General features: G+C 49.0%; 1 protein-coding gene across 1 annotated transcript; it reads left to right on the top strand.

Moving 5' to 3' along the window:
* The first annotated feature begins 26,125 nt into the window (after nt 1-26,125).
* CFDP1 (craniofacial development protein 1) lies at nt 26,126-99,999 on the top strand. Its single transcript, XM_034788215.1, has 3 exons — nt 26,126-26,277; nt 89,476-89,634; nt 99,148-99,999. Exons 1-3 carry the CDS (start codon nt 26,141-26,143, stop codon nt 99,236-99,238), a joined length of 387 nt encoding a protein of 128 aa, XP_034644106.1. The 5' UTR covers nt 26,126-26,140; the 3' UTR covers nt 99,239-99,999.
* Nucleotides 100,000-133,686: the final 33,687 nt, after the last annotated feature.

Below are 133,686 nucleotides of genomic sequence, written 5' to 3'. Positions count from 1 at the left end.
CAAATCAAATATACTGATCCACTGTAACGTGCTGTAGAAAAAGTAGGATAAAATTGAGCAAGAAATGCTTCCCAGTGATTTTTTAGGACTGGAATTGCTATTTTCAGCAGCCATTGCTTTTTAGTTTTATTTGTTTAAAAGGAAGACAGTGATATGGCATTGGCAAATTCCCTATAGAAACAAAGAGTGGAACAAAAAAATAATAAAGGCACCTCAACTTTTCCTCATTTATGGAGGACAGTCTTATAATATGCATCCAGATAGCCTCCAATCACACAAGCTGAAAATTGTTCCACTTTACTGCAGTTCTGTAACCATATGGGAACCAATCCTGTCTGTGTTCTGTGCACATCCAAAATTCCTGCTGAATGACCCACCCTGGGAGCGAGTTACCAGTGACCCACGGCTGGGACTGCAGGAGGGTGCAGGTTGGGGCGGAGAGCCTAGGGGTGGGGCAGCAAGGAGTGGGGGAGGGGGAGGGAGCCCAGGGCTGGGGTGTGGGGCAGCCAAAATGTTTTTTGCTTGGGGCAGCAAAAAACCTAGAGCCGGCCCAGATCCTAGCCTTAATTTTTCTCTTGTCCCTCAGGAAAGAGCCTCTTGCTGAACCGCAAGACAGCACTGTGAGGGAGACATGGGTGTTGTGAGCTTCTCCAGGCCTGAGATCTGTCTCTAAATCTGTCTTGGGCATATGGAGGGGGCCCATTACCACAATAGCTAGGTCTTGCAAAATGGATGTAAGAATTCTCACTTCCCTCGCCCACCATGGTGATGATAATTTTGGGGAGGAGGGATTGGGGAGGAATTATTTTATTCCTGCCTGTCAAAAGGAGTGACATGCCCTGGGGGAATAAAATTTAGCAAGGGGCTCAAATATTGAGCTCAGGGCTTTAAACATCAATATCCACTCATTCCAGCTACAGCATTTTAATATTACATCCTGAATACCGTACATTAAGGTAAGGCATCTTTTTCCTGCAGGTGCTGCTTTTCTGGCAGCCTCCCATTTTTCAGCAGTGGGCTCATCTCTAAGGGGTCTGTTGGAGAAATGAGTTCAGTTACTAGTTAAACTGTGACTTCTTTCTAGAATAAATCAAATCTGGGGATTTGGTGTAACCCTGCAAACCACCAAGGTTAACTTGCTTTATATTGGTTAAAGCAAGCCCTGTATCAACAAGTCCCCAAAGCTCGGAGTGGCTCGAGATAGACCAGCAGGACAATGCCATCCATAGCTTGTGGCGACGTTCCAGTGGGATGCAGCTGATTCTTAGCTCCTTGGAACGTCTTTCTAGTCTCCTTTCCCTGTTTTTATGAATAACCATGCCTGAAGCTCCAGTCATTCTGACATCAGAGTAATTGACACCCCAAACCCCAAGCTACTTGCATCTCAAAATATCCCATACTGCAGGCAGCCAGTAAAGATTCCATGGATCATGACTTGAGAATCACCCCGATGAACACCCATCTGAACAGTGCTAGGTTGGGGAAGTGGGGGCGTTCTTTTCTTTAAAGGAACATGATGCTGTTTGTGCACAATGGTAGCTTATAGAAAGGGCCTGAGAACCAATTGCTGAATTTTTCTCCTGGGGAGATAATTGGCAAGTGTCTGTTATGCTGCTTTCTAAGTGGGCTGAGGCTGCATTTCGGGAATGGTTCCTTTTTTGAAAACTATAGAATTTAGATCAAGATTTAAGCCTGGATAGCTTTGAGGTACAGATCTCAATGCTCTTTTCTTGAAACTCTTACTGCCTAGGAAACCATTTATTTTTATTCTTATACAGATACAGAGAAAACACATCTAATGTGCAACACAAGGTGTTTAATACATAACCACCCCAAGCTTCCTAGGGGATGGGGTGGGGAAGGCACCTCTATGTCCAGCCCATTGTGTCATGTAGGATTTTCCATGATTCCAGGCCCAGGAGAAACTACCCTTTCCTATATTAGATTAATTAATCTAATTAGACTAAGTCTGCTGTTGGATCACACTTGCTAGTTTAGAGAAGCTTCTTAGTAGGTTCAGAATATTAAAAATGCCAAATAAAGGACCAAGTTTATGGCCTACTCTGTTTTCTAAATTAATAGTTTACCTATTACTATTCAGAGCTGACGCATCTCAGTCTTGGAATTATTCATGATCGTTCTTCAATGGCTGATTTCCATTTCTCCTTGGCACCTATTCCCCTGTTCTGACACTGTCTCTGCTGTTCATTGTCAGCTTTTCATGTCCCTTTTGTGTGCAATAGGCATGGAGCAGCGGGCGATTGTCATCCAGAGAGCTGTAAATCGTGGACAGTGGGAGCAATTTGCAAAGCCTGTTTACTTCTCAATGAAAGTTTAGCGTTGTCTTGCAGCGCCCGGGTGGAGAGAAGCCCTTTTGAAGCACTCTGCTTTATGAACTTGCCTCATGATGCAAGGCGTGCAGCTGCATTAATAAGCAGCAGTTCTCTGTTGCCATTCTAATTACAGATAAAAGCCCCTATCAGGAGGCTTGTGTTCTGTTTGGCTGCCGCAACTTCTGCGGCTCTTGGCCTTTCTGTCAATTACTGCTGGGCACTGGGTACAGAAACCAATCTCCAGCTGGAAGGGAGCTGGTGCTCATCCAGAATCGCAGTAAAACTCACCTAGTTTGAATGGAGCTGGCCATGAATCCACGCTATCACTGCAATGTGTCACAGGCCAGGTTAGAATCCAGGCGGCTGGGAGGAGACCAGAGAGAAGCCAGTTCTGATGACGATCAGAAACGGAGCTAATCTGAGAGCTCATTTCAGAGGACATTAATTACAGAGAGGAAGCATTGTCCAGTGGGCAGGGCACTTCCCTACCTTACAAGGACGGGAGGGTAACTGTATTGAGAGACTGTGAGGTGCTCACAGACTATGGTGATAGGCGCCGTATAAGTACCATCAGTAGAGGTGATATCCATGCAACTAGAGACGCGATCTGGATTGACTGGCCTGGGCTTTGGAAACCAGCTCTCTAGACCCTTGGCTCTATCCCTTTGAGTTTCAGCCACCCAGCCTCCTTAACTTCTCCAGGCTCCCCACCACTGCCACCACTCCTCGTCCTGTCCGCAGTCACGCATTTGCTTTAAATAGTGCTTGTGTGTGGGCTATTGAAACAACTGGCCCCCTTAGCTCCCCCATGGACAACCACATCCAGCTGCCCATGAACGCGCACCCACACCAGACAAGCCACATCGAAAAAACAAATGAGTATCCTGCAGGTCCCCAGGCATTGCAGTGGGCAGCTACCACACTTCATTCTGTGCACCAGGTGGCTCCATGCAAGGTTATAAACAGCAGCATTCATTGTACCCTCAGCAAGGAGTGGTGCCTGCTGGATCCAGAGGAATCCCAAAACAGGTGGGACAAAGTGAAGAATGTCCGGGTCTCTTGTTTGAAACACAAGGGCTAGATGTAAGCAATGTACTCCCTGCAGTTGGTTCCTCTTCTTAACTTCGCGGAGGGACTTGCTGTTGTCTTTGTGGAAGCGTTTCTAATGCAATTAGAATCCATTTGTATTGCCCCTTGAGTAGTTCTCTTCCCACCCTTACCCTGAGGGACTCTCATCCTCCCTGGCAGATGGCTCCATCAGAGAAGCTCTTTGGAAAAATTTCCCTAAGACTGACTTTGTCCCAAGTCTTCTCCCAAGTTTGGAATTAAAGCCACTTTCATCTGGACACACAGTGAGGAGGTGCATTTATTTTTTTCCCAAAGTTCAGATCTAATCCACTCCTGGCAGGGATGCCTGTGTAGGGAGCTTGCCCAACGTGTGCCTTTACTTTCTGACTGCTCAGCTGCAGCCGCAGGGATGCTGGAAGCTTCTCTGGCACTGCTGTTCCAGGAATGCAAGACCATAGAGCCCTGGACATGAGGCCCATTGCAGCTGGAGTTTTACCGCAGCCCTTGGCTGGGTGGAAATGGGGATAGTGGTTTCTTATCTGAGAAAATATTTGAAGAATCACTTAGTTGACAACAGAAGATGGCTCAGAGTGTAGCAGAACTGATTCAAGATCATCAGTTGAGGGGGGGCTCTACAACCTTCCTTAAATGTTCCTGAGCTGCACATTTGCTGATTAATTCAGGATGTTTCTGAAAGTGCTTTGCTCTGGCTACTGGGCTGCTCATTAAAGCTTACCACTGTTTTTAAGCCCTCTGCTAGAATGTCCACTGTACTGTCTAGGGCAGGGTTTCTCAGCCTGTGGGTTGGGACCCAAAATTGGGTCTCTGGAATGTTTCAAAGGGTTGTGTGCAGTTCCCACAGGGCTGGTTGGGCTCGCCTCCCTGCTCCAGGCACTGCAACCTCTGGGTTCCCAGCGCCACTCAGGTTTGGCCCAGCTGTCATGATGATGGCAGTCCAGGTAGGCCAAAGTTGAGTGAGTAGCCCTGCAACTCCATGAGCCAGGTCACAACTCCATTCACACAAATTTGGTTCAGTCAGGGGGGTGGGGACAAACATTAGCGCTGCAACCCCTGAGGTTGCAACGCCCAGAGTGGAGAGCCAAGTCCACAGCATAGGAGCTGCCACCGTGGGGTGAGTGCCGGGCAGGATCCAGTCCCCCTGGGAGGCAGGATCTGACCAAAACCACTCCAAGGCCTCCACCCCCAGACTATTTACTAGGTTGGGCCAGTACATAAACATTTACAACTGGGTCCTGAGCCCACAAAGGTTGAGAACCAATGGTCTAGGGCAGTGGACAAGCTGACCCTACTGGCTCTTTCACCAAAAGAGCTGTCCTGTTAATTAAATAGCTGCGAAAAACACCTGCTGGTGCAGATTCTTTGCCTCCAGTGTCAGGAAAACCAGTCATATGGAGTCTGCTTTTTTACACTGTCCCTTTAAGTTGGGTTTATTAAAATATCACATTTGGATGTATAGTAGAAGCACGGGTAACAGAAGGCTCCCTGGTGTGTTTAAAGCCCTTTAGGACAGGAGGTTTTGCAAATGCAAAAGGAAAAAAATGCTTAGTTTCTACAGAACTTTCCATCTAACTATGTCTAAGCACTTTCTAAAGGAGCGTAATTCCTGTTTTTATAGATGTGGAAACTGAGGCAGTGAGCGGTTAAGTGACATGGTTCAAGGTTACCCAGCAAGCCAGGATCAGCACCAAGACCTCACTGTCCCCCGGACCATATGTAACATGGCTTGATGCAGTCAGTTCTTTGCATCAAGGAGGAGTGCTGACTCTCTGTGCAGAGCTGGGGTTGCACCTCTCAGTGGGGCCAGTGGTATGTTTATTGAAGGTAGGAATTCAGGGATGAAGAAGGGTCAGATGGAGGCATTTATCTCTTAAAGGTGAAATACAAAGCTTTTTAAAAACTGCCTAGGAGTTCTGATCAGTGACCAAATAGATCTGTGAATTTAACTTTAAAATAATTGCTGAGTTTGGGATTGTCACCTGTGGCAGGTGAAATATCAAACCCTGAACTTAGGACTTGGTAAGTAAAAGAGGCTGATTTCCAATCAGTACTGTTTATAAATGTCTTTGTAACTTTCAGTTGTACACATGAATTTAGTCACTGATTGGGTAGCTCATGGCTTAACAGCTTTTCAGTCCACCTTAAGGAAATAGAGCAGGGATCATTCTGGGGCAGTTACTCTTGGATTGGGGTCCTGGAGATGGGCGAGGGTTCTTTTGGAGGGTGAAGGAGGTCAGGTTTGGCCATGACTTGTGGTAGGGAAAGCAAAGCCTGGGGAATAGTGGGGCTGAGGATCTGAACCGTTAAGGGTTTGCCTGATCTGATAAAACCACACATCGAGCCTGATGCTGCAGACCCCTTATGTGCAGGCTTGAGATTGAGGCTGGGAATTGTGTCTGCAGAACTGCAGCATTAAGCCCAATGTATTTGACCCTTACCGAGATGGGGAACTGCAGAACAGTGGATCTGGCCTGTGAGAGCTCTTAGCATGCTGCCAGGAGCTGCCCCCTAGAAAGTACCTTCCCTGCTCCCTGGGGGGTTCTTTAGTTACCACCATGCAGTATTTCACATCCCTGCTCAGCTCTGCCTTCCCTCCCGGTAACTGCAGTTTCACTCCTGCTCTTTCCACAGCAGCCAGGGCCCCCGGCGTAGGGTGATATCCCTTCTGCCTCCCAGGCTAGGTGGCTGAGTGAAGGATGAGCCCAAGGGTGTGTCTGCTCCCTCTGCCACAGTCCATAGGATGGAATTCTGCCCCTCGGTTCCGTTGGGCTATCCCTACACTTACGGCAGCATGTAGAGTACAGAACTGTATGTGTAGCTACACGCTGTGTCTGGTAGCGGGGAAAGGCTCCAGAAGCTACCTGCTGCTAGAGCCTTTCACTGTGGCTAGGAAAGGCACTGGCAGCGTGGAATCTTCCCTCCTGGCTGCTGGACCCTTTCTCACCGCCTTCCCCCGCCAGAGCCTTTCCTTGCTGCAGTGAAAGGTTCTGGTAGTGGGGAGCTACACTGCTAAAGATAGCTGTGTAGGCATGAGAGGTGCTGCTTGGCCTGCAGAGAGTGCTGCAAGGTATATAGCTGGGTGTGTGGAGCACTTGACTCGCCTAAGTCATGTCTCATCATCTACACTTCTGTTTATACCCAATCTAGCTGGCCCTCTAAGCACCGCCTCAAGTGTAGACGTAGCCTTAGTCTGTCAGTTCAGCATGCTGAGCCCCTATCTCCTACCAGCAAGTATAGGGAAGAGTTGGGAAATGCCAAGCATGAGCAATAAAATAAAACTTCTTTTTTTTAAAGCAGGGATTTACTGCAGTGACTTTCAGGATTTAGAGTGTTTTCCCCATCCCGTGTTTAAACCACTTGTAATTGTCCAGCCACCCTCCTGTCCTCTGACTCTATGGTCACTCAGTATAGCTCAGCCAGATGCCCTCCAACTCTATGGTCACTCACAGTGTAGCTCGGCCGGATGCATCACCTAAACCTGTCAGGATAGGCTTAGGATAGAGCAGATGATTAACCCTCTTCTTGCATTACCAGTCAGGCTTCTGACGCTCCTCTGGATATCCAGGCCGTTAGTAGCGAGAAGTTGAGAGAGCCTTCAAAATTCTTGCTGGAGATGTTGGTGAGAATCTTGGATTCAGTTTGTCATTCCCAAGGTATTGTGCAGGGATGAATAGAAGAGGACAGTGTCCTTTGGTGCCATTCAGAAGTGGGGATCAGTCTTTGATGTCTTTCATAGACTCTAAGGTCAGAAGGGACCATTATGATCCAGTTGCTGATGCTATAGATGAGGCGCACAAGGCTGATGTGTATTGCTGATCTTCATGCAGATTGTTTTTTTTTCTGAAAAGCTTTTGCAGCATATGATAGAGGATATGATAGCGGTATATAAAATCATGAGTGATGTGGAGAAAGTAGATGAGGAAAAGTTATTTACTTATTCCCATAATACAAGAACTAGGGGCCACCAAATGAAATTAATGGGCAGCAGGTTTAAAACAAATAAAAGGAAGTTCTTCACACAGCGCACAGTCAACTTGTGGAACTCCTTGCCTGAGGAGGTTGTGAACGCTAGGACTATAACAGTGTTTAAAAGAGAACTGGATAAATTCATGGAGGTTAAGTCCGTTAATGGCTATTAGCCAGGATGGGTAAGGAATGGTGTCCCTAGCCTCTGTTTGTCAGAGGGTGGAGATGGATGGCAGGAGAGAGATCACTTGATCATTACCTGTTAAGTTCACTCTCTCTGGGGCACCTGGCATTGGCCACTGTCGGCAGACAGGATACTGGGCTAGATGGACCTCTGTTCTGACCCAGTACAGCCGGTCTTATGTTATCAGTGAATGATGGGGCAAGTAAGTGCTAGCAGAATTGTTCTTTGTGTCCAAAAGTCTCCGATTCCTGTCGCTTTATACAGAAAGGGTTGTAGGACCCGGGGCTTTACAAGGGCTTCCTGCAAAAGTGGACTGTTTAATTATTAAACCTACTTCATGGGACTGATCTGAGCAATTTAGTAGCAGCCCAGTGCATAGCCAGGCAAGGGATCACCCTCTGAAAACCAAACCCCATGGCTTCCTTCTGGACTGGCAGGAGTTTGGAATGCCCTGCATTGTCCTCTAGTTATTCCCTCAAAGTGGATGGCAAGAGATGTATGGAGACAGCTACATCCAGCTCTGATATATGGAGGTCTGCTGTTTACTGGAAATAAGGGTAATTAACCATTGAAACAATTGGAACAATTTACCAAGGGCCATGGTGGATTCTCCATCATTGACCATTTTTCAGTCAGGACTGGATGTTTTGCTAAAAGATCTGCTCTAGGAATTATTGTGGAGGAAGTTCTATGGCCTGTGCTATACTGGAGGTCAGACTAGATGATTACAATGATCCATGTGAAAACCTTGAAATAAGGCTGTGGGGGGGCAGTGGGAAGTAGGGGAGGGAGACACCCATCTAGATATCTGGATGGGAGAAGATTGGTCTGTCTTGTGTCCGTTTTAATTCCAGATCCCCTAACCTGGTGAAGGGGATCAGGAAGAGCCTATTCTAGTTGCTTCCTTGTTATTTGTGTTTCCTGGGGTTTGCCTCTACATTCCTCACAGCGCCTTAAGGATCTCCCCACTTGGAACACCCTGATCCTCAGTCTTTTTGGGATCCTCAGCTCCCATCCTTCCTGCAGAGTGAAGCTAGATAGAGCAGGCTCCAAAGGAAATACTATCAGAGCTGTTCAATGACTGTCACCTATCCCCATTGCTCCCCATAGCATCCCCAAAGCTGGGAGCGCTTTTTCTATAGCACTTCTAGACATTTGGCCTAGATACTAAGAGACCAGAAGTCTTTTTGGACCCACGATTTCTGAAAGAGAATAAAGCCATCCTGGGAATGAAGCCAACCCCAAGTAGGTTCCAGGGATGATTGCCTTCGGTATTGGTTTTGCTCTTTAAAATGAAAAAATGACTAGCAGCTTTGCTGCAGCTGATGCCTAACCCGCTGATCTTGGCATTATGACGTGTCAGCAGCACAGTTCTGTGCTGTGTCCGTCCTTGCAATGTTATTGCTCTTAGAGGTCAGAGGATACCTCAGACTTGTGCAGTTTATATTGTTTTTCTCCCATTTCAAAAGCAGCTATTGATTTTGGAACCCAGTAAGTAAAAGTATGATACCTCTGAGGAGATGCATAAAGCTTCTGAAAGGGTCTCCTGGCAAGTTTCAATAACCTTTCTGAAACTTCAGAGAATATAGACAAATGAGATTTTAGCTAATAGTGATTGATAACTATTGACCAAAGCTGAAGTCATTAAATGCAGGCATCAGTTATGCTCTTATACATTATGCATGGGGTTCACTGGCACTTCTCCGAGTAGATGCAGCCGTATATTCCACTTAGGTGTTTGTGCACTGGAGCTAGAGAATTTTGCCTAGCAATACCCATAGGAGGCAGCGTTCACACCTAGCGACCATAACCCTTCACCTGGCTATATGAGGTGGTGCCGCCTTGACTCCCCTCAATTCTTTCTTACTTTTCCTAGTAACCCTTCATAATATCACCCAGAATTCATACATTTGTGCAAACAGTTTGCCAGATCACCAAAGCCAATAACTAACCAGTGTAAGGAAAATGAAAGATCTCATCTGTGTGTGTGACCCTCAAGGAAGGAATCTCAAAGCATCTTCAGAATTGTCAGCTGGATCTTTCCAATCTGTGTTGGCTATTTTGAGGACTTCCATCACCATGACCATGCACAGTGAATTTGATGATGGACTCTACTCCTCATCTCTCCCCTCTCAGTTGCTTTCTGGTGGGGTATTTTTATTTGCTGCTGGTGCCTTGTCTTCAGTTGGCACTGGAATATTATGGGGGGAAAGTTTTTGAAAAGCATCTTCAATGTAGTAGAGAAGGAAACTCCTCCTATGGCTACGGAGGTATTTATACCAAATTTAGGACCACAGTAACACACCAGCTAAAGCACAAGATGAATAGTCAGGAAATCTGAGTTATTTTCCCTGTCTGCTGCGGATTTTTTGTGTCACTTGGCTAAGTCTGATCCAGACTGAATCAGATCAGGGTCCATCTGGCCAAGGATCTTATCCCTACAACAGTGGCCAGTACCACATGTTTGAGAGGAAAGTGTAAGAACCTTGCAGCAAGCAGTGATGGCATAACTTCAGCTCTTCTGTGCGTCTGTTTCCCCATCTGGAAAAGGAAGACAACACTACTTGCCTCCTGGGGGGGTTGAACAGCATAATGCTGGCAAAGTGCATGCAAAATACTCTTCTTGTGCATTAGATCTTAGAAGAGGACAGTAGTTTCCAAGATTTAGTTGATCTGTTGTGGTTTGTGCCTCAAACTCAGAAAAGGGAAGGGTTGGACAACATAGTTGGGCTGCAGGTGGAAGAAGGGTTTTGTTTTTTTAATAGGTGTTTTCCTTGGTAGTATCAGTTGATAGTGTGACCACTTGGACTCAGCTTGGCTGTAAAGAAACATGCCTAGTGTCGACGGATCTCAAAGCCTAAGGAATTGAGTGAGCTGTCCATGTTTCAAAGCTGCTCTTTTGCTATCAGGTTATACACAGGGACCAAGAGCCTCTTTTATGGTTTTATTCCAAAGGCCTCCGAGCCAAACTTGCTGTAACTTTTTTGCTGTGTTCCTCTTGTCTCCAAACCACCTCCTTGTTCCTGACAGCTATGGCCTTAGACAAGTACTTTTGATGCTGACAGAGACAGCTTTGCAGCCCGCGGATTTGGGTTTCCACCCAGGACAAAGAATAGCTTATGACATTTTAGTAACTGCCAGACTTTGAACCCCGGAGGACCTTTGTGTTTCCCACAAGAGACTGGGGGAAGGGAAGCTGGACTTGTCACTCTGTTATGTCGTTAACAACTTACAAACAAATCCAGGCCTAGTCTGTTCTCCTTTGGGTGATATTTTTCTCTCTGGTTATAGTATGTAGCATCTGTTACCATAGCATTCACCATCTTTGTCCAGATATTGGTAGTTTTAAGGTGCGGATTTAGCATGTGGTCTTTTGGACCCAGGAGACCCTTTCCTCAGGTGAGGGACGTTTCCCATAATGAAAGTAAATCTGCTGTACAAGAAGAATCAGAGAGACTAGCAGAATATTGATCAATCTGTGACTTTGATTGTACCTCCTTGCAAATCCAGGTAACAAGATGAGAGCACCATATTGCATTGACTTACAAAGAAAATCTACAAGAGCTAACTGCAACCATCCCCCTAGCTTGGCTAAGGAACCAACTAACAGGAGTGGCGAGTTGTATGGGCCCATGGTGCCCAGGCTCCATGAATATTCAGGGCCCAGGGGCCCAGCTCTACCAATGTTCGGGGCTGTCTCTCTCCCCCGGCCCCTCCTGCCACTCCCACATGCCTCCCAGCCCCTCCTGCTGCCGCCGGGTGATTTAAAAGGGCCTGGAGGCCCCTGCCACTGCCGCGCCACTGGCAGCACAGCAGGATTGCCCACACTAGAGCGTGTCCGCAGCAATGCTGTGATGTGGCCAGTGTAGCCAGGAGAGAGCGATACCCCGAATGAGGGGTGGTAGCTTTTTTTGCACACCCCTGAACAACTAAAGTTTTAGCGCTGAAAATGGCAGTGTAGACACAGCCTAAGGCGGTTTCCCGCCTGCCCGCTGTGCACCGTTCCAGGAAGCGGATGGCACATCCCTATGGCCCGGGGGGAGAGGGAGGTCGGCGGAGTCTGGCATGTCTCCATGCCCTGCCCTCGAGCCACTGCCAGAGGGGTGTGCAGGTTGCTTTTGGAGGTAAGTGCCAACTCCCGACCCCCTCCTGCACCCCAACCCCCTGCCCCATCCCAGAGCCCGCACCCCACACCCAAACTCCCTTCCAGAGCCTGCACCCCCTCCTGCATCCCAACCCTCTGCTCCAGCCCAGAGCCTGCACCCAGCACCCAAATTCCCTTCCAGAGCCTGAACCCCTTCCCACGCCCAAACTCTCCCTCCCAGAGCCTTAGGCAGGGAGTCGGGGGCGGGACTTGGACCCGTTCTGGGCACCACCAAAAATTATCCAAACCTGCCGCCTCTGGCTGGGGCATTTGTCAAGGCTGAATCCCCACTCTGGCACTTTGAGTGGAGAAGGTGGGGGCCCGCAAGGATTAAAAAAAATAATACTGGCCACTCCAGGCTTGTATTAAACTCCCAAGGTTACAGCTTTTCTCTGACCTTGGCTTGGTAAACGCTGCCACCACCCAAATGCAAAAAAACTCCTTAAATCCAGGAAGGAGCACTTGCGAATTTCTCCCTGTGGGGTACCCTCAAGCCCTTTCACCCCCCTCTGGGGAAGAGCTGAGAACGAAAACAAAGGAAATTAGCTGTTGCCACCAGCTAATTAAGTAACCTATGCACAAACCTCTTAGGGACACAAAAATCCAATCCTGTTCTTAAAAAAGGTACAATTTATTAAAAACAAAAAGAAAGGAAATACATTTGGACCTTAGGCTTTTTGCTAGATCTTAAAAGAAACAATTACAAAAATTAAACATCAAGATAGCTCTCTTGAGGTTCAGCTTGAAGGTTACAAGCAAATCAAAAGCATCTGGGGTTAGCACAGAGGAATCCATTAGCCATAGGAAATAAACAGAGATAACCCTAATCGCATCTTTCTAAACATTTCTGATCTACTTACGTATTTGGGTTTTCAGATAAGTAGGGTTGAGGTATGATTTGATGTTTTTTTATACCTGGTTTTAAAGCTGCTTACAGCATTGCTGCTCTGTGTCTCCGCTCTTTCCCTGAGAATGACAACACACAGACAAAGAGAAGTTTTTTTCCCATTTTAAAAAGTTCTAGTGCTCATAAACCTTTGAGAAAACAGTCACCTCGAGGTCTGCTTTTCAGAATTGTGTTAACTACTTTATGCTAAACAATCTGTTCCATCTTGTATTTGGCTGTGATCATGAGTATGTTTCCCAAACATGGAGAAGAGCTCTGTGTAAGCTCGAAAGCTTCTCTCTCATTTTCAGAAGTTGATTTAATAAAAGATTGTACCTCATCCACCTGATCTCTTGACCTTGTTAAGTGTCTTCCATCTCTAATCCTGTGGATAATTCAATAATAGGAACTCTGCTTTTCATGGGAGTCAGACCTCTCCTAAGGAAGAGGCACATTCAGGCAAAATTAGGTTTATGTTGAACATTAGGAAAAACTTCCTAACTGTCAGGGTGGTTAAGCACTGGAATAAATTGTCTGGGGAGGTTGTTGAATCTCCATCATTGGAGATTTTCAAGAGCAGGGTAGACAAACACCTGTCAGGGATGGTCTAGATTGGGGGTAGTCAATTATTTTTTGTCACGGTTTACATTTCTTGGTCAAGATATAGTCAAGATCCAGACGCCAGAGAAAATAATGAGGAAAAAAAAATAATAACAAAAAGTACATAAAAAGATTTTGCATTCCGTTCAAATGCATCTGGTGGTCTGGATTTGGCCTGCAGTCCGCCTATTGACTATCCCTGGTCTAGATAATACTTAGTCTGCCATGAATGCAAGGGAGTGGATTAGATCTCTCGTGGTTCCTTCCAGTCCTACGATTCTGTGAAAATAATGTAGTCCTTAAATTTCATCTGCCTCAACAGCTAGATCTTGTCTGTTTAGAAGAAAATGGGATTCTGAAAAGCAGCCCTCAAGGTGACAGTTGTCCTAAAGGTTTAGGAGTTAGAATTTGGTTTGGGAATTATTTACTCCTAAGCAAATCAGTGCCACTTGTTTTCCTATAGAGTGGTTGGTACAAAAGACCGACAGGCTGGATCGCTGCAGACTAATCTCTGCACGTAAGCACAAGGCTGCTCTGTGTCAGACAGGTAGGGGAGCAGTGCCGACTTACATGGAGACTGAGAACGCAGGCCAGATTTTCTAAAAAGCACCCAGCTGCCCCCAGTCTGACACAGACCAGATTTTCCAAACAGTGGTGCTGAACTCTTTTGAAAATCTGCCCCCTAGTGGCCCAGTAGTGTATGATTGTTTTGTTTGCGAGGTGCCTTGGCCGGTGGGCCAGAGGGAGAAGCTCTGGGATTTGAAGAGTCAGGGAGTCTGGTGGGTGCTAGGGAGGTGTCCTGGGGGCCTGGTCCTTTAAGGGGAGTTGGGGCCCAGCCTCACCTGTGACTTGTTAGCTGATCAGTCTCAGCTGGGAGGTAGCTAGGGATCAGGTGATTATAAAAGCTGCATGTAGCCCAGTTGGGGGCAGAGGAGCAGGAAGGCTTCTGCAGGCGGTAGAGCTATAGGGAGTGGGTTGGCTCCTGTGGCAGGCCATGGAGCATGGGGACTCCCTATAGGGGGACTAATACAGAACAGCTGGGAGCAGGGTGGCTCTGGTTTGAAGCTCCGGCTGAGGAGGACAGAGCCCAGTTTGTGGATGACTCTCAGGCAAGTGGCCTGTAGAGTGGAAATCTGTAGGGAATAGAGCGGCCCCCGCAAGGAGGCCCTGGCTTCGGAGGCCAGGTTACTTGATGTGCTGCACTAGGTTTATGTGGAAGCAATAAGGCTGAGCTCTGAGACGAGGGCCTGAAGCAGACTCTGGCCAGGGGCTCAGGCCTTCCTGGGCTGAGGGGATAGGCCAGCTGCCTACGTGAGGCTGTTGCTGTCAGTGGGACAGAAGCAGACTCCCATTGCAGTACTACCTCAGGTGGGAAGGGAAGGAAACGCCTGGTGTTTGAGGAACACAGGGAGTGAGAAATCGTGAAGGAGAAAGGGACTGTTCTCAGCCATATAAACAAGGGGGGTGGGAGTTGCCTGGAGTCTCCAGAAATGTAAGGTTGATGATTCAGGGGTCACCTGCCACCTTCTGTCCAGCTGTGATCTTGGCCAAGTTTTGTGGGCTAAGGAGATGTTCAGCCCCTTTCCCATTCAGCTCTCCAGGGCATGGCCTCTCCTGACTGGCTGGAGCAGCTGGGTTTGATGGGTGCTCTTTTTTTTTTTTTGAGGGCCAAGGAGTAACATCTAACTCCGAGCAGCATTGGGTGTCGCGTGGAAGAGACAAAGGGGCCAGTTCATCCCTGCACTGAGCTTGGCCCAGGGACCGAGGGGGAGGTAAAGGTGGCTTTGTGCCATGGCCAGACAGCCAGGGATAGCCTGGGCATAGACCTAGCCCAGCTGTGCACTCTCTCCTCAAGTACGATGGCGTGTGGCTGTTCCTGCCAGGGGGAATTCCTGGGCCTCTTCACATTAGTAGAGCCAGCATACAGGCCCAACACACCCATTACTTTGACGCTGAGAGTCTAATCTTGTGAGGGGCTGAGCACCCACAACTCCCATGGCTTCACCACCTTGCAGGATGGAATCCCTTAATTCTCAAAGTGCAGCTAGCTCTGGGGAGAGCACCCAAGCAATTAGGTTCGGGCATGTGAGATCCAGAAGGGGAAACATTTCCTCTCTGTATAGTCCAAAGGAGAGGTGGAAAGTGATTTATAAAAACCTGCAACAAATGAGCGTCTGCTGTGCAGTGCTTACAGAAAGCTGGTGGCCTGTAAAATAGGCCAAACCCAGCTGGTACTATTGAAAACGGGATAACTAGCCAAATTTTCCCCTTCCGCAATTCCCTAGCACAAATGGTGAGAAGTATTAGGATTGCCCAGCACGTCTAGGCTGGAGCAGGATCCCTGAGCAGGGCTGGCTGTTGTGAGATGTGACAGGCAAAAGAGCTGGGATTTTCCAGCTGAGCCACTCTGAGCACAGAAAGGCGGAGGGAGGGTTAGCGCTGCAGTTAGGGTCTGGCTGGACTGTAGGAGTTCCTTTCTTCCCCAGTGTTGGCACACACCTTCTTAGCCTACGCATCTTTGTTCACCCATCACTTTAGTTGTTTTGAAGAAAGCTGCATTGGCCAGTGTCGCCAGCGTTGTTGTGCTGAGCTCTGTCGGGAAAGGCTTGTGTGCAAATTTGGAGCCCAGTAGCATAAGGGGTGGGTTGGTCATAACCCAGGCGTAGTGCAGAGATGCTCTGCATGCTCTCTTCATAGAGCTTTGCACATGGGCTTCTCTCCTGGCCTGATGTTATCCTCCCTTTCTAGTGCTGGACACCCGTTCTGTGCCTTTCTTCCTCTCACATACACAGCTCTGCTCAATAAGGACCCCCTTGCTGTTCCAGGCCTGAGCTTCATACGACTGCCAAAGCCCCTGAGTCCTGACTGCAGCATTCTGCATTTCCAGCCCTCTGCCTCCCAGGGGCAGAAGGTCAGACTGTGTAACAGGGTGTGGAATATGGTCCAGTATCAATCCAGGACCAGGCGGAGAGCACAAAACTTGTTTCACTTGTGCCTGAAGCCAGAAATTGGACCAGAGAAGAGCTAGTATGTTATAGCCCCGCTCTTCCATTGAATTCAAGTACAAGTGAGGGTTTAATAGATTAAGTTCAATGTTTTATCCAAATTGACTCAACATTATAAAAGCAATATTGAAACTAGGCTGTATTGGCTTAGTTGCTGCTGTTGCTAAGAGGGTCGTTGTCATGAGTGGATAGCTCTGAAACCCTGATTTATATTTGAAAATCTTATTCTCCTGTTTCCCAGTTTATTTGCAGAGGCAAGGGCTCCTTGGTATGGGAAATGGCCGGGGGTGGGAGGGGTGTCTGTTTTTCTTTTTTTGACAGCTGCCCAATGACTAGGGGTAACTATGGGCATGTCTTCACTGCAGTTAACCTAGCTGTGATCCAGGTATTAGCCCAACCCCCCCTTGTGTCCACACATACCAACCTTTACCTGGTGTCACGGGCTGGCTGACCCTCTGTGATTGAAATAACTCCAGCGCCCCTGTACCAGAGCAGATGCTCCCAGAGGAGCCAGTTAATGAGGAAGGGCTGCACCAGGCTGTAAAGTAGGGTGACCAGATGTCCCGATTTTATAGGGACAGTCCCAATATTTGGGGCTTTTTAAAATATGGGCTCCTATTACCCCCCACCCCCGTCCTGATTTTTCACACTTGCTATATGGTCACAGTAGTAAAGCATCAGGGAGTTCAGTGAGATGAGAGCTAAAGGGGAGCTGCGGGGAGAGAGGGTTGTCCTGCGGTTGTCACTGAAGAAGGGAGTTGGTGCTGGGGAAGAACACCCAGGTGAACATTTTGTTTTCCTTTGGGAGAAGAAAAGGAAGGCAAGCCAGGCCTTGCATCTTCCCAGCTGCTCAGACCTTGTGGCGGAGGGGCAGCACCCAGCTTAAGGCTGGGTGGAAGATTTGGTTTTGTGTTTGCTTTTTGGGAACTTTGTTAACTTGATGGAGAAACCAGACCCCAAGAAGGGCTGCGATTAGCAGAGAGACAGTGTGGAGTTGGTTTAAGGAGCCCTGAAGAAAGGGAAACAGGAGGCAGGACACTGCAGAGGCACCCCTGGCCACAAAGGGGTGCTTGGGTGGCAGCCTCCTTGTTACACCAGGGTTTAGAGGTGCTTTAACACCAGGTTAATTGACCTTGCCGGGAGTATCGGTTAGAACCCAGGTTATGCTTTAACTTGGGCTGGGACCCACCCACTTTGCAGCGAGGACTCAGCTAAACCACTTGAGTGCTGATAGTCATAGAATCATAGAATATCAGGGTTGGAAGGGACCGCAGGAGGTCATCTAGTCCAGCCCCCTGCTCAAAGCAGAACCAATCCCCAACTAAATCATCCCAGCCCCGGCTTTGTCAAGCCTGACCTGAAAAACCTCTCAGGAAGGGGATTCTACCACCTGCCTAGGTAACTCATTCCAGTGCTTCACCACCCTCCTAGTGAAAAAAGTTTTTCCTAATATCCAACCTAAACATCCCCCACTGCAACTTGAGACCATTACTCCTTGTTCTGTCATCTGGTATCACTGAGAACAGTCTAGATCCATCCTCTTTGGAACCCCCTTTCAGACAGTTGAAAGCAGCTATCAAATCCCCCCACATTCGTCTCTTCTGGAGACTAAACAATCCCAGTTCCCTCAGTCCCTTCTCATAAGTCATGCTCCAGCCCCCTAATCATTTTTGTTGCCATTGGCTGGACTCTTTCCAATTTTTCCACATCCTTCTTGTAGTGTGGGGCCCAAAACTGGACACAGTACTCCAGATGAGGCCTCACCAATGTCGAATAGAGGGGAATGATCATGTCCCTCGATCTGCTGGCAGTGCCCCTACTTATACAGCCCAAAATGCCGTTAGCCTTCTTGGCAACAAGGGCACACTGTTGACTCATATCTAGCTTCTCATCCACTGTAACCCTTTTCCTTTTCTGCAGAACTGCTGCCTAGCCATTCGGTCCCTAGTCTGTAGCAGTGTATGGGATTCTTCCGTCCTAAGTGCAGGACTCTGCACTTGTCCTTGTTGAACCTCATCAGGTTTCTTTTGGCCCAATCCTCTAATTTGTCTAGGTCCCTCTGTATCCTATTCCTACCTCCAGCGTATCTATTACTCCTCCCAGTTTTGTGTCATCTGCAAACTTGCTGAGGGTGCAGTCCACGCCATCCTCCAGATCATTAATGAAGATATTGAACAAAACCGACCCTTGGGGCACTCCGCTTGATACCAGCTGCCAACTAGCCATTGATTACTACCCGTTGAGTCTGACTATCTAGCCAGCTTTCTATCCACCTTATAGTCCATTCATCCAGCCCATACTTCTTTAACTTGCTGGCAAGAATACTGTGGGAGACCGTTATCAAAAGTTTTGCTAAAGTCAAGGAATAACATGTCCACTGCTTTCCCCTCATCCACAGAGCCAATTATCTCATCATAGAAGGCAATTAGGTTAGTATGGCATGACGTGCCCTTGGTGAATCCATGCTGACTGTTCCTGATCACCTTCCTCTCCTCTAAGTGCTTCAGAATTGATTCCTTGAGGACCTGCTCCATGATTTTTCCAGGGACTGAGATGAGGCTGACTGGCCTGTAGTTTCCCAGATCCTCCTCCTTCCCTTTTTTAAAGATGGGCACTTTTTTAAAGATGGGCACTTTTTCCAGTCAGCCAGGACCTCCCCCGATCGCCATGAGTTTTCAAAGATAACCATGAGTTTTCAGAGATAGCTTTCCCACAATCCAAAGATAGCTTTCCCACAATTCCCCCTGAAGGACAGACGGGGGGAGGGATAGCTCAGTGGTTTGAGCATTGGCCTACTAAACCCTGGGTTGTGAGTTCAATCCTTGAGGCAGCCACTTAGGGATCTGAGGCAAAATCAGTACTTGGTCCTGCTAGTGAAGGCAGAGAGCTGGACTTGATGACCTTTCAAGGTCCCTTCCAGTTCTATGAGATAGGTATAGATAGTTTCTCCCACAATTGACACAGTTGACTGGGAAAGAATTATAGAGCATCTCAACACAAAGAACCCTGGGATACACCCTCAGTACACATGGGTGAGTGCAGCATCAGTGAGGTTCTGGAGTGTGGCTGCTCACACCCGGGCTAGGCCAACCTGGGTGCTAATCCACCTGGGTTAACTGTGCAGTGAAGACATACTGTACAGTAACTCTAAGGCCTTGTCTACACACACAGGATGTACTACTTTAACTGTAGCCCTACAGTTAGAGCGATAAAATTGCCCTAATGTGGGTGCAGTAGAATAAGCACATTTATACCAGTATAACTGCATCCATGTTAGAAGATGTATTAGTATGGTGGTACAAAATCTCTGTGTAGACCAGACCAGATCTGTGGAAAGCATTAAGAAATTGTTGTTAGAATACTGGTTTTAGGTTTTGAGTTTGGGGACGCAGCGTAGGGTGGAAGGGTTGCTTGTCCGTCTGCATGAGGCTCCTGGTAAAAACAGGAGGTGCTGCATTACGGGAAATTGTATTTATATTCTCTGTCCATGGTGAAGTTGTGTGAGGCAATGTGGTCTAGTGCAGTGGTTCTCAAAGCCGGTCCGCCGCTTGTTCAGGGAAAGCTCCTGGCGGACCTGGCCAGTTTGTTTACCTGCCGTGTCCGCAGGTTCGGCTGATTGCAGCTCCCACTGGCCGCGGTTCACCGCTCCAGGTCAATGGGGGCTGCGGGAAGGTGTGGCCAGCACATCCCTCGGCCCATGCTGCTTTCCGTAGTCCTGAGCTCTATTCCAAGCTCTGCACCTCACCTATCTAATGACTATAGGCAAGTTGCTTTCCTTTTCTTTGCCTTAATTTTCCCCATATATAATATGGCCTCCTTGTGAAGTGCTTTGAGATCTATGAATGAAATATTATTTATAAAGCTGGATCAAAAGAACTACTAGCCAGATAGGAGGAGGGTGTCCTTAAACTTTTTCAGGCCCTGTAGTCAGACCCTCACTAATGACTGGAAGACTTGTGAAGTGCTGGGTTTCACAATTTAATATCTCAAAAGCAAGGTCACTGCACTGCAAAATGTGCTTTATGCGTTTGTTTGACAAAGGTGGCTTAGGTTAGTTTTCAAGTATTCACTCAATCTCATATGTAGCTTGTAAATGTGATATCGTTAGTACTGTACTTAGAATGTAAGGTCTTTGGGGAAGGTGCTGTCTTGTGCCCTGTGTCAGAGGTTCCCAGGCACTAATAATACCTAGCTCTTATTTAGCACCTTTCATCAGTAGATCTTATACTGCTTAACAAAGGAGGTCAGTAGTATCGTCTCCAATTTAAAGATGGGGAAACTGAGGCACTGAGTGGGGAAGTGACTGGCATAAGGTCCTCATCAGGTCAGAGGCAGTCAGGAATAGAAGCCAGGTCTCCTGAGTGCAGTCCATTGCTATATCCCCGAGGCAACACTGCCTTTCCTTATGCTAGTGCCATACAAATAGCAATAATGTTCATATTATTATATTTTGTACAAGTCTGAGGAGATTCATTTTAACACTCAGCTACTGTATTAAATCTCTATGGAGAAATGAGGAGAGTCAGCAGATTTGTGTGTGCAAATTACAGGGTACGTGAGTGGGCGAGACACGTCTGTACTTATTTTAATGCTGACAATATATTTATTTTCATATTTATTCCTGGGTAAGAAAGTGTGAATACGATCCTGGTAAACAGCCAGGCAAATAGTTACTTACCAAGTATTTAGTAGCAAAAGGTCTTGTAATTTTCTTTAGTAATCACTGTTATTTCTTCCAGATGGATTAGCAGCTCCCAGTTCTGTCAGTGCAGAGCAGGGAGTGCCTAGGTTAGTGCATGGTGAGCTATTCTCTCTTGAGAACCTGGCCTCCATTATTACTTTCGCTTGGCCAGGGATCTGAGGAAGGAAGAAATGTATGTGCTCTGAGCAGCTGCTCATCAGAGCCTTTTAATATTCTTTCATTTGTCACTTACATTGGAATGATGCAAAGTCACTGCCGGCTTTGGCCCAGCCGTACCTTGCTGCTGAATTGCTTTTGTGTCATTTTATGGGGCAGTATAGATCTCTTGTGATGGAATGATCTTCAAAGATAATTATCTCCATTTTAATTCGTTTCCTGATGCTTGTCTCCATCCCCAGCTGTGTGGCGCTGGCGAAACAGGCTGCGCACTGCATCTGTATCTTGGTGCTGTGATGGCTAATGATTTTTTAAAAACAAATTCAGAGCAGCTGTTGACAGCCCAGAGGGAGTGGTAAATAATTGCGGACAAAGTGCTTTGTTGTACATCCAGCCACCACTGCTGTTGCTCTAAGCCAAGGTGTGAAGCAAGCCTGTCTCCTCCCACTGAAGCGCAGAGGGCCTCCTTGGTACTGATCCTGCTTTCTCGTTGAGGGACCTAGCCGTAGTCTTGCTGGGTTTAGCACTAGGTGGAGTGAACTGTGGAAGCTCAGCTAATGTGACTGTGCTCACTGGGCATCCCTGCTATATGCTTTTTGTCACATTGTACATGAGCAAATCTAGTCAGGTATTTTCTTGGGAATCTTAAACTTCATAGTGTTCTTTGGCCAGTTTCTTTCCTAATAATTTGGGCCGATGGTGTCTTATGGTGAGATCAGAGCAGAGGGTGCCAGGACTCCTGGGTGCTGTTCCTGGCTCTGTGACCTTGGGCATGTACTGTGGCTTATCCTGTGCACTGCAGTTCGCTCAGCATTACCGAGTGCTCACTGGGGTTGTGAGGTTAAATGCTGGCGCACTGCCTGAGAAAAAGAGCTCCAGATGTGCAGAATATTATGAGCTGTTTCCCAATTGTGTGTCGTTGAAGGCAGCACCAGCAGGAGAGGATCTACTCAAAGCAACCATACGCTCCCATGCAATCACTGCTATTATTAGGTACGCTAACCTAGGACTTGGCAGACCTGGGTTCACTTCCCTCCTCTGTTGCTGACTGCCTGGGTGACCTTGGGCAAGTCACTTAGTCTCTGTGTGCCTCCATTCCTCATCTGTATAATGGGGTAATAGGGTTGCCCTGCTTCATGGGTGCAAATGAGGATAAATCCAGTAAAGATTGTGAGTGATGGGGGTCAATCAGGATCAGTGTCTCATTATACTAGATGCTGTACAAACGTATTGTAGGGATGCTGTCCCTGCTCCAAAGAGCTTATGGGCCATTATTCTTGATGGGAGCATACAGAGTTAATAGTGGCATGCTCCAGTTCCAATTTTCCTCCTGTAACCCTTGCTTTATTCCCAGACTGCTGCTCTCTGTTTGCCGTCTTCCCCAGGCCAAGGCTATCAAGTTCCAGAAAGGAGTTGAACAGCTAGTTTGGCTCCCCAGTGGAAAGTTCCCCTGGCAGATTGGAGAACAGGGGGCCTAGAGCCGCAGAGTTCCGTAGAGTTCCGTTCCATGTCTCTTGAACTCCTGTATCCCTTGGGTTGCTTTGATGTTTCTCATGGCTGTTTGTCACTGTCTTTATGCCTTGGAGGCATGCTTCAGGACTTGGTGAAAGCATGTGTGGGGCTGATAACAGCCAGGAGAGTGTCTACATGAGCTGTCATCTTTGTGCAAAATGCACAAGAGCCTATTTTGCTGCACAGCAGTGAGAGGAATTGAGCCACTTCCCCAAGCTGGTGCATTTAAAAATAGACCCTGTGATGGTTTTAATCTGAGGCCGGCATCCACCGCTGATAGGCCTCCTTGGGGAGTTCCAGCTAATTGCCACATAAAGGCGATGAGTTTATTCTGTCTAATGAAATTAATGAAAAGTACAATAAGCGTTGGTATATAAATACAGCACGACATGAACATTATCTCTGAGGGCTGTGCATGAGCAGCGTGTTCTGGATGTTCTAAATTGTAACGCTGCTGTAACAAGGATTTTGCTTCTTCCTGAATTAATTTTTCCCCTTTCAATCTGATCTGCAAACACTTCTAAATGTTCCTTGCTTTGAAACGGACTTCAGTCCACATGACTGCTGCCCATTGGAAATGCAGGTGGCAAAGCTAAAATGAAGCTAATCTCTTCTTTCTGCACTGAATGAACAAGGCTGGGGCAAGAATCAATTAGCACAGATGTTAATTTACTTTTCAACATTCCTTTCTCTCAATATTTGGGCTTCAGGGAAGAAGATGAAGGTCTTTTTCCTTCATCCCCTCACCTTATCACTTCCTGCTGGCCTTGAAGTGCTGTTGTCGCTGAATGTTGACTGTATAAACAGCACTGTGGGAATTCATCATCTGTTCCCCTGTCAATGTCTCTAAGTCAACAAGTCGAAAACATTTTTCTCACTGCCAGTCTTGGAAACTTATCCAAGGATCTGAGAGTTAGGCTGGGTTTTCCTCTCGCACATCAACTGTAATAAATGGTTACAGATTCTGACCTCAGTGACCCCTGTGTAACCTCATTGCATTCCTTTGATGTGCTCTGGTGTAACGGATTGGAACATAGGTTAAAGGAGAGACTACAACAGGTCATACTGAAAGGGAAACTGTTGGGCTGGAGGCAGCTTATTAGTGAAGTTTTTCAGGGATCAGTCTTATTTAACATTTTCATTAATGACCTTCCCATGAAAAGTGGGACTGTGCTAATAAAATTTGGGGATTATGCAAAGTTGGAGGTATTGCCAATATGGAGGAGGATCGGAATGTCATCCGAGAAGATCTGGAGGATCTTGAAAACTGGAATAATAGATATGGGATGAAATTTAATAGTTGAAGGGCATGCACTTAGGGACTAAGAACAAGAATTTTTGCTATAAGCTGGGAACATATCAGTTGGAAGTGACAGAGAGGGAGAAAGACCTCGGTGTATGGGTTGATCACAGGATGACTATTAGATGTCAATGTGATGCGCAGTCATAGAATGTATCAGGTGAGGTATTTCCCGTAGAGACAGGGAAATGTTGGTACCATTATACAAGGCACTGGTGAGACCTCACTTGGAATACTGTGTGCAGTTCTGGGCTCCCAGGTTTAAGAAAGGTGAACTCAAACTGGAATAGGTGCAAAGAAGGGCTGCTAGGATGATCCGAGGAAAAGAAAGCCTACCTTACTAGAGAAGACTCAAAGAGCTTGGCTGGTTTAGCCTAACCAAACGATGGCTATGGGGAGATATGATGGCTCTCTATAAATACATCAGAGGCATAAACACCAGAGAGGGAGAGAAGTTATTTAAGTTAAGGGCGAATATGGGCACAAGAACAAATAGAGAGAATGTGGAAATGGCCATTAACAATTTTAGGCTTGAAATTAGATGAAAGTGTCTAACCATCATAGGAGTGAGGTTCTGGAACAGCCTCCCCAGGGGAGCAGTGGGGACAAAAAACCTAGCTTGTTTTAAGACTGATAAGTTTATGAAGGGGATGGCATGATGAGATGGGATGCATGCCATTTTAGGCAGTCTGCAACTGCTAGTAACAAATATCCCCAACCGCCAGAGATGGGACATTAGATGTGGAGGGCTCTAAGTTACTACAGAAAATTCTTTCACAGGTGTCTAGATGGTGGGCCTTGTTGAAGTGCTCAGGATCTAACTGATCGCCATATTTGGGGTTGCGAAGGAATTTCCCCCCAGGTCAGATTGGCAGGGACCCTGGGGGGTTTTCACCTTCCTCTGCAGCGTGGGGCAGGGTCACTCGCTGGTTTGAACTAGAGTGTATTCTCTGTAACTTGCAGTTTTTAAATCAAGATTTGAGGATGTCAGTAACTCAGCCAGAAGTTATGGATCAATTACAGTAGTGCGTGGGTGAGGTTCTGTGCCTGCGATGCTCAGGTCAGGCTAGATGATCACAATAATCTTCAGGTCTGAGTCTATAGTCAGCAATTGTTTCATGTCCCATGTAGGGACCGAATAGGCTCCAGCTTGCTCTTCGTAGCTGCATTGGCTCAGCAGGGTTATGAGGAATAAAAAGTTAGCAGCGGTGGATCTGGATTTTGCCAGGGAGCAGGTCTTAGAAATCAGAGGAAGAGATTTTTACACAGTCACTTTCTGAGAGATCCAGCCTTTGTGTTGACCTGAAAATGAGATTGCTCAGCCTGCAGATCCAGCAAATGGAATGAATGGAGGTGAGGTCTGGCGGTGGGTGGGGCTGAGGCTGTCCAAAGGGAGCAGTGATTGGCGGCATGGGGGCACACCGCTTTCTTTAGGGTGTTTTCAGGCTGTGGATGCTGAACTGCAAGGGGGTTGTGAGAGGCTTTAGCTTTTGTATAAGGGAGTGAGGCTTTTAGTTTGAAAAAACAGGACAAGCTCATTAGGAGCAGCTGAGTGCCTGAAACACACATTGCTAGGGGCAGGCAGCCAAACTGAGGAGGCTAAAGTAGCTGGATATTTTGAATGATTCATTCTAGAGTAGTTTTCTGGATATTTTCTTTCTAATATTTGTATTCATCCATAGCAGATGCAATGCTGACTTTTTTTTTAATAAGTTCAATATTTTGTATCCTCTAGGCCTGAAACAAAAATAGCAGCTAGAAAATTGTAGCAAATTTCTGCTTTCAGCATTAAGTCGGAGTGTGGTCGCTATAGACATGTTCTCTGCTCCAGCATCAGTTACGGGTAGTCGCCAGCCCAGTCCATTGTTGGTTGGGAAGTGTGGGTGGGAGAGATGCTATCACAGAAGACCAGCAAATGAGGAAATCAAGCACCCAATTAAAGAACAGATTTGCCTCCAGTGACCCATTTGGGGTATTCAGTAGCTTCTGGCGAGATGGGCCTATTTGAATGAACAAAAACATTTCTGTTCATTTTTAAAGCCCCGTTAGCTCTAATTTGCTATCATTTCATTATGACATGAATACAGACAGTTTGAAACTGGAATGGGATCTCAACAAGACATGCTGATTCCGCCTGCAGTGGTTAATAGAAGGGGAATTAACACAATCCATGTGGCCCAGTGTCACCTTTGATACAGATATTTTCTGTGCTCCCTTGCTGGATCTCTGATTCACATTCTGTGTGAGTCTCTGCTTTGACTTTGACATGGCTTTGTCTCTCCCATGCCACAGGGTGACTAAAGAAGTGGATGCTGCCTCAAAAGAAGCCAAATCCTTTCTGAAGCAGCAAGAGAAGGAGAAACCGCAGCTAGTGGCTCCTACTTCCCTTCCGACAGTCTCTGGGTGAGTGCATGTGTTTTACATCCAGAGGGTGCCTGAGTTTGTGGGGAGGAGGGAGCCCCACTTGGTGAGTAAGGCCCAACCCTGTGCTGTTAAAGCCAAAGGAAGCTTTGCATCGACTTCAGTGGGCAGGACTGAGTGCTGGAGACCTGAGTCTGTGAGGCGCTGAGCATGCACAACTCCCAGGACTCAGTAGGACCTGAGTAGTTTCTCAGGATCAGGCTCTAATTCTGTTCTTGCATCATCTCGACCCAACAGGTGATGTTAAAGGTCTGAAGGGACTGTCAGATCCACTCCATGGATCGGTGACACTCGTCCTTATGAACGACTTGAAAAACTCAGGGCAGCCTAGCTAGGGCACAAAAGAGATGCTTCCACGTTCTATTGGTGGTTTTTTTTCTAGGCCTAAGCCATCTCTTTGTGTTTGAAGAGACCTATAATGAGTTTGATCGGAATGTGGGTAGAATGAAAACCACTACATTGTTATTTCATCAGCCTAAAGCGGATTTGAAAGGACAGTTTCTTGCTGTGAGTTAATTCTGATATTAACTGGTAGAGCTTGAGTTCTTCAGTATCTGCAGCTGGATCGTCACTCTGAAATTCTCTGTCTGAATATTGTCTTGCCCGTTAGCTAAATTGGGGAATGTAAACATAGACCATTATGAGGACTAATGCTCCTTGGATGAGTCTGGTCCTTAGAGGAATGAATATAATGAATATAAGCTTAGTCTTGTCACTTGTGACAGAATCCTGGAGTAGTGTGCTTGTCATGTAGGGCAGTCTTCACAACAAAGTTAACTCTAACTTGAATCCTGTCCGCACACATGCACCCTTCACTGGAATGTGGGTGCTTTGAACTCGAGTTGGCTGCCTGTCAGGACATACAGGGCTCAAGTGAGCACAACTTGTCAGCTGTTAACATAAGAAGTGTGCAGGGTGGGCACAGATTAGCAACTCCTGCACTGCCTCCCCACAATTCCCCCTGAGTGCCAAGAAAGGACAGACAAGTTCTCTCACAATACACTTTGCAATAATGTGTAATGTGACTCAGTTTACTGTAGCGCAAAGGATCATGCCCCCAGAAGTCTTAGCACCCCACACAAATATATTGAGTGAGTAATGAGTGCACTCCTTTAAAACATTCTGCTTCTGGAGTGAATGAAGTAGGGCCAGTTGCCTATCACTAGACCCCTGCCCAGTTGAGTGAAGAGACCAGGAACAGCTTGCTGAAAACATGAACTGAGGTTGTCGAGTTGGGTGGCAGCGTGCCAGGGAGGGGAGGCATGTCATGCATGGTCTGGTGTTGTAGAGTAACATTTAGCTGCTGACCAGCAGTTTGTGGCACAGCCTAATGACTTGACACAGACAAAAGCACTTCTGACATCCCCTTCGCTGGTGTGTATGCCCCAAAACACTTTAAGCCCTACGGCATACTGTCATGATGTCAAATGCATAATATTGTGGGGCTTTGTTTAGTTCAGTGTTTGGAATGAGCTCAAGTAGAAACAAATCAAAGGGCGCTAGACTGTTGCAAAGGCAGTCTATGCAAGTCTGTTACAGGCCCAGTGGGCACCGCTATGATATCCTAATATCATGCTGCTCTAAGCAGGCTTCCCAGTAGACTTTTACTGTACGTGAATTTCGTTGTACATGTCACTGGGGATAATCCATCCTGGTGCATTTGCTCTGACCATCCATTGGGACTCTTTCCTTTAAGCACAAAGGTAAACGTGCTTCAGAGAATTCTGCTCCCAGTTTGGAAACGAGCCAATGTACTTTCAGGTAAGAAAATTACTAACAGGCCCGATTTGTGTCTTTAATCCGGAATAAGGCACCTATACGTTAAAAAATGCGCTCAGTTTCCAGACACTGAGCTCAGCTAGTGTCTGGGCACTGACTCTGTGTTTCTGGAGTGAGGATCTCCAGACCGCTCTGACATGAAAGCTCTGTGTGCGAGGAAAGGAGCAGTCTGGTTGAAGATGATAACATGGCCCTTTGTCTGGTCTGTTTAGCACACTGTGAGCTCTTTGGGGCAGGGACTGTCTGCCCCTTGTGTATTACATCACCTAGCACAGTGGGGCCCTGATATTGACTAATGTCTCTAGAAGCTACTGATATACAAATCCTCAGTAATTAAAGTTGTGCTGTTGTTGGAGCCTTCAGAGATCCAGTAACTGATCAATGATCCCAAAGAGGAGTATGTGTCGGTTGTGAAATGACCTGCTCTTTGACTGGATTGTACTTTTAGACCCCTGAAGTGTAAGATAGTTATAATAACGAAGAGTGGATTCTCTGGAGGCTTTTCCTCCCTCATCCTGCAAGCAGTTTGTTTTGATTCTGCATGCAGCCAGCCTGCCCCATATTTATTTATTTTCCTTTATCTAAACAGCTTGAAGTAATCCAGGAAAGCAATGGTAGCAAAATCAAACATCCTGTTCTCATCTCCACCTTAGCAAGCCCTGGTAACTAACTGGTCCTGGGGAAGGGACACTTGGAGCTGAAAATGCATTTCTGTCACGCTTGACATCCACACCAGACGTGCTATAAAAAGCAATGGTTTGGGAGGGGGGCGGAGGAAGGGAGCAGTTCTGGAGAGGAGCAAACTAAACACTGGGCTTTAATTAAAGCCAGGAATAAAAGGCAACCAACCCTGTTCCCTCAGCAGAGTTTGTTCACAAGGTCAGTCCCCGGGAGCCCTTCTCTTTGGTTCCCATAGATCCGATGCTTCCCAGCCTCTTCCTTATTGCAGTCCCGATGCATTAGAGTTGTCCCACAATGACCCCCTGGCTTCTAAACTACGATTACAGACGATTGCATGGATGCCCCCAGTGATATTCATTAGTGATTTGCTGGCAAATCAGACTACCACTTTACACCACTTACCTGGTTGCATTACCATTGCGGTGCTAGTTTGTTAAAATTTACGGTCACCGCCACAAGCGTCAGCTAGCATTAAGAAGACCTCCCAGCTGTCAGCATTTATTTGCCATCACTAAAATTGGGCAAGGGCTCTCAGCCATAAAATGCCATGCCAAAAAGCCGCATTGTTTTTCCTGCAGTATTTCTTACTGCTGTGCATCTGAGCTCGCACTGGGGAAGCCATTACAGTCTGTCTAGTCAATAACATGCACGCTTAGCTAGTCCCTAGTAGTCCTTGGTGACACAGTAGAGCCTTTGTGGTCTATAACATGAGTACTCTACTCTCTTAAAAAAGCCCTTCAGTATGCAAGGTAATGAGGACGCAAAATGAAGCTGGAGGAACCTCCACACAGGCTGCTGGAATCACATAGCATGTGAATAACATTGACTTCAAACCAAGGGAGTTCAGCGAAAGACTGAGAAAGATCATTCCCTAATATGTGTGCCCCGATGCTTTCTTGTATCTTCCTTCACCCCTCCATATAGGCAGCCATCCATGCTGCTTGATCTGCGCCCCTTGGTTAAGGAGCAAAGTTGCTTCCACTCTGAATTTCCTCACTCTAGTAAGTTTGATTTTAATCAGTGTATTTGATTTGAAAAGGGGCTGGGGGGAGATGTTTGTACTTGGGCTGAACATAAGCCAGGAAGGGGCAAGGGATTTTCCACCAGCTTTGTTCTCATGTTTGTTTATTACCAAAGCTGTTTGTCATTAAAGAAGGGCTTGTTCTCTCAACCCAGCTGTGCCCTCCCTGTTTAATTACAGTGCTGGGTTTGTGACCTCCCAGGCCTTTTTGCTTTACGGGCTGACAGGAACACAGGGTAAAATCCACCTTTGAAGCAGGCTGGTGCCACTCCCATTGACTTCAATGGGAGGGATGCACGTTAGCATCAAGAGCTGGATTTGGCTCGTGGGGTTGTGACCTCGTTGCAGGATCAGGCTGAAAGAGATGCTGAAACTATGTGACTCCTAGCCAACCACGAGGATCTTCAATAAGAGCAAAGGCCAGAGAAATACCTGCCCAGTAAGTTCTTTTCTGGTCAAACGCTTTTCTCCCACAACCTTTGATCTCCCTGTTTGCTTCAGCCAGTTCTTCATTGGCCTGAGGAGAGTCTGCCCTTTGCTTTTAGAAACATGGAGGGGGAAAACCACTGCACAGGTGATTGCCATCCGAGCAGTACTGCGATGGGCAATGCTGACTCCCCTGCCTGCCACTGGGCCATGTGGCCGCATCCCAGCAGAAGTGCTGCCAGGCCTTGTTTCCTCACCAGCCTTAAAGGTAGTGGGAGGAGCAGCTGTGGGACTCTTTCTGGGAGGATGTGAGTGGGCTGCATCCCAACCCCCATAAACCTCAGCTAAACTTGCTCCCCAAGCGGGGCTGTTCCTAGGGTTTCTTTCCAGGGCTCCTCTGCCTAGAGATACGCATCAGCCTCCTTTAGATCCTGGTTGGAGTTAATTGGACCCAATCCTCCTCATAAGCTCAGAAGTAATTCCTCTGGGTCTTAATGGAGCATTTTAGCACCTGAGCCTGCAGTTCCTCAACAAAAGAGTCCTGTGTTCCCAGGATCTTGGTCTCTGCCAGTCTGCTACGGAGGATGTGCAGCAGTTTGAGCGCATCCATTTTCAGAGTGGATGTTGGTTAAGGAGGCCAGTGCTACTACACTATTAAAACTGGAGCAGCAAAAGAATGCTGTGCCTCATGGCTACCACATGCTATGGTTTGCCTGGAACACTTTGCTGATTTCACAGCAGCTTGATTTGCCTCCTTTCTTCTGAACACCTGATTCCTGTGTGCTTGGGGTTGATGCTGAGCTGTCAGTCATTTAGGGGTGACAGAGCTCGCCAGTGAGGAGTGAAAAAGGTCTGCCTGTAACCATCACAGTAGCACAGAGGACGAAGAGCTCGGCTTGCTTGGACTTGATTTTCTTTTTAATAGTGCACTATGTAATTGCACAGCTGAGTCCTCACTAACGATTTCAAGAACCTTGCCTGTGCTTCTCCCCGGTGCCCTGGCTGTGCTCTAGGGGGCAGTATACTCCCGGCTAGGATGAGAAATCCTGGCTCCTTGCACTGGTGCCAACTGTCTGGAGGCGAATAGTACATGACATATATATTTTTCTTCTCATAATGAGGTGAGGCTGCCAGGGTGTGACTTGTGCCCCACAGCTAGTTTTACATATTTCTTATTAATTCCACTTGGGTCTGGAAGATTAACTATTTTCAATGTGGTATTGGCTTTTCCAATGGAGCGAGCTCTATACAGGTCTCTGGTCTGTTTTTATTATTGTCATTGTTATTTCTTTGCATCTCCCTGGGCACTTTCTAATTATTCCTTGTTAGCTTCTGCTGACTATTGATTTCTTGACTGACTCCTCTTTGATCCACCAGGGCTATTGTTTTTTAATGTTACACTTTTGTTTATTACATTGAGATTAATTGCCATGGAAGGAACAGCATTTAAAGGCTGGGAAAGAATGGGTGTCATCAGCTTGACTAAACAAGGGTGCAGCTGCCTTATTATCTTGTTTAGGGCATTCCAAGCAGCATGACCCCTTGAGCATCCCCCGTTGAAGTCACCAGGAGCTGAGTCTGCTAGCACTGCACAAGACTTGCCCTAGCTGAGACTACTAACTAGGCCAGGTTATTGTTCAGGATCTCCTCCCCCCCCACCTCCCAGTTCCCACTGCGGGGTTGCCATTAAGCATTTTCTCAGGACTGCGGGAAAACTGGGGGAGGGGAGCCACTGAGTTTGGAGAGCTCTCTTGTTTTCCCCTCCTTTGTGTTTGGTACATTGGGCTCAAAGCAAAGAATGCAGCCAACATCTTCCTCCAAGAGGGAGATCACGGATCCTCAGTCTCCTCTCTCTTGCCCATGTGCGGAATGGGTAAAACTCCACCCGCTTGGATGGAGTGATGCCTGAGTCACGGCAGGGTGAGATGAGAATATGGCCCCCTGGCGCCCTGCCCCACTGCCACTTTCGCAAGTGTGTAGTGGGGGTTAACTTTGGCTTAGCAGAGCCCAGGCTGCTCCATGCCTCATTGTATTTCTTTGCCTTGATCGGCCTGAGGAGGTTCCCCAGACCAGGCTAACTGGGATCAGCTGTTTCTTTTCCTACTCTTGTCTGAGCTCAGCAGAATGGAATCTCAGCTATTTGAGGACTTAAACTCTCTAAAGCATCTGTCTTATAAAATACAAACAACCCCCTCCAAACTGGGTCCTTTGATAGTTCTCTGATGAAAGTTGGGGGGCAGTTTTCCCTCCAGGCAGCAGGGGTTCCGAGAAGCCTGCTCTCCTCTACTTCCATCTCCTGTGTCACATGCATTTCTCTCTCTCTCTGAGAACTGTGGTGGAAACCAGCTGCTAATGGAGCTGGCTGTATTTTTATTCTGGACCATTTGCAAACATGCAGAGAGAGCCCCCTGTATCTTCTCATGCTGGGCATTGCCATATTGGAATGGGAAGTGAGGGAAAGCATTGCCTAATGGTTAAAGCATGGCACTGGCAGTTGGGTGCTAATAGTGTCTTTGTTTCAAATTGACATGGCTTAGGGTGTCTCCACCAAGGTGGTGATGCAGTCTGTTCTGCTTTTGTAGTGCCTCTTTCCTTATGGACATGGTGCATATTTCCTTCACAGGAAGATAATGTTATACATTCTGCTTTCCTCCAATTAATGTCTGGGAGCCTTTTGGATAACAGGAAGCCACATCAATCCTGTCCTCCCTCTTGGAATATAAACTGGGTTAAGAGAGGGAGAAGCTGCGCCGTAGTGTGATAAAGGGACATCTTTGACTGCAGCATATCTAGCACTCCACCAAATGTTCTTTGCCTTGAATTCCTTCTCTTCCCTGTTGGAATGTAGATAGCCTGGCATAGAGAGCCAGGGTAGGTGACATTGTCAAGTCTGCTTGTTCTCTGCACGTTTGATTTGCATCCAGGGTTTTACTCTCTCCTGCTGGCTACAGGTTTAGAAAATGGAACTGATCAAGTTGGCTCGGGTGGCATTTTGAATGAAGTTGTCTTCTTGGGTTGAGTTGTGAAACTTGTTGGCTACAAGTGCTGGCTTCTCCCTTCCCATCTGAGTGAGCACTTTCAAACCCTTCCTAACACTTTGGGGTCTCAGCCCATCAGGTCTGTTGCCGACGCTCTGCTCGTTAAAGCAGATTGACTGCTGGGGATAGTTGCCATGTTAACAGCCCCTCTGTTGAGCTAGGTAACAAGTACAGCTTGGGCGCAAGCTTCCCTCTGCCAGCATGCCTCAGTCCTGATCTGGAGGGGCCTGCTGCTAGAACTCAGCGGGGAATTAATTTCCTGGAGCACCTGCTGAAGAGCCTGTTCGGTTCGTGATGTGCACAGCATGGACCCCAAGACTGAGACTCCCCAGCAAGCTTCACATAAGCGTCCAAGCAGCTGTTTGATGCTACCAACCGTTATTAACTGCTGGCCTGCGGTCGATTGAAATATATGAAATGGCCAAGGGGACTTGGCCCTGGTTCAGTTTAATAATGTGAATGGTTTCCCTTTTCCCAAAAGCTACAGGAAGGCTGACGGGAGATCCCAGACCTGCAGTGAGTGTAAAAAGGCAAAGTAAATGTGTCCCTCTGTTCCTATAGCCAAGGGGGCTCCCAAATGGGAAGCTCTCTCTGATTGGAGGGGAGCTTTTCCACCAGGCCATGCTGCTGGGGGTGTGGTGTGCAGCATGCCATGATGCTTGTGTTCCGATGGGTGATCAGCTGTAATACTTTGGAAGCTATTTGGAGTACGTTTGGCAGCGATGTAGGGGTTAAAAATGAAAAAGAAAAGGATGCTGTAGATTTCATCTCATGGCTTTCCTAATGCAAAGCCAGTGGGAATTCTGCCAACAGCCTTAATTTCCCCCCTCCTGGCTAGAGGCAGGCTGACCTTTCCGGCACTTAAGGAACTCTGTCCCTGCCTCTGCTGCTAACTTGGAGAAGCTTTGCAAGGGAGTGGAGGTGTGAGCTCATGAAAGAGGAGGATATTAAACTGGCTTGGGAGAGGGGCGAAAGGGATGCTTTCTAAACCGATCCTACTGTTTGATTGCATGATGGCTGGCACACAGCATGACCATCTTTACACCATGCAACCGTCTCGGTGCAGCGGGTGGAACAACTGTTCAAGACGATCTGATAGAGCAACTGGTGCACGGGGAGCTCTGTATGGATCGTGTGGTTTGGGGACTGGATTGGGCCTTGGGAGATCTGTGTCAGTTCTCAGCTCTGCCACAGAGTGCCGTGGACAGGACACTTAATCCCTATGTCTCAGTTCCCCATCTGTACAATGCTATACGCCTGCCTGACTACAGTAGGTTCTGCTTAATAGTAGCCCGGATATTAATAGCGTTTTGCCGGGCACCAATCCCGGCCCATTGACTTTAATGTTAATGGGATTCGGATATTGGCACTTGCATGTTGCTCATTAGCAACATTTTTTGGAAGAAAGGCCTCACCTGCAGGCAGGTTTGCAGGGCTGCAGCCAGGGCAAATGGGCTGGCATGTGCCTTCCCTTGCTGCAGCCATGCAAACCTGGCTGCAGCCAGTGCTCAGCCCCTGCCAATGCTGCCATCTGGGGCTGCAGCCCCAGAAACCTGCCTGCACACAGGCTCCATACAGGAGGTAAGGGCAGGGAAGGCTATGGGCAGGGCAGTAGTGGTGAGAGGGGCTGCACCTGGGGAAGGCATGTCATCGTGCTTCATTCCTGGCTGCTGCTGCCTTACAAGCCTGACTTCCACTTAATAGCAACTTTCTGCTGGCAACCGAGAGGTTGCTTATAGGCAGAACCTACAGTATATACCATCTTGCCATCCTCTGACTGCCCTGTTTATTTGAAGTGCAAGCCTTTCAGGGCAGTGACTGCTTTTCAGTATGTACCGCACCTAGCAGTCTGGGGGCCTGCTCTCTGTTAGGGCCTCTAGTTGCTGCTGTAATACAAATCATGGTGTCTCGGTTTCCATCTCTGCTTGATGCACTAGACTGGGCTTCAGATTCCCCCACTGCCTCTTGTCAATGGATCATACAATCTAGGCCCTTTTGCTTTTTTGAGTTGCAGTTACTTTAAGACAGCACCATGATGGTATTTTTCCCTTCTCCCTCCCCACTGTTTGGACTAACCCTATGGAAAGCTGGAACAGATCCCTGTTCCTTTCTCTCCCTGAAACGTGCATGGTGCTTTATTGGAAGGCCTGGCCATGAGTGCCTGGCCATTGCATTGTGGGAAATTTTCCACACACACACGGTCGCGCTCTCTCTCTCTCACTTTCCCCAGTCGAAAGAGTGCTGGAGCCTTTGTGTTGGAAACCAAGCCACTTCTAGAGAATTACATGGACTCTGCAAATAGATTTGTAAAAAATACGTCAGGCATTTTGGGCCTTCTCTAAAGACCAAGCCAAGTCACCCAGCGCTGCTTTCTGTTTCCTCTCTTTCGTGTTACATGGCTGTTGCATTTGAGGAGTCTGGAGAATTCTTTAAAGGGGAAGTTACACATGGCCAGCACTGTGCGATCAGGATGTGAGGTGGTTCTCTATAGGTCCAGACTGGATTGTAGGGCAGGGAATAGGATCTCTTTCTGCTCCTGGAGGAATGAGTAGTTTATCTGCCTGGCTCTCTTCCTAAACCTCCAGTGGGGTAGCAGAATATTAGCATGAGCTTCTTGGTCTTAGGCAGCAAATGATGCTGTGGGGCGATCTGTCCTCATCCTTCTTTTTCAATGCAAACAAATCTCTTTATAGCCGCTCCTGTAAAAAGTGTCCGCTCCCCGAGCACTGGGCAAGCTCTGGGTTGGGACAGCGCTGCTGTTTTAAGGAGTGTTCTGCCGCCTTAATGGAACGGCATGATTGTTTTCAAACGTAGGCTTGTATCCCAGGTTAACTGGGAGTTCCTGAAATCACCTGTGATATCTTGCTGCTCTGTACGCTTTATTGATTGCGTCTGCATCGCATGGGTATCCACACAGCACTGACTTAGCTCCCTTGAAATCTCATCCTAACAGATATGAGGTTCAGTGTAAAGCTTGGGATGGATTCTCTTCTTTGATTGTTCCAAAACACTGAGGAAGTTTGGGGGGAAGGGACCCAGGATGTTGCACAAAGATGCTATTGCTCCTCTTGGCCCAGATGGTTACCCAGCATTTGGGGCCACTTGGGTGCTCCACTAGGAGGAGAAATTGACTGTTGTCTCTGATGCAGTCCTGTTTATTTACAAAGAATGTACACAAAGTCCTAATTCTCTGAACGCAGTAGGATCAAGCAACAGGAAACAGTTTCCTTGTTCACAACTCCAAGCCTGCCTTTCCAGCTCTGCCCCAAAAACTTTCTTTCAGCTTTCTCTCTGGGTCTCAGTACCAGAGCTTTGCTTGCTCTCTCCTGTTTTCAGGCTGCTTTCTCTTGGCTTTCTGTTGCTCTCTCCATCTGCTCTTGGTTTCTTTTTCATCCACACAGACAGCTGCAACAAAATCAGACCCTGTGTTTTCATTCAGTCTAGTCTTTGTGCAGTGGCTTCCATTGTTTTAGCTCTCGTTAAACAAAGGGACATTTAATTGTTCCCACATTTAAGGTGAGTGGAAACCAGATAACATAGCCATCAGTTTCAGTGACCTTTGTGACTGCCTGCAGATGAGACATGCTTGCCAGGAGCCACCCAACCTCCAGCATAACAATCCTAAGTTATTTGGCTAGATCCCAGACTCTTCTTCCACCCACTTCTGTTCACAGACTACTCCTGCCTGGGATGGGAATGTGCACAGTTTCCAATATCCTAGTACCGTAGTGACCTGTGGGTTATTCTAGGCCACTGCATGTTTCCGCAAGCAATGCTATGGTGGAGAGCACCATCCAAATGCCTATAAACAAACTGAATGTCCTGCTTGGGCATGAGATTCTATCTGAATTGTTCCATAGGGAGCCAACAAGATGATGCTGACTGGATTGTGAACCTAAATCCAAATTGAGCTCTGGCCCTTGGTTAGGGGGTGGCATAAAGTGAGGGGCCTTGGGTTTAAAAACTCAAGCAGAAATGTGTTTATTTCTTGTGCATGTGCCACTCTTGTTCTAGGGGTTTCACTCACTTAGATTTTAACAGCCAGGAGAGTGGGATGGTGAGAGATCAGCCACTGCAAATATTCAGTCTCCTGATTTTCTGTCTCAAGAGTCGGCTAATGGAAAGAGCCTGAGACGAGACCACAGCTGCCCCAGAAACTCTGAAGCGACTCTCAGTAGGATTCAGTGCTTGTAAAAACCGTTTGCTGTATGATTTTCCCCCCATGCAACAGCCACAGGCTGTCGTTGCAGGGCAGCAACGATTGCCAGCTAAGGTCTCTGCTTGTTTTATGTGGCCTGTGTTGTGTGTAATTTTACTACAGGGGAGAGCCATTAACTATAGCCCTGGCAATGTAAGCCAGATTGATGGCTTTACAGTGAATGTTTCTCAGGCCAGTGTGGAAAGCTGATTCTTTTAGGGTGCCCGTATATTTAGAGTTTATGGGGTCGCATCATATTTCACAGCCAAGTACCATGTAGGAAAAAACATCTCAGTGCGCTGTTCTGTAGTCAAAGTAGGACCGGATGGTGGGCAGCTGGGCAGAGTGCTAAGCAGAGCCTGGCCTCGAGTGTCCTCTGGATCCCTGGGAGCTCTGCAGCCCTGCTGGCCAGAGGTTACCAGCAAGCTCAGGCTTAGGCCTTATCTGTGCTTGGAAGGGGACCTGAAGCAGCTCGGACGCTCTCTAGCCAGCTGGTCTGAATGGTCCCAAGCCACGTTAAAGGTGTTTGAAGTGAGGTCACTGCCTGAGTGACTTGACTGTAGTTTTGGCATGTCCCCTCTGGTTAGCTATACTGGGTTTTAAACGTCTCAGTCTGAAGTCGTTTTAAATGTTCAGTAATGCTGCCTCGGGACATGCAGGCCCTTCCCATACACACACATGGCCTCGGAGCTGCCATTCGATTTCTGGAGAAGCGGCCAAAAAATTATCTTTTTAAATGGGGAGCTGTGCCTGCCATCCCCGCCAGGAGCAGAGTCTTGTGAGGAAAAGCTCTAAGCACCAGCCCATGGCTTTATCTTGGGGGTAGAGCCGGGGATGCCTGCACAGACTTGTGATATCTGCAGCGATACGATGTTTGACTTGCTGGTTCAGAGAACCCACCACTGGTTCTTGTTATGTCTTTTGTCAAAAACTGGATCTATTTATATCTAAGAGAAAGAAATGGAGGAGGGGATACTTGAGCTTTGTTATGGTGAGTTTTATTCACATGTCACACATTTGTATTTATACCAGTGTCGTCATAATGGCCTGTTGCTTTGTTTCTCCCTGTTTAACTTTCTCTCCAAATCACTATCTCTGTGTTTGAGGATGAACCGTGGCTGATCTTCTGTGACACTTCTCGTCTTGAGCATGGAGGGGTGAACTCTGGAGTGATTCATCTAGTCCCCCCTCCTACATGAAGGGCAGTGTCATAGCAAGCTGTCATGCTGTTGTGCGAGTAGATCTTTCATACGCACCTTAAGTGCAGATCTGTCGCTCACACGCACATACAGTGTTATGTGACAAGTCTAGAAACACAGAGTGTGCAGGAATAAAGGGTTCTGAACATGAAGTGCTGGTAAAACACAAAGCGGGGGAGAGGGATGCAATCAGTCCAGAGTAGCATAATGCTTCATGAGCATTGGGGCATCAGACTGATGGTTGTGCTGTGCACCCAAGATCCATGGGAGATCTGGTGTTCCACAATAGGTAACCAACCATTTAAAAAAGTAATAAGTTCATAGATTCGAAAGCCAGAAGGACCATTGTGATCATCTAGTCTGACCTCCTGTATAACAAAAGCCAGAGAACTGCCCCAAAATAATGCTTAAAGGAGATCTTTTTAAAGAACATCCTATCTTGATTTAAAAATTGCCAGTGATGGAAAATTCACCACAACCTTTGGTACCTTGTTCCAATGGTTAATATCTCTCTCTCTCTCAAAAATTTATCCTCTATTTCCCAGTCTGAATTTGTCTAGCTTCAACCTCTAGCCATTGGATCATGTTATATCTTTCCCTGCTAGACTGAAGAGCCCATTGTTAAATAGTTGTTCCCCATGTAGGTATTTATAGACTGTAATCAAGTTACCCCTTAATCTATTTTAACAAAGAGAAGGGTAAGTTCCTTGATTCTACCACTATAGGGCCGATTTTCTAATCCTTTGATCATTCTCATGGCTCTTCTCTGATCCCTCTCCAATTTTTCAACACCCTTCTTGAATTTTGGACACCAGAACTGGACACGGAATTCCAACGACTGTCACACCAGTGCCAAATACAGAGGTAAACTAACTTCTCTACTCCTACTTGAGGTTCCTCTGTTTATGCATGCCAGGATTGCATTAGCCCTTTGGCCACATTGTTGCATGATTATCTACCACAATTCCCATATCTTTTTCAGAATCACTGTTTCCCATGATAGAGTCCCCCATCCTGTAAGTATGGCCTACCATCTTTGTTCCTAGATGTACACATTTACATTTACCCCATTAAAACACACATTGGCTTCTGCCAGTTTGCTGGGCAGTCCAGATCGCTCTCAATCAGTGACCTGGCCTCTTCGTTATTTACCACTCCCCCAATTTTTGTGTCCTCTGCAAACTTTACCAGTGATAATTTTGTTTTCTTCCAGGTCTTGATAAAAATATTAAATAGTGTAGGGCCAAGAACAGATCCCCGTTGGACCCCACTGTAAACATACCTGTGTGATAATGATTTCCCATTTACAATAACATTTTGAGGCCTATCAGTTAGCCAGTTTTTAATCCAATTAATGTGCCATGTTAATATAATCTAGTTTTTTTTAATCAAAACCTTTTGTGGTACCAAGTTAAATGCCTTACAGACATCTAAGTAGATATCCACACTATTACCTTCATCAACCAAACTTGAATCTTATCAACAAAGAAAGATATCAAGTTAGTGTGATAGGATCTATTTTTCATAAACCCATGTTGAATTGCATTAATTATATTATCCTCCTTTAATTTCCATATCAGCCACACCATTATCTGGCCTGGGATCGATGTCAAACTGACAGACCTATAATTACCTGGGTCATTCTATTTACCCTTTTTAAATATTGGTACAACATTAGTTTCTTCCAGTCTTCTGGGATTTCCCCATTGTTCCAAGACTTATTGAAAATCAACATTAACAATCCTGTGATTTCCTCAGCCAATTATTTTAAAACTCTTGGATGCAAGTTCTCTGAACCTGCTGATTTTAAAATGTCTAACTTTAGCAGCAGCTGTTTAATATCCTCCAGAGATAATAGTGGAATGGAAAGAGGGTTTTCATAACCTTATGATGAGAATATACATCATCTGTTTTTTCCCCAAATATAGAACAGAAATATTTATTGAACACTTCTTCCTTTTCTACATTTTTATGGGTAATTTTACCATTTCCATCTAGTAATGGTCCAATACCTTTATCAAGATTATTTTTATTCCTAATATGCTTAAAAAACTCTCCTATTTCTTTCAACCGTGCTAGCCATAGGTCCCTTTGTGTCCCTTTGCTTCCTTTATCAGTTTCCTACAGTTCCTGGATTTTGATTTATATTCATTACTATCAACTTCCCCTTTCTTCCATTTGTTTTATAAATATATATATATTTTTTTTACAGTTTCCTTCATTTCCTCTCTAAACCTGGTCAGACAATTTCCTGGTGCAAGTGCTGGAGGAACCAACTAGGGGCAAAGCTTTTCTTGACCTGCTGCTCACAAACAGGGAAGAATTAGTAGGGGAAGCAAAAGTGGATGGGAACCTGGGAGGCAGTGACTGTGAGATGGTCGAGTTCAGGATCCTGACACAAGGAAGAAAGGAGAGCAGCAGAATACGGACCCTGGACTTCAGAAAAGCAGACTTTGACTCTCAGGGAACTAATGGGCAGGATCCTCTGGGAGAATAACATGAGGGGGAAAGGAGTCCAGGAGAGCTGGCTGTATTTTAAAGAATCCTTATTGAGGTTGCAGGAACAAACCATCCCGATGCGTAGAAAGAATAGTAAATATGGGAGGCAACCAGCTTGGCTTAACAGTGAAATCCTTGCTGATCTTAAACGCAAAAAAGAAGCTTACAAGAAGTGGAAGATTGGACAAATGACCAGGGAGGAGTATAAAAATATTGCTCAGGCATGCAGGAGTGAAATCAGGAAGGCCAAATCACACTTGGAGTTGCAGCTAGCAAGAGATGTTAAGAGTAACAAGAAGGGTTTCTTCAGGTATGTTGACAACAAGTAAAAAGTCAAAGAAAGTGTGGGCCTCTTACTGAATGAGGGGGGCAACCTAGTGACAGAGGATGTGGAAAAAGCTAATGTAATCAATGCTTTTTTTCCCTCTGTCTTCACGAACAAGGTCAGCTCCCAGACTACTGCACTGAGCAGCACAGCATGGGGAGGAGGTGACCAGCCCTGTGTGGAGAAAGAAGTGGTACAGGACTGTTTAGTAAAGCTGGATGAACATAGGTCCATGGGGCCAGATGCACTGCATCCAGGGATGCTAAAGGAGTTAGTGGATGTGATTGAAGAGCCATTGGCCATTATCTTTGAAAACTCATGGCAATTGGGGGAGGTCCTGAATGACTGGAAAAAGGCTAGTGTAGTGCCCTTCTTTTAAAAAAGGGAAGGAGGAGGATCCGGGGAACTACAGGCCAGTCAGCCTCACCTCAGTCCCTGGAAAAATCATGGAGAAGGTCCTCAAGGAATCAATTCTGAAGCACTTGGAAGAGAGGAAATTGATCAGGAACAGTCAGCATGGATTCACCAAAGGGAAGTCATGCCTGACTAACCTAATTGCCTTCTATGATGAGATAACTGGCTCTGTGGATGAGGGGAAAGCAATGGACATGTTATTCCTTGACTTTAGCAAAGCGTTTGATAACGGTCTCCCACAGTATTCTTGCCGGCAAGTTAAAGAAGTATGGGCTGGATGAATGGACTATAAGTTGGATAGAAAGCTGGCTAGATAGTCGGGCTCAACGGGTAGTGATCAATGGCCCCATGTCTCGTTGACAGCCAGTATCAAGCGGAGTGCCCCAAGGGTTGGTTCTGGGGCCGGTTTTGTTCAATATCTTCATAAATGAATCATAGAATCATAGAATATCAGAGTTGGAAGGGACCTCAAGAGGTCATCTAGTCCAACCCCCTGCTCAAAGCAGGACCAATTCCCAGCTAAATCATCCCAGCCAGGGCTTTGTCAAGCCGGGCCTTAAAAACCTCCAAGGAAGGAGACTCCACCACCTCCCTAGGTAACGCATTCCAGTGTTTCACCACCCTCCTAGTGAAATAGTTTTTCCTGATATCCAACCTGGACCTCCCCCACTGCAACTTGAGACCATTGCTCCTTGTTCTGTCATCTGCCACCACTGAGAACAGCCGAGCTCCATCCTCTTTGGAACCCCCCTTCAGGTAGTTGAAGGCTGCTATCAAATCCCCCCTCATTCTTCTCTTCTGGAGACTAAACAATCCCAGTTCCCTCAGCCTCTCCTCATAAGTCATGTGCTCCAGACCCCTAATCATTTTTGTTGCCCTCCGCTGGACTCTTTCCAATTTTTCCACATCCTTCTTGTAGTGTGGGGCCCAAAACTGGACACAGTATTCCAGATGAGGCCTCACCAATGTCGAATAAAGGGGAACGATCACGTTCCTCGATCTGCTGGCAATGCCCTTACTTATACAGCCCAAAATGCCGTTAGCCTTCTTGGCAACAAGAGCACACTGTTGACTCATATCCAGCTTCTCGTCCACTGTGACCCCTAGGTCCTTTTCTGCAGAACTGCTACCTAGCCATTCGGTCCCTAGTCTGTAGCAGTGCATGGGATTCTTCCGTCCTAAGTGCAGGACTCTGCACTTGTCCTTGTTGAACCTCATCAGGTTTTTTTTGGCCCAATCCTCAAATTTGTCTAGGTCCCTCTGTATCCGATCCCTATCCTCTAGTGTATCTACCACGCCTCCTAGTTTAGTGTCATTTGCAAACTTGCTGAGAGTGCAGTCCACACCATCCTCCAGATCATTAATAAAGATATTAAACAAAACCGGCCCCAGGACCGACCCATGGGACACTCCGCTTGAAACCGGCTGCCAACTAGACATGGAGCCATTGATCACTACCATTGATTTCAATTCCTGTGCAGGATAATTACAATTAGAGCTCGTGGAAAAACATTTTGGTGAAATTTTTTTTTCTTGGAAAATGCTTTTTTGGTTGAAAATCAAAAAGTTTTGAAAAATACTGATTTGGACACAAATTTGGACCCTCCGCCCCCCGAAACAAAACATTTCAGTAATGTCAAATCATCCAATTTCACCATTTTCGGAATGGCACATTTTGATTCTTCGTTTTGGAACAAAATTCTTTTTACATGAAAAAAGGTTTCCAACAGTCAAGATCGGGACAAAAAGTTTCAATCGACACAAACCAAAAATGTTTTTGGAATTTGTTTTTCAGGAAATTTCAAAGTCAGATGAAAAAAACTCAAAATTACAGAATTTCCTGCAAAAGAGCAAATGCATTCCCTCCCATCCCCCCCACCAGGCTTATTCACAATGGCTTAGCCCACAGTTTCTGTGTTTAGGGCTACTGTCCCAGCGTACCAGCCAATGGCTACCCTCTCTTGATTCACTTATTGTTCTCTATCCTCCACTGTTCATGGCTACAGGACTGAGGCAGCCATGTTCCATTTTGCCTAGTATTTGCATGAATGAATGGGAAGGAGGTGATGGCAGCTAGGCCTAGCGCAGCTCAACATTTAACATAGATTGCAAGCTCTTTGGGGAAGGGTCTGCCTGTGTTTGTAAACCCTGGTACAGTGATCCATGGCTAGAGCTATGATGATGGTAATGACAGAGAGAGAGGAGAGCCTAGAGTACCAGTACTGGTATGGGGATCTATGATTAGGATCTGTTGGCCTTAGTAGCTCACCTCTTAACTTAGCGGGAGAAGTCCTGCTGCTCTTCCTCCTGCAGCATCTGCTTTCATCCTTCCTGCCATCTTCAGTCCCATCTACATTTTCAAATAATCTTTTACGACATCTCACCTTTTTCTTGGTCACCATGCAGAGTCAAGAAGCCAGCAGCACCCAGGCAAGGAAACACTCGGCCTCAATCATTTTGCAGAGGGCAGAGCTGATAAGAAATAGTAGGAGTATTTGTGTTTTTGGTTTTTTTTTACCTAACTGGTTACTGACAATGAAATTGACACAGCCTGCCTTTCTCCTTTGCTGCGTTTCTCAGAGGAATTCAGTACAGCAGTGTCTGCCAACTTGAAGCAAGGACCACCCAGGAAACTGTCTTCCTTCTGAGAGGAAAGAAAACGGAAGTCTTGTTTTCTGCCCATAATGCAAGGATCTTTCCAAGCTGTGCCTTGGGGCGAATATTTGGGTAGAAGAGACTGTCGGTTTTACTCCTGTCAAACCTGTTCATTAAAAGCTGGTTCACCTCTGAAAGGCGACTCTAATGGCACAATCTTACTCTGCAGCTCTGTTCTCTTTGGTGTGTCGAGTCAGATCTGTGCAGGTTTTTTACTGCTTTGATTTGTTTGTGTTATTTTTGTCAGGCCTGTAAAGCCAACGCAGCTATGGGACAGAGAGTTCCATTTTTACTCACCCATCCGCAGATTTACCAAGTTCTGATTTACTCTTGAACAGCCCTGTTGAGACAGTTGAGTCACATGGGTACTGCTGAGGACAGTATCTGGCCTGCATACTCTTTATCTGAGGTGATGATGCACAACCCAGAAAGAGCCAGATTGACTGTCATATCCCATAGTCACACACCCTAGTGGTGACTGGCTGCCCAATTTTCTCCTTTTCTTGTGCCTGCTGCTACCCAGTTTTCATACCACGCCTTTGGTACTGATCAAAAGTGCCAGTGTAACATCCCTTCTGTTTAACCACACTTCCTCTGCACACCACCTCCTCCTCCTCCTCCAGTGTGCCACAATCCTGACTTGGAACATCCACTTCTCAAGACAAAAGGGTAATTCAGACTCCGTGGTCTGTATAACCCTTGGCCTCTCTGCTAGGGCTGCCAGAAAGGTGCCAGTTATGACTGTGTGTTTCATGGCCAAACTTTTCCATGTAGGTGACCAAACAGCTGCCCTGAGGTAATAGCTGGTCTGGATTCTAACCAACGAGCTTGAGTTAATAACTTCTGTACCTCATTACAGATCCCTGGAGCCATAATATAATATAATAAAATAAAATATGGAGATATACCTATCTCATAGAACTGGAAGGGACCCTGAAAGGTCACCAAGTCCAGTTCCCTGCCTTCACTAGCAGGGTCCTCCAAGTACTGATTTTGCCCCAGATCCCTAAGTGGCCCCCTCAAGGATTGAACTCACAACCCTGGGTTTAGGAGGCCAATGCTCAAACCACTGAGCTATCCCTCCCACCCAGTGCCCTATTGAATTTCAAGAGAGGAATGATACAAAATCTAACAGGAGCAATGTTACGAAGTCTCAAAATGGGTAATTTTTTTTTTCCTTAAAGCCCCAGCTCTGAGAGGCAAACAAGAATCCCAGCTTTCATTAAAAAACAAAAAGCAGATTTCTGGCTCTCATGGTTGCAGAGAAAAGCTGGGAAATGTGACCCAAGTGCATCCTAAAGGCACAGAAATCAGAAGGCAAATAAAAAGAATCCAAATGTATTATTTTTTAAGCCAAACTCATGACTTTCTGGGAGCCTGACTCACGATTTTTGAACACTTGGGGTTGGCAATACTGGAGGAGAATGCCCATGTGCTTTTGGTTACACTAGCATTCTGTGCTTGTAAAACTTGGGGGTATGCTCCGTCTTGTATTGCTCATTAATAGCATGGGGCTGCATAGGTAGCCTGCCCCTCCCCTGGCCTGTAATTTGGCTGAGGGGCTAATGAATGAGCACTGTGCTAATCTGCCATGAGTTACTTGTTTCCTTGTCACAGAGACTGCATATAGGTTTCAGGTAGTAGAATCCTCATGGGGGTTGCTGTTGGGAAGATTTTAATTGGCCCAATATTAATTTAATGTCTTGGACTCTTAAAGAGTCAAGAGTGCTTTATATTTAATAAATTGATTTGTCTTTTGGCTCCATAATTTATCTAGTTCCTTTCTATTGTCAGCAGAATTATGTATTATCAGGAAGATTATTGTGCTGATTTTTATACTGTGGATTGGAATAAAACTGCTGGCACGCTCTCTGACTCTCTCTCACACACATGCTCTCCTCCCTCCCCCTATCTCTCCAATTAGTGCTGAGCTAGACTAGGATCAGCTGTCTTGATTTAATAGCCAAAGCGGGGGAAATCCGATGCCTTTGCATTTTTTTCTTCAGTGAACTTTAGCTCTGAGGGGCACGTCTCCGCTAATTGACTATTAAATGAGATTGCTTGCTGAGGTGCGCTGTCTTGCAATTTGAATCCTTTATGGAACAGCTCTCTGTGCTCAGCTGTACACATGGCTCTTAAATATAATCTGCCTAATGACTGGAAGGCTTTCACTGGCTGCTCTGCTGGTATTAAGCAGCCCACAGTTTGGGTTACAAAACAAAACAAAACCTTTGTGCTTTTATTTCTAAAACAGTAACATTCCAGACAAAGGGCCACTCTTTAATCATGAAGTGGGTCCTAAAAGCAGGGTAATTTCAGGCTGGAATTTGGGGTAAATAATGCAGAGAGGTCTAGATTTTCAGAATTGTCCACACTCAGTTGCACATTCAAGTGACCAATTAGATGCCCAACTGTCCATTTTGATGTGCAGCTGCAATGACTGCATGAAATAATCCTGTGTAGCAGTGGTTATACCAGGGATGGGCCAGATCTGGCCCACTAGCCATTTTAAGCAGGCCCGCAAGCCGCACCATGTGACTCGGCCCTGCTCCAGCCGAGGCGCTGGGTTGGGGCCGCACCACGCCGCTCCTGGAAGTCGTGGCATGGCCCCGCTCCAACTCCTACGCCTCCAATGGCTCCCTCCGGCACTCTAATGGGAGCTGCAGGGGCAGTACCTGTGGATGGGGCAGCGTGCAGAGCTGCCTGGCCGTGCCGCCGTGTAGGAGCCAGAGAAGGGACATCCCACTGCTTCCAGGAGCCGCTTGAGGTAAGTGCCACTCAGGGCCTGCACCCCCAAGCCTCTCCCCATGCCCCAACCCCCTGCCCCAGCCCTGATCCCCCTTCTCTCCAAAGCTCTCGATCCCAGCCTGGAGCACCCTCCTGCACCCCAAACCGTTCATCCTCATCCCCACCCCAGAGCCTGCACTTCCAGCCAGAACCTGCACCCCTTCCCGCATCCCTGCTCCAGGCCTAATCCCTGCCCTCCGAACCCCTCGGTCCCAGTCCAGAGCACTCTCCTACACCCCAAACTCCTCATTCCCAGCCGCACCTCAGAGCCCGCACCTCCTCCTATACCCCAACCCCAATGTTGTGAGCATTCATGGCCCGTCATACAATTTCTGTTCCCCGATGTGGCCCTCAGGCCAGAAAGTTTGCCCACCCCTGGGTTGCACAGTTCTGAAATCTGAGCCCTAAGGCACCCTGGTTTCATTTGTGTTCTAAAACAGACTGTGTACCAAGCTAGCCCAGTGAGCACTGTGCAGAAGCAGCTTCCAGCCTCCTGCAGCTGGCAGGGCTTTGGAGGTGGCATGCTCAACTCTTGAGAGGACTCACATTATTGAACAAGGATCCCTTCTGCCCATTTGAAGGGCAAGCACTGACTGACTCCAAAGGGAATGCTGTCCACACTTACTCAGACACCAGCATGGTAGCTGCAGCGCAAGCCCATGGGTGACTGGACAAAATTTGGGATTGATTGAGAAAACGAGTCATATTTAATCCTTCCCCACCCTGATCACATGGTAAGAAATAACCAGATCCATTCCCTTCAGTACGGCTGCCTTCTGCGCATCATTGTCAGCTGGGAGTGCCCATGTGAGGAATGCCATGTGAGCCTATGCCCCTTATCATGGGAGGCTGGGTGAATCCTTGGCAGGGTGTGTGGGGAAGGGATAGATTGCTCAGATTCCTTCCGGCTTTCTACTGTTGTCTGATACACATCGTGCTAGAAACCAGTGTCATAATGATTGAAGCAGCAGGATGGAATTGGTAAAAGAGGCAAACACCATGCTTGTTTTGTTGCTCTAGGGTAGGTAGTGCAGGAGCAGGTGGCTTTTTATCACTAATATTACTGCTGGACAAGGGAGGAGAGAATCTGTTGCTAACACAGAGCAGCTCGCTTTGACAAATGCCCAACCCAATAATAATTCTGTAAATCACAAACAGGTTTCCCCATGATCTCTGCTCCTTTCAAATATTAGTCATTGATTTATAGCAGTGGTCCCCAAACATTTTTGGAGAGGCGCGCCCCACAGTTTGGGGACCACTGATTTGCAGTGAATTGTGTCAAGTGGCTTAAATTCTGGGTACAGTAGTTTTAATAAATAAATTAAAATGGTAGCAGCTTTAGAATAGTGGTTGGAGGAGAAATATATATAGCACATAAAATATCTAGTTTAATACTAACTGCGCACGCTTGTCAGGTTATTCTGCCTTGAAGAATAGCACAGCCAGTTCTTTGTGTTGTACCTAAATATGCTGGAGTCTAACTGTTTAACTGAGGCTTCATGAAATGAGATCTGTATCTCCACAGGGCTTTCTGAAGCAACACAATTTTAAATAAAAACAAACAGCAGGGTAAGGATGTGAGTAATGAATGATCTACAGCTTGTGCTTGGTTTCTGTCCCAAACCTCAAAATCCAACCCAACCCTTCTCTTCTTCCTGTTAGATTCCTCCTTCCTGCTCCAGCTTATTTGATCCCTGTGTTCTAGGTAGCCTGAAGGCCCCCCTCCTCTTCAGAGGTGAAAGGCCAAAAAAAGAACATAGGGATCAACTGAGTTTGTGGGACAACAAATGAGAAAACTGGAAGGGAGTGTGGGTCAAAATCCAGGTTCTGGAAGGGGACACTGAGCAGAGAACCCAGGAACAGAACCTACTACTCCAAACAATTATGACCAGGGGCATAGGAAGTGCTGTATCTATTTAAGCTCCACCCATAAACCCAAGATCTAGCCACGAGTCCACAGTAGCAGCATATTTGTGATAAAAGGAAGCGGTTAACACTGAAACCCAATGACAATATAAATATCAACATCCTGAGATGAATAAAGTAAGATCCACCTGTGGCATGCTGCAGTAGGGCCACATTTGGAAGGCTCTTTGCACCAGCAAAGACTAGAAGCACAATTTTAAAAAGCTTAGATTCTGCCAACAGGGAAGTAGCAGAACAGCATCTTACCAAATACTGGCTCAACCCAACTCTTGTTTTGGACCATGGCGGTGTCAGCAGGTGAAGGACTATTTAGAAAAGCTGGACGTGCACAAGTCCATGGGTCCAGATCTAATGCATCCAAGGGTGCTGAGGGAGTTGGCTGATGTGATTGCAGAGCCATTGGCCATTATCTTTGAAAACTTGTGGCGATCGGGGGGAGATCCCGGACAATTGGAAAAAGGCAAATATAGTGCCCATATTTTAAAAAGGGAAGAAAGAGAACCCGGAGAACTACAGCCTCACCTGCTCCCTGGCAAAATCATGGAGCAGGTCCTCAAGGAATCCATTTTGAAGCACTTGGAGGAGAGGAAGGTGATCAGGAACACCAAGGGCAAGTCATGCCTGACCAACCTGATTGCCTTTTATGATGAGATAACTGGCTCTGTAGGTAAGTGGCTCTGAAGATGGTGGATGTGATATATCTTGACTTTAGCAAAGCTTTTGATAGGGTCTCCCACAGTATTCTTGCCAGCAAGTTAAAAAAGTATGGATTGGATGAATGAACTATAAGGTGGATAGAAAGCTGGCTAGATTGTCGAGCTCAACGGGTAGTGATCAACGGCTCAATGTCTAGTTGGCAGCCGGTATCAAGTGGAGTACCCCAGGGTCGGTCCTGGGGCCGGTTTTGTTCATCATCTTTATTAATGATCTGGATGATGGGATGAATTGCACCCTCAGCAAGTTTGCAGATGACACTAAGCTGGGTGGAGAGGTAGATATGCTGGAAGGTAGGGATAGGGTCCAGAGTGACCTAGACAAATTGGAGGATTGGGCCAAAAGAAATCTGATGAGATTCAACAAGGACAAATGCAGAGTCCTACACTTAGGAAGGAAGAATCCCATGCACCACTACAGGCTGGGGACCAACTGGCTAAGCAGCAGTTCTGCAGAAAAGGACCTGGGGATTACAGTGGACGAGAAGCTGGATATGAGTCTGCAGTGTACCCTCGTTGCCAAGAAGGCCAACAGCATATTGGGCTGTATTAGTAGGAGCATTGCCAGCAGATTGAGGGAGGTGATTATTCCCTTCTATTCGACACTGGTAAGGCCACACCTGGAGTATTGGGTCCAGTTTTGGGCCCCCCACTACAGAAAGGATGTGGACAAATTGGAGAGAGTCCAGCGCAGGGCAACGAAAATGATTAGGGGGCTGGGTCACATGACTTATGAGGAGAGGCTGAGGGAACTGGGGTTATTTATTCTGCAGAAGAGAAGAGTGAGGGGGGATTTGATAGCAGTCTTCAATTACCTGAAGGGGGGGTTCCAAAGAGGATGGAGCTTGGCTGTTCTCAATGATGGCAGATGACAGAACAAGAAGCAATGGTTTCAAGTTGCAGTGGGGAAGGTCTAGTTTGGATATTAGGAAACACTATTTCACTAGGAGGGTGGTGAAGCACTCGAATGGGCTATCTAGGGAGGTGGTGGAATCTCCTTCCTTAGAGGATTTTAAGGCCCGGCTTGACAAAGCCTTGGCTGGGATGATTTAGTTGGTGTTGGTCCTTCTTTGAGCAGGGGATTGGGCTAGATGACCACCTGAGGTCTCTTCCAACCCTAATCTTCTATGATTCTATGAGTTTGGGCCTTTTACCATTGTGCCAGTTCCTCATCTGTTGACAGTGACACATGTCTTCGCTTTGCAAGGCCCTACAGCTGTTGTGAGTAGGGCTTTTTCCTATGTGATGTTTGGGTTGAGAGTGGAAGGAAAACTATAGTAGAGTCTCCTGTAGAGGTAGGAGTTTTACACCAAGCACAAAATGGTTGGTGGCTGGTTTTCTGCCCACTAACCAAGCAAATATTGCCAGAGCCCTGAATTTAGCTCCTAAAGGGAATTAGAGGAGACTGATGGAATTAGAAGGCCAGCAGCAGTTCAGGTACGGAAGAGATAACTAGTGTCCTACCATCTAATATGATATTGAGTGCATCCATCAAGGTGCAGGTGAGATCCAGATGCAGTCAGCTGGAGACTCTAGGAGCAGAGCATCTCCAGGCCAAGACAGGTGAAGTGAAGCCATCTGTCCTTCTCTCCCCACTTTTAAAAGGCGCTAAAGGAATCTTTAGCAAGGTGTTTGTTTTAGAATGAGCAAGGTTAGCTTCATAGCTGTCCTTTCCCCCTCCCCGTCCTTTGCTTTTATCAGCCCTGTGGAATAAGTTTGAAGTGTTAATTGGCAGGAGAGTGGCTTTTCCAGGTATGCTGTGGTGTGTTTTTAAAAATCATTGTCTGTTGTTCAGCATCCCAAGCTCTTGGCTGGAGGGGGAGAGGATGCTTTTGTAAATACACATATAACGCAAGGCCTTCAGGAAACTCTATGATGAGCAGCTTTCAGGATATCAGAAGGCAGCTCATCAGGAGAGCAAGGTGGCCTCACCCTTCGATGCAGTCATCACCAACAAAGCCCGGAAGGAGAGGAGAAGCTCAGCTGCTTTGTGGATAGGACTCCCATTCATTGCTGACATGCCAGGGAATACTCTCCAGGAATGAAGAGAGGTCGGGTGTGGTGACGGAGAATTCAGTCAGTAGGAGCCTGGACAGCTGGATCTGGGTGTGCTGTGAGAGCCAGTCAGTGACTTACCATCCAGTCGTAAGGGGACTGTGCTGAAGTGAAGCTGATGTTGGGGCACCAGAGGACCTGTGCTGAGGAGAGATGCTCCACTTTAACGAGAGGGGACTACGTAGCATGGAGTGAAAATAGGGAGACTTAAGGGGAATGGGGTTTTGTCAAATCAGGGGAAGACCAGCCCAGTATGCAAGGCTTGGGTCAGATCATAGAAACTGCAGGGAGCTGAGGCTGTTATGGGAATCAAAAGGGAGGAAGCTTTGAATTTACACTGGCGAGGTTTCTGAGGTACAAGTTCTGTTAAAAGCAAGAATAGAGATGCAGTTCTATTGGGGATAAAAATGTCTTCATGCTGGGATGTTTGGCCTAGCAAGATGAAATTGGTGTCACTAATTATCAGATCTCATATTTCAGAGCACCCATCTGATCACCTGTAAAGTTCAGAGGGAACATTACTTCCCTGTGCAGCATTCCACAGCTGATTAGGTGTCGTCTGGGCTGATTTCTCCCTACCTCATCCCCCTCTGAAGCAGTGAATTTGCTGCTTCTAAAGCCCAGAGGCTGTCCTAGATGGAGCATTGGTGTGAGCTTGTGTGGCAAATCCTGCACTCCCATCTAGTCAGTTATTGAGACAAGTTATGCTCAGACGAGGTACCTCGAGTGACATGTTGGCTTGCCCTAGCCTCGTGTTACTTACCCTTCGTCTTAAAACCACTAGAGCCATGTACACACCAGTTGCAGACACTTATCTGCAGTGCCCAAACCTTTCGAATCCCAGCATCTAACTTGGTCTTCCCCTATTTATGTAACAATAGCAGAGCTCATTCCATCCAATGGCAGAGCCTGGCTCCCAACTGCTCTGTGATTTCTCCTGTGGGAACTGTTCACTGTTTTGTTGGGAGGAGTGCTGTGAGCCATACGCGCTGCTTTGCTGTCATCCACTCCTACCTCCCTTTCTGCATAGTCAGGCTCCGACCCAGGGAGGACAAAATGGCCCACTGAAAAGTCAAGCTCCTGGGGAGTTTCAAACCCATGCCCGATCCCGCTGGCTGTCAAATCCCAGGTGCTGTCCCACTGTTTTTTCTCTCCCCCTTCCATTTGAAGGGATCCTCTATTTTTAAGTGACCCTTAAAGAATGGAGCAGGATTGACAGCCCTAAACTCTAAACTTTTCTGTCTCTCGACAGAGCAGGCACAGCGCAAGCAGGAGCAGTGTGTCTCAATCTCAGAAGTCACCTTCAGAGGATAAGAGGAGTTCAGGCTCTATTGCCCACTTCGTCATGGTGTACACTCTGCTGAGCCTACCGCTCAGGGGGCGGGTCAGAGATGTGAAAGCTGTAAGGGGTCGTTACAGCCATATGATCTGGGCTACTGCATGGCACAGGCTGTAGAATTTCATCCAGGGATTCCTGGAGTGAGTGTGATATAGTGTGTTGAACTTGAGTATGTGTTTTCAAAAGAGACATCCAATCTCCACTGAAGGACTTCAGGGGGCTCCGTCCCATTCCTTGGGAAGCTGTTCCTCTGGTCAATGATGTTCACCACTGAAAATGTGCACTTCTGATACAAGTTCTGTTATGTGACTGTGACAACCCCATGTGAAAACCCTCGGCAGGATGTATGCCCAAGGCATTCAGCGCTGCCCCACTGATTTCTACCACAGGAGCTAAAAGATTTGCTGCAGAGAGACTGAACCCAGATCCTCCAAGCTATTTAGGCACCTAACTCCCATTGATTCCAATGGGACCTTGCCCACACCCACATAGGCTGTTTGTGGGAGAGCTGGGAGTTGACCCTAGGTCTCCTGAGTGCCCAAGCACGGTGGAAGGTTTTGTGATGGGGGCTCCAGTTCAAGAGCAGCACTATCTCCATCTCCCTTTCAGATGGTAGCCATTTTCCATCCGCTCCAGGTGGTAGGTCGCTTAGATTTGAGGCCTGGCATCACACTCACTAAATACCTGTACAAAAGGCTGTGAAACACTCGCTCATGGTTCCAGGGCACAGCCCTCGCAAGAGGCTCTGTGGCAATTGGACAGTGCTGGGAGCCTTACCAGGTTGCTCTCCCTACACCACGTTTGTGGCTCCATCTTCCATGTCAGCCTCTGGGAACTGGGAAGCTGTCTCTAGTTGCCAGAAGGGAGAAGGAAAAGCCAATTCCTGGTGCCTTTTCTGCCTGCCATTTCCCGGCTGTTGGGAAGTGGGGGAAGGGAAGTTCTTCTTCGAGTGATTGTTCACGTCCATTACACGTTAGGTGTGCACGCGTTGTGTGCACGGATGTCAGAAACTTTTTCCCTTAGCAGCTCCCGTCGGGCCGGCAGGGGAGCCCCCGCCAGAGTGGCACCTCCACGCTGGTGCATATATACCCCTGCCAACCCGACCACCCTTCAGTTACTTCTTACCGGCAGTGGCGGCGTTGGAACAACTCCTTATCTCTCACTTGCGAGTGATCCCTTAGCATCGTTATCTGTAATTAGCAGTTACCAGTCATTAATAGTTCTCAGTAGTTAGCACTTCTTAATAGTAGATAGTTAAGCTTTCTTTGTTTTAGGTGTTTGGAAGTTGTTTCCAGCACCAGCCCTGGGCTGCCAGGCATGCCGCAGGCCCAAGGGTTTAAGGCTTGTACCACGGGCCGGAAGCCTATGCCAAACAGTGATCCCCAGTATTCATGTCTCCGCTGCTTGGGGGAATCACACCAGACTGAGCGCTGCAAGATCTGTAAGGCTTTCAAGCCAAGAACCAAGAAAGAAAGAGACTTTCGCCTTAAGCAGCTACTTATGGAGGCTGCGCTGCAACCTTCGGCCTCGGACCATCAAGCTTCGGCGCCGGCATCCTCAGTGCGGAGTGCCCCGGCGTTAGTTCATGATCCGGCACCGGCAGGGCACCGCAAGCATACGACACTGAGGCAGCAGGACAGACCCCAGCACTGTTCGACCTCGCTGGTACAGTCGAAGGGCCAACCTAGAGGCAGAGGGCGCTCCTTGCATAAGAAGGAGGCGCCTCCAAAGGGCCCGAGCTCTCAAAAAAGCAGTGCGGCCCCAGGACATTCTTCGGCACTGGTGGCTCCGGCGCCGCAGGGCCCGTCGAGCCCCGGGCTAAGCGCTTTGAGTGTAGAGGAAGGACTGGAGGAGCTCTTAGAACAGCCCTCCACGCTGGACACCTTTGAGGCGGCACAGGACCTCATCGAGTTGTCAGCGGCGAGCCCCTGCCATGGTAAAGAGAAGCCTCCAGCACCCTCACCAAGGGTGCCATCCAGAGGCAAGCCAGCAATAGTGCGCCGATCGAGGTCACTGCCCCGGCACTGCTTCCGGTTGAGCTCATCCTCCATGGACTCCCAGTTGCCCCTAACGCAACGGGACTAGAGGGCACCGGATCTGAGCCAGCATGCGGCACCGGCCCCATCAGTGTACCGCTCCCCGGCGCCGTCATCTAGCCAGCACCAAGGAGACGCTAGGCCAAAGTCCCCGGGCCCAAGCAGAAGACAACAATCCCAGTCCTGGGAGCATCGGTACCGATCTCGGTCCTGATCGGCAAGGAGCCATTCCCCAGCCCCCTGACGGCGTCGTTCCACAGCACCTCCTTGGCCTTCGAGGTCGGCATCCTCAGAATCCGAGGTGGACTCAGGCCGCTTCAGCTATGCCCGTAGCAGAGAGCCCCAGACTGCATGCCAGGGCAGTGGCCCTTTTGGACACCATGGGCCTATCACCAGCAGCAAGGGCCGTCCTCCAGAGCCTTGAGGTTTGGCTACTCGGTGCATCGGTCCCGGTCCCCGGGCGGGCACCCCTCCGCATCCAAGGAGGCCATGGCATCCAGGCCACCAGACGCTTCTCCAGAGCACCGGAGAACGGAAGCAGCACCAAGCCTGGTGCCGTCCCAGGGTCAATCAGTTAGACAGGACCTGAACGAGCCCCCGGCATACGGGGAAGGGCAAGAAGGTCTGGCGGAGGAGTTACAGCAAGCCCTCACCTCCTCGTCATCCCCGGACAAAGCTGTGGCTGGCATGGCAGTGTCAGGGCCTCTCCCAATTGACCACAGAGCGTATCAGGAGCTGCTCCGCAGGGTTGCCCAAAATTTGGGACTACAGACGGAGGAGGCGGTAGAGCAGGAGGATCCTATGGTGGACATCTTAAGCCCCGAAGACCCCTCCAGAATTGTGCTCCCGCTCATAAAGACAATCCAGTCCAATTACAAGATGGTCTGGCAGACCCCAGCTTCTAGCGCACCGATGGCAAAGGGTGTGGAGAGGAAGTACTTTGTCCCTTCCAAGGGATACGACTTTCTCTTTTGTCATCCGGCCCCCTGCTCGCTGGTCATCTCCGCTGTCAATGAGCGGGAACATCATGGTCAGCAAGCCCCGGCTCCCAAGGCCAAGGAAGCTAAATGCCTAGACCTGTTCGGGAGAAAGGTCTGTTCCTCTGGGAGCCTCCAACTGAGGATTGCCAATCAGCAGGTGATCCTGAACAGGCACAATTTTAATTCCTGGATGGCAGTTTCTAAATTTAAAGATGCCTTACCCCGGGGCTCTCAGCCTGAGTTTACGGTCCTTGTGGATGAGGGAAAGTAGCCAAGACCTCTTTGCAGGCCTCTCTGGACTTGGCAGATGCAGCAGCCAGAACAGTCGTCTCAGGTGTGGTGATGAGGCGCTCGGCGTGGCTCCAGGCTTTGGGCCTTCCACCAGAGGTCCAGAATACCCTTCAAGACCTCCCCTTTGAAGGGTCGGGTCTCTTTTTGGACCAAATGGATGCCAGGCTGCATAGCCTCAGAGACTCCCGGGCAACCCTCAAGTCGTTGGGGATGCACACCCCGGCACTCAGAGGAAGCCTTTCAAGCTCCAGCCGCCGCAGCAACGGCACTACCAGCCTTGTCCTAGTCTTACCGTAGGAGAGGCAGACACAACAGGCGTAGGTGGAACAACACGCCTAGCCAAGGCCAGAGCCAGGGCAAAGCCCAACCCGGCAACAAGCAAGGGTTTTGAAGGATCAGAGGGGTAGCCGTGTTAGTCTAGATCTGTAAAAAGCAACAGAAGGTCCTGTGGCACCTTTAAGACTAACAGATGTATTGGAGCATAAGCTTTCGTGGGTGAATGCCCACTTCGTCGGATGCATGTTTTGAAGGTGCGCTCGAGGACAGCATACCAAACCAACTCCCGGATCCTTCCCGATGTTTCTTGACCTGCTTCTACCACGTGTGGTCCTGCATAACATCGGACCGTTTGGTCTTACGCACGGTACAAGTGGGATACACGTTTCAGTTCTCCTCCTTCCCCCGCCATTCCTTGTCCCTCTTCAGGGACCCCTCTCATGAGCACCTCCTCATGCAGGAGATACAGATGCTCCTCGATGGGGGGCAGTGGAGGAAGTCCCTTGAGAACTAAGGGGAAAAGGGTTTTATTCCTGTTATTTTCTCATTCCCGAAGCAAAGGGGGACCTTTGGCCCATTTTAGACCTGCGCGGGCTCAACAAGTTCTTAGTCAAGGTCTGCTTCCGCATGGTCTCCCTTGGCACTATCATTCCGTCCCTGGATCCGGGGGATTGGTACGCTGCCCTCGACATGAAAGACACATACTTTCATGTCGCTATTCATCCTGCTCACCGGCGGTTCCTGCGGTTCACCATAAACCAGCACCACTACCAGTTTACGGTTCTCCCTTTCGGCCTGGCGGCAGCCCCCCACAAGCTCACAAAATGCGTGTCAGTAGTGGCAGCCTTTCTGCGAAAGAGGAGAATACGAGTATACCCGTACCTCGACGATTGGCTCCTCACGGATCGGTCCAAGGAGGAGGTCCATTCCCATGTGACATAATCCACAGGCTGGATCTTCTAGTCAATGTGCCCAAGTCCTCCTTGATACCCACACAAAGGCTGGAGTTCATCGGGGCAGTGCTGGACTCGGTACAGTCACGAGCGAGCCTCCCGCAATCCAGATTTCTGGCCATCCAGCGTGTCATAGACTCGATACTAAGGTTCCCCACAACCAGGGCCAGATGCTGCCTGCAGCTCCTGGGACACATGGCGGCGTGCACAAGTACGCTCGGCTGCGGCTCAGGACTTTACAGGCGTGGCTAGCCCGATTGTATCGCCTGGGCAGAGATCCCCTAGACCTTGTCATGACAGTTCCTGCCCGAGTATTGGACTCCCTGCTGTGGTGGCTCAACCAACCGGTAGTATGCGAGGGTATCCCCTTCGCAGCACTGCAGCCGGCTCTGACGCTGGTGACAGACCAGTCAGACCTCGGCTGGAGAGCCCACTTAGGGGATCTAAGGACGCAAGGCTTGTGGTCCAGAGACGAAAGGCTGCTCCACATCAACGTGAAGGAGCTCAGGGCAGTTTGCCAGCGTGCCAAACCTTTGACACTGCTTTAGAAGGGCACAGCATGACAGTTCTGACAGACAACACTATCGCCATGTTTTATATAAACAAGCAGGGCGGAGCCTGTTTCTCTCCCCTCTGCCGAGAGGCTCTTCTCCTGTGGGACTTTTGTATAGCCTGCTCCATCCATCTCATAGCGTCATACCTCCCGGGAGAGAGAAACGAGCTGTTGGACCGCCTCAGCAGGTCGTACTGCATGCACAAGTGGTCGATGAGACCGGATGTCTTGCAATCGATCTTCCGAAAGTGGGAGTTTCCCCAAATGGAGCTCTTTGCCACCAAGGACAACAGCCAATGTCCACTGTTTTGCTCCTTCCAGAACCACAGTCCGGGCTTGGTCACAGATGCCTTCACGATCCCTTGGAGCGGGAGTCTGAAGTACGTCTTTCCACCGCTTCCACTCATCCACAGAGTCCTCATCAAAGTTTGCAGGGATAAAGCAGTAATAATTCTGATCGACCCAGGTTGGCCTCGCCAGCACTGGTTTACGGCTCTGCTGGAGCTGTCAGTGGCTGGCCCAATTGCCCTGCCCCTGCGCCGAGATCTCATCACACAGGACGGCGGGCGCCTGCTCCACCCGGATCTACAGTCGCTCAACCTCATGGCGTGGAAACTCTGTGGTTGAACACTGTGGTGAGCCAGTGCTCCCTTCCGGTTCAGCAAATTCTCCTTGGCAGTAGGAAACCTTCCACTAGGGCGACCTACTTAGCCAAGTGGAAAAGATTCTCCTGCTGGTGTGAGCCAAAGCAAATACAGCCACTTCAGGCCACTATTCAAGTCATCCTAGAATACCTCCTGTACCTCAGACATCAAGGTCTCACTCCTTCCTCAATCAGAATGCATCTAGCCGCCATTTCAACATTCCACTCGGGGGTATCGGGACATTCTGTGTTTTCTAACCCCATGGTAGCCCGATTCCTTACGGGACTAGAAAGGGTGTTTCCCTACTCACACCCACCAGTCCGTCCCTGGAAACTTAACCTGGTTCTGGCCAAACTTATGGGACCCCCTTTCGAGCCCCGTGCCTCTTGCTCTCTCCTGGAAGGTGGCATTCCTAGTGGCCATTACGTCTGTGAGGAGGGTGTCTGAGTTGAGGGCCTTCACCTCGGAGCCTCCGTATACGGTTTTTTATAAGTATCAGGGGGTAGCCGTGTTAGTCTGTCTCTACAAAAACAACAGGGAGTCTGGTGACACCTTAAAGACTAACAGATTTATTTGGGCATAAGCTTTCGTGGGTAAAAACCTCACTTCTTCAGATGCATAGAGTGAAAGTTACAGATGCAGGCATTATATACTGACACATGGAGAGCAGGGAGTTACTTCGCAAGTGGAGAACCAGTGTTGACAGGGCCAATTCAATCAGGGTGGATGTAGTCCACTCCCAAAAATAGATGAGGAGGTGTCAATTCCAGGAGAGGAAAAGCTGCTTCTGTAATGAGCCAGCCACTCCCAGTCCCTATTCAAGCCCAGATTAATGGTGTTAAATTTGCAAACGAATTTTAGTTCTGCTGTTTCTCTTTGAAGTCTGTTTCTGAAGTTTTTTTGTTCAATGATAGTGACTTTTAAATCTATAATTTAGAATGACCAGGGAGATTGAAGTGTTCACTTACTGGTTTATGTATGTTACCATTCCTGATGTCCGATTTGTGTCCATTTATTTTTTTGTGGAGGGACTGTCCGGTTTAGCCAATGTACATGGCAGAGGGGCATTGCTGGCACATGATGGCATATATAACATTAGTGGATGTGCAAGGGAATGAGCCCTTGATGGTGTGGCTGATGTGGTTGGGTCCTCTGATGGTGTCACCAGAGTAGATATGGGGACAGAGTAGGCAACAAGGTTTGCTACAGGGATTGGTTCCTGGGTTGGTGTTTCTGTGGTGTGGTGTGTAGTTGCTGGTGAGTATTTGCTTCAAGTTGGGGGGTTGTCTGTAAGCGAGGACTGGCCTGCCTCCCAAGGTCTGTGAGAGTGAAGGATCATTTTCCAGGATAGGTTGTAGATCGTGGATAATACGCTGGAGAGGTTTTAGCTGGGGGCTGTATGTGATGGCCAGTGGTGTTCTGTTATTGTCCTTGTTGGGCCTGTCCTGTAGTAGGTGATTTCTGGGTACCCATCTTGCTCTGTCAATCTGTTTCCTCACTTCCCCAGGTGGGTATTGTAGTTCTACGAATGCTTGATAAAGATCTTGTAAGTGTTTGTCTCTGTTTGAGGGGTTGGAGCAAATTCAGTTGTATCTTAGGGCTTGGCTGTAGACAATGGATCGTGTGATGTGTCTTGGATGGAAGCTGGAGGCATGTAGGTATGTATAGCGGTCAGTAGGTTTCCGGTATAGGGTGGTGTTTATGTGACCGTCACTTATTTGCACTGTAGTGTCCAGGAAGTGGATCTCTTGTGTGGACTGGTCCAGGCTAAGGTTGATGGTGGGGTGGAAATTGTTGAAGTCCAGGTGGAATTCTTCAGGGGCCTCCTTTCCGTGGGTCCATATGATGAAGATGTCATCACTGTAGCGCAAGTAGAGGAGGGGCACTAGGGGACGAGAGCTGAGGAAGTGTTGTTCTAAGTCAGCCATAAAAGTGTGGGGCCATGCGGGTACCCATAGCAGTGCCACTGACTTGAAGATATAAGTTGTCCCCAAATCTGAAGTGGTTGTGGGTGAGGACAAAGTCACAAAGCTCAGCCACCTGGCGTGCTGTGGCCTCATCAGGGATACTGTTCCTGATACAGCTTGTAGTCCATTCTCATGTGGAATATTGTTGTAAAGTGCTTCTACATCCATGGTGGCCAGGATGGTGTTTTCAGGAAGAACACCAATGCATTGTAGTTTCCTCAGGAAGTCGGTGGTGTCTCGAAGATAGCTGGGAGTGATGGTAGCGTAGGGTCTGAGGAGAGTCCAAATAGCCAGATAATCCTGCTGTAAGAGTGCCAATGCCTGAGATGATGGAGCGTCCAGGGTTTCCGGGTTTATGGATCTTGGGTAGCAGATAGAATACCCCTGGTCGGGGTTCTGGGTGTGTGTCCATGTAGATTTGTTCCCATACTGTAGCTGGGAATTTCTTGAGCAGATGGTGTAGTTTCTTTTGGTATTCCTCAGTGGGATCAGAGGATAGTGGCCTGTAGAATGTGGTCTTGGAGAGTTGCCTGGCAGCCTCCTGTTCATAATCCAATCTGTTCATTATGACTACAGCACCTCCTTTGTCAGCCCCTTTGATGATGATGTCAGAGTTGTTTCTGAGGCTGTGGATGGCATTGCGTTCTGTATGGCTGAGGTTATGGGACAAGTGATGTTGTTTGTCCACAATTTCAGCCTGTGCACGTCTGCGGAAACACTCTATGTAGAGGTCCAGTCTGTCATTTCGACCATCAGGAGGAGTCCACGCAGAGTTCTTCTTCTTGTAGTGTTGGTAGGAGAGTTCCTGTGGGTCAGTGCACTGTTCAGTGGTGTGTTGAAAATATTCCTTGAGTCGGAGACGACGAAAGTAGGCTTCCAGATCACTGCAGAACTGTATCGTGTTCGTGGGGATGGTGGGACAGAAAGAAAGTCCCCGAGATAGGACAGATTCTTCTGCTGGGCTAAGTGTGTGGTTGGAAAAATTGACAATGTTGTTAGATGAGTTGAGGGTACCAACTCCTGGCACCAGTTGTGACAAAGTTCTGTCCTTGACTCCGTGGGTCCTGCGTTTCCTGACGGATTTTGCTAGCCTCAGAGGCTCACTGTGACCCTCCACATAGCCCTTCTCTCTCTAGAGGCAAGGGTCACAGTCTACTGAGCCATTTTCATCATAAGCTGTTGTCTCCCAGTATCAGTGATTAATCAGGGAGGGGAGGGAGGGAGGGAGCCTGGGCCCGCCCTCTACTCCGGGCTCCAGCCCAGGGACCCTAAACTTAGCAGCTATGGAAGCTGACTTTTTGGAAATAGGACATGTACAATTCCCTGGGCTACTTCCCCACAGCAGCCCCCACTCAATACCTTCTCCTCAGGGCCTCCTTCCTTGCACCTGATATGGATTCGTACTACTTCGTTCCTCCGACAGCACAGCTCCCTCCTTTAGCTCCTGACACCCACATTGCACTGACTAACTGGGAGGCTTTTAACTAGTTCCAAGCAGTCCTTGATTGGCTTCAGGTGTCCCAATCAATCTAGCTGTCTCTCCTGCCTTCTAGAAGGATCTTAATTGGCCCCAGGTGTCTTGATTAACCTGGAGCAACTGCCATTTGGTTACCATGGTACCAGGGATTTGTTTAGCCTGGGGCTAACATACCTGTTCCTCACTACTTTACTGTAGCCATCTGGCCTTGCCCCATCACAGTCACCTAATGTGTAATGGACGTGAACAATCACTCGAAGAAGAAAAAACGGTTACCTACCTCTCGTAACTTTTGTTCTTCGAGATGTGTTGTTCACGTCCATTACACTTCCCACCCTCCTTCCCCTCTGTTGGACTCACTGGCAAGAAGGAACTGAAGGGGGGTCGGTTCGGCAGGGGTATATATGCACCAGCGTGTAGGCGCCACTCTGGCGGGGATTCCCTTGCCAGCCCAACGGGAGCCACTAAGGGGAAAAGTTTCTGACATCCGTGCACGCGACGTTCGCACACCTAATGTGTAATGGACGTGAACAACACATCTCTAAGAACAACAGTTACAAGAGGTAGGTAACCGTTTTCTCTGCATTTCTACCTCTCCAGATGGCAAAGGAAAGCTCAGTTCTTTCTATCATCTTCCTCTGGGGAGTTACAATAAATATATTCCCAATGTGATTGGTCTCTGCAGGGACACACCCTTCTGAACAGCTGCTGTCAAGCCAGGGAGGAGAACAGACCCACTTTCAGGACTGCACACCCAGAGCATTCAGAAACCATGAGTCACGCCCTGAAAAATTCATGAGATTTGGCTTAAAATGAGAACTTTTAAAAAAAACTGGGGCTTTTTTCTCTGCTTTCTGGTTTGGGAGCCTTTGGGGAGCACTCAGGCTTGAAAAAAGGACCTTTCTCTACAACCATGAGGCTTAGAAACTCACTTTCAAAAACAAATGCAAGCCAAGAGTTTCCCCTAATCACATGACTCCAGGAGCTGGGGGCTTCCAGAAGAACACCAGGTATCATGAGGCTCGTGATAAAATAAGAGAGTTGATAGCACTGCAGCTAGCAAGGAGCTGGAAGTTTGGCCCCACTGTACACTTTCTCCTATAAGACGCTTTCAGTAGCTAGCCCTGACTTCTTTCTTTTGCTTGAGTTGGACTGTGTTGTTTGGGCTGTGTCCCCTTTTTGGAGCTTTAGGGCTTTTCCTGCTTACATTCACCCTTCAAATACTAGGGTGTCTCTCATTTGGCAATTTCTTAATCTTTGAATGGAACCATCTTGTAAAAAGAAATGAAATTCTTACGCCCACAGTGGTGATGTACTCCCGCCCCCAAAGCAGTTAAGCATATTTGACTCCCAATTCAGGTTTTATGTCTGCTGTAGCAATGTACAAATATTTATTGGCCCCCAAAGTCCCAAATGCTGCCAGCGCGAGCTCACCACTAGCTCACACTAGATTGTGTAGAGTCTGCACAATTTATGTCTTTCCGTGGAATGGCGAAGCAATTGGTCTATTGGGTTTCAAGAAACCCTCACTTATTTCTTGTTATAGAGAAACAGTTGTGCTAGGCTGGAGAGGCCTGCTTTAATTTTGGGGGTCTTTCTCTTCTAGTTCTTTTCCTTTTTCGCTGGACTTTGCAAACATCTGCTGATGGGAAGCAGCATGTTTTGTTTTGAAACTGAACATTCACAAGCCTGCCAGATGCATTGTTCTTTCAGTCCCTTTCTGCCCTGCCCCCATCTTGGCTCTCTTGCCTCGTTTTGATCAGAGTATGGCATTAAACTGACACAGTGGGAAGCTGATCAAAATTGAAGCTCAGGCATCTATCAAACCACCTCTGTCATTTTATGCGGGCACACTGATGAAGCCTGGCACCCGTTCCCTGGAAGATGAGCGCAGGGCACGTTCTCAGGCTCGGCTGAGTAGGATGTTACAACCTCCATGCAGTTATACTACTGTAAGGCACATAGGGCTAAAAAAAAAAAAAAGCAGTGTGGGAATTACACCAATTGCTGTATCATCCAAAGTCATTCACTTTGAAATCCCTTTAGTCTTGGAACAATTCCATTACCGTTACTTTTTATACGCGATTTGAAGCAGCTTCTCGGCTGGCTAGAAATGAATCAACGCATCAGTCTGGAGGGGATATCATAACCAAGACATTCCTGGAGTACTTCAAGGCTGCTTAGAACTGGAATTCTAAACAAAGGAGCTGCTATTAAACAGAAGAGGATGGAGTTTGCCTCCATGAAAAGAGGGGAAGAATTTCTGTTCTGTGCGCCAGCAAAAAAAATTTTTTTTTTTATATAAACTCAATTACCAATTAAAATCTGAATAGTTTGGCAAGAAGGAACTTAGATGTTTTTAAGGTAGCAAAGTGGAGTAATTTTGTGCAGATGAAAATTGCTGCTCCTACCTTTCTCAGGCAAATTCCTTTTAAGTACATTTTATTCCAAGCTTAATTTCAGCCTAGAGCTGTGGTGGCTCGTGGTTTGATTTTAAACATTTGACCAACCTCCATTGGTCAGTAGGAGCTGAGCACTTAGTAGCTTTGAAAGTCAAGTTGCGTTTATTTCCTTGCCTAGCTATAGACGTCTCTGAAGGGTGTTACTCCAAATTGTCACCAATGTTAGTGAGCTGAATTTAGCCCCACAATTATGCAGAATATAAGCCACCAACAGAGTCCACTGCTACCTTGTGGTATATATGCCAGATTGGACCATGTAATTAGAGCCGGGGGAAGTTTTTTCAGCAAATAATAAATTTTCCAAAAATGCATTTTTGGGGGCACAGAAACATTGGGAATTTGGCAAATGGTTTCAGCCCAAAAAAGATTTGTTTTTAAAGTTGATGGGGTGTGTTTTGACCATTTCAAAATAAAACACGATGACTTTTCATTTCAAAATGTGTCCTCTTGAACTTTAGCTAGATTTATATTAAAAACCCAAACAAAAGGAAACAAACACCTGGAAACAAAACACAATGATTGATTTATTGTTTTTTCGGATCAAATAAAACATTTGTTCAACCACAATGAAATTTGGGGTGGGGAGGGATTAGATTACGGTGAGAAAAAACCCCAAAACATGCAATTACAGCTCAAACTGAACCAAAAAAAAATATTTTTTTGATATTTCGGTTCCCCTGCCCCCTTACCAAAAAATCGATAATTCACTCATCTTTACAGGCAACAAAATACCACTGAATCTGTCCTTTCTTTCTATCTGCCATTGGCATGCCATTCTTATATGGACAGCCATGTAAGAATACCAGTTGTCTGACCCATTGTGTAAACACAAGTTTTTATACCGATTTAACTGTTAGTTTAGAAACAGATCTAGTTAATTCAGAACACGCACTAGCATGGACAAAGTTATAGCCATATGAAGATGCTTATACAGATAGCTTATTGAGTTAATATGCCAATGCAAGCACCTTTAAAGCAATACATCCATATTGGGGGTCTGATCTAACTGTATCCGTTTTCTAAACTGGTATAGTTAAATCAGTACAAAGCTGGTGTGTTGACCAACCCAAAGAGTTTACAGACTAAAAAGAAGAAAAGCACCTTGATGGTGAAATTATCCCACAAATGGTGAAAGCAATGAAATTCAGCACTTCTATTTGACATGTGCCATTAATTTAGAGGGTTTTTTTTTCACAGTTTATTTTTATAAATGTTTTAAATACATCATAAAAATATAAAGGTTGTGGGTACACCAATGTTCAACCTCACCCCATCTTTGCATATAACATAATAAATCAGAGGATTATTTATTTCCCTTTTATTTAAAGTGGCTGGTCTCCACCCAGAAGTTGCATTGATGCAAGGTGTGATGTTTCGCTGATTTAGTTAAAGGGGCGCAGCGGTGTGTACAGGGCAGACCCTAGAACCCGTGGTCAGGTGTGAGAGGAGGAATAGGTGGTTACTAGTGGGTTGGAATCATTCTGTCCTCACAGTATCAAAAGCCGGGGCTGTTTCACTTAAACCCCCATTGTGGTCCATGCACACTAGGTATAACGTAATTAGCTTGCCTATTGTGACTGCTTTAGAAATCTCTGCCAATCAGAGTATGTCTTCACTGTAGTGTTAGCCTGGGCTAGCCTAGCCCGGGTGGGGTGTCCCCACTGCAAAGCCCTACCTGGGCCAGATCCATATAACCACACCCACAGCGTCTCTGGACTAGCTCGTGGGCTGGGATTGATGACTGATGGGGTATCCCATCGTTCTTAGCAGCATATGAAGCTGGGCTGCTCTGTGAATTTGTTTGCTAGGTGTTGCCCCTTATCCCCTCTTTCATCCACACTGGAAAATCTCTATCCTAGGCTTGAGCTGGGTTTCTCTTCGGCTCAGCTGGCCACCTGTCTACTTTGCAGTGAGAACGCAGGCTATAACAGCCTCACACACTATCCTGTAAAGGAGCCAGAGTTGGGCCTGGCCTATGTGCAGTTTTTGTACTGGTGTAACTGCGGCTATGTCTTCACTACCAACTTTAAAGTGCTGCCGCGGCAACACCTTTAATGTGGCTGTGTAGTCACAGCAGCTCTCCCAGCGCTGTAAAAAAAAACATCCCCACAAGGGGAGTAGCTACCAGCTGCACTCCCAGTGCTGGTGCACTGTCTACATTGCCACTTTACAGCACTGAAACTTGCATCGCTCAGGGGGGTGTTTTGTCACACCCCTGAGCAAGAAAGTTTCAGTGCTGTAAAGTGGCAGTGTAGACAAGGCCTAAAGGTGGGGTGATTTTGCACCAATATAATTATACCAGTATAATGCCCCTAGTGTGGATGCAGTTATACTGGTATAAAGGGGCCTGCTACCAGGATAACTTATTCCCCTACACCGCTGGGAACACCTTCTTGCCACTCTAGCTGCGTCCACACAAGGGTTTAACTGTGCTGGGGCACTTTGACTGTATAGACAAGCCCTTAGCAACTATCTTTAAAAGGCTCCAGGGAAATATTTTCCTTCATCCCGCTGGCAGGAAGTGCGCTCTCCATGGCAGCACTCCCTTCCCAAAACATTCTGAGCTGGGCAGGAAACTCCCGTCCATTCCCTGATGAGGTTTTCCTGCTGAGAAAGGAAACTTGCGGGTCAGAGACTCACAAACTTTAAGGTCAGAAGGGACCATCATGATCATCTAGTCTGACCTGCACATCGCAGGCCACAGAACCTCACCCACCCACTCCTGTAATAGGCCCCTAACCTCTGGCTGAGTTGCTGAAGTCTTCAGATCATGATTCAAAGGCTTCTAGTTGCAGAGAATCCATCATTTACTGTCGTTCAACCAGCAAGTGACCCATGTCCCACACTGCAGAGGAAGGCAAAAAAAAAAACGGGTCTCTGCCAATCTGATCTGGGGGAAATGCCTTCCCACCCCCAACTATGGCTGTAGTTTGAGCAATGTGTTTGCCCCATAGCTTTCCAGAACCATGCTTCTGAAAGGCAAATCAAAGATGGAGGGGGACTTTTGTAAAGCGTTTATAAAGCTTGAATAGTCGTCTGCGCTCATAGGGATCACTGGACTGGGAGTTGAGACCGGGGATCTCTGCCATTTGCTTTCTATGTGACCTTTGGCAAGTCATGTTGCTCCTCTCTGCCTCAGTTTCCCCATCTGTAAATTGAGGGTGCTGATGCTGACCTTTTTAAAGCGCTTTTGAGATCTACTGATGAAAAACACTGTATAAGAGCTAGGTAGTTCACCCCTCTCTGCCTCAGTTTCCCCATCATGTCAATGGGGATCATGCTGTTTATCCCCCTTGTGAAATGGTTTGAGATCACAGAAGAAAATAGAATATAGAATAGCTAGGGTGCATTGTATATCTTGAAAAGTACCATGTAAATCCCATGCACTGGATTAATATATAAATATAGCAATAAAATACAAGTCCGAATCTTAGCGTGGCAGAGTTTGACCTTCTGTCAATTGCTACCACCAGGAAGTTGGAATGACATTTTGTCTTCCTGTAGCAAATCTTTATTCCCCGCTGACTTGACTTAGACAAAAATACATCCAGCTCTGACTGTGCCATTAGCAAGCTCTCCCACTGCCTCGAGCAGTCCTCACCATGTCGATGACAGCCTTGCGCTTGGCCTGTCACATCCTTCCTTAGGTCTCTGTGCTTATGGAGCCCACATGTCATCTTGTCAGGAACCTGGACACTGGGCTCTCCAGGTGTAGCAGTCCACCTGTCACAGCCACCTTCTGGCAGCCCCTTTATTATTGTAATGATGGTGAAAGAACTAAACTCTCTTCCTCGCAGAGGTGACAGGTTCCAGGCTGTGGGAAGGAGGGTAAGGGGATATTGATTCCCAGTTCTCTATACTAATCACTGGTTAGACTGCTACTTTTGTACTTCTTTTAGGAGCCCTGGTGAGGCTTAACCCAAGGGAAAGAAGTCTGTGTGGTTTTGATGGTTATACAAACATTCCTTTCTCTGAGACTGGTAATCCACTAGGGTTTTCAGTATTGCACATTCATTTTTGTTACTATCATTATTCATTTGGAGAGGAGCATTCATTCGATAACTGACACCGTCTAGGGCAGGGATCTCAAACTCAAATCACCACGAGGGCCACATGAGGACTAGTACATTGGCCCGAGGGCCACATCATTGAAACTTTTCATACAATGATACAAAAGTATAGTCTAAAATGAAAAAAATGAAGAGTACTATAGTATGCTATTAAAAGTCAATGTATTAACTTTTTTAAAACTGTAATGCGAAGAGGGGTTTTAATAAAATATAAACACCTGTAACTATTCCTTATGTGGTCAGTAACACTGATGATGATCTACACTAACAGTCTATCAACATAGCTGTAATGGTAGGAACTTTTTAAAGTAACTATTCATACAAAATAAGTTGCCACTTTTAACAAACAATCTTCCCAACTACTCACAGCAAAGAATTTTTTCACTTGACCAGAGCTCACATACTGAACTTCATACCTCAGACTGCTCATCTAGTCCATGAGGCCCCCCCACCCCACATCTTCCACCCCCCTCTGCCCCTAATCCAACCCCTTCCCCAAATCCCCGCCCCAGCCCCACCTCTTCTCCGCCTCTTCCCCTGAGTGCGCTACGTCCCTGCTCCTCCCTCTCCCTCCTGGAAAGGCCTAAGCGCCGCCAAACAGCTGTTTAGCAGCAGGAAGTGCTGGGAAGTAGGCAGAGGAGCGGGGATGCGGCACGCTCGGGGCCTATGTCCATGTGTTTGAGATCCCTGGTCTAGGGAGATGGGTGTGTATGCCTGCACAGGCTATCACCGCTGTTTAATATATTGCAGTAGCCCCTAGTAGCCTCAGCCAGGTTGGACCTCACTATGCAAAGCTCTATACAAACACATACATGTATAAAATAAAATTGTACATATCTCATACCCAGAATCCCTCCTGGGATTTCCATGGTATGTGCCATTCAGTCCCCAAGCCAGGGTGGATTGATTTAAACCAAGGCAATTTAAATCATCAATTTTTTTAATCAACTTTTCCATTTGTACTTCAGTTTTTTTCTAAAGAAAGGTGTGCACTCTCATTGATTGATATAATCATTAAAACATGTTGATTTACAAGTAAGTAGAGCTTTTATGCTATATTTGGTACATCTGTTTGCTTCCTGGGAGGGTTCACTATAACTATGTAGGCTTATTTAGGTAATTATATAATTTAATATTTTCAGATTCTTATTAATTGTGCATTTTTAGCACGTTAGAAAATGGTGAATGAGATATTGCTTATTTACTAGATAACTTTTTGCGTATGATTTGTGTCAAGCTGCATTAGGATGGTAACTGGAATTGAAACAAACACACAAAACAGCATATACAATTTGTTTTTATTAAATATAACGACCTTAAGTGTTTTGAATACATAAACATCTCTGATCAAAACATGTTTCAGATATACAACCGAATTATAAGTTTAGGTCTTAACATTTTTCTATTAAATTCAGATTTCATTTTAAACAGGTTTATTTTAAAAAAGAAAAACTGATTCTAATTGTAATAAAATAAAAAAATCCGATTCAAATTAAAAAAAAAAACTTTAAAAAAATCTTCAATTTTTATCCACCTTGCTCCGATCGCTAGGCTTGGACACCGCATCCATGTCCTGCTCCTTTTTGTCTTTTTCAATTGCAACTGCTTAGAGCACAGCAGCCGTGTTTTCCTTTATGTCTGCACAGTACCTAGCACATGTTGCCTATTATAGTCTTAAAAAAAATTAAATGTAACCTTTTTTATTCATTGAGTGCTGAAAAGGGAGCCTGGCAGCATGCAGATGCTTAAAATAAGTCCCTGGCGCAACGAGTTTTCAGTCTAGTAAATTACATGATGGAAGAGAGAGAAAACGGGGGATAGGAATCGGGTGGGGAGGAAGAGAGGACAGTAACAAGACTGTACAGTTAATTATCAGTGTGTGCATAGCACAGTGGATGTAAGAGGACGTTTTCAAGAGCACAGGGCAGTTCAGTGCCCAAGTCCCATCAAAAGTCAGAACTGCCCTGTACTTTTCAATATCTCCCCCTTAAAAACAAACCACACAGACCTATCAAATAAATGACCTCCGAGGAAGTTGTCTTTGCCAGCTCCCATCCTGAGTGTGTTGTGGTAGTGGCAAGTGTTTCTGATGGGGTGAGCATGTGTGGGGGGCAGCGTGGAAATAGGCTCCAATGCCTTGCACAGAACTCACCGAGGCTGGTGTCATTAGCAGAACAGGGGAAAGGAGGCAATTTCTTTTCCTGTTGAAGTAAATAGCAGAGCTCCCCTTGGGTTAAATTCAGTGGGAGGTTTGCTACTGACTTTGATGGAGCCAGGACTTGCATGGGGAGTAGCATGGCTGTGGTTGCAGTAGTCAGAATTAAGTGTCTCTTTATAGCAGCTATGACACGTACGGCAATTTCCTGCAGTATCTTTGGGAGATGTGAGTGAATTGAGTTTAAATAGCTTTGGAGTCCATTGTGTTCCAAATGCAAAGTGCATGTGTTATTGTGGGATTGTGTGTAACTCCTCTAGGGAAGAGATGTGGCCCCTGGAAACCTTGCATGTATTGTGAGCTTCAAAGCTTGCTTTTAAACAATGTGCCAGACAAGAAGGAACTTTTGGGACAAACAACGGTAAGTGGGTTTCCTAGGAAATACCCGGGGGGAGGCAAATGCAAATTCTCACCTGGACCCAAACTTTTGAAGCTACGTCCTGAGGAGAGAAACATTGTCTCACTGATTACCCCCACTGTATGAAGGAAAGGCTAATCTATGAATGGGTGTGTTTGTTCTAACAGCTGTTACAAACTTGTAACCACAGAAAAACCCCATGGTGGGGTTGGATGGACTGTTCACCTGCCTTTGTTGGAGTTGGGATGATATCTAGTGAGCTTATTAGCATGTGTGTAGGTTCTTTTATTGTTTTTAATGTGTTTTCTCTGCAGTGCTGACAAATAAATGTGCTTGCTTTAGAAAGAGCTGTGTGATAACTTGTAGCTCCAGGCAATTGTGCTGTTTGTAGCCTCTGAGGAGAAAGCAAAGGTCGTCTAGCTTGCTGCGGAGGTCACAGTGTGGACAGAGAACTGTGCAGCCTGGAAAAACCCCATTCGGGAGGGAGAGAGACGCGGGTCTCTGCCCTAGAGAGGTGACAGTTAAGGAGCCAGGACCATGCTGGACCATGAGAGGAGCAATAGAGGTGCAGTTGCCCTGAACTGTGACAGAAGCAATGTAAATTCCTTTTTCTCTTGAATTCTTAGTGTGCAAAGTCCAGATCTTCAGTAAGTCAGTGTTGATTCTCTGAAGTCAACTGAAGCTCTGAGCCCAGGTGTTTAGAGGCATGCCCACCCTTGAGATAACGGCACGCTCAAATGACCAGTCGACTGTCTGCCTGGCATCTCAGTAATCAGGCAAACAAATTGTGTTACAGGTGTTTCTAAAAAACCTGCCCTCAAGTACGTGACTGTTTTTCAAGTGGTACTCGGGTCTTTGCCACTGCTGTTGAATTGTTCAGGTGATTGTGCATCACCCGAAGCGCTTTTCGGTGGGATCAAAAGGTGCCGTCCGTGATTGGCTTTCCCAGCAGGAGTACGTGGGGGGGTCAGATGAGCCCTTCATGGCTAATGCCATAAAAGGCTGCTAATTTTTTGTTTTGATCTTTTAGCATGAGTAGACGGGGGGGCTATTAAAGTAATGGAACTGAATGCAAATGTGTGGGCATGCAGACACGACACATCTGGGCCACAAGGCAAAGCAGATGTCTCCCCTTCTCCTTAATTGGTGCAGGGGACTTCCCCACGCTTTGCGGAGGTTATGGCCTCTCTTGCCCCAATAGCTGTCTGACTTAAACGTTCATTTTGTCCTGCAGCTATCCCGCCTTGTGCTGTGATCCCAGATTATCCCCTAAGCTAAGCAGGTCAGGTCAGCTCTTGCGTGAAAGACTTCCGAGGAGTGCACTGGGACTGCAGGAGGAGCTGATGCATCACTAGGTGGCAATCTTCCCTCTCGAGCCAGTGCTCCACCATGCTGCTTTGGAGGGCACTGTCCCAGTGGCAATGCAGGCTTGTCAATGGGAAATGCTAACCACATCTGTCGCCAGAGACCTCAGTGGACTGTCAGTAGAAGTAAAGTTACTCCGTTGGCAGGATTACAGGCACAGAATTGCACCCACTGGGTTCTGAGCATGTTCCTTGGCTTGATCTGTCGGCACTGTCAGGATATAAACACTCGACACCTGCTCCTGCCTGGGCAAGTAGTGTGTGGAAAGGCACAGATATCGGACTTGTCAGGGTTTTCCTGTCACTATGCTGCCCTGACCAACCCTTTTCTTGCTGCCAGGCTTGGCCTGCATCTCTGTTATCCTGGAGTCTGCGTTCCAAACGAGCCTGGTGCCAACTATGTAACTGCATCCACCCTCTCTCTTTTATCTCAATTTCCCTCTGAAGTATTCCATCTCCACCCACCACTTAAGGGCACGTTGGTTGGGTTTGGGGCTTTTTAAACACCTGCTGGTCGGAGAACATGCTAACCCCTCCTCCCGCCCCCATCCAGTGCCAGTTTGGGAAACAGTGCCAAGCAGGGAAAAGAAATGCCAGCCAGTTTTGTCTGTCTCTATGAGTCTCTGGGTTGGCGCACGTACAATGTGCTTATCACTTCGGCCTGGAAACACAGTCCTAAGCTGCACTTGACGGGCTCGATCCATCACCAGGGCAGTACGTGGGGATTTGCCATCCTGGCAGAGAAGTACTCTTTGCACCTGTTGGTGGGGGAGACTGCTGCAAGGCAGCTCGCAGAGCAGTAGAAGCCTGCACTTTGCCACACTGGCCTGGCACCTTTCTGCTGCATCCCTCGCTGCTATGGGGCGCATCGAAACTTGAACTGGTGTGGGCAGAACAAAGGAACATTTGCTGTCACTTGTGCCAGCCTTGTGTGGGGCGGGGTTTGAATAGAATCATAGAAGATTAGGGTTGGAAGAGACCTCAGGAGGTCATCTAGTCCAACTCCCTGTTCAAGGCAGGACCAACACCAACTACATCATCCCAGCCAGGGCTTTGTCAAGCTGGGCCTTAAAAACCTCTAAGGATGGAGATTCCACCTCCTCCCTAGGTAACCCATTCCAGTGCTTCACCACCCTCCTAATGAAATAGTGTTTCCTAATATCCAACCTAAACCTCCCCCACTGTAACTTGAGACCATTACTCCTTGTTCTGTCATCTGCCACCGCTGAGAACAGTCTAGATTGAACCTCTTTGGAACCCCCCTTCAGGTAGTTGAAGGCTGCTATCAAATCCCCCCTCATTCTTCCGTTCTGCAGACTAAACAAGCCCAGTTCCCTCAGCCTCTCCTTGTAAGTCATGTGCCTCAGCCCCCTGATCATTTTCGTTGCCCTCTGCTGGACTCTCTCCTATTTGCCCACATCCTTTCCAGTGGGGGGCCCAAAACTGGACACAATACTCCAGACGTGGCCTCACCAGTGCCAAATAGAGGGGAATAATCACTTCCCTCAATCTGCTGGCAATGCTCCTACTAATGCAGCCCAATATGCCGTTAGCCTTCTTGGCAATGAGGGTACACTGCTGACTCATATCCAGCTTCTCGTCCACTGTAATCCCCAGGTCCTTTTCTGCAGAACTGTTGCTTAGCCAGTCGGTCCCCACCCTAGAGCAGTGCATGGGTCTTCTTCCGTCCTAAGTGCAGAATGTGAGAGGCCAGATCCTCAGCTGGTGAAAATCAGCCTATCTCCATTGCCACCCGTTAGCTTTAATGGAGCTACATCTGTCTGTACCAGCAGGAGAGCTGCGCCGAAGCGTGCCCTGTGCACTGCCAAGGGGAGGCGCCTGGCACAGGGAGGGTGCACGGAGCTCCTGGAGGCACTTATTGGGTGGGGGGGTGGCAGGTGTTGTAGTGGCTGGCTGTAGGGGGTGCTCTAGTGGGTGCCAAAGTGATTGGCCCTGGGAGGGCTTTAATCAGGTGAGAGGAAAGGAAAGTGGCTGGTTCTAGTGGGAGGCATTGGGGGTGGGGAGGTGGCAGTGTGGCTCTGGGAGGCAGGAGAGGTGGGTCTCCAGGGTACGTAGATTTTTTGCTTCGTATGTGGAGTGGTGAATCTGGAGGGGTTTCTGCGGAGAACCATGCAGGCAGAGGAGGTGAGGACCAGGCTGCTGGATAACTGTTCGCTTGCACCTGTGCTGCTTATCGGAAAGCCGAATTGACGCTCTGAGGATGGTGACTTGGTGCTATGAGAGCAGACAGACTTGGCCCACTGTCCTGGAGGCATGGGGGAGTAGCAAATCCAAGGCAACTTGATTTTCTCTGTAAAGGTGACAGCTCCCTTTCCAGTGCTTCTTCTGCCTCCCCTACAGAGATGCCTGGCTGCCTCTTGACTGAAGAAATATAGCGACTGTGCGAAGTGTGATTTACCCTCCCAGGCTGGAAGTAACTGCTGCCGCCTCCCCACTGCAGTGTGCACTGAGGCTGTGCTCTGCACATCTGAAGAAATTGCTGTGGCAGGTGATGCTCTGACAAGCTGTCGCAAGACTTCCAGCGTGCTGTGTGCTTACACCAAGGACAACGAGTATGTCCATTCATACTCCCTTTCTTTCAGCTTCCAGGGAGCATAGAGACACTCCTAACTCTCGCTCTAGGTTGTTTTTAGAAAGCATGTGACTCGTGTTTCGGGGCCTCAAAATCCCTGTCCTGCTTTCCCGAGAGCTTCTGAATTCACTGACCTGCTCGGTAGGGGCCATTTGTGTCTATCCCCATCATCTGATGGTGAGCACACATTTCCTCTTGAAGTCTGATGGTGTAACCAAATCCCTGAACTGCCAGAAATGGACACATCCGCTGTATAAATCCCCAACTCCCACTGGAAGATAGGCTTCAGCTCGAAAAACACAGGCCGGTCCTAGCTGAGCTGCAGGAGAGCCCCCAGGTCTGTTGTAATAACATGTCTCTCACCTTCTCTAGGGAAAGCCCACAGAGGGTGCTACAGACGAAGCTGGTACATTAGTGTGAGTCGGGCAGGGGAGCAGCCCAGTGGAGCGTGGGAAGCAATTGCCAACTCTTGGTGATGGGACTTAGACGTTTAATAAATATTAAGGGAAACTCTTGAACGTTGGCCTGGAGCCACTGCCCTGCCGTTCCAATCCTCCCAGCAGCGCGAATGGGACTCTAGAGCTAGTCCTTTCCAGAAAGGAATGTGACATGTTAAAACTGTCCCATCCCCACCGCTCCCCAAGCATATGGTCAAACAATTCATTTCACTGGCTGCAGCTCTCGGGGGAATTTAGGACTGGGCAAAGGTGCTGGGTGGCAGCTCTGAAGACCAAGTAGCTCTGTCTGCCCACCCATGGGCACAGGCTGGGCAGTGGCAGTGCACACATCTCCGCACTATGCCACCCAGGGGCTCCCAGGGCCACTGCTCTAGGCAAGAGGAAAGATCCCTCATGTGGCCCTTCCGTCCTGCCCTCTACTCGAGGTGAATTTAGCAAAGCTAGAACTGGATGGAGACTTTGCTCTTTCATACAGGCCACTGCTCAGCCCCCAGATGATGAGGCTGGGTCACTGCTAATCTGAGCTAGAAAATTTATTTAATTAGTCTTAAAAATCCACCTAAACTAAGGCTGTCGGTGCCTGGGAAGAGAATTAAAACTACAATCAATGCAAATACAGGCTGACCGCCTCCCCATCCTTCTCCTTCACCCCTTCCCCAAGCAAAGAGCCAGTCCTCAGTAGAATCAACCGCCTCATATCGGAGCCCACTGAGATGCCCACCCACCAAAATCCAGGCCCTCTCCCCACAAGGATCCTCTGCCACATAGACGAGGAGAAAAGGCTATGGAAGCTGCTCTCAGATATTGGCACCTTGAGCCACCTGTGGGAGTAGAACGGCCAGCCACCAGCAGGAGTGGCCGTGAAAGAGGAGCCTGGAGCTGCTGCTAGCTATAGCACTGGACCCACCATCAGGCAAGAATCTCCAGGAGAGGATGGGACCAGGTGGTAGGTGAGTCTGGGCGGGGAAGCCAGGGGGTGGGGGAGACGAAATGGGGAGTTTATTGTATTAAACCCAATCAGCAATCAATGTGTCCCCCACTGATCCGTGTCAGCCATCGCTAGGGGTAGCACTGGGATGTTGCATCGTGAGTGGCATTGTTACTCGTAGCCTGCACTGTGAATGAGTCACAGAGCCCCTTGCGTCCAGCTGAGCTCAGCCTGCCATTACCTTTGAGATTAGTCACTATCCAAGCTGGAGTAACCCAAGCCTGGTTCATTTGCACAAGTTCCTAGCCCAGGACTGGGAAAACAGGGCTTTTCTCTGAGAGGGTAACCCAGCCGTCCCACATCCCTGGGCGGGGAGCGGCTGCCCTGTGGTGAGTAACGCCCCACTCGTGCTCTGTCCCCACGGTGACCAAGGCCCTAGTGCTCCATTTGAAAGAGGCGGATTCAGAGACATCGCCAACCAAGAACCGGCGCTGGTGTCTAGGCTGTGAGCCAGAACTGAGGATTTCTACACAACTTCTCTCTTTGTGGTGTTGCTGAGACTGCCTCTCACACGCAGGCGCATTGTCCTGGGACAGGAGGGGGTGGGCTTGGTGGTCTGTGATGCATTGGGTAAGAATCTTCTATTTAGGACAGAGAAAGTATTTACTGGCTGCATAGCTTGCCCAGCTGTGGTTAGTGTCTAATGAGAACCATTTCCTGCAGTTAAGGAAACTATTCAGCTTCACAGCAGCCCCTGCTAGGCACAAATATTTCTATTTATTAACCCCTCGGCGCCCTTCTCCTTGCAAAATGAAGTCGTTCCTCGCCTCGCCCACCTTTCCCCCCACATTTAGGGATTGCCTGCTTGTTCCGCTGATCACAGATGGCCTGCCATCGCCTGGCGTACCTGCATCTGTGAGAGAGCCAGGGAACAGAGCCTCTCTCCGCCACTGCTCCCGCAGAGGTGCTCTGTAGCAAGTACTGGGACAAGCCTGCTCTGTCAAAGCTAAGGGGGAGAAAAGGCAAGTGACTGCACTTCATCAAACTGGTCTGTGCCATTGGCAAGTACCTCAGTGTGTGGAGACCAGGCACACAGCTTCCTTGGCTGCACTGCATGGGAATAACATTGCAGACACTAGTTCGGCGGAGGGCTGGTGAGGAGCGTAGCAGCGGGTCTAAGGGCTGATAATACACACAGCCTCTGTGGAGCCGCCTGACGTAGCTGTGATGTGGCGCAAAGTGCCGTCCCGTTGCTCCCCTTCACTTTTGATTGCCAATGTCCCTGTATAGACCATCAATATGGGATGCCTTCAAAGCCTTCCTCTGCCCCACAAGCAGCCAGCAGGAAACGGGTTAATCTGGCAGTTTGGGGTCAGGTTTCTCATGGTTGGGACTCTGCAAAGCCTTGAGCTGTGCAGTCCCCTTGCATTTCCCCAAGAGTCATGTGCCTACCATCCCATGCAACAGCAAGGTAACGGGTCTTCTGGGAGGGCTTGAATTGTGCAGCGTGCTGTCCACAGCAAACGGGGAACTGAGGGTGGGATGCCCTCTCTTGTGCCTGGGTAGCGCCACGCTCCTGCCTGTTACAGCTCTCTCACTGCCTCGACTGTTACAAAACTGACCCCTAGAATTACTTGATTGAAGTGTTTTCTTAAAAAATGGGAACTTGGCCCGCACCTTCCCCTGAAAGCCAAGTTTAGAGCGCAGTTACAAACCAGCATTTTTAGTGGTAAATCTCCAGGTAAACTCACTTCCGGGGGTCTTGTGGGTACAGAATGGCACAGGGCCAGGGGGAGGTTCTGTGGCTGGCTCTGGCACAGGTTCCCTTGGTGACCTTGGGAAAATCACTGAATCTCTCTGGGCAGTTCTGCCCTGTGTGAAAAGGGGAGAAAACCCTCCATCACAGTGGAGCTGGGAGATTTACACCGCAACCGTCAGTCTAGCCACGCCTGGACATCTTCGATTGAAGGTGCTAGGGAGGGATGCAGTGTTCTTTCTGCTGCAGGAGGTGGAGAGGAGCCTGGGAGTGCTTTGTGGGGGATGTAAGGTGCCCATCACCTTGGTATCAAAGTGCAACCCTAGGGCCTGAGCTGAATGTAGCTCAACAGCATCCCATGCTGGTGTGCTCCATTATGTGCTTATAGGAAAGTCCTGGTGAGCTGGAAGAGGGCCCATGGTGGAGCGACTGTCAGAGGTATGAAGGAGGCCATAGGCTAGAGCTGCATTGGTCTAGGGTGAATATGTACACACCTGTGCTGCTTCCCAAATCCTATGTTTTATCTTGTGCTCCCTCTGCATGTGGGATGGAGAGGGATAGCTCCCAAAACACTTGGTGTGGGGCTGGACAGGTCTTGTGCTGGGAGGAAGCTGGTGAAAAACACATGGACAACAGGTCTATAATTATAATGGGATTTTAACAAAACCACTGTGGCTCCATGCTTCATAACATGGATTCACGCGACTTCACCCGAGTCCTCGGAAACCCCCGCCCACCCTTCCAGTGGCATCCAGTGAACCAACCTGGCTCGGCCAACCGTGTCTCAGGTGAGCTAGAAGGATTGCACTGTGTTCTGACACAGAGTGTAATTCCCCATTGGCTCTCTTGCTCTCTTTGCCAGGGCAATGCCGCGCTTTTAAAGACTTGCTAGGGCTTGATGGGCTTCTCCAAATCGCTGAGGATGCAGCAGCACAAAGATCTCTCCTAAAGCGGGTTCAAAGAAAAATGTCTAGTTTTGTCATCTTATGTTCTTCTCCGTTCTTCAGCCGCTGTGGCACACTTGGCACCCTGCAGGAACCAGCAGCTGTAAAATAAACTGGATGCCTGCGCGGGCTCTCCCACACTGCAGCGGCCACTTATTCATTCACAAGATGTTAATTGACAAAAATACAATTATAGGTGGGTTACTAGCAGCTATGCTTAATTACCACTTCTTGAAAGGAGGAAGAAGGCCGAGTCTTGGCCTGTGAATAGTTTGTCTATGCACATCACTAACAATTCCTCTCAGGTGCATCTGATTATGCTGCTTCTCCCAATTTGAGCATCGAGGGGGGCAGGGAAGTGTCACTTGGCAGCCCCGCACTGGCCAAGTTTCAGCAGCATCAGATTTTATCATCCAGGGTTTGCTGCTTATGAATCGAAGGCCAGCAAGCCCTTCGTCATCTGCATTGCTGCAGGCCAGAAGAGATCCTGCCTGGTTTTAGGAGCGTAACCCACCATGTGATGCACAGTGGGGAGAAGGGGATGGGGGCTGAGCCAAAGTGTCCCAAGATCCCAACTCAGCCTCGGAGCAACTGGAAACTGGGCAGGGATTGGGAATTGATTGCCGAGCAGCTTTCATTCCATTTCATCCCCGGTGCTGGTGGAAACTTAAAGGCAAACAAAAGGAACCCCAAATGTACTTTTCTTCAAACTGTGGGATTTCTGAGACAAGCTCATGATTTTTGAATGCCTGGGATCGGCCTTGCCGCAGATCAGTACGCCCTTGTAACGCAGAGCGTAGTGTTATCACTATTGTTTACTATTTGCACTGTGATAGTTCCTAGACGTCCTACCAGGGATCAGGATCCCACACTGTGCTGGGCACAAACACACTGGGAGACCCAACCTCCGCCCCGAAGGGCTTGCAGTTGGCTGTGAGCAGATGGCCCCTTACATCCAGGCAGAACCAACCTGAGTTTCCTTACACGAATCTGATTGCTGGATCGGGACTGCACTGTCTCTCCGGGTTTTAAGCATGGAAAGTTAGGGCTTGTCTAACTAAGTAGGTGATTATTATTCTGCTGTCATGACGATGATCCCAGGAATCCACGCAGACATGGAATGATCCCTTTGCACCTAAGCAAATTGCCTTCTCTCCGTTAAGTGTAAGAATGATTAAAGATGCCACAGCAGATACCCTTAATGACTATAAAAAGAGTAATAAATTCCTCAACTTGGCACACGACGCAGCTAATCTATCCCCTTTTCCTGCTGTTCAAACCGACAAGTCATATAATGCCGTACGACTCCCTAATTAGACTTTAATGGCCTTCAGTTACTCCATTTTGGCACAAGCTCAACAGCTCCCATCCACTGTGGGGGTTTGCTGTTGGATTTATTTTGGGAGTTCAAAGCTGCTGCACAGAGCGAGAAGATCTCACATGTGTCCTTCAGAATGGTGACTGACTCCGTCCAACGGCATCTCCTGCATACCCAGTCGCAAGGAACATAGGAGTAGCCAGCTTGCCTCGGACCCCCAGCCCAGCTCACCAGCATCCCATCTCCAGTGTGGTCGGCACCAGGTGCTGAACAGGAAGATGCAAGAAGCCCCTCAGTAGGCAGATGTGGGAAGATCTGCCTCCCCTGATGGTTTCATCCTAGTGCTTAAAGTGCTTGACTTATGCCCCGAAGCATGAGGTTTTATCTGCCTTCCAGTAGCATTTACTGCTATAGCTCTGGGTTTTGCTCTTCCTTGGTTATTCCCAGATCCTGCCAAGGACAGGGCCTTTTACAGAGTCCTTGTTCCCGTGTGCTCTCTCTCAGCCCCCTGCACCACGCGTGGCATGTGGCTCCCGCAGGAGTTTTGTTCCTGTGATGTTCTCTGCCACCTGTCCACAGCCCTTCACTTTCCCACTCCAAAAAACACCCTGCTTGGTGGGACGTGGGCTGCACATCATGGCAGGGGAATGGCCAGGAATTCCCATGGGGTGGGGACAAGGAGATGAAAAGCTGCTTTCCCCAATCAGTGCCCTCGCCCGACCTGCAGAGCCAGTAGTGTCCTCATCTCTCCAGCCCAGATCCATTTCTTTTTGACCCCCTCCGCTCTTGGAAATGGATGGAAGTTGGATGGGGCAGGCATTTGATGCTTTAAGGCGAACATATCCCAAGCTGTGTTGCTGTGGGCCGTGCATCTGGAGCACTAAACGGCCTGCTGCAATTGATCAGAATTAGGGGAAAGTCATCTCAGACAGGCTTCTTAGGTGTCTGCATCAAGAGAACCCCCAGCTGGATTTCACTGTAGTTGCCCACCTGCTGAAGAATGGGCAGGGAAGAGAAAGTAGTACCTTCTGGTGGCTGATTGTTCTCAGCGGTGTAGTGATATCTGTGATGTGTCACTGAGGACGTACGAGGGACAGAACATTTCCAAAGAAGACAGAGGAATTTACAGACACCCTTTCCATCCAGTTCCCACTTCAAAGGCAGGTGAAATTGTACTAAATATTGGTCCAGCAAGTTACACATATGCATAGCATCGTGTTAACTCTAATCTTGCCTTTGCATCCCATTCTAGAAATGAGAAGAGAAGAAGACTTAAAAAATAAGCTGGGTCTCGCGATGCATCTTGTCTTGTAAGCTGCTGGGGCAGTGAGCATGTTCACTGTGCACCTTGGTCAGAACCTAGCACATCAGCATGTAACAAATCACAATAACTGGACACCTCTTGGCATGTACCATCTCCTGTCTCATACCCTGTCCAACTTGCACGTGGCTGCCTGCCTAGCACCGATGAGCAGAATCAAATAATGAGACTAAGGTGATTGGAAACATCTGTCTGTCTAGGGGTACGTCTATACTTACCTCCGGGTCCGGCGGTAAGCAATCAATCTTCTGGGATCGATCCCGGAAGTGCTCGCCGTCGACGCCGGTACTCCTGCTCCGCGAGAGGAGTACGCGGAGTTGACAGGGGAGCCTGCCTGCCGCCTATGGACCTGCGGTAAGTTCGAACTAAGATAGTTCAACTTCAGCTACGTGAATAACGTAGCTGAAGTTGCGTATCTTAGTTCGAAGTGGGGGGTTAGTGTGGACCAGCCCTTTGTTCTTCAGCTCACGCCCGTTGCCATGGTATCCATGTTTCTATGCACCCTCGAGTTACCTCCTGTCCTACGGAATGCATGTGTGTTTATGTACATTCTTCCCTTCGTTTGTGCAGGAGCAAGGGGTTTAAAGCATTCTCATGATTCAATGTATCAAGCTGCTGTGTGTGAATACAGAGTTACTCAGTTGTATTTAGTTCAGGGAATGCTGTGGGGGGCACTAGCCCAATATTTTTTGTTTGTTTCTTTTCCTCTTATTTTGTCATCTTGTGGTTTTTTTTCCACTATTTAAGCAGACATCTGATATTAGAATTGGCACTTCTGCAAGGCAAACTCACAATCGTGTGCTCCTGGGTGTTCTCTCTTGCAAGCAGAGTGCCAGTAGCTGCTTCCTTTGCCCTTGTATTCCTGTGGGAAGGTTTTTTTGCATGATGTCAGAGGCATCCAGAAAGGTACAGCGGCACCCTAGAGACATAGGAGAATACTGTAGCTTTGCTCAGGAATGTTTCCAGTAATGGGAATGTTAGTGTTCATGTCCCTGCTTTAAGCTGGGCTCAGAACTGAGCCATCAGCCCAGTTAGACAGCACCCAGTGAGTTCCAGGATTCAATTTGCTGTGGAATTGTGCTTCCATTTAATGATAGTGCTTGTAAGCCCGCATGGTTGTCAAGATAACTTTCAAACTGGACTGAATGTGAACTGGTGCAGAGCTGTCTTCCTGAGGCAGCCCGAAACAATGGTTGCTCCATACACCTCGATGCATCATTGACTCAGTTTGACATGTCAAGTCTGTCACTGCTGGTCATTTAAGCCAAAACATCCAGCTGCAGCCCCAAACTGTATCCTGTGCCTTTGCAGGTACCAGAACCCAATCTGCCAAATCCTCCTCCCAAAACTCCTACAGTCTCTTTCATCTGTACAGACGTCTGCAGTACTTTGAAAACTGCAAAGGTAGAGACTGAGACGGGTCAGAAGGGAGCAGGCTCTGAGTCTCTGGCGGTAAGAGCGAGGTTGGTTATTAAGAGTAGAAGAGTGCGTGTTATGAAGTGGATAGAAGCTTTTCAGCTGGGATGTATTCCTGGTAGGGATTTGACTGCCTGCTCTGGGTGCCTTCCTTCACAGTGCATTCAGCCCAGTCCCATTGGCACGTACATGGAGGCTGGTGGGCTCTGTGGTGAGAAGGATTACACTGTGTGCTCCTCCCCCAGGTTTGACCGGTCCTTGGTTTCTCGTTCCTCAAGCCAGCTGAGGATGAGGGCTCAGTGGAGCCACTGTACTCCGCGCCAGAGGCCAGGGTTAGTCTGGCTGTGCTCCACTGGGACACCTGGCTGGCCAATCAAGGCAAAATGAACTAGGCCCTCCCACATGGGAGGAGAATTGTAGCAATCTGGGGTCTGTGTAATGAGAGGGGGAAGGGGAAAAGGAGGCCTTCAGGAAGGTGCAGGTTGGGCTCCCCAGTACTGCCAGTAGCTGCATGGGTCATTGAGGAGACTTGGGGCTGGAAAGAGAGAACAAAACAATCAAGGACCGAGCAGTGTCCATCCAAGGTGAAAAGCATCTGCTGCCGAAATGGTACCCTAGCGATGGACAAGGAGAACCGGGGGGCAGCTCACCTACCGTGGACCAGACCAGTCTGAACAGGAGTGGCCTCTAATGCACACCTGCCACAGTGAGCCTGTCCTTCACATGCCGTAGCTGTCGTGCAAACGCAGTCTGATCCGGATTCAGATCCCCGAGCACCATTGCTCCCCAATAGACCAGCCAGTGTCAGTGTCAGGAAATGGCAAGTACTGTGGCGAGCTGTGCTTGTCTTGAGAGTCTTCTGGCTGAAGCCTGTAAAAATCCATATTCCTAATTTAGTCTCATAGAAACTATTGAGTTATTTTTCTTCAGAAGCTTGCAAATTAGGGAAACAAAAACTGATAAGGACAAATTTGGATGCTTTCCCAAGGAACAGCAACGCACATGAAGCATATGCTTGAGTTTGGGTGTTCAGTGTGGATCGGAGCAATCTCTTGCATGCACTGCACCCCCCTCCATCCCACTCCCATTGCTCTGGAAAGCAAATTGTTTCCTCTCAGGCTTTTCACAACTGTGCAGAAATGAAGGACTGGAGAATGCTTTTAAATAAGGAGTGCAACAGGGTTGGGGTGCTGACGATTGCAGGCTGGGTTAACATGAGCATGCATTGCCATTCCTGGCTTCAAGGATTGACTGCTTCTGACACTGAGCCTGTTGGCCTGGCTCATTCACACCATAGGTGTATTTCCCAGCCCAGACTGGAGGTGGTGGGGCCACACTGTGCAGCACTGCTTGGGTTTGAATTTCAGCTCCTTTTTGCATTGAACAGGTGGGAGTGCTTTCTGCTATATTGCCCCATGCTATGAGACTGACAACTCACAGCCAGTGGAGTTATGATATGCTGACAGATCTTTAATCTGCCAAGAGAGAGAATGAGGCCTGGTGGTACAGAGCAAGGGAATGGGAATTAGGAGACCTGTTCCCTTTATGACCTAGGGCAGGTTATTCCCTGTTTGGTGCCTTGGTTTCCCCTGGACAATGGGGATGATGTTGGTCACCAAGGTTAGTGTTTTATCCCAAGAGTCACAGATTTGTGACCCCGCATGCGACGTCAGCTCCAGCGGACTGGGCGAAAGAGATCACTAAGATCCAACGGCCAAGAAGGCGGTTCTGCAACGCTTTGTGGAAAGCGAAGGACTTGATGAGGCACGAAAGACGTCAAGGCCAGCCACTGCAACCAAAGAAGTTACCAGTTGTGACGATTTTTCGTACCATTGGTGTCTGGCTTCTAAGGTTGAGAGAGTGGGATTGCTCCCATGCAACGGCTCTACCACTCAAAAGCTTTCACGCACAGGTCCTGTGCAAATCATCAAACATCATCACAACATCTGTGATGATCTGCACAGATTTGTCATCATCGGATTCGATGGACTACCAAGAAGAGGAGAGAGAAGAAACAGATTTGTGATTTCTTGTTTTTTTTCTTCACTGTTCACTGCTGTAACAGCTGCTCTCCGCTGGACGCCAGCAAGGGGCTGGGCCTTGCTGGACTCTGAAGAACACCTGCTGCACCCCCTCCTGTAACATACAGGGGGAAGGGAGCACCAGGAAGCATGAGAGCGAGAGAGAACCCAGTAGAGACCGTTTCACAAAGAATCCTGGATAACTCACACTTGGGATTGGATCAGAATTTCCCACAATTGATTCAACCAGGAAGCTTTTCAGAATTTTCTAAGCCAAACCAGCAGCGCAACTTTCCCTTGTTGGATAGATGCTTTGGGTGCCTCTGCTGGTACAGCATGGTGGACTAACCATCTCGCATCAGGAACAGATCCGGTGTCTGTGGGAAGGTGTCCTCTGCTCATAACCATACACATTGGCTTGCTTATGTCCATCAGACACCTCTGAGATCCCAGAGATCCAGCCTGAGGCAAGCCATGGTCTAGGATCCCAGGGGGCAGAGTCAGAGGTGCTGATGTGTTGATGAGAGCATGGAGGGTGAGTTTTGCCTGGCTGACCGGGAATTCCTGCTGCTTCCAACACCATATTATCCAAGCCTCTAGTGTTCTGGTGGGGGAAAGTAATAAATGTTTTCACCCTCTCTATTAAGCCCATGCTAGTCTAGAGGTCTAGTGGGGAGTTCTTGTTGCGGTGGCAATAGTGCATCACAAGAAGTGTAACAGGATGGCTGGCAATTCATAGAATATCAGGGTTGGAAGGGACCTCAGGAGGTCATCTAGTTCAACCCCCTGCTCAAAGCAGGACCAATCCCCAGACAGATTTTTGCCCCAGATCCCTAAATGGCCCCCCTCAAGGACTGAACTCACAACCCTGGGTTTAGCAGACCAATGCTCCAACCACTGAGCTATCCCTCCCCTCGTGTATCTGGGCTAAGCTCTCCTGCTCCATTGTAGGTGCACCTAGTTGAGCCAATTAAGAGGGCAAGGCAGCACCTGGGGGATTATAAAAAGGGTAGGCAGGAGATGAGAGCTGCCAGAGAGACAAGACAGCTCCTGGGAGAAGGCTGAAGGCAGGGGAACAGCAAGAGGAGTTAGCTGGCTGATGTCCTCAAGCCAGAGAGCCAGGACCAGAGAAGCAACAGAAGTAGATGCTGGTTGGCTCTGAGCTGGAGAGGCCCAGAGAGGGCTGAAGGAAGGGGGAGCAGCAGAGGAGCTGACCAGCTGATGTCTCCTTGCTGGAGAGCTGGCCCAGAATAACCGTGAGAGGGCTGGGGGTGGAGGGATGCTTCCCTGGTAAAGCTGCTCTCCCAGGGGAGAGGCTGCGGGAGTTCCTGCAAGGTCGAGTGGGGTTGCACCCTAAAAGGAAGGGCTGGGGTGGAAGAGGATGCATAAGGAGCCTATCTGTGATGGAAGACCCTGGAGTATGGTGAGAACAAGGACTGCTTGCACTGGGGTGATATAGATTATACTTCGGGACTATCTGCACTATGTATTTATTGTTAATAAACTATGTTGATCTGCTTCCATGGACTTACTGGGGTCTCAAAAGGAAACTGAAGTGAGGGGCCACTTGCAGGGCTGCCATGAGGCCACAAGGGGGCACCCAGGAGGAGATCACTGGTTTACAGGGAGCTGGCCAGCTGCTCCTTCCTAGTATTGTTATATATGGAGCTATACCTATCTCATAGAACTGGAAGGGACCCTGAAAGGTCATTGAGTCCAGCCCCCTGCCTTCACTAGCAAGACCAAGTACGGATTTTGCCCCAGATCCCTAAATGCCCCCCTCAAGGATTGAACTCATAACCCTGGGTTTAGCAGGCCAATGCTCAAACCACTGAGCTATCCCTTCCCCCATGCTTCCCCTTTGTTGTACTTACGTGACCAGCAGAGGTGGCTATGGCTGATATGATTCAGGCCACTGTGAGTGCCACTGCTGTGGAAGCCTCAAAGGGCATCCCAGTCTCCATGTTTTTCTTTCCCCCCTGCTCCTCACAAATCAACAGACCCTGCTTTTTCATTTACCCTCATGTATTAGAAGGGGACTCTTAAGCTCTGTGTCTGCCCCAGGTTGTGTATGGGTCTCCTAATACCATTAGCCCCTTAAAGCAGGGTAAGGAGCCAAGCTGAGCCCGCCCCTCCCCTCCTTGATGTTTGCTGTGCATTGTGAGCTTGCAGGGCAGAAGCTCTTTTCACCTCAAAGAGCTTCTGCCCATGGGATGAGAGGCTCCAGGAAATGTGGCTTGTTGGCTGGAGTGTCTCTGACGCATGGGGTTGATCTGAGCAAAGGAAACAGTTCTCCTTAGCTGGGGCCACCTGTTTCACACACAGCATTTCTCATCTCTGTTTTGATTTGAGGTGGTAATTGTGACGGGTTGGATCACAGAAACCCTCTTGGGAGCTGCCACTCGATGTGCCAAGACTACTTCTACCCCTGCTTTTCCTGCCAGCTCAGGACTCCAGTACCCTGCCTTGCTGAGCCAGACACACCCGTCTACTCCAACACAGACCAGGGTCTGAATTACTTGCCCCAAAGCTGCAGGTTTACCTGAAAGCAGCTAACAGAAGTGTTCCTGCCTTTAACACTCAGATGCCCAACTCCCAATGGGGTCTAAACCCAAATAAATCCGTTTTACCCTGTATAAAGCTTATACAGGGTAAACTCATAAATTGTTCGCCCTCTATAACACTGATAGAGAGATATGCACAGTTGTTTGCTCCCCCAGGTATTAATACATACTCTGAGTTAATAAGTAAAAAGTGATTTTATTAAATACAGAAAGTGGGATTTAAGTGGTTCCAAGTAGTAACAGACAGAACAAAGTAAGCCACCACGCAAAATAAAATAAAACGGGCAAATCAATGTCTAATCAAACTGAATACAGATAATCTCACCCTCAGAGATGCTTCAGTAAGTTTTTTCCTCAGACTGGACACCTTTCAGGTCTGGGCACAATTCTTTCCCCTGGTACAGCTCTTGTTCCAGCTCAGGTGGTAGCTTGGGGATTCTTCATGATGGCTCCTCTCCCCTTTCATCTGTTCCATCCTTTATATATCTTTTGCATAAGGCAGGAATCCTTTGTCCCTCTCTGGGTTCCCACCCCTCCTTCTCAATGGAAAGACACCAGGTTAAAGATGGATTCTAGTTCAGGTGACAGGTTTCAGAGTAGCAGCCGAGTTAGTCTGTATCCGCAAAAAGAACAGAAGTACTTGTGGCACCTTAGAGACTAACAAATTTATTAGAGCATAAGCTTTCGTGGGCTACAGCTCACTTCTTCGGATGCATATAGAACATATAGTTCAGGTGACGTGATCACATGTGCAAGACTTAATTGCCTACTTGCCAGCACACAAGTAAGTATACAGGAAGACTTACAGGTAAAACAGAGCCATTTGCAGTCAATTGTCCTGGTTAATGGGAGTAATCAAGATTCCAAACCATCATTAATGGCCCAGACTTTGCATAATTACAATAGGCCCTCAGAGTTATATTTCATATTTCTAGTTTCAGATACAAGAGTGGTACATTTATACAAATAGGATGATCACACTCAGTAGATTATAAGCTGTGTAATGATACCTTACAAGAGACCTTTTGCATGAAGTATATTCCAGTTACATTATATTCACGCATTAGCATATTTTTATAAAACCATATAGACTTGCGACGTCACAGTAATGACGTCTTCTCCCAGTAAATAATGAGTGTCTGTTTCGTCGTCTCTGTCAGGGTGAAGAGGTCAAGTGGCATGAGCTGCCTCCTGGGAAAGATTGGCTCCAAAAAGCAGAAGATGAGCACGCTGGAGAAATCCAAACTGGACTGGGAGAACTTCAAGGAGGAGGAGGGGATCGGGGAAGATCTGGCCATCTTCAACCGAGGGAAAGAAGGGTAAGACAGGGCTTTATTTAGTAGCAGTTGGGGTCTGCCAAGCACCCAGGAAACCTGTCACTTCCTGCAGAAAAGTAACCGAACCCCAAAGCACTAGGCAGCTGTTGAGAGCTCACCAGATGATCTCTCTCTAAGGGTCCTAGGAATAGACTGTTGAAGGATGTCTGGCTATCCTGAGCGCTCCCACAGTCCTCTAAGCCGTCAGCAGGATTTTCAGGCCCACCCTTATGGATTCTGGCTGGCATGGCTCCTGATAGGGTGGAAATGCAGCTTGACCAGGTTCTTTGAGTAGCCAGTCCAGCAATCTACTGACGAAAGATGGTGGCCCCCTTTACTGCTTGCTCTAAAATATTCCACTTTCATAGGCACATTTTTTTCCTTCTTAACATCACCCAGGGGCACCATACAGCCTCCTCAGGCTTTCCTCCTCTTCAGTACAGATACATACAAATGCAGAACAGCTGTCAGAGCGTATTGCTGTTTATGACAGCGTTGTGTATTGATTGTGTGTGTCTAGCAGTGCTCACTCCAATGCAGTTAACGGAGGCGTCATAATAGTAAGTAGCAGTGCTGTAGATAAAACAGTTCATAACACGCGCCGTGGGTAAGGGAAATAAGATCAGACATAGCTTCCCCCCCCCCCAAATGCTTCTCTAGTCTATGGGAAAATCTCCCCAGCTTAGTGGACTGCTCATAAAATGTAACCCTATGCTAAGCTGTTCTTACGCTTTGCCTGCAGGAGACCTCGCAGCCTCAGTGCTCCACAAATCTGATTTTCTGTTTCAAATGGATATTTTATTACCCTTGTCTTTTCTCTTTGCTGCCTGGCCTCTAATGTACCATTCATCCTATTAGATCTGCCCTGTTGGCCTCTCCAGCATAGACAGGTGGGTGCCAATAGAGCAGGATGGGGGTGGGTGGGTGGCACTCCATCAAGCCAGAATAAGTCAAAGGAGCTGCATTGATTTACACCAGCTGTGGATCTGGCCCTCCAGGTTAAGATGCTTATTTATCAGGCTTTGGTGATGTTAGACCAGGATGGGGAAGGGGCTTTTGTGCAAGACCTGATGAGTCACCTCAATGCAGCGAACTCCGTTAGTGCTCAGAGCTGGACTTCTTCTCTGGGGAAAAGCCCCTCTGAGGAAGGCTTACAGTTCAGATGGCATATGTCAGCATCACCAGGAGTGACAGATGTCTGCAAGCAAGTCTGTGCCAGATCCCTCTGCTCTCTGATGGGCTCCGCTCCCCAGAATGGGTAGACAACAAGCAGTGCCAGCGTCCCTTAGCTTGGCTTTGCAGGGTCTTGCCTTCAAGAGGATATAGATGGAAGTTGAATCTCCATGCCCATCAGCCTTTGAGCTCTCTGTAGCTGCCTCTAGTAGTGCCAGTGTCCATGCGGTGGACACTTTTTTACCAGGAGCTGGACTAACAACCCACCTGAGAATTCATTTCACATGGACAACTGAGCAGCCATCAGGACTTTAGGCTGCTATTGATCTGGCTGTATTCAAACCAATGGCATAAAATGAAAGGCTCTGCAACCTTCTATCAACCCTTAGACATTCTTCTTACCCAGAAATGCATCCTTGGTGTATGTGGGAGTAGCTCAGCTCCATTGACTGCAGTGACGCTGCACCTGCTTACATCCAGGCTGACCAGGGCCCCTGCAGTTTCAGTATCATTGCATTAAATATACTAGTTTAGCAGCATGGGGACAAAGAATCTTATGGGAAATCATGAAGATCCTTCAGCCTCTTTAATTGCTTGGTTCTAGCCTTGCTTATTAACTGCCCAAGCAGATCTCAGGTCCACTGAGCTATCAGCAGGTGGCTTTGTCATTACACAGAAGAGAAACATGGTGCCATGAAAACACGGGACTCTTCTTTAAAAAAAATCGATACTAGTCAAATGCGTAACATCAGGGGGTCGCCAGACAACCGGCTCACCTTTAATCACATTCACCTCCAAGGCAGAAAGGCAGGGAGTCCAAGCATATAAGTGAGCCAAAGCTACTAGTAAATGATGGAGGGGTAAGGTGGTGAAACTGCAGCTGTTAGCCTGGCACCATGAGATCACGCAAACACCATTTTCATTGGCTGCTTTTGTGACCCGGCCATTTTCTATGAGCCAATTTTTCTTTTACTATCCTCTCCATCCCCTCAGATATTTGTCAAGTGGCCTTTGTCCACAATTCAGTGGGTAGTAATTGACATGTCTCATTATAAAAATCCGAACAAGAACAATTAGGATAAGGAATGGTGCCTGTACCTGGTGCCTGCCTGGCGCTGATGAACCATGCTTCACGTGTCTTTTACAAATCTTTCTGCTGCCATTTGTCGCATGGGCAGGCTCTGTAGATCTCGCTGTGAAACTGAAGATGGTTAGGAAAGCAGCCAGTCACCCATGGCAAGCCAAGGCTCAGATTGTTAAGCATCTGACAAACCCGAGACGCTATAGAAATAGTAATCGTATGTCTTATGGCCAGGGGGAAGAAATTCTTCCTTTAGAAAAAACAGCGACTTGTCAAAGTCGCTATTCACATCTCAGGGCAGCACCTTGGTCCTTCGCTTGCTTTCTCAAGATGTTAGAAGTTGCTCCATCAGCACTCATGTTCTGGCTGAGGCTAGGTCTACACTATGGGCGGCGGGGGGGGTCGACCTAAGATACGCAACTTCAGCTACGCAAATAGCGTAGCTGAAGTTGTGTATTTTAGGTCGACTTACTTGGCTGTGGGGACGGCGGCGAATTGACCGCTGCTGCTCCCCTGCCAACTCCACTGCCGCCTCTCACTGCGGTGGAGTTCCGGAATCAACGGCAGAGCGATCAGGGATCGATTTTATCACGTCTACTCTAGACGCGATAAATCGATCCCTGATAGAGCAATCACTACCCACCAATCCGGCTGGTAGTGAAGATGTGCCCTTTCATAACACAGTTTGTTCTGCCCTCCGCAGCATGGGCTGCTGTAATCCCAAAGCTAAAGGGGACAAATGGTACCCTCTGGCTACAACTAACTTGCCCTTGTCTCTTTCCTCCCCTCGTCATCAATTTTCAATCCATGGGTTTATTTTTTTATCAGCAATGGAATCTGGGTTTGTGTGCAACCCAAATTCTGTCAGATCCTGTGGGCCTGTCCTGCTTTTGAAAAGGAGACATTGAGACGGAGTGGGGGAGGAGACATCTCTTTTGCTGTAAATCTGTCGCTCTATCATATTTTAGAAACTTGAACGTGTGGCACAGCTTCTTAACTGTGCCATGTTATGTAGGGCAACTCCAGCGGGGGATCTGCACTAAATCTCTTCTCCTCTCCATGTCCCAGTCAAAACTGGGGCTGTCACACTGTGTGATTGCAAATGACTGGCAGGGGACCCAAAGTGCCAGTAAAAATCCTCCCAAAGGGAACTATCAGCTCTCCTCATTAGCAGAGACTTCTTTTACAGCAAATGTACCTTCATCTGAGATAGCTCATAGTTACCCCACTTCCATTATTGCAGGTTATTTATAGCTAATAATGAATTGGGCAATGTAGGTTATTTTTTTTTTAAAAACAACCCTTCCCTAGAATGAGTAATTCTGTGTCATTGTGAGTTTCCAGCGCTATATCTCATTGTATTCCTGCTCTGAGGTCTTTGCCCAACTTGCACTGTGGCAGGCTGGGAGCTGTTAGTTCCTGTAGTTTCTTGTTTTGCATGCATATGCTCCAAAAAGCAGCTGTGGACAAATGGGTGTGTGGGGTTCCGTGTTCATCTTTCAGAGACTCCAGATCAGACGTGTTCTGTTTACAGGCAACGTGTTGGCTTTTTTTTTTCCCCCCTCGCTGCCAGCCATGCAAACTTAGTCCGGAATCAGAGTCAGGCTGGGCTGACAGTTCCCAAAGGGTTCTCAGGCCCACTGCTGCGCTGAGTGACCGATGCACAGTCCCATAGCTTTCATTAGGTGTCTACGGGTGCGACTGTTTGGACTATTCTAATCAATCCTGCTGCTGCACAAGAAGGAATAGGATAATATATGGGGAAAAGAGTCCAGGAGAGCTGGCCGTTTTTTAAAGAAGCCTTATTGAGGGCGCAGGAACAAACCATCCCGGTGTGCAGAAAGAATAGCAAATATGGTAGGCGACCAGCTTGGCTTAACAGTGAAATCTTTGGTGAGCTTAAACACAAAAAGGAAGCGTACAAGATGTGGAAAATTGGACAGATGACTAGGGAGGAGTATAAAAATATTGCTCGAACATGCAGGGGTGTAATCAGGAAGACCAAAACACATCTGGAGTTGCAGCTAGCAAGGGATGTGAAGGGAAACAAGAAGGGTTTCTACAGGTATGTTAGCAACAAGAAAAAGGTCAGGGAAAGTGTGGAACCCTTACTGAATGGGGGAGGCAACCTAGTGACAGATGATGTGGAAAAAGCTGAAGTAGTCAATGCTTTTTTTGCCTCCATCTTCACAGACAAGGTCAGCTCCCAGACTGCTGCACTGGGCAACACAATATGGGAAGGAGTTGAGCAGCCCTCAGTGGTGAAAGAACAGGTTACGGACTATTTAGAAAAGCTGGACGTGCACAACTCCATAGGTCAAGATCTAATGCATGAGTGAGGGTGCTGAGGGAATTGGCTGATGTGATTGCAGAGCCATTGGACATTATCTTCGTAAACTCGTGGCGATCGGGGGAGGTCCCGGATGATTGAAAAAGTCAAATATAGTGTCCATCTTTTAAAAAGGGAAGAAGGAGAACCCGGGAAACTACAGACTGGTCAGCCTCACATCAGTCCCTAGAAAAATCATGGTGCAGGTCCTCAAGGAAACCATTTTGAAGCACTTGGAGAAGAGGAAGGTGATCAGGAGCAGTCAACATGGATTCACCAAGGGCGACCTACCTGATTCACTTCTATGATGAGATAACTGGCTCTGTGGATATGTGGAAAACAGTGGACATGATATATCTTGACTTTAGCAAAGTTTTTGATTTGGTCTCCCACAGTATTCTTGCCAGCAAGTTAAAAAAGTATGGATTGGATGAATGGACTATAAGGTGGATAGAAAGCTGGCTAGATCGTCGGGCTCAACAGGTAGTGATCAATGGCTCAATGTCTAGTTGGCAGCTGGTATCAAGCAGAGTACCCCAGGGTCATTCCTGGGGCCGGTTTTGTTCAACATCTTTATTAATGATCTGGATGATGGGATGAATTGCACCCTCAGCAAGTTTGCAGATGACACTAAGCTGGGAGGAGTGGTAGATATGCTGGAGGGTAGGGATAGGGTCCAGAGTGACCTGGACAAATTAGAGGATTGGGCCAAAAGAAATCTGATGAGGTTCAACAAGGACAAGTGCAGAGTCCTCCACTTCGGAAGGAAGAATCCCATGCACCGCTACAGCCTGGGGACCGACTGGCTAAGCAGCAGTTCTGCAGAAAAGGACCTGGGGATTACAGTGGACGAGAAGCTGGATATGAGTCGGCAGTGTGCCCCTTGTTGCCGAGAAGGCTAACGGCATATTGGGCTGCATTAGTAGGAGCACTGCCAGCAGATTGAGGGAAGTGATTATTCCCCTCTATTCGGCACTGGTGAGGCCACATCTGGAGTATTGCGTCCAGTTTTGGGCCCCTCACTACAGAAAGGATGTGGACAAATTGGAGAGAGTCCAGTAGAGGGCAACAAAAATGATCAGGGGGCTGGAACACATGACTTACGAGGAGAGGCTGAGGGAACTGGGGTTATTTAGACTGCAGAAGAGAAGAGTGAAGGGGGATTTGATAACAGCCTTCAACTACCTGAAGGGGGGTTCCAAAGAGGATGGAGCTCGGCTGTTCTCAGTGGTGGCAGATGACAGAACAAGGAACAATGGTCTCAAGTTGCAGTGGGGGAGGTCTAGGTTGGATATTAGGAAAAACTATTTCACTAGGAGGGTGGTGAAGCATGGGAATTTGTTACCTAGGAAGGTGGTGGAATCTCCATCCTCAGAGGTTTTTAAGGCCCAGCTTGACAAAGCTTGGCTGGGATGATTTAGTTGGTGTTGGTCCTGCTTTGAGGAGGAGGTTGGACTAGATACCTTGTGAGGTCTCTTCCAACCCTAATCTATGATTCTATTATTCCAGCTCCGGGAACATCTACTCTGCAAACTCTCACCCCACCCAAACTGACTCGGGCTCATGCTGCTGGGCTAAAAATCACTGTGTCACCGTTCCTGCTCGGTCTCTGAGACCCCCCTCCCCTTGCCAGGTGTCAGAACCCAGGCCCCGGTCTGTGCAGGAACATCTACACGGCTGTTTTTAACCCAGTAGCATGAGCCTGGCATACTGGAGTCAGTTGACCCAGGCTCTGAGACTTGCTGACCCTCTTTAGCTACCTTGACTCTTGTGTAGGGCACTGGAGCGGGAGACCTCGGTTCAGTGCCTAGTTCCACCACCGCCTCTCTGTGACCTGGGGCAAGGCTACCTGGGCCTCCCTAGCTGTGAATGGGGCTAGCGCTGCCCTGCCTCCCATCCGTTACTGGCTCAGAGATGCTCAGATACGCCAGGCTGGATCCACAGCTAGGCTTACAACTAAGCAGGCCAGCCAAGAAAGCCAGGGAGAAAGGCAGCAGGGTTCACACCGTTCATTTCCCACACACGTTAGAGGAGGGGGAAGGAGATGCAGATGAGAGCGAGGAGCCTGGTGGAGAACGCATATCTGGACAACCCCAGCCGATGCCTCTCGTTGAGCTGCCAAGCCAGGCCAACCAAGTGCTTCATTATGGACTGGCACGTTCCCCCGGGGGGGGTTGCACATCACAGGAAATGGAGCTGGCTGGGTACATGACCAGGAACCAGGATGCTCTGAGTGTGAATCCCCACTCTTGCAGGACCTTGCTCTGTATCCATTACCCTATGGCAGCAAGGGGTAACCTGAACCCCACCTCACAGGGAGGTTGGGAGGGGTAGTTAGTTCATGTCTAAGCCGGAAGACCGCACTGCCACCAGTATTTCCAGGCACGGGGGCCTCATGTTAGGCACCTGGATAGAGCTGATTTTCCAGAGGTGGTTTAGGGGAGGTGAAGCCCACTGAGCTGCCTCTGCAAATGTGGCCCTTGTCCAGGTGTCTCAGTGCAGACGCCAACATGCCATGCTGACCCCCAGGCGTGCCCGTGTTGGGGTGTGGACACCAGTGAGGGTGATTGGTCTAGAAGTGCCTCTAGTATCTGTCCACACCCAGGTAACTCTTGGCCCCCATGAACCTCCCTCACAAGCTATGGCTGGCCCGCTCAGTGACTGGCACTGCTGTTCAGCTCTCAGGTGAGAAGGTGCACGCCAGAGCCACGGGCAGCAGTCAGGGGAGAGTCTGACAAGCTCCTAGAATTGCATTGGGCCTGCCCCCCCGCCTTGGCTCGCTCAGCTCTGTGCCATGTCATCTGGCTAACCCCACGGCTGGTACCGTTCCCACCCCAGGGCCAGCCTGACTCAGCAGAAGTTCTCGCAGCCATTGCAGCACCATTCTTCCTGCCTACTGGAGTGTTCGCAGGCACTTGATCCACAAGGGCCTCTGACCTCTCTCTTTAGCTGTGGAGAGCCCAGCCCAGGAGTAGTTAAGCTCTGTCAGGGCAAAATGGCTCACTCTCAGGTGCCCCTGGTTTTTCTTTTGCTCTGAGCCCTCCCAGCTTCGCCCCGCAGAATTGTTTGCTGGATTGGAGGGTCATTCTCTCGGAAGTGAAGGGCTAGTGCCATTGGCATAGGGTGGAGACAGTGCCCGGGGGCTCTTTTGCAAGTTTTCCCACACTCCATTGCTGTGCACCCCTGTTCATAGTCTGCAGCACCCAGTGTGGGTGCCTACCCCCACCCAGCAAGCTGTGCCATGCGCCTCACCCCTGACTCTCAGCCCCCACCCTCTGCTAGGCCAGGATCAGGCGTTGGCTAAGCAGACACTGCGAGGAGGATCAAGCTGAGTGGCAGCTTGTGACTGGTGAGAAACAGGAACTTGTACGAAGCAACCCAACTGCTGGGCACTTGTGAACTGAAGCGGGCTCTGCGTGCAGGTCCCCCCAGGAGAGAGGCCAGGACTAGCACGCTGGACCGCTACCCCTCGGTAGCATTCACCCAGAGCTGACCCGCGTCTGTCATCATGAGATGGCGCAGGGTAGAACCATGTAGGACAGCCCCGGGTGCAGCACAGCACTTCTGTCTTTGGGGCAGGGCTGGAAGGGGCAAAGACGCATCCCAGTGTGCAGGCTTGGTGGCAGGCCAGATAGCACTGCATTTGGAGAAGCTGCTCACCAAACCTTCTGAGTAGGAAGGTCTGATGCTGGCCAGTCACTGGAAGAGGGGAGAGAAATCTTTTATCGCAGCTTGAGTGCTTGTGAAAGGGGGGTGCCAGCCAAGTATCCCTGCAGTCTGAAAGCAGTCACAGCCGGGGCAGTGGCAGAGCGAGCTTCCCACCCCCAGCCCTCTGCCGATGTGCCACCTCTTGTCCTGGAGGGACCATCCTAGAGGCAAGTGAATGGCTTAGCCTCTGTAGCCCATTCAGTCCCTGCCTTCACTGTCACCCAGGATGCCAGCTGTGCCACTTTGCTTGCTGGCCAGATGCTCTGGGAAGAGGACTGACAGAGCCAGCTCAGCCAGCCAATAGCTTCTAAACCAGGTGGAGGCTTGGGATATTTATCCCCTCACTGCCGTGTGGCTGGCTCAGCTGCAGCCTTCACCACTGCTTTGGAGCTGGACTTTCTGCAGGTGGTTAGCACTCTATGCCCACTGTGTGTGCCAGGCATATCTGGGGTGGCAATGAGAGAGAACCTAAGCAAATCCACTCCTCTGTGGCCTGGGGCTTGGGCATGTCTTGGCATCCCTATACTGAGTGCAGTGACCTTGTGCTGAGCGCTGAACATGTTCCATGGTGGAACAAAAGGCAAATGAGCGTGATGAGTCAATTACAGCTCCCGCTTCGCTCCGGCGATAGGTTAATGAGTAGGGCAGCCCCCAGGCTAGCTGTAGTACGGTTTGTGGCAGAGTGTATTATAATACAGCTGCAGCTTATTAACAAATGGCAAAGTGCTTTGTAGACATTGTCTCTGCCCGGCAGTGTTCTCAGGCACTTCTGTGAGAGCTTCAGGAGATGGGGAAATAATCTGGAGGGCGGGGCGGGGCGTGGATAGGGCACTAGGTTGGTAGACTGGGGTCCGTTACCTGCTCAGCCACAGATTGCCTGGGCAACCTTGGGCAAGTCACTTAGTCTGGCTGTGCTTGAGTTCCCCCTCTGTACAATGCGGAGAACAGGCCTGCCCTGCCTCCCGGGGGGGGGTGAGGAGAGAATGCGAAGTGCTCAGTAATGGAGGCTGGATAAAGACATAGACAGGAGGGTTTGTCGTGTAGCGTACACTGCTCGCCCCCAGCTGCTCGCTTTCGCCACTTGGGGACATGTGGGAGTTGCTCTGGGATGCTCCCAGGATGTTTCAGTCAAGGCAGCGTTCCACGCTACAGGCTCCAGGCCAAGCATCCCTCCAGGGCAAGTCTGTGCTGACCCTGCTTCTCTTGGACTCCCTCTCCCCTGCAGGTATGTCGACAGGAAAGCATTTCTGGAGCGTGTCGATCACAGGCAGTTTGAAATCGAGCGTGACATCAGACTGAGCAAGACCAAGCCGTGAGACTGGCACGAGGGCATCCCGCTCCTCCCTGCATGTCCAAGAACCGGCCAGTGGCTGGCAGCTGCTGAAAACAAGACGCAGAAACAGTTTTTCTCTCCAAGACTCAACCTGTACGTCCTGCGGGGTTTTTCCTTTTACTGTAAAGGCAGGGAGGGGGTTTGTCAGCAGGTGAGGGCACTTTGGGGGTAGTATTGCCTAGCCGATGGCAGTAGCATATCTCTCTACTGGCATGATCCCAATGGGCAGTGTCCCTCTCCCAGCCCCTTATGCTGCTGGCAGTGAGAGGAATCAGATGGAGCAGGCATGGGCTGCCGGAGCTGCCCACTTCCTGCCTAAAGATAAGGCCTTGCCCTGCCTGTGGGTGGTCTCAGGGCACCAGCGCCCGGCAGCCTGGGAAAGCGGACGAGGGGATCAAGGTTCACCCCACGCGCTGAGCACAAACTGGACTCCTGCTGACGTCCCAGCAGTTTTGCTGACAAAGCCTCTTTTTGAGGGTGCTCCGGGCTGTGGAATTCGGACTGTAGCCCTTCGCTCCACTCTTCCTGTGGACCCAGCTGGGTCCCAGCCCCTCCGTGCTGGGCCTTCCCCCACACGACTGACTCGTCTGGGTGTTTTTGTGATTTTATTTTTTTTATACAAGAAAACCTCCCTCTGTCTGGTTTCCATTCAGTCTCCCCAGGAAGGTGAGAGCAACAGCAGGCGGCAGGTGGGGGAGGGCTCACATCCAGCCGGTCATACTAATAAAGGAGTCAATCCCTGCACTCTCGTGTGCTTGGTGTGTCTCATCATTTCTGCCCCAGGCTGGGCACTCCATACGCTTAGGGAGATGCAGTCTCTGCCCCAAGCAGCTTACAGTAGAAGCAGACAAGGCAGACACCATTTCAGAGGTGCGGAGCTGGTGAAAGGTGCAACAAAGAGTCTGGGGCAGAACCGGAAAGTGAACCCAGTTCTGCTGGGTCCCGCTGCAGTGCCTCCACTGTAAGATCAGCAGGATGCTGTCTGCACATATGGGACTCTAATATTGAGGGGAAGGATGGCTCAGCGGTTACAGTGCTAACCTAGGGTTCAGGGGACCTGGGTTCAGTTCTCTGCTCTGCTACAGCCTTCCTGTGTGCCTTGGAGTAAGTCACTGAGGATATGTCTACACTGCACTGTAAACCCAGGTCATGGGACCCGGGTTTCTGGACTCAGTGTTTCCAAGTCTGAGCATGAGCATCCACACTGCACTGTAAACCCGGGTCTCACAGCTGTGCTAACATGTCTGCACTGCGCAGACCTTCTGACTCAGGTGTGTGGCTTGAGCTGCATCCACACTGCAAAATGACAGGGCTTGGACCTGAGTCACAGCAGGATGTGGGCTCAGACCCACCCCCCTAGTGCTGGTCCTGCTTGCTGACCCCCGTCAGATGGATTTGTGTGTGGTTGGAAGGTGCGGCTTGTGCTTAAACCCATGACAGAGCCCTGTGTAGACATACCCTTAGTCTCTCTGTGCCTTGGTTTCCCATCCGAAGAACAGCGATGACAGTATCGCTCTACCTCACAGGGAGGTGTGAGGTGCTCGGCTACTGTGTAAGGGGTCCAGCTAAGTACCACAGCTAGATTTCTAGGCTCTCTTTCCTGTTGCATACAAGTCCTATACAGACGACATTGTCTTATGGCATAATCATTTGATCCGCAGTCATTATGAATGGCTCACATAGCTCGCTCCTGGCTTTATGCCCCTCGGTAATGCAGCCGCCCTGGGTTTGTGCCGACAAAGACTCTCTAGCATCCTGCACCATTCTGGTGCTTACACCATACAATTGTTCTGTAAATGGGCTGGAGAGTTTGGGGTGCTATTTTCACACCCCTTCCTTGTAACTCAAGCTTCTTGATGCCCTGAGTTTAATTGCTCGGGTGCCAGGAGAGGAAGGACAATGTAATGAATCAAGTTCTACAAATGATCTCTAAATCATAGCTCCTCGGGCTATAAAAACTGATCCTGCGAGGGGCCAGTGCCCTGGTCTGCCAGCGGTGGAGGCAAAAGCATTTGGCCGTTGCAAAGGGGCAGAGAGTCTGAGTTCCTCTCCAATGGTAGAAAGCATTCACTCATTTGGAGAGCTGATCACTGTGAGACCAGTGTGTCCCTGCTGCAGAGTGGGATGCGCTTCAGCCCTGATGTGTTTGGGAGGGAAAATTGGAAAAGCAGCAAATATTTCTGACCGATTATCCTGCTCCACTCCCCTCATTGGAAGTCAAACCAGTAGCTCTTTGAAGGGGAGTACAGCTGGATCAAGAAGTAGAGCTCAGGAGAAGCCATCAAAGGAGTGTAACAAATGCATTGTGTCCCATGGTCCTTTCAGAGGCCGTGCATACAGAGGGAGGGGGTTTCAAAAGCACTCTGTGTTGGCCTAACTCTCCTCCCACAGGAGTCAGTGGGAGCAAGGCTCTGCTAGTGCTGCGTGCTTTCCCAGACCCCGCCACCGGGAATGCAGGTCTGGGTGGCGTGTGGTGAGCAGGGAGCCATAGGCAGGGCAAGTCATCCTAGATGAGAGCCAGTAACACCTTGATGCCACATCACGCTGCCCTGCCCCCGGATATCCCACCCGCCAGCTGCTACCGAAAAACCGCATGGATGGCAATGCTGTGTAGAGTTGTCAGACTTGTTCTTGGGATTATTTTTTGTGTCCTGCCGCCTGTAAAGCCAGAAGCCTTTATGACTATGTGTTCTATGGTACAGAACGCAGAGGGAACCATAAAACCTTCTAAACAGAACCCCCCTCTCTCCCAAATCCCATGACCCCTATCTCTGGCCCTCAGTACTGGGCCCGCTGCCAAATCTGGAGGCTCCCTGCTTTTCCAGTTCTGAAGAACTCCTGGTTCTAGTCCCGCGGAGGGGAGAATTCATAGACTTTAATGCCATGACATTTTGAGAAAAGTAACAGAGGGTCCTGTGGCACCTTTAAGACTAACAGAAGTATTGGGAGCATAAGCTTTCGTGGGTAAGAACCTCACTTCAAATGCAAGTGAGGTTCTTACCCATGAAAGCTTATGCGCCCAATACTCCTGTTAGTCTTAAAGGTGCCACAGGACACTCTGTTACTTTTTACAGATTCAGACTAACACGGCTACCCCTCTGATACATGACATTTTGAGTCAAAGCTGTCACCGTCCCCAGACTGAATGTCAATTGTCCTGCGGCCACTGTCCTTTGAGGGGTGGGGAAATCTGGGGGAAAGAGGAGGAGGAGGGAATGTTTGTGGCAGGCTATTTCATTTCCAAAGCAGCAGTTTGAAGCTGCTTAGAGGGGTGGGATATTAGGCTAAGGGCTGATTGACACCTAAAATGTAGGTTGACCCAGCTGCGTCATGTGGGATGTGAAAATTTTACACCCCTGAGAGACGTAGTTAAGCTGACCTGAGCCCCAATGTAGACAGCACTGGGTCAGCGGAAGCATTCCCTCCATCGACCTCACTCCTGCCTCTCGGAGAGGTGGATTGACTAGCGTGAGGGAGGAGTCTCTTCCATTGCTGTAGGGAGAGTATAAGCTGCAGCATGTGCGGGAGCTCCCAGGTGTGCAGGGCTCTGTGAATGTGTGCGCTGGTAGGGTGCCTGTGACATTCCTCTGGTGCTATCTGGACCGGTGATCTGCTAGGTCATTCCAATCCTCTACTCTGGGAGCCAGCCTTACCCTGCTCTGCTGTGAGAACCCCCACTCCCAGGCTGTTCACGCACAGTCTCTGGCATGTAAGCTGCTCCCAGTTACGTGAGAGAGCACTTTTGGCCAGCTGCTGCTTGGATTGTGCAACCAAATGATACTAGCCAATATCTCCAGTCCCAGACACAACCCTAGGAACCTCCGTCTTGCAGTGTCCAGTTATGCCCCCGGAACGCTGCAAGATTATATGACTTAATCGATTTAACAAAGAAATTGATATGTACCAGGCTTGTTATACCAAGGGGAGTCTCTGACATGCTTCAAACCAAACGCACTGCTTCAGGTAGAACAAACAAACAGATTTATTAACTACAATGATAGCTTTTAAGTGATTATAAGTCAAAGCACAACAAGTCAGATTTGGTCAAATGAAATAAAAGCAAAACACATTCTAAGCTGATCTTTACACTTTCTTTGCCCTTACAAACGTAGATGCTTCTCACCACAGGCTGGCTGGCTGCCCTTCAACCAGGCTCTCCCCTTTGATTAGCGCTTGTCACTTGGTGGTGGTGTCTGTAGATGGAGGTGGAAGAGCCTGGCAAATGTCTTTTCCTTTTATCAGTTTTTTTTTTCCCTCTTGGCTTTGCCGCCTCTTTCCCCCCCCCCCCCGCTTCAGGGTCAGGTGAGCATTATCTCATTGCAGTTCCAAACTGACCAAGGGAAGGGGGGTGACTCACTCGAGAGTCCAACAGATCCTTTGGTGCTGCCTAGGCCAGCGTCCTTTGTTCCTGTGAGGCTGGGCTGGGTTTGTCCCATGCATGCCCTGATGAGGTGTGAACTGCCCCTCTGTTCCTGGAGAGTTTTGCCTGGGCCTGTTTTAAGCCATGTGGAGACATTTTCAGCCTCATAACTATATACATGAAATTACAACCTATAACATTACTATAACAATGCTCAGTGCATCATGAGCCTTCCGAAGACATGTTTAAAAAAGATGAACTTAAACTAGAGCGGGTACAGAGAAGGGCCACTAGGATGATCAGAGGAATGGAAAACCTGTCGTATGAAAGGAGACTAGAGGAGCTCGGGTTGTTTAGCCTGACCAAACGAAGGCTGAGGGGGGATATGATTGCTATCTTTAAATATATCAGAGGGATAAATACCAGGGAGGGAGAGGAATTATTCCAGCTCAGTACTAATGTGGACACGAGAACGAATGGATATAAACTGGCCGTGGGGAAGTTTAGGCTTGAAATTAGACGAAGGTTTCTGACCGTCAGAGGGGTGAAATATTGGAACGGCCTTCCGAGGGGAACGGTGGGGGCGAAGGACCTGACTGGTTTTAAGATTAAGTTAGATAAGTTTATGGAAGGAATGGTTTAAGGGGATAACGTGATTTTAGTCAAAGGAACAGCGTGCCATGGCAGGTAAATAGTATAATGGCAAATGAGGATGAGGCTGGAGAATCTTGCCTACATGCTCGGGGTGTTACTGATCGCCATATTTGGGGTCGGGAAGGAATTTTCCTCCAGGGTAGATTGGCAGAAGCCCTGGAGGTTTTTCGCCTTCCTCCGCAGCATGGGGCAGGGATCGATGGCAGGAGGATTCTCTGCTAATTGAAGTCTCTAAGCCACAGGATTTGGGGACTTCAACAGCAGAGTCAAGGAAAAGGGTAGGGACGGCTTTGTGGCCTGCATCATGCGGGAGGTCAGACCAGATGATCATAATGGTCCCTTCTGACCTTAAAGTCTATGAGTCTATGAGACACCCGACATGACAAACTTTGCATTGGATACCACACACTCATATTATAAGGATGAACATGGGGATGCAGGGTGTTCCCCTGAGGTACAGAACGTCACAGTGCCGCCTCAGGGAGTACAAGGAGGAAAAGCATCTCATTCAGGCCAAATAGTGGCTCAGAGCTGCAGGGAAATGGCTACCCAGCACTTCCTAGGCTCTCACTTGGGCTCTCTGGCTTTGGAACAGCAGGGCAGCAGAGGTAATCACAGAAACGTAGGGCTAGAAGGGACCTCAAGAGGTCATCAAGTCCAGCCCCTGTGCTGAAGCAGGGCCAAGTACAACCTACACCAGCCCTGACAGGTGTTTTCCCATCTGTTCTTAAAAACCTCTAGCAATAGGGATTCCACAACCTCCCTGGGAAGCCTGGTCCAGAGCTTAACTGCCCTGAGAGTTAGAAAGGGTTTTCCTAATACCTAACCTGAATCTCCCTTGCTGCAGATTAAGCCCATTACATCTTGTCCTACCTTCAGTGGACAATGAGCGCAATTGATCCCCATTCTCTTTAGAAAGGTCCTTATTTGAAGACTGTCATCACCTACCCCCTCAGTCCTCTTTTCTCCAGACTAGACATGCCCAGGTTTTTAACCTTCCTCACAGGTCAGGGTCTCTAAATCTTTGATCATTTTTGTTCTCTTCTGGACTCTTTCCAATTCGTCCACATCTTCCCTAACTCCTGACTCCCAGAACTGGACACAGTGCTCTTTCTGAGTTCTCCCAGTGCTGAGTGGGACACGCCCCTCCTGTGCCTTACATACAACACACATGTTAATACACCCGGGAAGGATATGAGCCTTTTTCACAGTTGCCTCACATCTCATATTTCAATTGTGAGCCACTAGAACCCCCAGAGGCTTTGCAGCAGTTCTGCCGCCGCCCCAGTTATTTCCTGTGGTGTAGTTGTGCATCAGATTTTTCCCTCTAAGTGCAGTACTTTGCACTTGCCTCTATTGAATTACATCTTGGTGATTTCAGACCAATTCTTCAATTGGTCAAAGCCATTTTGAATTCTAATCCCGTCCTCCAGAGTGCTTGCGACCCCTCCCAGTGTGGTATCATCTGCGAATTTGATAAGCACTCGCTCCACTCCGTTATCTAAGTTATTAATGAACATGTTGACTAATACCAGACCTGGGACAGACTGCTGTAGGACCCCACCAGATCCTCTCTCCCTGTTTGACAGCAAACAATTGATAACTACTCTGAGTAGTCTTTCAACCAGTTGTGTATAGTACAGTTATAGTCATTTCCTCTGGACCGTGTTTCCTTGTGAGAATGTCATGTGGGACTTTGTCAAAAGCCGTACTAACATCAAGATACATCACGTCTCCTGCTTCCCCCCATGCACTCAGCCAGTAACCCCATCAAAGAAATGGAGACGCCTGCTCGTTGCTGAAAAGAGACCCAAGCTAGCCAGGACAATAATCCTGCTCCACTTCTAGGGTGTGGAGGAAGCTTCAAAATGTGACCCCAGTGCACCCTTAAGGCTCAAAAGGCAGAAGGCAAATAAGGACACCAAATCTATTGGCAAAACTGTAATTCCCCCCTCCTGTAATGTGGCTGCAATGAAGGGCCACTCGGTGCACTGCAGTGGTGTCTGGCTCATGCCCTGCTACCAGCGTTCAGTGAGAGCAACCGCAGCATTTCCCGCTGAGGAACAGAAAGGAAACCAGACGATGCGGGCTGGCTCTGCAGCCAGCCTGTAACAGGGGGCAAGACGCACATGGCAACTAAACCAAGTCGGGCAGCTCATCTGCAAATGGGCCAAAGCCAGACGCGCAGCCGGGCTGTAAAACTGAACTCTGGGTAGGGGCAGCCGTGCGTACCCAGGTCAGACAGTGCAACCGTGTGTACCCATTATCCCGCCCCCCCACACACACAGGGTGTGTGAGAGCCTGCGTGCACATACACGCACTCTGTCTCTCTGTCCAGCAAGCTGTTAAAGGGACAGGACACCCTTGCCAATAGAAATAAGCTGAGGTGCCGAGATTGTTCACCTGTTTTACACTTGAGTGTAATGGAATCCCACCGAGCTTGGGGAGATCTCTGCCCCCTTTTCTAGCAGCCCCAGGGACAGGGGGAGCTAGTGCTATGTAGGGAAAGGGCTGTGTGCCCGCACCTGCCGGTGGGGCATGTTGGTCAGGGGCGCAGGTGGGAGGCTCGCTGCTGCGGGAAGTGCTGGTGGGGAGGCAGGAGTGAGCTGTGCCAAGCGGGGCTGTGATATGTGGGGGAGGGGGCACCTTTCAGAGGCAATTCATAACCGGGCGCTTTGACACCCCTGTGCAGCCACGACAGCCGTCTTAGATCTGGCTAACTTCCCACTCGGGCCACCGACCTTAGTCTTCACAGTGTACCGGACACCAGAGGCAGCTGCACTTCAAGGGCGGGGGACAGGATTCCACTTCAGGGGTGAAAGATCACTTAGCAACAGCAGGTGATTTCAGGAGCCGCAGGTCACCATGGGGGTAACTGAGCAAGTGCTGGGATTGCATCTGTGGGGAGAAGCTGCTAAAAGGCCATCTGATAACCTGAACTATCACTACTATTTGCCTTCCAGTCGCACCTAGAGGCCATAACTAAGATCAGGGTCCCACTATGCTAGGTACTGTACAGACGCCTAATCCCTGCTATGACAGGCCTACAGTCTAAACAGACAAGATAGGCAAATGGTAGGCTGGTCAACTGAGGCACAGAGAGGGAAAGTGCCTTGCCTGAGGTCACAGAGCAGAGCTGGGAATAGCACCTACGTTTCCAGAGTCCCGCACCAATTCTCTACCCACTACCCCACACTCTCTCTTCTTTTAAAGCTTGTTTTATTTAACTGTTCAAATATTCAGAAAACAGCCCAGTGGAGCGGTACAGGTGTCCCGAGAGCGTGTCAGGGCCAGACCCTTTAACCACCCCATTGCTGGTGTACCAAAGAATTTTCTCTGCCATTCCAACCGCCTGTGATACAGGGCAGATGTCTGGGGAAGGCAGCACATGTGGAGGGTAACAGAAGAGTCCCAGAGCTGCAGGAGAACCCCTGAAATGACCCCGCCCACTCCAGTGTGGTCAGACCCTAAATCAAACTACTGCCCCAGTGCATTGTGGTAATGAAGCCAGCAAAGGGCCTGATTCCACAACCCAGGGTAGCACTCCCTGAGCGAGTAGCCCCAGTGGAGTTTGTGGTGCAACCTCCCTGGGAAAGGCCAACTGAGCATAAGAACAGGCCATAGACCTGGGCCCGTTGTGAGGCCGTGTGCCGGACGAGTGGCACAGTGGGCTAGGAGGAAGGGCCCTGAGTCCTCTTCCTTTGGCAAGTCACTTCCCTCACTGGGCCTCTCTCTCTCTTCTTGTGCCTGTCTCGCACTCAGTGTGTATACACAGTGCCAACACAATGGAACCTCAACCATGCTTGTGATACCATTGGTGAATAAGAGCTACTGTAGTCGCCAGGCATAGACTGAATGGGTTCTGTATTTCACACGGCGAGTAAGTAATAGAATTGCTGTCACACACGTGTTTCCTGTATTGCACCTCCTCTCTTTTCGGTCTGTTTCACACCCATGCTCTGTTCAGCCTGGCTTCCCACCATACATCTGCCTGCCCGGGCAAAGGTCCTGCTTTCTCTCCGGGCTGGGACCACTTCCCTGAGAAGCCCGCACTAAGCATGGAATTGCACAGCATTGTGCTGGAGCCCCGTCGAAGGAAGCCTTGGGCAGATCGCTAATGTGACTCCTTCAGCCGCGTGACTGGCTTGTGAGGGGGAAGGAGGGGGCCGCAGGAAGGGAGCTGCAATTTATGGTGACATTTCTATTTTCACTGCCAGCTGCCAGCCTAGAGGAGAAGTGTTATCTTTCTGTCTGCATACCGAGAGGGTATAGAAGTGCAGCATTTACACCAGCTCCCCACTTGCATGGTAGCGTCTGAACATCTCACAGTCTGTAATGCCATGTGAGGCAGGGCAGCGCTATTCTCCCCATTGTATAGGTAGGGAAACTGAGGCAAGGAGCAACCAAGGCCTTGATCCTCAAAAGTATTTAGGCACCTAAATCTCCCTGAAATTATTGTGCGTTAGTGCCTAAATACCTCTGAGGATCTGTGCCGAAGGTCGCACCGGAATTGGGTTTCCTGGACATTGCCTCTCTTTTGGTCTACTGATCTCCACCCAGGAGGATTTTTCAATGGGAAATGTCCAGGATTTTTCCTTACTTGTTGTAGCTCAGAAAGAGCCATCTCCATGCCCCAGTTGGTCCCTCCCCTGCATCTGCGGCTGCCGGATCCCACCCGCCCCACCAGGTTAGCGGAGCTGCCAAGTGCCTCTCGGCTGGGCCACCTGCCCCGCCGCGGAGTCCCAGAGCCCAGCCGGGAAGGGTGACAGGACCAGGCCCTGGCTCCCCACCCTGGGGAGGAGGCGAGCCCCACAGGGAGACACTGACTGACAGGCTGGTGCTGTGTCCTGGGCCTGCACCAGCCACTCTGCCACCGTGACAGGGAGTGCGAGACTGCCCCCTACCTAGGGTGTGAGGCCACAGGTACCAACTCCAGCACCCCCCCAATACCTCCTCCAGCACCCCAAATACCCTTCCCAGTGCACACACACCCTGCAGCACCCCCAAATACCCCTCCCAGTGTGCACACACCCTGTAGCACCCCCAAATTCCTCCAGCATCGCAAATACCCTTCCCAGTGCACACACACATAAGAATGGCCCTACTGGGTCAGACCAAAGGTCCATCTAGCTTAGTATCCTGTCTTCCGACAGTGGCCAATGCCAGGTGCCCCAGAGGGAATGAACAGAACAGATAATCATCAAATGATCTATCCCCTGTCGCTCATTCCCAGCTTCTGGCAAATAGAAACTAGAGACACCATTCCTGCCCATCCTGGCTAATAGCCATTGATGGACCTATCCTCCATGAATTTATCTAGTTCTTTTTTGAACCCTGTTATGGTCTTGGCCTTCACAACATCCTCCAGCAAGGAGTTCCACAGATTGACTGTGCGCTGTGTGAAGAAATACTTCCTTTAATTTGTTTTAAACCTGCTGCCTATTAATTTTATTTGGTAACCCCTAGTTCTTGTGTTATGAGACTGTGCCATTGTGTAGTCTATGTGGTTTTATAAAAACATGATAATAAGTGAATTATACCTGGGATAGTTTTATAAAGTTTTGATAATAAGTGAATATAATGCAACTGGGATATGCTTCATGCAAAAGGTCTTCTTGTAAGGTATCATTACAAAGCTCATAATCTACTGAGCTGATTATGTGTGATCATCCTGTTTGTAGAAATGTACCACTCTTGTATCTAAAACTAGAAATATAAAACATATCTCTGAGGGCCTGTTGTAATTATGTAAAGTCTGGGCCATTAATGATGGTTTAGAATCTTGATGACTCCCATTAACCAGGACCATTGTCTGCAGATGGCTGTGTTTACCTGTGAGTCTTCCTGTATATGTGTGTGCTGGCAAGTTGGCAATGAAGTCTTGCAGTGACGTCACCTGAACTGGAATCCATCTTTAACCTGGTGCTTTTCCAATGAGGGGGGGTGGAAAAGAACAAAGCGGGAGAGGAGCCATCATGAAGAATCCCCTAGCTATCACCTGAGCTGCAACGAGCTGTACCAGGGGAAAGAATTGTGCCCAGGCCTGGAAGGTGTCCAGCCTGAGAAAAAAACTTACTGAAGCATCTCTGAGGGTGAGATTATCTGTATTCAGTTTGATTAGACATAGATTTGCCCGTTTTATTTTATTTTGCTTGGTGGCTTACTTTGTTCTGTCTGTTACTACTTGGAACCACTTAAATCCCACTTTCTGTATTTAATAAAATCACTTTTTACTTATTAATTAACTCAGAGTATGTATTAATACCTGGGGGAGCAAACAACTGTGCATATCTCTCTATCAGTGTTATAGAGGGCGAACAATTTATGAGTTTGCCCTGCATTAGCTTTATGCAGGGTAAAACGGATTTATTTGGGTTTAGACCCCATTGGGAGTTGGGCATCTGAGTGCTAAAAACAAGCACACTTCTGTGAGCTGTTTTCAGGTAAACTTGCAGATTTGGGGCAAGTGATTCAGACCCTGGGTCTGTGTTGGAGCAGACGGGAGTGTCTGGCTCAGCAAGACAGGGTGCTGGAGTCCTGAGCTGGCAGGGAAAACAGGAGCAGGGGTAGTCTTGGTACATCAGGTGACAGCTCCCAAGGGGGTTTCTGTGATCCAACCCGTTACAGAGACGTAGTAAACAACACTTCCTTATCTACTTTTTCTACACCAGTCATGATTTTGTAGACCTCTATCATATCAATGTAGCGCAAGTAGATGACATCTTCATCATCTGGACCCATGGAAAAGAAGCCCTTGAGGAATTCCACCATGATTTCAATAATTTCCATCCCACCATCAACCTCAGCCTAGCTCAATCCACACAAGCCGTCCATTTCCTGGACACTACTGTGCTAATAAGCGGTGGTCACATAAATACCACCCTATACCGGAAACCTACTGACCGCTACACTTACCTACATGCCTCCAGCTTCCATCCAGGACACACCACACGTTCCATTGTCTACAGCCAAGCTCTAAGATATAACGGCATTTGCTCCAATCCCTCAGACAGAGACAAGCACCTACAAGATCTCTATCAAGCAGTCTTAAAACTACAATACCCACCTGCTGAAGTGAAAAAACAGATTGACAGAGCCAGATGAGTACCCAGAAGTCACCTCCTACAAGACAGGCCCAACAAAGAAAATAACAGAACACCACTAGCTGTCACCTTCAGCCCCCAACTAAAACCTCTCCAGCGCATCATCAACGTATCCTGAAAGATGATCCCTCACTCTCACAGATCTTGGGAGACAGACCTGTCCTCGCTTACAGACAACCCCCCAACCTAAAGCAAATACTCACCAGCAACCACACATCACTGAACAAAAACACTGACCCAGGAACCTATCCTTGTAACAAAGCCCGATGCCAACTCTGTCCACATATCTATTCAAGTGACATCATCATAGGACCTAATCACATCAGCCATACCATTAGGGTCTCGTTCACCTGCACATCTACCAATGTGATATATGCCATCATGTGCCAGCAATGCCCCTCTGCCATGTACATTGGTCAAACCGGACAGTCTCTACGCAAAAGAATTAATGGACACAAATCTGACATCAGGAATCATAATACTCAAAAAACAGTGGGAGAACACTTTAACCTGTCTGGCCATTTAATGACAGACCTGCGGGTGGCTATATTACAACAGAAAAACTTCAAAAACAGACTCCAACGAGAGACTGCTGAGCTGGAATTGATATGCAAACTAGACACAATCAATTCAGGATTGAATAAGGACTGGAAATGGCTGAGCCATTACAAACATTGAATCTATCTCCCCTTGTAAGTATTCTCACACTTCTTATCAAACTGTCTGTACTGGGCTAGCTTGATCATCACTTCAAAAGTGTTTTTTTCTCTTACTTAATTGGCCTCTCAGAGTTGGTAAGACAACTCCCACCTTTTCATGCTCTCTGTATGTGTGTATATATATCCCCTCAATATACGTTCCATTCTATATGTATCCGAAGAAGTGGGCAGTAGCCCACGAAAGCTTATGCTCTAATAAATTTGTTAGTCTCTAAGGTGCCACAAGTACTCCTGTTCTTTTCTAGTAATTTTGTATCATCTGCAGATTTTGCCACCTCACTGTTTACCCCTTTTTCCAGACCATTTATGAATATGTTGAATAGGACTGGTCCCAGTACAGCCTGGGGGACACCACTATTTACCTCTCTCCATTCTGAAAACTGACCATTTATACCTACACTTTGTTTCTTATCTTTTAACCAGTTACCAATCCATGAGAGAACCTTCCCTCTTATCCTATGACTGCTTATTTTGTGTAAGAGCCTTTGGTGAGGGACCTTGATCCCCCACCCCTTAAATACTACCTCCAGCAGCCTGCTGTTGAGAACCGCTGCACTAGGTCACTGAATGCAAACACTCTGACTTCCCTGCAGTTGGGGTGGGGGGGGGGGGGAGACGACCAAGAAGCCTCCCAGCAGGCTCCAAGGGGCTTGGAGGAAGCAGGGGGGAAAGTTGTGGAACTGAGGGCCTGCCATGGAAAATACCCCAGAGCAGCTTCAAGCTCAGACTAACTCCCTGGAAGTCAATGACATTTCTCCAAGTTTACCCTGGTTTAACTGGCAGAATCTATGTTGGCCTGCCAGCCCCCAACTGTCCGAAGCCAGGACTTGCTCACACCCCTGGCTGGGAGCACAGGGGTAGTGTCAGGTGTAGAATAACACCCCAGGACTGTGATAGCCAGCAGGGCCACATTGTAACTTCCCATCCATGTGGGCTCATCCCTGGCCCGCTCAGCAAGAGTCAGGAGGAGACGCCTGCAGAAGCCAGGTGTGGACCCGTCACCTTTCTGTGCCAAGGAAAGGTTAGATGAACTTCTTGGCCATATCTGTTCAGTGGCTGTTCCAGACCATTTTGACTCCTGTGGTGATCTGCCCCCAGTTGCTACGTGCGTTATTCACATCCATATTCGTGCATTTCAGAGCTGAAGGCCAGAAGGGACCGGTGTGATCATCCAGTCTGGCTTCCCATGTAACACAAGCCACAGATCGTCCAGCAGTGCCTGCACTGAGCTCAGCAACCTGTGGCTGGACCAGAGTCTCTCTCTTAGACAAACGTCCAGGCTCCTTTTCAAGACTCCAAGTGAGGGACAATGCACCACATCCCTTGGAAAAGGATTCCAGATCCTCCCTGTTTGGAGGATCAGGCTCCGGGCCCTGGACAGAAACCTCCGGGCTGCAGTTCCAGCTCTGGTTGCCAGAAATGCCTCAACTTTTTTTTTTGCTGTTGTTGTTAAAGCTCACTGAGCAAACGTGGAAATTTTGAAACCTTGGAAGTAACTTGACCCTCTGGAAAAACAAAGTATAAACTTGGCAGCTCAAGCCTGCACTCTGCACTGTGACGGCTCGGGGCACCGTCTGTTGCTCCCATCAGCCCAGGCTAGCAGCACTTCGTAACCAGAGCCAGATCCAGAGGCTCTTGGATCAAAATCTTTGCTAGACCCACAGGACTTGACTCCCCCGGGTCTCAGCTGCCCCATTCCCCTATTTCCTAACAAATAGCTTCCCCCAGGCTAAGCAGTGACCCTCTGTGCTGTAGCTAATACCAAAGATCGTCTGGGAATGCCAGGCTAGAGAGGGTTTGGGTTCCCAGCTTGTGGGGACCAGTGCCGTGAGAATGGTGCAGTCGGGCTTCTGAGCGCAGAACTGCCCAGGAATGTCTTAAACATAAAAGACTTGCTCCAGGATGGTGAGCAATTGGACCCTCCATGGCAGGTCAGGCCACCGCCCCCAGCTGCCACCTCTCCTGAGCCAAAGGGGATTTGCTCCCCTCTCAGTGTGCTGAGATCCATGCGATGATCTGCCCATGGGTGTGATGGCCAGGAGACAAAGGGTTGCAGTGGGGATGGCTTTGTCCCCAGAAGGCCTAGCGCCTGAGCAGCCTCCAACTAGTGGGAGAGATGCCAGTAGAAAGCAGCGGAGACTTATTGTTCAGTTGCTTTGAAAAGAGACCAGGGCTCACACCATGCAGCTCTGGAATGCACTGCGTGCAGCAGGCGCTGACAGCTGGTGGCGGCAGGACGCTGGGTTTGATGGCCCAATGGTTTGATCCATTGTGGCAGACCTCCTGTACCTAGCCCCTTCTTACCTGCTGTGCTTGAACTGGGGAAACCCCTGGCTGATGAGTGCCCCCCACTTTCCTCCGATACCTTACATGGAGAAGGCTGACCGCTGACCACTGGCCCCTGTCTGGATGAGCCCGTCCCAAGGATCCTCCCAGTGTGATGTAGCCAGCAAAAGCCAACCTGTGAGAGGCTTTGGGGCCAGGGGAGGGAGCGAGAGCCCCACATTTATACAAACCCAAGAGGAGGAAAGGGACGGGCGCTTGCAGGGGTGGATAGAACAACCAACCCCAACACATGTCCTCCCTGCTGTTTGCTGGGGGCAGCTTTCCCTGGGGGCACATGAAGGGCCCAGTCCTGCTCCCGGTGACAGATGTCTCGCTGGCCTCAGCAGGGGCTGGATTGGGATCTGGTTGCACTGGGGCTGGGGCATTGTGCAGCCTAGGCCCAGAGCCAAAGGCCAGACACGTTGGAAATGTGGAGCAGGCCAAGCAATAGAGGTGCAGAAAAGGACCTAGGGGTTACAGTGGATGAGAAGCTGGATATGAGTCAACAGTGTGCTCTTGTTGCCAAGAAGGCTAACGGCATTTTGAGCTGTATAAGTTGGGGCATTGCCAGCAGATCGAGGGACATGATCATTCCCCTCTATTCGACATTGGTGAGGCCTCATCTGGAGTACTGTGTCCAGTTTTGGGCCCCACACTACAAGAAGGATGTGGAAAAACTGGAAAGAGTCCAATGGAGGGCAACAAAAATGATTAGGGGGTTGGAGCACATGACTTATGAGGAGAGACTGAGGGAACTGGGATTGTTTAGTCTGCAGAAGAGAACAATGAGGGGGAATTTGATAGCTGCTTTCAACTACCTGAAAGGGGGTTCCAAAGAGGATGGATCTAGACTGTTCTCAGTGGTAGCAGATGACAGAACAAGGAGTAATGGTCTCAAGTTGCAGTGGGGGAGGTTTAGGTTGGATATTAGGAAAAACTTTTTCACTAGGAGGGTGGTGAAGCACTGGAATGGGTTACCTAGGGAGGTAGTGGAATCTCCTTCCTTGGAGGTTTTTAAGGTCAGGCTTGACAATGCCCTGGCTGGGATGATTTAGTTGGGAATTGGTCCAGCTTTGAGCAGGGGGTTGGACTAGATGACCTCCTTGTAGTAAGATGAGGCCCTGAAACATAAACTCTTGTGTCAAAGGCCCAGTGTGAGGCCTGAAGCCTGAACCAAAGTACTTCCAGGCATTGCTAAGCAAAAGCTGGGCTGTGAGCCAGAGGCAGGCCCCACTCACAGAAGTTGTCGAGAAGGGGGCTGCTAGAAGCAGGTGTATCCACACATAAGTGCTAATAAGAGAAACTTGTGCCAAGCTAGCATCAGAACACTCCACAGGGATAACAAAGAACAGCAGGTGCATATTAAAGACAGGGTCAAAAGGACAACATGATGGATAGATCTGTTTGAACCGACATGATCAAAGAGGGAGACAGCTCCCAATGAGCCACGGGACTGTACTTCAATACGTCAGTAGGGATGAGTAATCTGTCCTGTAACTGTATAAAAGTAGGTCCCGGAGTGCGCATCTTTGTCTGGCTTAGGGGGCAGTGGAAAGTCCCGCCACTGACTGAGCCGGTCCATTGCCAGGGGGCACAATTGCGTAGTATGTCTTGTAGAGACTACGGGGAACTCTTACAGTGCTTCGTTTGACAATAAACCTGGCCGGGTTCCTTCGTACCTTATCAGAGCCTGTGGTCTTTGGGGGTTCTCTCGGGGTCTGCTGTGTCAGCGATCCGCGCAGAGCTGGGGCAGCACACAGAGGGAACACGCACGCAGCCGACTGTTATCATCATCGAACAAGAGCAGAGCACCACACCAGTAGCTACAGTCAACACTCTTGAGGTCCCTTCCAACCCTGATATTCTATGATTGTATGGTCCCAGTTTGCTTGTCAAGGCATCTGGTGGGGGAGGGAGCTGGCAAGGAAAACGAGAGCATCTTGTGTCTCAGTGAGCACACACGTTCCAGTGATTGCTAGCAGGCAGACTTCCCCTCAGCCTGGGATTCGGTTCCAAATCACCTGGCAAATCTGGATCAGGGTTGGGGACAGAATCCACCAGTCCTGCCTCGCTGTTCCTCTGCTCTGACCACTAGACCACACTCCCCTCCCCGAGCCAAAAATACAGGCTCCCACCCCTCTGCTTTAACGACTTGATCATACTCCTCTCCTGGAATCCTGCTTCTAATCTCCGGCTTTAACCACTGCATCCTGATCAGTGAAGCTGGAATCAGAGGCCCAATGCTCCCTGGAGACACTGTTATTGAGGGAACACCAGTGGAACAGGGAATGCAGAGAGCTGGGCTGGAAGCAACCCAGCCGCATGGACAGAGCAGTCCACAGGGTGTCATCAATTTGACTTAAACTGCAACCAGCTTTGCATGTTATGAATGAAACAACCACTAGGCCACACTCCCCTCCTAGGAGCAGGACTGGAACCCAGGACTCCTGGCTCCAGCCCACTGCTCTAACCACTAGATCACACTTCCCTCCTGGGAGCAGGACTAGAGCCCAGGACTCCTGGCTCCAGCCCACTGCTCTAACCACTAGATCAGACTCATCTCCCTAAAATGGCAACAGAACTGAGTCCTGGCTACCCGACTCTAACCACTGTCTGGTTGGCAGTCACTCCACAGCATACACCCCATTTGGCCAGAGGTAAGAATAGCCTCTCTGTCCAACCTATGAATCCCAGGGCCAAAGAGGGACTGATCCAGGCCTTGGGGTGGAGCAGAAGTTGTGGTGGAGGCGTATAAAGCATAAGAGGGTTGGGGGGTTGCTCTAGAACTGATACTTTTTGGATCCGTTTTTTCCAGTGCACTCTAGATACGATGGTGCATTTGCCAAGTGTGTTTGTGTCACACCCGTGGGGAGAACAAACACTTCTTTTAATCGGGTCAGGTTAGAGCTTTGTGAGACCTGCATCGAGTTCACACCCGCTACGAATGCTGGCGCTGTCATTGGGGGGTAGAGGAGAGGGAGGATGCGAAGCAGCAGAACCTTTGCTGGCTTGCGGGATTGAGCAAGCTAGATTTGGGTAGGACGAGGCACACAGAGGGAGGGGCTGGTTCTGAAGACGGTCCGGTGGTTCCTGGCAGGCGCCAGGACAGGCCATGACATGTAGTCAACTTTGTGACAGCAGAGCGCATCCAAAATAAACAAGCAAAGAAATGAGCGCTTTGTTCCCCAGCAGAACACCGCTGTTCTCCCAGGGATACTGTTTCAAATCATTCCTGGTCCACACTTTAAAAACCCCTGCATCCAGCCATCGCAGCCAGGCTTTTATAGCTGGACTTTTTCTGTTATGGGGGGCCCCTCCCAGCTGTGCCCACCACTAGCTGGAAAACGCAGGGAGCATGTTAAGTATGAGAGCTAATGAACCACTGAGGAAAGGAACTTGTTCTGTATGCCTCTGGGAAGCATTCCTTCCCAAAGGGTTATGGGAGGTTTTCCTAGCCTTGGAGGTTTCCCAGATATAAGACCTTAAAAATCCTGTCCGATGGCGCAAATTAGAGCAGCCCCCAGGCTGGTCTAGGGTGTAGACTATGGGAACTGTAACTGCTGTGGATTCTCAGCTTCTTTTTCCCTGCCCTGGGTTGCTATGTGAGGGGACCTGTCCTTTGCTCAGGGCTGTCCTAGGCTGAGGTAGAGCCAATCCAGCTCCTACCCTGCTTTCCCTGGTGCTCCCAGTGCTACTCTTCTTTCTCCCCTGCAATGCAGCAGGCGGCCGGAGGGAGCGCTGCCAAGCAGGGAAGTCGTGCGAGGCAGCCCAGGAAGCAGTGCCACCTGCCTGCTCAGCTGTCAGCCTGCAGCCCCTGTGTCCAAAGCATCAACATCTGGGAGCTGGTGAGGAGTCTGGCTGCTGGGGCAGGAGGGCATAAGAGAGGAATGAAAAGGGCCTGATTTCCCATCATCTCCTTTGTGACATCGCTGGAGGTGGGTCCTGAATATTAATGATGTAATATTTACACACAGGCTCAACACTGGCCACTCCAGCTGGTTCCTTCCCCCGGCCAAGTCTATGAGACATTTTGGCCCCGATCCTCACCCAGGCATCCAAATACTTTGGATGAACTGAGACGGGAGGTCCCCGGCTGTGCTGAGGTCCTCAGCTGATGTCAATAACTTTTTACACTTGATATTCTCTTATCAGCATTTTGTAGGGGTTGGGGATTGCCTGGGGGTGGCAGCAGCTGGAAGAGGCTCAAAGGGACCTCTCAGACTTTGCTGGGCAAAAGAACCATTAGGGACCAATACGACGGATTTTGTGAAACTTGGATCCGATTAGCCTGTTGAGGGGATGAGACAGAACAGGTAACACTCATGCTGTGAGCTCCGATGCGTCTCAGCAGAGCAGGACACACATGGTCTTTGCCCCAACTCCCTACAGATGCTTTCGGGGCCCAGTAAACCTTTTTAAGTGCTCCTATTGGGCCAAACTGAAAAATGCTGATGTCTTGATCCTCCCAGGAGCTCTACCCAATTGCCAGCAGCACCCAGCACTCGGAGGCTTGATCCTGAGCATTCTGGCCCTGATCCCGCAACGCACCACAGCATGTGCTTAACTTTAAGCAGGTGAATAGCTGCACTGGCATCCAATAGGCTGTGCTGCATTGGGGCCAGAATGCTCCTCACGTGCAGGGGGGACTCCAAAGGTACCATGCTTCTCCGCTAGATGACTGGCGGGTTTCATCGTCTCTCGGTGACTCCAGAGGAAATAGGCTCAGTCTGCAAATAAAAAGATGCTTTTTGTGTAGCTGCCAGCCCGGCAGACTCAGCTGGGATCTGAGAGTCAGGCTGGGCCTATCCCTTTTCAGACGGCATCAGCAGTAGAGAGTCTGCAAACAGACTCCAACGGTTCTGTCGGTGATGTGTGAACCTGCACAGGCTCCGGCTCACTCCCGCATGGGCCAGGCCGACCCCGCAGAACCCACGGAGACAGGCTCCAACTCCCTCCCCCATGGCCAGCCCAGCCCCGCAGGGCCCATGGGGACAGGCTCCAGCTCCCTCCCCCATGGCCAGGCCGGCCCCCAGGGCCCCCAGGGACAGGCTCCAACTCCCTCCCCCATGGCCAGGCCGGCCCCCAGGGCCCCCAGGGACAGGCTCCAACTCCCTCCCCCGTGGCCAGGCCGGCCTGCAGGGCCCATGGAGACAGACACTGGCTCCCTCCCCTGTGGCGTGGCCGGCCCGCAGGGCTCCTGTGATACCAAGCAGGGAGGACGTATCCATCAGCAAACTAATCAGCTCCAACTCTGCTACTCATAGGGAACAGATCCGCAGGGTAAGAAGAGGCCATTTTTACAGTGTCTGCGGTGCAGAGCTGCCCTTTCCCTTGGGCATGCACATGCCTGTGGTGGTTGTGCCTGCGCTAAGCAAGAGGGAGCGACTTCCTGAAGGTCATTGGAGTAATTTCCTTGCTCTTATTATTCCTTCTCCAGCTCTCTCTTGCTATAGACACCTGCAGAGGTTGGACTGATCTGCAGCCCCCAGGTACTTGGCATTGATTTGAATAGGCAGCCAGGAAGTGTCCATCTCTTCCTTCTTTTCCAGCCTTAAGCATTTTCTGATTTCTACGTGCGCACGTGTGTATGTGTGCGCTTGCATGCCTTCCCGCCCGCAGGGCCGGCTCCAGGCACCAGCAAACCAAGCAGGTGCTTGGGGTGGCACATTTTCAGGGGCGGCATTCCAACCAGCCTTTTTTTTTTTTTTTTTTTTTTGCACTTGGGGCGGGAAAAGCCTAGAGCCGTCCTGCACGGGGGGCGCCCTGGGACCGCTGTGGTTCCCGTCAGGGAGCAGCACCTGCACCTTGTGACCAGGCGGGCTCCAAGCTTGGGACTCTCGGGCTGGGGGCCGCCCCACGGGGTGTACGGAGTGCCTGCAGGTGCTGCAGGGTGGCTGCCCCCCAGTGCCGCAGCCGGGGCTGGGCGAAGCAGCCCAAGCCACCCAGGGACTGCAGCAGGGCAGCCAGGAGCAGCAGCGGGGCCATAGTGGGGACCGGTGCCCAGGGCGCTGCCATGCGGGACCCACGTCCCGCTCTCCGGGGCTCCGCTCCCTCTGGGGGTGCCCTGCCCCGGCTCCTCAGCCCTCTGCCGAGCGGTTCCCCGGCTCTGCCCTCCCGGATCCCAGATGGGACCCTGAGCTGAGGCATGGCCCGGGAGCCCCACTGCTTCCCCCGACCCTGCCAGCGCTGGACCGGCTGGAGGCGAGGGGGGAGCGGGCGGAGTCAGCACTGGTGGGGGGAAGCCCAGCGCTGGGGCAGCATGGAGTGCTCCTCGGCCTGGGCATGCGGGAGTGAGCCGGTTCACACATCACCGACAGAACCGTTGGAGTCTGTTTGCAGACTCTCTACTGCTGATGCCGTCTGAGAAGGGATAGGCCCAGCCTGACTCTCAGATCCCAGCTGAGTCTGCAGGGCTCCTCCCTCCAAGTTCCATGCAGGTTGCTGCGCAGTGTGCAGGTGCGGCTCTAGGCACCAGCCAAGCAAGCAGATGCTTGGGGCAGCCCATTTGCAGGGGCGGCAGCCGGCAGGGAGCCAGCATGGGAGCTGAGAACCAACAGGGGGGCCCTGGTTAACTCCCTGCCTATAGAGCCAGCCCTGGAGCAGGGAAAGAACTACATTTCCCAGCATTCCCTTGGCCGCTATCAACAGGAGAGGGGGGGGAGGGAGTGAGGTAGCTGAGCCATGCTGCAGCTTGCTGTGAATGGAGAGCTCACTGCTAGAACGGGGAACAAGTATGCCCAAGGAGTAGAAGGCTTTGCCCCAGATATCCCCTTCAGAAGACATCCCCAGCCTGGATTAGGGATACTGGTGTGACCTCACCTGGCAGCCCCCAAAGAAAGAATAGGGTGGACTAAATGGACAGTGCCCCTCTCTATCTGAAGCCTAGCAAGGGAGGTACGTGGATCCCACTAGAATTTAAAATGAAAAGTAAGGGAGGGGAGGCTCTGGACCTGGGCAGCTTTAGATACAGTACCAGGCACGTAGGAGGATTTCCACTTCTGAGCCATGGAAGCAGAAATTGACTTTTCCTTTCCAAATATAGCTAATATTCAGAAAGGGAATCTAGCACCTGCCTTCCAGATTTGAACACCTCAAAATTCAGGAGTGCTCAAGCTCAATTTGGGCAGCTGTTACTTCATTTCTCCCAAATCAAATATACTGATCCACTGTAACTTGCTGTAGAAAAAGTAGGGTAAAATTGAGCAAGAAAGTATTCTTTGAGTCGGACTAGTCCACACAAATGGACTTTACTAAAATAAGACAGGAGATCTACATTACACATTCACCTCTCTACAAAGGAAAAAGGACCATAAGCTGTCTAAAATCCTACCTGCCACTTGGGGCCACAACAGGGGTACCCCTAACTCATCCAGCAATATCGTCAATTTATCCAGCTACACACTCAACCCAAGCAGGATAGTCTGTCCTATCTCAGGGACTCTCTTTTTGCCCCAGCACCCCCACGAACATGATACAGTTCTGCGGTGATCTGGAAGCCTACTTTCGCTGCCTCCAACTCAAAGAATACTTTCAAGATAACACTGAACAGCACACTGATACACAGATACCCTCCCACCAACAACACAGGAAGAAGGACTCCTCCTGAGGGTCGAAATGACAGTCTGGACCTATACATAGAATGCTTCCGACAACGTGCACAGGCAGAAATTGTGGAAAAACAACATCGCTTGCCTCATAACCTAAGTCGTGCAGAATGCAATGCCATCCACAGCCTCAGAAACCACCCTGACATTATCATCAAAGAGGCTGATAAAGGAGGTGCTGTTGTCATCATGAACAGGTCTGACTACCAGAAGGAGGCTGCCAGACAACTCTCCAATACCAAATTCTACAGGCCACTTTCCTCAGATCCCACTGAGGAATACACTAAGAAACTGCACCATCTACTCAGGACACTCCCTACACTAACACAGGAACAAATCAACATACCCTTAGAGCCCCGACCAGGGTTATTCTATCTACTTCCTAAGATCTACAAACCTGGAAATCCTGGACGCCCCATCATCTAGGGCATTGGCACTCTCACTGAAGGACTGTCTGGATATGTGGACTCCCTACTCAGACCCTACCCCACCAGCACTCCCAGCTATCTCCGTGACACCACAGATTTCCTGAGAAAACTACAATGCATTGGTGACCTCCCAGAAAACACCATCCTAGCCACCATGGATGGCTCTCTACACAAACATCCCACACACAGATGGAATACAAGCTGTCAGGAACAGTATCCCTGATGATGACACAGCACAACTTATTGCTGAGCTCTGTGACTTTATCCTCACGCACAATTATTTCAAATTTGGTGACAATATATACCTCCAGACCAGTGGCATCGCTATGGGCACCCGCATGGCCCCACAATATGCCAACATTTTTATGGCTGACCTGGAACAACGCTTCCTCAGCTCTCGTCCACTCATGCCCCTTCTCTACCTATGCTATATTGATGACATCTTCATCATCTGGACCCATGGGAAGGAGACCCTGGAAGAATTCCACCATGATTTCAACAGCTTCCACCCCACCATCAACCTCAGCCTGGACCAATCTACACGGGAGGTCCACTTCCTGGACACCACCGTACAAATAAGTGATGGCCACATTAACACCACCCTATACCGAAAACCCACTGACCGCTACGCCTACCTTCGTGCCTCCAGCTTCCACCCCGGTCACACCACACGATCCATCGTCTACAGCCAAGCACTCAGGTACAATTGCATCTGCTCCAAACCCTCAGACAGAGACCAACACCTACAAGATCTTCACCAAGCATTCTCAAAACTATGATACCCACACAAGGAAATAAAGAAACAAATCAATAGAGCCAGACGTGTACCCAGAAGCCTCCTGCTACAAGACAGGCCCAAAAAAACCCCAACAGAATTCCACTGGCCATCACCTACAGTCCTCAGCTTAAACCTCTCCAACGCATCATCAGTGATCTACAACCCATCCTGGACAATGATCCCTCACTTTCACAGACCTTGGGAGGCAGGCCAGTCCTCACCCACAGACAACCTGCCAACCTTAAGCATATTCTCACCAGCAACCACGCACCGCACCATAACAACTCTAACTCAGGAACCAACCCATGCAACAAACCTCGATGCCAACTCTGCCCACATATCTACACCAGCAACACCATCACAGGACCTAACCAGATCAGCTACAACATCACCGGCTCATTCACCTGCACGTCCACCAATGTTATATATGCCATCATATGCCAGCAATGCCCCTCTGCTATGTACATTGGCCAAGAGGATAAATGGACACAAGTCAGATATCAGGAATGGCCATATACAAAAACCTGTAGGAGAACACTTCAACCTCCCTGGCCACACAATAGCAGATGTAAAGGTAGCCATCTTACAGCAAAAAAACTTCAGGACCAGACTCCAAAGAGAAACTGCTGAGCTCCAGTTCATTTGCAAATTTGACACCATCAGATCAGGATTAAACAAAGACTGTGAATGGCTATCCAACTACAGAAGCAGTTTCTCCTCCCTTGGTGTTCACACCTCAACTGCTAGCAGAGCACCTCACCCTCCCTGATTGAACTAACCTCGTTATCTCCAGACTGATTTATACCTGCCTCTGGAGATTTCCATTACTTGCATCTGAAGAACTGAGGTTCTTACCCACGAAAGCTTATGCTCCCTATACTTCTGTTAGTCTTAAAGGTGCCACAGGACCCTCTGTTGCTTTTTACAGATTCAGACTAACATAGCTACCCCTCTGAGTCTTATAATATGCATCCAGATATCCTCCAATCACACAAGCTGAAAATTGTTCCACTTTACTGCAGTTCTGTAACCATATGGGAACCAATCCTGTCTGTGTTCTGTGCACATCTAAAATTCCTGCTGAATGACCTGCCCTGGGAGTGAGTTACCAGTGACCAAGGGGTGGGGCAGAAGGAGGGTGCAGTTGGCAGGGGAGAGCCCAGGGCTGGGGCAGCAGGGGGTGCGGGTGGAGGGGAGAGCCCAGGGCTGGAGCAGCAGGGTGTGGGTGGGTGGGTGGGGGCACTGGTGGGGGGAAAGGGGGCCGCCCAGTGTTGTGGCAGCAGGGAGTACGGGTGGGAGGGGAGAGCCCAGGGCTGCGGCAGCAGGGGGCTGCGGGGGGTAGACCAGGGCTGGGGTGGGGGGCAGCCAAACATTTTTTTGCTTGGGGCGGCAAAAAACCTAGAGCCGGCCCTGGCAGTGGATAGCAGCTACTTGGTCCATCAGCCTGTCTGACCCAGGATACAGTCGGCTCAGGGTGGAGCTGGCAGTCCTGTAATGGACAGAGGTGCTCTGAGCTACTTGGGTAGGCAGCATCTCAACGGAGCTGATGTGACACCTGCACGGAGCTTCAAGGCAATCAAAGAAGCACCAAATCAGCACGCTAAAAGTTTTGAGGGATCTTCGAATTGGAGCCTATGTTGGCAATGCCTGCGTCCTAGTTGGTACAAATCTGGAGCTTGATCGTTTAAAATACTTTTGGAGCAAAGAATAGCAAAATATTAGTGTGACGGAGCTGAAAGGAGAAACCTTCTCTTGCTTGCTTTACTCCCCTGAGTAAGTCCCATTGATGTTAGTGGATGAGGATTAGGATTTCCACCGAATCTGTTTCATTTTCCTTCACTGCAAACTCCGTAGTCGACAAATAACCCAGGTACACAGGCGCCGATTCCATGGGTGCTCTGGGGCTGACGCACCCACGGGAAAAAAATAGTGGGTGCTCAGCACCCACCAGTCACCTGCCAATCAGCTGGTGGGCGGGAAGAGGCGGAGCAAGGGTAGGGTGTGGTTGGGGTGAGGGCGAAGCTGGGGTAGGAAGAGGCGGGGCAAGGGTGTGGCCTCGGGGGAGGGGTGGAGCAGGGGTGGGAAGGGGCATGGCCTCGGGGAAGGGCAGAGGGGGGACGGGAAGAGGCATAGTGAGGGTGGGGCCTTGGGGGAAGGGACAGAATGGGGCGGGGCCTTGGGACAGAGCGGGGGTGGAGCAGAAAGTCGGCGCCTGTGCCCAGGTATACTTGTGTTGTGTTAAATGTTGAAATCAGACCCTTTTGTTACCCAGTCCAGCCCTTGTTTTGTTCACTTCGCCCTAGAGCAGTGCTCTGGGGGCTTGCCTGTGTTGCTGTTTCATTTTTGGATCACACAGAAAATCCTTTGAAATGGCTTTAACATGTCTGGAGAAACCAGAGTAGTTTCCAGAACTCTGCTCTGTGCCCAAAGCTCACTGCTCCCAAAACAACACTGGCTGGGTTATTTCCTTACCCACTAAACTTTACTTTTGTTTTTTGTTTGCTCATTCATTTTAGTTTCCGTGACCCCAAATAAGCTGCTGGCTCCGGGCTTGCAGTGCTGAGAGCTTCAGAACTTAATCAAATGCCGGTTCCCAGGGAAGCCTGCTCCTGGACAAAGGGGAGCAGTTTCCCTTTGCAATGAGCAAAGAGGGTCAGCGTAACTTACTTGACTGATCTCAGGAGCACTCCCAGTTGTGGAAGAAGAGACTGTAAAGCTGGCGAGACCTGCCAGGCTGGTAGCTGTGTGTACCCCACTGACTGCGGCTCACACACAACTGGGCAGACTTGGGTGTGGTTTTTAAAGCTGTGTATGGGTGTCCAGTGTTGGAGCGGTGGACGCGCCCTAAAAGTGAGGGGGGGCACACATGCTAGAACCATGGCCGCGCCTCTTGTACCGCCCCTTCTCCCCCAGGCCCCGCCTCTCACACTGCCTCTTCCCCACAAGACCCCGCCCCCTGCTCACGCCTCTCCACCCATCCCCCTATTGCTCACCCTTATGGTTGGTAAAAGGTGGTGGGACCATGACCCCCGGGTCCCTCCCTGTTCGGTGCCCTGGAAGGCGGAGCTAGACCAATTCAGCCTCGAAATAAGGTGCACTTTTGTAATAGGGAGAGTAATTAGCCCTTGGCACAACTCACCCAGCAACGTGGGGGATTCTCAATCCCTATCCGCCTTTAACTCAAGGTGGGCTGTCATTGTACAGAATCTCCTCTAGCTCAGCCAGCCATGCAGGGCTGGATGCAGACAGTCCTGGGAGCATGAATCTGTTACCCACGGCCATAGTGCCATATTGAAGGCTGTGAGATGGCATCTAAGCCTGATTTTGACACCCCCAAGTTTTAGCGCCTCCAAACCTCCTCCTTTTAGTCTGCAATTTCTCCTGGTTAGGTGGTGACCAGAGCTGCTTCTCTCCTCTGCCGCCATGTCCACTCCTTAGGAACATGCTTGGCTTGTACACTTTTCAGAAGTTCTCCCCGGCTTTTGCCCCCTCCCCTCTCTAGGATGGGTGCACTGGAGAGCTGAAGGTGGCTGGATTTTATGGGTGGGGTATATCTCCAATAGTTGTGCTATGCTCCTAGATCTCATGCTAGGCTCGTGCTGTGGGATGCTGGGTGAACATTTTTGAAGCCCATTGAAAGCAAAAACTGCTCAGTGCTGGGAGCACCGGTGAGATCTCCCCACAGGCCCCAGATGGGTGGTCAGAGGCCTGTAGATGAGTCCTCAGAGGGGTGCTATGGGGGTACTCGGGAGTGGGTGAACTTTGATGAGGCTGGCTGTGTTTCCAAATCCTGTCACCGTGCACAAAATGCCTCTCTGCCATTCCAAGTGGCGCTGACAAACCAGCTAGGTTTCGGAGTGGGCCCTTCGCTGTATCGCTCCCTTGGTTTCTAAGCGTCGTTACCATGGAAAATAGGCCCGTGGCCTTGGCCAATTCAAGCACTTGCAGTGTCCCAGAGGTGTCAGCCATTCAGTGCAGTGCTCCAGGTGCCCCTAAGCACTGCGGCTGTGGACAGAAGGGCTCAGCTGCGTTTCTGAGCAGCAAAGCCACTACCCCAGCTTGGGAGGCTCATCAGCATTGGTTGTAACAGCCCTGAAGGGCACAACTCAGGGTGGTTGTCTGCTCTGCTGTCCTCCCCAGGTGGCATGTGCCAGCTGCGAACCCTCTGGAGAGTGCCATCTCTTTAGGCCCAGAAACTAAAGAGCGGCTGTACCATGAGACCGGTGCTCCAGTGCTCTCCTCTTGCACAGGCGCTGATGAGCAGTTGTGTCTGGCACTGCGGGATTCCCAGTGGTGCGAACCATCAGTGCTTGGAACAGCTGGAAGAGCTGAGGTGCAAAGTGCTTCCAATCTGGGCTCCTGGCTGTGAAAAACTCCACTGGCCTGGGGACAGAACTTGTAGCCTCTGTGTGCCCAAGCCCTGCAGGACTCCCATTGGTAGGGCTATCTCACATACTTAGATACTATTTACCGAGCATTGGACCCTGCTAGAGGCCAAAAAAGAAAACTCTCATTGATTTAGGGCACCAAAATCATAGAATATCAGGGTTGGAAGGGACCTCAGGAGGTCATCTAGTCCAACCCCCTGCTCAAAGGAGCAGTCCTCTGACACATTTTCACTCCAGTTCCCTAAATGGCCCCCTCAAAGATTGAACTCACAACCCTGGGTTTAGCAGGCCAATGCTCAAACCACTGAGCTCTCCCTCCCCCTAAATCAGACCTTTGACAATCAGAACCTTCCTGTTTATGTGGTGTCTAATGAGGCACCATATCCAGGGTTGGGGGGAGGGGGCCAGGTGGTGCTTTAACCATAGTCACAGATTTCTGTATTTGAAGGCCCAGTCTACATCCACACATGGCACCATTTTAACTAAACCCTTCCGCCTGAGGCCTCGCCCTTCAGGTGAATGCTCTGAATTCAGTCGGGGAGTGGCCGATACCAATGGTAACATTCAGTAGCCAAATGAATTAAACTAAATCAGCACTGGCCACTTTTACCCCAGTTTCAGAGTATCCACGCACTGAATTGGGTTCAGGAACCGATTTAAAGTGGTGCAGTGTCCGTGTGGCACCCAGCCCTAATACTGGGCAGCAGGGGGTGCCCTGCTGGGCTTGAGTCTCTTCATATTTACACTGGTTTGCCTTGGTGGAGTTTCTCCTCCTGGTGCACCCACTTTAACCTGCTGTAAATCCACTGGCTGTGGAATTTCTCCAGACTGACACCACTCTCAGGGAGAAAAGAATCAGGATCATTGCACTGTTTTGGCCTTATAATATTCAGTCATGCTGGCAAACCATCTTTTCTCCTCTGGTACAAACTGCTGAATGAGCCAATGCTGTCTTAGGGTACATCTACACTACAGGGGGGAGTCGATTTAAGATACGCAAATTCAGCTACGTGAATAGCGTAGCTGAATTCGACGTATCGCAGCCGACTTACCCCGCTGTGAGGACGGCGGCAAAATCGACTTCTGCGGCTTTCTGTTGGCGGCGCTTACTCCCACCTCCGCTGGTGGAGTAAGAGCGCCGTTTTGGGGATCGATTGTCGCGTCCCGATGGGACGCGATAAATCAATCCCCGAGAGGTCGATTTCTACCCGCCGATTCAGGCGGGTAGTGTAGACCTAGCCTTAGGGAGTCAGTTCAGAGTTCAGGAGTAATAATGGGATTGGATACAGTGGAAAATTGGTGCAGGGCCACAGAGTAGATGGAGCTTTTCAAGATGAATCCAGGCTGAAATGAGAGGGCCTGGTGGAAACTAGCCACTGTCAGCGCGGGTGCAATTGGACTAATAGCTCTGTGCTGTTCATTTCCTCCTTCCTGACCTTTGGAATTAATTGCAGTGTGGAGTGGGATTGCTTTAGTGGAGCTAGCATGGTCATTAGAGATGCTATCTCTGCCCTGACTGGGGTTTGCTATCAGATTGTTAATGTCGCCCGAAGCCTATTTCTATAGAACATCTCTGCATGTGAATGAAGCGCCCCAGATCGTGCCGGAGGAGGGTGGTAGGCAGAAGTGCCTGCTGTGTTGATTACTGCTGAGGAGATGAAATCAGGCTTTGTTTTGTTACTTAGGCTGGTTCAAGCCCTGCAGCAGAAATCTATAAGCTGATGCTTCCAGGTATAGGATCCCGGTCGTAAAAGGGGGAAGAGCATCCCACTGACCATTTGTTTCTGTGTCCTCTTGTGACTGGCATGTTCTTGTTTCCAGTAGGAGTCTGAATCCTCGCCATGAAAGGTTGCATGACTTTAGGGCAAGACTTTCCAAAGCAACTAGTGATTTGGTGGCCTCTGGTTTTGAGAGCCCTCCTTGAGACATCTCAATGAGGCCTAATTTTCAAAAGGAAGCAGGTGTCTCAGGCTGGGCAAATTTCCTTAGTGTAGCCAAGTTTCTGCACCCAGACTCGCTAACCACTTTTGCAAATCCAAATTCTCCACACCCCTATGCTGATGCCTGGGGGTGGTGATGCAGCAATTAAACAACATTCACAGGAAAGTTTAATGCACTTTGATACTGTTCAGGTGACAGAGAGAACAACCAAGGAAATCATGATTTGACAGCCAAACAATCAACGGTTCCTTGGTCTACTTGCCCCTCGGTCTGTGGTGAGGTCTCCAGCAGCATCACTCTGCCACCCATAGGCAACTAGAGATGTAATGTGTATACGCGATGGTAGTGCACAAGGATTGCCTTGGGATGGGGGCACAGGGCCAGCATAACTGATGGTTACACCTTGCTCTCTGGCCCCCAGTCATCAGCATAGGGATATGCAGCACTGGGGCACTGGCCATTTATGCTGCCCTCTTGGCATGAAAATGGTTAGCAATTCTGAGTGCTTCTGGGTAAGAGATTTCCTACAGCACTGGAAAATAACAATGAGACTAAATGGTACTTTTTCAAAGACAAGGCCACTCAAGGTGAGAGTTCCTCAGGGCTCAGTTTTAAGTCCTCTTCTTTTCCTGCTGAACTTTCAGCTCTCGTGACATCATTTGCATACACACATACAGATGATTTTGTGCTTCCTATCACAGCTCATGAAACAGACGCATTGAAGGAGGACTTGGGAATTGTAATTAGATGGGCAAATGAACATAAATTCCAGCAGAATCCAGCAAAACCAAAGTCCACCTTCCTTACCCAGGAGGTTCAACTGTAGTCTGAAATTGGCATTGGATGGAGAAGGTATTGCTGTTGAGAGGAACCTGGTTTACCTCAGAGTGACCACAGACACAGAACTAAGGTTTGGACCACAACTCAGAAAGATGGTGGCCAAAGCAAAGAAGAGACTGAATCTCCTATGTTTATTGCCAGCCTCAACTGAGGTTTATGTGGTAGGACAGTGACAACAGCACATTGATCGATAGTTCGCCCAGTTCTTGAATACACCTCCCCTTTCTGGCTATATTCTGCTCCCCGTAACCTTGTCAAGATGGACATTGTGCAGTCATCTGCACTTCCCATGATAACTGGAGGTGTAAGATCCACTCCAACAACAATTTGTGAACAAGAGTCTGATGTTCAGCTTCTGGAGAACTGTGGAAAAGGAATAGCTAATTCCAGCATGGAAATCATCTTCATTCCCTACCTGCATTTTATCACTGTTCAGGTCTGTTCAGAAATTGGGAAACCAAATCAAGGCTGAAATGATCATCTGAAGAAATGGAAGAATGTCTAAAGAACGTCTGAAGAAATGGAAGTATTTGATGTTAAAAGGGTAAAGTAGATGAAGAAGCTCGTATGCCCAGTAGTTCTTCCATATGAACCTATTTACTTTAGTAAACACCTCTCCCTTTAGGAACCTTGCTCGAAGGAACACACAAACTTGGCTACTCTAAGGAAAATTTCAGAAAAGACCATCCAGTGGTAGCAGATGACAGAACAAGGAGCAATGGTCTCAAGTTGCAGTGGGGGAGGTCCAGATTGGATATTAGGAAAAACTTTTTCACTAGGAGGGTGGTGAAGCACTGGAATGGGTTACCTAGGGAGTTGGTGGAATCTCCTTCCTTAGAGGCTTGACAAAGCCCTGGCTGGGATGATTTAGTTGGGGATTAGTCCTGCTTTGAGCAGGGGGTTGGACTAGATGACCTCCTGAGGTCTCTTCCAACCCTGATATTCTATGATTCTATGGTCAGCTTGGAAAAGAGACACCTAAGGGCAGGGGCTATACTATAGGTTTATAAAACCATGACTGATGTGGAGAAAGTGAATAAGGAGGTGTTACTCACCTCTTCTCATAACACAAGAAGCAGGGGTCACCCAATGAAATTAACAGGCAGCAGGTTTAAAACAAACAAAAGGAAGTATTTCTTCACACAATGCACAGTCAACCTGTGGAACTCATTGCCAGGGGATGCTGTGAAGGCCAAAAGTATAACTGGGTTCAAACCAGAATGAGAAGTTCATGGATAGGTCCAGCAATGGCTATTAGCCAAGATGGTCAGGGACACAACCCCATGATCTGAGTGTCCCTAAACCTTTGACTGCCAGATGCTGGGACTGGATGACAGAGAATGGATCACTCGATAAGTTGCCTTGTTCTGTTCATTCTGTTCATTCCCTCTGAAGCACTTGCCATTGGCCACAGAAGACAAGACACTGGGCTAGATGAACCATTGGTCTGACCCAGTATGGCCGTTCTTATGGACGAGTGGTGTGGGGCAAGTCACAGGGGCAAGTCACAGTAATACTAATAAATAACCACTTCACACAGCTTAGGACTGGACAGGGGCCAGTATCACCCTATCTGTAAAACAGTTGCTAGGGGTGATCCCCAGGGTTATCCAGCTGACTTCAGTACCATGGAAAAGTACTGGAGAAAATAATTAAAGGCAGCTAACCTCCCCTCCTAGTTGAGGATGATGTGACAGCGACAAACAGCATCGCTTTAGTGAAGATGAACGGAGCCGACATAACCCGGGAGTGTTCCAGGAACAAGTTAACCCATGCAGCTGCAGGGGAACTGCTGGGTTTCATTAATTTATGGAGACTGTCCACAGCTTTTTGATAAAGTTCCTGACAAGAGGCTATTAAGGGAGCCTGGTAATCATAGACTGAGATGTAATGCCTTGTCATGCATTTAAAATAGGTTCAGCGATAGGTAGCAAAGAGAGGGAATAAATGGCCAGGTGTCAGTGTGGAAAAAGGTTAATGGAGGGGTGCCCCAGCAGATCAGCCTCAGTAATGTATTCCTGGTGAGCCGCAGCGGGTTGTAACAAGTGGGGTGACACGACTTGCTGCATTGCACCACAGGGTTTGGGTAGGCTTGCAAGGCACTGCCCAGGAATCAGGCTACCCCAGAGCAGCTGGGACTCAAGGTGATGCCTGTTGCAGGGCACAGTGTCAACTGCCCAAAGGCGAGTGAGTTAGCTCTCAAGGCAAGCTCCCAGTGCCCTCGTAAACAGCTCGGCAGGGACGTACGCTGGTGGTTCAAACAGAGGTGGATGAAGGTTTCCTGGGGCCTTGGGCCACAGCAAGTGGGGGGGCCCCTCCCCACCCTTTCCACCTTCGGTCCCACCCCTGTTATGCCCCTTCCACCTGCGGTCCCACCCCCGTTCCACCCCTTCCACCTGAGGCCTCGCCCATGGGCCTACCCCATTCTTCCCCTTTTACCATGGCCCTGACCCTGTTCTACCCACGGTCCCGCCCCATTCTGCCCCCACCCGCATTGTGGCCCCGCAACCCCTTTGCTCCATTCTGCCCCCCAGTCCCGGCTGCGGCCCCAAGACCAGAGAAGCTTAGTCCCCCTAACATGGCCCTAGGGCGGCAGCAGGGAGTGAGAGCTCCTCCAGCCCAGGGCCCCAGCAGGGGTCCGGGTGCTGGGGCTTCCCCTGCCACTCCCTGTGCTTCAGTGGGGGACCGGGGTTGGGGTACTGGCTCTTCTCCCACCTGTCACTTCCGCTGGAGAGTGGGGTCGGGCATGGGGGCTTCCCCTGCTGCCCCATGGCTTCTGCCAGGGATCGGGGAAGCATGAGGGGTGCATGAGCTTTCTCCACTTGCCCGGCAGCTGGGGCTCCAGGCTTCTGCCACCTAGACATGGATTTTTTCCGGGGCCCCCCCCAGTTGGCCGGGGCCCCTGGGCACGGGCCCCATCAGCCCAATGGCTAATCCACCACTGGTTTCAAATAGCAAACAGGGCATTAGGCTGTGTGGTTAGATGTTTGTCTGTGTGTGTGTGTTCTTCCTGTGTGCTGCCCCAGCTCTGCGCAAACAGGCGGCACAGCAGACCTCAAGCGAGCTGCCCAATGACCACAAGATCCATTAAGGTACGAAGGCGCCAGGCTAGGTTTATTGTAGACGAAGCATGGTAATAGCACCTGGCACACTCTACGAGGATACTAAGACATGTATGCCCATAACAATGGACGCAGCTCAGTGAACTAAGTTCGACGGGGACAGGTGAGTAAAGCCCGCAGGTAAATGGGGAACATGGAGACCGGGGAGATGGGTCGGAAATGAGAGGGA

Source organism: Trachemys scripta, chromosome 13 (assembly GCF_013100865.1).
Source record: "Trachemys scripta elegans isolate TJP31775 chromosome 13, CAS_Tse_1.0, whole genome shotgun sequence".
Lineage (NCBI taxonomy): Eukaryota > Metazoa > Chordata > Testudines > Emydidae > Trachemys > Trachemys scripta.
Note: the sequence above shows the minus strand (reverse complement) of the source record. Positions and strands in the feature narration are given on the sequence as shown.

What these genes read in the sequence shown, in the direction of transcription:
- CFDP1 (XM_034788215.1), top strand. Translation starts at nt 26,141, where the DNA reads ATGGCTTTGTCTCTCCCATGCCACAGGGTGACTAAAGAAGTGGATGCT. An exon ending in TCCCTTCCGACAGTCTCTGG is followed by an intron (nt 26,278 to 89,475) that starts GTGAGTGCATGT and finishes CGTCTCTGTCAG; the next exon opens with GGTGAAGAGGTCAAGTGGCA. An exon ending in TTCAACCGAGGGAAAGAAGG is followed by an intron (nt 89,635 to 99,147) that starts GTAAGACAGGGC and finishes TCTCCCCTGCAG; the next exon opens with GTATGTCGACAGGAAAGCAT.